This window comes from Dermacentor albipictus, chromosome 4, assembly GCF_038994185.2.
Source record: "Dermacentor albipictus isolate Rhodes 1998 colony chromosome 4, USDA_Dalb.pri_finalv2, whole genome shotgun sequence".
NCBI lineage: Eukaryota > Metazoa > Arthropoda > Arachnida > Ixodida > Ixodidae > Dermacentor > Dermacentor albipictus.
In genome coordinates, this window is record NC_091824.1 from 65,360,507 (window position 1) to 65,504,685 (window position 144,179).

Sequence of the window (144,179 nt, forward strand, 5' to 3'; positions counted from 1 at the left end):
GAAAGCGTCAGATCACTCCCTGGCGCGTCGGGGGGTTCTACGAAGCGTACTCTAGCGGGTAGCAGTAAGGCGGGTTCTATAAGCAATGGCTAGCAGGGGGAGCTTTACCGTGTGGCAATGGAATTGCCGAGGATTTTATCACAAAAAAGCACCTCTCATGCAGTTAATAAAAAACTCTGCAGACAAACCGAAAATTATTATGCTGCAGGAAACCTTGGCGGATGACATTAGCCTCTCCGGATACAAAGCGACATGCAGGGGCAAAGAGCCGGGTAGGGGGCTAGCCACGCTCGTAGATAAGAAAATACCTTACATAGAACATGATTTGCACCTTGGACTAAACAAATTAGAATACTTACTTGTGGAAATAATTCTGAAAAGGAATAGAAGCAAACCGCAAAGCCTCTTTTGTCTTAATGTTTATAGCAGCCCTAGCGACATGAAACAGAGTTTCAGGGCACTTCTTAATAAGACTATGGCTATTACTAAGCACGCTCCACTCATTATTGGAGGAGATTTCAACGCCCCACATCCAACCTGGGGATATCGCTGGAATACTAAGAAAGGGGATGGACTCTGGCACCTAGCTACAGATCTTAATCTCTCCCTCATCACAAACCCAGCTTATCCCACTAGGTGTGGTACATCTACATGCAGGGACTCCACCCCAGACCTTACTTTTGTATCAAATTTAGCGAACGCTGGCTGGAATAACTCCAATATTGACCTGGGTAGCGATCATTACATATTGCAAATGCTATTGGAAACACCAAGTAATGAGGTAAAACATTTTAACTACATTGACTGGGATCTTTTTCGGAAAGCAAGGAAAAGCAGAGCTGAGACAGAGACAGGAGAAAAGAAAACACTCCAAACTTGGACCACTCAGCTCAGGGAAGATGTAAAGGCGGCAACGAAGTGTATTACCACAGAGGAGGATATCGAAATCATGGACAGTAGGCTGGCGCACTTGATTGAAGCCAAACAATCTATGTTAAAAAGATGGAAAACGCAACGTCTGAACAGGAGACTCAGGAAGCGCATATCATTGTTGAATAGGGAGATTGAAGAACACTCCAGAAATTTACAGAAACAACAATGGGATGAGCTTTGCAATTCCATAGATGGTCGAATCAGACGTGGTGGAAATTGGAATTTACTTAGACATTTGCTTCATGAGAACGACACGAAACTAATAGGAGAACAGCAGTAGCACGACTCGTCCATCGTGAGAGTCAGGGCACAACGGAGGAGGCCATTCTGGATCGGCTTGCAGCTAAGTATTTACCGCTTAAGGATAGCAATGAGAGTACAGACCCGCCTGAATATACAGGGGAAGACTGTGAGCCTATGGATCAAGACTTCACAGAAAGCGAAGTTCGCGCAGCCCTGTACGACCTCAACAGTAGATTCTCCTCAACAGGAGAATTGCTAACACAATTCTTATTCCCAAACCAGGCAAGCAACTAAATCTAGATAACCTAAGACCCATATCGTTAACATCATGTCTAGGCAAAACCATGGAGCATGTCATACTCAATAGACTTACTAAGTATGTAGAAAACAGAAATCTTCTTCCGCATAACCTGATCGGTTTCCGTCCTGGACTTTCGACTCAAGATGCAATGCTTTTAATCAAACATCACCTTATTCTTGCTAGCCCGCTGCATACGAGAGCTCTTCTAGGCCTAGATGTAGAAAAGGCCTTTGATCGCATCAAGCACAGGGCCATACTGAATATCCTCTCGGAGATGGGATTGGGTAAACGATTGCACAATATAGTTAAAGCCTTTCTCGGTGGCCGTTCTGCTTGTCTCAGGTTAGGCGAACTCCAATCGACAACTCTGGAACTTGGGAATCGTGGGACACCACAAGGGTCCGTCCTATCTCCCATGTTATTTAATTTGGCAATGTCAAAAGTGGCTCGAGGTCTCGCGCAGATTGAGGGTATCCACTTTGCTATATATGCAGATGATGTAACAATCTGGAGTGCCGAAGGTAATATGGGACAAACAGAGACCAAACTACAGGAAAGCATTTATGTGGTGGAAACAACACTTGAGGGTATGGGACTGAACTGCTCTGCTAAGAAATCTGAACTATTGGTACTACGGAACAGTAAGCGTGGGCGCAAACCGAACGGATATATCCCAGAGGAAGAACCCCGCATTGACATATACGCGAAGAATGGAGAACCAATCAGGCAGGTGGAGACTATTAGAGTGCTAGGACTTCTTCTGCAAGCGAATGGATCTAATTGCAGGATGATACAACACATCTCTAACAAGTCAGAAGAAGTCATTAGGCTTCTGCGTAGAGTTACCAACAGGCATAAGGGGCTAGGAGAACACAGTGCCATAAGATTGGTACATGCATTCGCCTTTTGCCACTTCTCGTACGTGGCTGGCATGCTACAGTGGACACAGGCTGACAAGAACAAGCTAAACGCTTTAATCAGACGACTTATAAAGACTGCACTAGGACTTCCCATCAGCACGGCTAACGATAGCTTATTGCGCCTAGGGCTGCATAACACACTAGAAGAGATAGCTGAGGCTTAGCAGGTGGCCCACCAGGAGAGACTAATGGGGACACGACCTGGGAGGGCGCTACTTGAAGAAATTGGCGTAGAAATTAACAACCACACCAACGAAGGAGAATTGCTAACACAATTGCAAGCGGGACTACGAGAAACAATAAAGACGACCCCGTTCCCTAGGAACATGCACCCGACACATAACCTCGAGAGACGAAAGGCAAGGGCGAAGGCACTCCTTCAAGACATAGATCAACATAAGCAGCAGGCGGTGTTCGTTGACGCTGCCTGGGTTAAAAATAAGGATGCGTATACCTCCGTTGTTGTAGACACTCAAGGTAACATACGGGATGCCATCACCGTCTATACCAAGGACCCAACAGTAGCAGAACAAGTAGCAATCGCCTTAGCCATTCGGGCTAATCGGTGGACACATATTTACAGCGACTCTAGAACAGCCATACGCAACTTTACCAACGGATATGTGACACGGATAGCAACAAAATTACTAGAGAAGGTCAACAGAGAGAGGATTGAAATCCGCTGGTTTCCTGCACATCTGGGGGTAGTGGACGGAGCTCGGAGAAACCTCAATGAGGTGGCAAATGAAGCAGCACGAGGACTTTCTAGCCGTGCTCTTCAAGGCCGAGCAACTTACACTTCACCCGGGGAACACAGGGATCGATTATTAACATATAACGAAATCACGAAGCATTATTATTTAAGCAGAAGGGAGTACCCATTGCCACACGGTAAGCTTTGCAGAGCCTAAGCGGTCACATTACGTTTGCTACAGACTAGAACATACCCAAGTCCATATTTTATTAACAGGATCTATCCTGAGAGGGAAACTCAAATCAACTGTAATAAGTGCAATGGCATCATTACTCTTGACCACATGCTTTGGCAGTGCCCCGCGGTCTTCACAGACTGTGACAAGGAAGAAGAATGGTGGCGGCAAATGCTACACAGCGAATCGCTCTCTGACCAATTACGGGCAGTCCAGAAGGCCCGCGATGTGGCTGAAGGGCTCGGCCTGACAGTCCCAACGTGGGAGCGGCCCGCGTCAACCTATGGCTGACCTTCAGGACCAAATAAAGTTCCTCATACCATACCATACACTCGTTTTATGCACTCATGACATGCGCCACCTGACGGGGCACGTTGGGCACGTGATGGCGCAGCCGCCCAACGAAACACGCGCTTGACCTGATGGCTGCGACGTGACGCGTGCAATGACGAACGCACTAGGCACACATTTAGCCAATTAGAACCGTGGAGCCGCCGTGTCGTCGAGGAAGTGTGTTCGTCTCGCACCCCGGAGGTCCGGATTCAGTTCCCACTCATACCGAAATTTCTTTTCAAAGGCATTAATTACTGTGTTTACAGGAACCTCCCTGGGAAAAATTGTGCATATTTGCGTCATCACACCAGCTCCCTGCAGAGTTGGGAAAGCAACCGGATGCATCATGATGAACATATTTAGAAGTAGCAGGAGTAAAGTCCCGGTTTATCTCGTGCTGGTAACAACAGCATGTGCGCAAGGAGGACGCCAGTTATGTATATTGGTAGAAGGTTGTGAAGGCTGCTTCCTGGAGTTTCAAACTTATGAAGGAAAAAGCCGGGAAACACGAACTAACATATCTTTGCAGGACACGTTCTTATTTTGCCTCTTTTATAGGTGTTTTATTTTTCTATAAGGATATCAGTAGATTATTGCAAAGATCCTTCGAAATTCTTGCGAAAGTGTACACATGATATGTCATGTGTTTCCAGTCACAATTAAAAGACCAAACGAGAAGGTATTTGCCGTTTTACTTGCTCGTTTCTGTGTCTGCCTGTTGGTACAGAACAAAATTTGGAACGCGAAATAAAACGTTCACTGAATGGTAATGACAAACGATTTGAAGTTGACGCCTGCTCTCCCGCGTCTAAGTCCCAAACAAGATGGCGCCGCCTTATGGGTATTGCGCGTGACCCGACGAGGTGGATTAGTAGCTATGGTGTTTCGCTGCTAAGCACGAGGTCAAGGAATCAAAGCCCGGCGGTGACGGTCGCATTTCGATACGGGTGGAACGCAATAACACTGGTGTGGTGTGCATTGGTCTCACGTTAAAAACCTCAGGTGGACCAAATTAAACCGCAGTCCCCCGCTGCGGCGTGCCTCGTGGCTTTGGCGCGTAAAACAGCAGAGTTAAATTTTTTGAATGGGCTATTTCTGCTAGCGCACTTCTTTTTTTTTTCGTGCACGCGCGCGCGAGCGAGAGGGAGAAAGAAGAAGGAAAGAAGAAAGAACGTGTCACGCAGGCACGATCGCATGCTGTGAGCGTTCTCCGACATCTTGGTTTCGCAGACACGCCCTTCAGTTAGCAGTTAGACCCACCGTTTCGCCGTCGCCTGCTCTTATTTAACCATGTGAGTACGCTCCTTTAATTTCTATGGGACTACCCGATAACGCTTTCTCATTTGAACGCAGTGTATGCACTCGTTCAATCCACGGAGGGCTTCGATCCTGAGGCCCGTAGGCCATAAAATGGGCGAACAAAAATGAAGCAGTTTAGCCTGACAGCGATAGCGAGGGTTGGTGTTACTCTCGAGCTCTTCGGATGGTGTTCTACACCATAACTTTTTAGCCCGTGGGGTGACTTCAGTCTCAAATTCATTGTCTGAATATATCGCTCGCGCCTTCGTTGTCGTCTTTCACAGCTGGATCCAATGTCGTTCATCATGCCAGCGTTCCCATACTAGCGGCCCGTCCTTCTGCGAAGGCGCTCACGGCACTGGTACACTGCCGGTGATTTTGGGCTCAAATTCCTTTGTCTCAAATACCACGAAATGAAAACACGTATGAAGCTGCGCTCAAATCTCGCATTAGGGAGTATCGTAATCGTCGGACATTTTTATAACCGTTTTTACTTTTCCTTCTATTTCACTCTTTACCCAACGCTGCTTCTAGAGACGTCTAGTGTTTCTTTTGCTCCTTCGTCGAGTCAGGAAGACGCCGTATTATGCACCGATTCTTTTAATTTTTCCAGTCTTTTTGCCCGTCGTCAGTGGCTGGCAGGACGCCACGCCGACGTTATTGCCCCTATCGGCCACTCGTATACCGAGGGCTGATAAAAAAATGACCAACCCTTACCCTACTGGAAAATGGGGCAAGCGAAGCTTGTCCTGCGTGCACCTGACCTTCGTCACGGTATAGTAAACAACGGGTAACGGTGCCGGATTGCTTCGGCCTCCCGCTCCCTCATCTCGGGATCTTCTCGTTGATGTCGGACAGCCTGGGCTCGGGCCGCTGTAACGGCTGGATCGGTGCGCCGACGGCGAGCCCTTTCACCGGCGAGTTCTCGCCGCCGCTCATCGAAGGCTGCCAGTTCCTTGAAGGAACGCACAACGCGTGGCCGCCCCATCCGTTTTCTGAGAATGAACGGAGACGGAGCCGGCGCATCGCGCGCGAAATCCTTTCCTGCCCTTCCCCTCCCCGGCGGAAGCAAAACGGCTCTGATTGGTTGCGCGCGTGGCGTGAGCGCGCTCCTATGCGGCTGGAATCCTCGTTAACGACTCACGCTCCGGCGCCGGCGCAGCTGTCAAATCATCAAACCGCCCTTTCCTGCAGCTGCTCTGCTCTGGGAGCAACTGTTCTTTTTTTTGCATGACCACGACAACGCCACTTGCGAGTCAATATAAGCTTCGCTCGAAAATTAACGCAATCGTACGAAAAGGATCCGTACATAAGCCACCGCAGGATTGAAAGACCGGGCTGCCGGTTCAACTAGGCAACTTTCGCGAAACGAAAATGAAGAAGCAGAGAACCTCGGTATGTGCGTGTTGAAAACCGTACTAATGTCACGGACCGCATGGTACGACGCTGCGTCAAATACGAATGTATAAGGGTTTGAAGAACAGTTGAGCTCAGTGTTAGGTATCCGAATATAGTTCAAACAAGACAACAGGCGCGCGCGCGCACACACACACGCGTACACGCACACACACCCACGAAGAAAATTAGTATAAGCGCCGCGCGTGCGCGTGGGTGTGTGTTTACTTGCGCCACTAGAGCATACCTTACGATGCCATAATCTGGCATTGCAACCGCTATACGTTTCTCATGTTTGTTAATCTATCGGCACAAAGTCACTGCTAACGAATGTCTTGTTGATGTGTAGTAATCGCGCGTGTGAGAAGTTCTTTGGCGTTGTGATTGATTGTCGATTGCGGCACAGTGGGGCGAGCGCAGTTTGTCCAACTTCTCTGCAGGGTGCTTCAGAAAGTGCGTTACAGATTCCCTAAGTGTAGAAAGGACGAGATATTTAGGCGACATTTAGGCGCCCACACGTCACCCACGCGCTGCATCTTGCGATCTCTGAATTAGCGAGGCAGTCGCGCCACACTTCGCTCCGTTTGCAACGTGCCACGCGAGACAGATTGTCCGCGCCAGCCAATATATCGCGAAATGAAAACACGTATAGAGCTGCGCTCAAATTTCGCATTAGGGAGTATCGCAATGACGGTAAATTTTTTTCTGGATAGACTTCATATCACCGAGGCATACATTTTGAAATGACCCGAAGTAGTGAGCAATTAAACAAATCAATATATTTATCATAACCGTGTGGCGAGCATGAAGTGAGCGTCACTGTCCAGCCGTGATCTCGGTCAGGTCATGCTCACTCGGCGGTGAAGCGTAAACGGTCGCGTCATTCGTGGGCGTCTGCTTACGGCGTGAAACTTGCGCTCTACCAGCAGTTCAGTGTTGACTTTTTTTTCCGTGGGGAGGCAGGGTGGAAGGGGTGAAATCAAACGGAATTTATTACGCTAGAGCAATTAGTAGTGTCGACTTTTTGCATACCTGTAAACGGCTATGAAGTATCCCGATGACGGGCTTCATGTCTTGCATTAGAAACAATCGTCTGGCTCTTTTGGTTAAAAAAGGTAATTTTTCAAACTTGTATAATTACCTTGTCTAATTGCTACCTCGTTATTTTAGCATGCGTGCTTTTTCGTAAAAGCAGTGCCGAGGAATTTGCATTTTCCGCTATGTTGGAGGTATTTCGAACGCATATTCTGAAACTCTGTATAGCCCTTTTTTTTAAAACAAAATTTTGTTAAACTTTTTCGGGACAACATTGTGTACTGAAAATTTCTAGGAGCAAGTCCTTGTCCAAGACCATCTACAGACGTCACGGCTCCCACACGAGGACACCTGATCTATCTGCGCTGCAGCCGAAAGGGATATCCGCGAAATCACCAAGACCGAATAGGCAGCCAAAGGTAATTAAGGCTTATAACTTGTTTCATAGTACGTTAAACTATGTTTAGTTGAATATTCAGGGAGCGCTTCGTAATTTTGCGAATGGAGCCTCAGTTTCATAGGGATGCTGTCTTTGCGAACCTTCTTGGAATTCGCTAGCCGTGACTGCTGCTGCTGCTGCTGCTGCTGCTGATGATGATGATGATGAGGAGGAGGAGGATGAGGATGACGGTGTCTAGCCGAATGACACGCGAAGTACAGTATGCATTTAACAAACCGACGCAAATATAGCCAACTACATTGCCCCTGCAGATATGTCGGTGGCCGGATCCATTCTCAACGAAATTATGCAGTGAGGCAACAAACTATCTAGATATCCTCACTGCTTCAAATAAACCTTTATGTACATAGTTCCTTTATTAAATCAAAGCGCTGAAAACCTTTTCCCCCTGGGTTTGGAGCGTGTGCTTGGATGATTTCTCGTCGAATAAAATGCGCCAATCTCTGAGGCTGCGACCTCGCGGTGGCGGTGGTCACGTGGGTCGCGTGTATGGAGGGTGGTTTCTGCGTCTTGCCGAGCAGGCACCTAAGCACTATGCTGCAACACAAGGTGCGGAAGATGAGCAGTTTTTTACAATTTAACTATCCGCTTCACGAAAGCTTAGCTAACATGCATGTGCGTGCCCTGAATCTGAATGATATTTAACGCGATTAGCATTCTTTGATTAGTACTTTCGACCCTCAGCGACACACCAGAATAATGCAATTGGCATTCTTAGGGTACCTCACGCGCTTTCCGTGGTCTGTCTGATCTGATCTGACTTGATCTGGTCTGATTAAATCTGATCTGATTTTACACCGACCCAGTGCCTGGCGGAAGTTGTCTACTAGATTGGGACCCAAGCTCGTGGCCGTGATGACGTCATGGTTGTTTACCCGTTGTCATTACAACTTTGCCATCCGATTTTCGTCATGCCATCATCGTCCCGCCATCGTTGCCAAACAGTCGTCGTTCCGTCGTCGTCATTTTACCTTCATCCTCGAACTCTTGTCGTGCCATCATCACGCCGCCGTTTTACCGTCATCATCATCACTTCAGCAACGTCATCGCGTCGGTTCCGTGCCTTAGTCGTCTAACCGCCTTCGTCGAACCGTCCGCTTCGTTCCTTCTTTGTACTTCTATCGTAATCATGCTGTAGTCATTCAATCATGATTATGACACCGTTCTGATGCCGTCATCGTCATTGCGTCGTAGTCGTACAGTCGCTGTCATCCATCCGTCGTTATTCCGTCGTCGTCGTGCAGTCGCGGTTGTGCCATCGCCGTCATTCCAGCTTCCTCACTCGGTCATGACTATACGGTCGTCGTCATACACTCGACGTCATACACTGGTCGTAATCCCGTTGTCCTCGTGTTGTCGACGTCAAGCTGTCGTCGGTGTAACGCTGTCTGCATTTAGGAATCATCACAGCACTGTCGTCATCGTATCGCTTTTGTCGTTTCACCACAGTCATTCCTTCGTTATTCGTTGTTAGCGGTTAAAAAATTATGGGGTTTTACGTGCCAAAACCACTTTCTGATTATGAGGCACGCCGTAGTGGAGGACTCCGGAAATTTCGACCACCTGGGGTTCTTTAACGTGCACCTGAATCTAAGCACACGGATGTTTTCGCATTTCGCCCCCATCGAAATGCGGCCGCCGTGACCGGGATTCGATCCCGCGACCTCGTGCTCAGCAGCCCAACACCATAGCCACTGAGCAACCACGGCGGGTGTTGTTAGCGGTTGTCACTGCGTCTGCGTCATACAGTCGTCGTCATGCCGCCGTGCTTACGGGCGACCTTGGCAGCAAGCCAGTGAAATAGCAAAGTTGGACGATACCGAATTATGTCGCGTATAGCCGAATCCACAGAAGTCTCAAAGTGACCGCTACATATCCTAAACAAACATGACTTAAGAAATACGGTGTGTCGCCACATTTCGTGACGTGAGTTCTGCCGTGATTTCTTATTGCTTGAGTTATAATTCTCCAAGTCTAGCTGACTCATTTTTTACCAACACCATATCTTTCCCTCGACGAAAGCTTTACATAAGTAGGGCCGCCTTGCAGTGCGTGTAAGGACGGCACTCTGGGAAATTAAGGGCACGGCCACTGCTTTTCATCATAAGGATAGCTCGAAACATCATCATCATCATCATCATCATCATCATCATCCTGGTTACGCCCACTGCAGGGCAAAGGCCTCTCCCCTACTTCTCCAACAACCCCGGTCATGTACTAATTGTGGCCATGCCGTCCCTGCAAACTTCTTAATCTCATCCGCCCACCTAACTTTCTGCCGCCCCCTGCTACGCTTCCCTTCCCTTGGAATCCAGTCCGTAACCCTTAATCACCATCGGTTATCTTCCCTCCTCATTACATGTCCTGCCCATATGCCCAATTCTTTTTCTTGATTTTAACTAAGATGTCATTAACGCGCGTTTGTTCCCTCACCCAATCTGCTCTTTTCTTATCGCTTAACGTTACACCTATCATTCTTCTTTCCATAGCTTGTTGCGTCGTCCTCAATTTGAGTAGAACCCTTTTCCTAAGCCTCCAGGTTTCTGCCCCGTAGGTAAGTACTGGTAAGACACAGCTATTATACACTTTTCTCTTGAGGGATAATGGCAACCTGCTGTTCATGATCTGAGAATGCCTGCCAAATGCACCCCAGCCCATTCTTATCCTTTTGATTATTTCCGTCTCATGATCCGGATCCTCTGTCGCTACCTGCCCTAAGTAGATGTATTCCCTTACCACTTCCAGCGCCTCGTTACCTATTGTAAATTGCTGTTATCTTCCGAGACTGTTAAACATTACTTTAGTTTTCTGCAGATTAATTTTTAGACCCAGTCTTCTGCTTTGCCTCTCCAGGTCAGTGAGCACGCATTGCAATTGGTCTCCTGAGATACTAAGCAAGGCAATATCATCAGCGAATCGCAAGTTACTAAGGTATTCTCCATTAACTTTTATCCCCAATTCTTCCCAATCCAGGTCTCTGAATACCTCATGTAAACAGGCTGTGAATAGCATTGGAGAGATCGTATCTCCCTGCCTGACGCCTTTCTTTATTGGGATTTTGTTGCTTTCTTTATGGAGGACTACGGTGGTTGTGGAGCCGCTATAGATATCTTTCAGTATTTTTACATACGGCTCGTCTACACCCTGATTCCGCAATGCCTCCATGACTGCTGAGGTTTCGACAGAATCAAACGCTTTCTCGTAATCAATGAAAGCTATATATAAGGGTTGGTTATATTCCGCACATTTCTCTATCACCTAATTGACAGTGTGAATATGGTCTGTAATTGAGTAGCCTTTACGGAATCCTGCCTGGTCCTTTGCTTGACAGAAGTCTAAGGTGTTCCTGATTCTATTTGCGATTACCTTAGTAAATAGTTTGTAGGCAACGGACAGTGAGCTGATTGGTCTATGATTTTTCAGTTCTTTGGCGTCCCCTTTCTTATGGATTAGGATTATGTTAGCGTTCTTCGAAGATTCCGGCACGCTCGAGGTCATGAGGCATTGCGTATACAGGGTGGCCACTTTCTTTAGAACAATCTGCCCACCATCTTTCAACAAATCTGCTGTTACCTGATCCTCCCCAGCTGCCTTCCCCCTTTGCATATCTCCCAAGGCGTTCTTTACTTCTTCCGGCGTTACCTGTGGGATTTCGAATTCCTCTAGACTATTTTCTCTTCCATTATCGTCGTGGGTGCCACTGGTACTGTATAAATCTATATAGAACTCCTCAACCACTTGAACTATCTCATCCATATTAGTAATGATATTGCCGGCTTTGTCTCTTAACGCATACATCTGATTCTTGCCAATTCCTAGTTTCTTCTTCACTGTTTTTAGGCTTCCTCCGTTCCTGAGAGCATGTTCAATTCTATCCATATTATACTTCGTTATGTCACCTGTCTTACGCTTGTTGATTAACTTCGAAAGTTCTGCCAGTTCTATTCTAGCTGTAGGGTTAGAGGCTTTCATACATTGGCGTTTCTTGATCAGATCTTTCGTCTCCTGCGATAGTTTACTGGTATCCTGCCTAACGGAGTTACCACCGACTTTCATTGCACACTCCTTAACGATGCCCACAAGATTGTCGTTCATTGCTTCAACACTAAGGTCCTCTTCCTGAGTTAGAGCGGAATACCTGTTCTGTAGCTTGATCTGGAATTCCTCTGTTTTCCCTCGTACCGCTAACTCATTGATCGGCTTCTTATGTACCAGTTTCTTCCGTTCCCTCCTCAAGTCTAGGCTAATTCGAGTTCTTACCATCCTGTGGTCACTGCAGTGCACCTTGCCGAGCACGCCCACATATTGTATGATGCCAAGGTTAGCGCAGAGTATGAAGTCTATTTCACTTCTAGTCTCGCCGTTCGGGCTCGTCCACGTCCACTTTCGGCTGTCCCGCTTGCGGAAGAAGGCATTCATTATCCGCATATTATTCTGTTCCGCAAACTCTACTAATAACTCTCCCGTGCTATTCCTAGTGCCTATGCCATATACCCCCAGTGCCTTGTCTCCAGCCTGCTTCTTGCCTACCTTGGCATTGAAGTCGCCCTTTAGTATGGTGTATTTAGTTTTCACTCTACCTATCGCCGATTCCACGTCTTCATAGACGCTTTCGACTTCCTGGTCATCATGACTGGATGTAGGGGCGTAGACCTGTACAACCTTCATTTTGTACCTCTTATTAAGTTTCACAACAAGACCTGCCACCCTCTCGTTAATGCTATAGAATTCCTGTATGTTACCAGCTATATTCTTATTAATCAGGAATCCGACTGCTAGTTCTCTTCTTTCGCTAAGCCCCGGTAGCACAGGACGTGCCCGCTTTTTAGCACTGTATATGCTTCTTTTGGCCTCCTAACTTCACTGAGCCCTATTATATCCCATTTACTGCCCTCTAATTCCTCCAATAGCACTGCTACACTCGCCTCACTAGATAACGTTCTAGCGTTAAACGTTTCCAGGTTCATCAAAACGTTATAGTCTCGGAATATCCACTAAGGGAAGATTTCTTGAGCACCGGGTGGCTTTAACGCTGCAATTCTTACAACATAGTGCTGAGTAGATTTAATTTAAATCAATTTCATTTGCGATAACTGCACGGAGAAATTTGATGCCCTTCAGCGTGGATATAAGGTGTTTCCCAGCTGATTTTAGACGCAACTTAAAAATTTTAGGGTGGGCTTCGGAACGCAACAGAACGCATAAAACACTCCACGCCATATATATATATATATATATTCTGGACATTTATAAGCTATTCTTTGTCATATGTCATATGTACACGATCATCATCGCTTGTGGGGATTGCTCTTGAGTGTGATCCGCGCGATCTGTGGGCGTGGTCGGTTCGCCGCATCTTCGACGTGGAATAAACGTCGTGATAACTGCTGCGCGACAATATATATATATATATATATATATATATATATATATATATATATATATATATATATATATATGTGCGTGTGTGTGTGTGTGCACATACATACACACATCCAAGCGCTTCCTTTCAAGCGGACATATGTACCAAAAAAGAGGACTTTGCATCGAACTGTGAAAAATCTTCGTAACGACTTACTACGACAGCGTTATCGTCCCTGCGTTATCAGCGGTGCGATTAGAAAAATACGCAACCTTGATCGTCATGAGGTTAGCAACAGCGAACCAGCTTCCCCAGATTCACGGACTTATCCTCAAGTGTGCAGCATCAACTCCTAACACAAATCGTATCCTCCGGAAACTTCATGACATACTCTAACAGATCGTGAAAATGCGCTGAGTTGTTCCTGAACCTACGGGGGTGGTATACGGCAGGGTCACCAACCTCTGAGATATTGTCACGTCCTCCGAAATTAACTCGGCTAATATTAAAGGCTGCGCACCATGCGGAAAACTTCGATGCGAACTATGATCCATGATAAGTAGCGGTAATGTTACCAACAGCACCGCGTCTTCATTTTCTTTAGAAATCTAGGGAGACTACAACTGCGACACTCGTAACTTTGTATATCTCCTGGAATGTGCAATTGCCGCGCAGAATACATCGGACAAGCGGTAACCCCTTTTGCGCTACTGTTTAATAATCACAAATCGTATGTAAAATCTAGACTGCAGCTCTCCCACTTTCCAAATAGGGGAACACACTAGGCCATCCTTTCGAAAAATTCAAAGTCGCTATTTTGAAATCGCGGCTCTCCACTCACTACAACAGAGAACTTTGCGAGTCTTTCCCAATACACAAGATCAGCGCACTTTCTAGGCGAAATAACGATAGCATAGGCAGGCTGACGTGTATGCTCAAGTAGCAAGATATATGTTCCAATATTACCGGCATGTTCGGTGGATCAATGAATATTTCCCTGTCTGTTTTATGCACTTACTAACGGTTATATATGGTATATAATGTATAGCATGTTTATGAAGCTGTATGCACAGTTCCACATCGTTTATTAGGGATTATTCTCGCCCTTCTGTTATATATCGAGGTTTATTATTGCACCTTGTGTAATTTTTCATCGATCTTTTATTTTATTTTTCATACACGCATAGACTATAAAAGACAGTTCGTCCGCAATCACAAAAGGTGCCACGTACCTGTGCAAAGAATACAATGAAATGCAGCTCGCGGAACTGGGAAGTTAGTAGAGGTCACATGATGGGTGTGATATAACCAAGTGGCGTTGTATTGACCGTCTTCGGGGTGTCACAGAAGTTGCAGTAAGGTCAAACAAAGAAGGAGAGAAACACTCTCCTGGCCAAGATAAGTGGCTCCTGAGAAAGGAAGCTATCTTCTACAGCCCTCAAGGGAGCTTGACCCAGCGCTTGCTGCGACCACTCGCATGCCCTATGCTAACAAGCGACCCTTCTCCCACTGCATTCCAATGGCAGCGTCTTTCCATGTTATGTTTCTCCCGCCCCCTCCCACGTGGATGCTACTGAATGTGTGCCTGTTGGTATCCATGACGTCGTACGTTTTTTTCTTTCTTTTTATATGCTTCACGCTTACAGAGAAAAGGTATAAGTTGAGCTTTGGGTGCTTGAAATCGCGCACTCTTGATGAAGGCCGGACCTCGGCCGATACGTCGAAGTTGAATGTTTGCTTTCCCTTTTAACGCGATAGCGCTAGGGGCCCCGTGTCGCACAAAATCCAGCGTCGGGCGACGCTTCGGCAAAAAGAATTTCGAACCAAATTCCGAACTACGCGTACCCAACCACTCTTCTATACCACCAAAGTTGCTTACACCTTGCCTTTCATTCTTTACAAAGTTATTCCTGGAAATTTTGAGAAGGGCAGCCCACAAACAAAATAATAAAAAAAGAAACACCAACAGTGCCCATATTTGTTATGTTAGCTCTCCTTAGACTGAAATATTAGAAGTGCGAAACAATAACAGGAGTTCGACCCACGCAAGAGGCTGCGTTTCTACCAAAAATCATGCCTTCGTGCATATGTTCACCGCCAGCTTTTCCCAGTAAACGTTACAGTTACATAAGCTGCAGTTGCCGGGAAGCATGAAAAGCAGTCAGGGGTCTTCGAATTTTATCGCGTGCCACTCTTAAAGGCGAAGCGTAAGTGTCCTTGAAATTTTTATATGTGCGGCTGCACTTCTTTAAATTTACCACACACGTATTATTTATCATAATAAATGTTTATTAACATTCATAATTATGTAATAATCATATATATATATATATATATATATATATATATATATATATATATATATATATATATATAGTCGCGTTATGTTCGGTTGTAAAGTTAAGAGTATGTGATTTCTAAGTCTTCAAAGTTAGGGAAAGAGATCCAATGAGAATGTTGTGAAGCGTTCTAGGAAACATCCGATTCGGCATTTGCCTTCTCATTACGCAACCGTCTCCCGCGTCATAGGTAAAGCCATAAAAATTGTTACATATCTATATCATATGAATGATGGCCGGTTCGCCCAAGGGGTGAACTGTTAGCATCTATTGACAGCGGTAACAATGCTTAGCTCTGCGCGCGGACTCCTTGGACGGGGTTAGAAATATAGGCGTATGCGAAATGTTGTTGCGGCGCCATCACGCGGGGCAGCTGCTGCTGGTTAGCAGGAGCAGCGTCCTGGCGTCCTGGCATCATACCAGGCCCCTCACAGCGCTTGCGTTGGTGCGGAGGATCGCCAGCGGCGTTGCAGGCGTCGAACATCTGGGGAACCTCAGTGAAAGACTTGCACGTACGCCCTCCCACGGACATCAGTGGGCCTATTCACAGCGTCCAGTGGAATATTGGATGACGTCAGTTTGACGTCAGCTATACTTCCGCTCCGCTCAGAGCATTGCAGGTACACACAGAGCAGGGACGCTGTAGTTATAGTACTGACGCGCATAACGCTGCCCTGGCTCCGCCACCGCGTCGATTGAACGTAGCGTTTACGGTGCTTTGACTTCGCTTTGTCGTTTTTGCCGCCAAACACACGCATGCGCGGTTTATAGGGCACGCACGACTACGCCGACGCCGGGGTTTCGCAATAAAATAGAGGTCACAATTGGCTTGGTCGCGCCTGGGTCATTCCACGCGGAGTGTCCCATACCTGTCGCTTGACCATCTCTGAGTTTGCTTTATTAAAAAATCATGGCTATTTAGTACCTTGCTCAGTGATCTCCTAGATATTGCTGAAAAGTACATTCCTTTCATGTGATGCGCATTCAAAATTTTCTCAAATACCTAAAACATTGGTCTTTAAAAATTAAAGATACCAAAATAATTTTAGTGCAAAACGCATCATAACTTCGCCTACTGAACCTAAAAGCCTTCGTATTCAATATGTAAAAGTTCTTATTAAAATAAATTCTGGGGTATTATGCGGCGAAACCACGATCTGAATATGAAGCACGCCGTAATGAGGGACTTCGGGTCAATTTTGAACATCTGGGTTTTTTGAATGGGTACTTAATGTACAATACACGGGTGTCTTGCATCACCCCCCCCCCCCCCCCCTTGAAATGCGGCTGCCTCGGCCGGTGCTTATTGGCAACTTCAGTCAGAAAATATGGTTTCGGATTTCCGAATTAGAAAAATCTACCCATTCGGCCATTTTTTTTCTAGCAAAATTACTATTGATTGTAGTTGTTTTAATGGACTGTCCCAGGTAAGATTTTTTTTTTCGAAATAACATGGCAAGCATAAAAAAATCAATTGAGGAAAACTAAGACATCCACACAATCGTAGAAACTGCTATAAAGGAGACCATATGGGTACCTCGAAAGAAAAGCCTCGCAGTTGAAGAAAAATTTGCCGTGGTACCGGACTCAAACCCGGGACCACCAACTTTCCGGGGCAGCCGCTCTACCATCTGAGCTAACCAGGCGGCTAGCAGGTAGCGGGGCGAAGTCGAATTTGTCAAATTCGAAGCAAAGGCAACCGTATGACGTGATAGTCCTGCGGAAGCGCGCGAGGTGGAGAGAAGTAATTAATTAAGGGAAATTGAGACATCCACACAATCGTAGCAATTGCTATAAAGGAAACCCATATGGATTCCTCCAAAGAAAAGTCTCGCACTTGAAGAAAAATTCGCCCTGTTCCGGGACTCTAACTTGGGACCACCGCCTTACCGGGGCAGCCACTCCACCATCTGAGATAACCAGGCGGCTAGCAGACGGCAGGGCGGAATTCAGGGCCCGGCCAGCTCTCGGTGAACTCTCGGTGGTCTAAATTAATCCAGAGTCGTTCACTACGGCGTGTGCCTCGTAATCATGTATCGTGTTGGCATGTTAAAACCCCATATTTTTTTTAATTCCTGCTTCCAACTGTGAGCATTGGATCATAAGGAAACCTACATTCTGGCGCTGCGTGCGGGCTGGTGAAATTTTATGACTGTCATGACGCAATGGTGTCAGAAACATCACTGTGCTGCAGGAACCTTCAAAAAGAAACGTACCATAGTAGTTTCGCGTTGATTTTGTCGCTGTTTCGCTCACGTCAGCCGCCTAGATTCTAGCTCTCGTGCTGTAGTAAAACGCAACGGGAAAAGGGCCGCTATAATGTAACGATTCCATTCCATTACAATTTTTTTTTTCGTGTGTCATCAGTCAACATAGCGGCGCTCCATCCAGCCACATTAGAGACATTTAGCGTGTCCGGTATGGGGAACCAGCGCTGGAGTTTTCACGGCGCCTGCAGCGCCCCCCTGGCGGTCAGAACGTGCACAATGCAGCCTCCCCCGCGGACGAAAATTGCGTTGCGTGCCCTTAAAGTCGAAGGAAAACAAAAGGGCGCCGACGATACTGTTGCGTATACAAGTGCCACAACTAAGTCGGGATGAGGGAGGATGTATCCTTCTGCGTCTTTCCATCTAAACCCTACGAACAAGAACGGAGGCGGCGTTGGATCCAAGCAGTCAGGCGAGCGGAGTAAGCTCCCGTCTTGTCGCCTTGTCAAGCGGTGTCGGGCTGGTTTCTAAATCAGATTTCGCGTGTATCCTTGGTTTATTCGATAGTGAAGACGGTCAGCCATGGAAGACAGTACCAAACAGCAGAATCTGCAGTCGGTATTTCGTCGGAAACAACATGAGCAATAGCATGCACCACCCGGCATATGTACCATTTTTCCTTCGCAATGCCACCGGCAAGCCCCTTCCAACGCCACCGCACCAAGTGAACGATACGAAAGGTAAAAATTATCCATTCATTGCCAATAATTATGTGGGAGGGAAGCTGCCCTGTAATACGAGTTGTATGCGCATAGTGGCGGCGCACGCGCGACTAAGCCACCTATGTGTTTATAAAAATGCGCATGCGGATGAGGACTCGGCGCTGAGATGCATCGGGCAAATTTATGTATTTAGTGCTAAATGTAGCCAGGATTGTTACGGATCAAGCAGCGGAGCACTCAAACCTTTGCTTTCGCGAGTCAGCTGATGCGATAAAGCTTTCTTCTCCATTGACTGCTGTGGCGAAGTAACATCAGAATTTTTTGTCTAGCCAGAGAAATATGGAATATCTTCAGGCCAACGAATACTTACGAAACCATAGCGCAGCACGACCGGAGCCATAACTGCTAGATTTGCGAGGCAGGCAGCCACGCAAGCATGGCATCGATACACGACGCAACCGTTAAAGAAACACACGTGCTCGCCGCGACGCACTGTGAAAAATATATAAAGCTTAAAAAGCTTCTTTCGTCATTTCTTCACTTGATGGCGCTAGTTTCTTTACAAAAACTCCAAAACTCCACGCGAAAACGGAACATACGAAGTACAATACGGCTGCGTATGTGTGTGTGTCGTCTGGTTGTGTGGCTGGAATATGCCGCGTTTCGTCGCCAGGGCGGCGTGCAACGCACTCTTTTCGACGCGCCGCCTATCCAGCGCTGGTTCCCCATACCGGCAAGCGCGGGCGGTTTGCCGGTTTAGCGGGCGCGTAAGCGTGAGCGGTCAGATTAGTGGCGCTAGCTGGTGGCGCAAAGCTCAACCACACAAACACAAAGCTAATTACTATATTCTGCTTAGCTGCTGGTGTCAATTTTCGACAGTGGCGTAATCGTGTTCACAATTACGCGGCTGCCAATAATTTGCACTAGCAGCGAAGCAGGATATAGTGAGTTACTGCAATTTTAGCCCTGTGTTTGTGTGGTTGAACTCTACGCTACCAGGCGGCTGCACCGCTCTGGCCGCTCACGTTTACGCCCCCGCAAATCCGGTAATACGCCCAAACCACTCCCGTTTACCGGAATAGCGGACAGGCTAACAGTCTCTATTATCGCCAGGGACGGCCGACCGTGAATGGTAGATGATAAGGAGCGGGATACGGAGCGACGACTCCTTATACATTGTCTCGGTCTAGATGTCACAAACGGTGAGCGCTACGTTATTAATGCCTACGTCTTCCAGTATTACGTCTGCGCTGTGCCAGCATGGTAAGTTGCCCGTCTGCCATGTGAAGGCTGTGTGGTGCTTCGCTTTACAGCAAGGCCATCCGAACCAGCAGCAGGAGTCCGCGCCCGAAGAGGTCTCGGTCTTCGACACAAGGTCGACGCCCTTCTCTCCTTCCGATGGAGTATGCTTGCCCTTGCCCATGTCGCCTAGAGCGCACCGTGAAATCGACGTCTCGACTTTGCACTCGTCCACGATCGCTTCGTCGATTGTGAACGAGTCCGTGGACTTCCAGCAGGCGCAGTTCCTGCACGTGAGTACGCTTTTTTAAGTTCGTAAAACGATTGCAGCTGCTTCGTCGGTGAACACTTTTGACCTGTTACTAACCGTACGATCTGACTACTGCGAAATGCTGCTATCGTGCAGTATTATCATACTGCTATAATATTATTGGAGAATTGACGTGGGTGTCCAATTAGTAAACGCACGCTGCAAATATCTTTAACAAAAGTGGTCTGTTATTTCCTGACGTTTATTTTGCTAATGCGTTAGTGTCATGATATGTCTAATAAGGCGAACAGTATTCTTTGACTACTTCAGCAGTTTTAAATCTGTCTGCCTCTCTCTCCATATATATATATATAATCATAATCATGCATATATAACGCCAACAGACAATGAAGCCAAGGAAAGTATAGGGGAAATCAGCTGCGGTTGAAATTGCAATGTAGAGAATATTAAAGGAAATGGGAAATGAAAGTGGACGAAAAGGCAACTTGTCGCCGGTGGGGGACGTAACCACAACCACCGATACGCGCGTGCGTTTCACTACCAAATGTGCTATGGCGACGGCTATCAATCCGTCCGCGATATATATAATATATATGTGACATGACGAGAGTCTAATGGCGAATCTGTAGTGAAGGCGATTGAACGACCACGACGGGGCATCACTATGGCGGTGTGACAAAGAATGCAAAATGACTGTATGACGAATGGCGTGACAATGGCGGCATAACGAGTATCGGGTGACAAAGCTAAAGAAAATTATGGGGCTTTACGTGCCAAAACCACTTTCTGATTATGAGGCACGCCGTAGCTGAGGACTCCGGAAATTTCGACCACCTGGGGTTCTTTAACGTGCACCTGAATCTAAGTACACGGGTGTTCTCGCATTTCGCCCCCATCGAAATGCGGCCGCCGTGGCCGGGATTCGATCCCGCGACCTCGTGCTCAGCAGCCTAACACCATAGCCACTGAGCAATCAAGGCGGGTGGTGACAAAGCTAGAATTACGGCGATGCAACACCCTCTACTCCGACCCATCAGTACTATGATATCTTGCGCCACTAGGTGTGTGCTTGGGGTCGTGATGCTGTCGTAGTTGCATCGTCGACATTCCTGATTTTGTCATCCGACTCTCGTAATGTCATCGTCATCACGCCATCTTCGTCACACAGTCTTCGTTATGTCGTCGTCGCTTTGTACTTTTATCATTGTCATCACTTCAGTTAGATTATCCCATTGTCGTCATGCGGTCGTCATACCATTTCTCTCGTTCCATCGACGTCGGTGTTTCTTCGTTAATGTATATAATCGTACTGTCGTTACTCAATCGTGATTATGCAGCCCTTTTCATGCCATCATATTCGGGCAGTCGATATCGTACTTCAATTGCCAGACCGTCGTCGTAATGGCGTCCTGGTCGTGCCATCATTCTTACTCCAGTTCCATCATTCGACTCTCGTCAAGCCGTCACGTTCTCACCATCGTCGTCATACAGGTTCCATGATACAATCACCGTCACATGATTGTAAACAAACACTGGTCGTCATTCCATTGCCCTTATGCGTAATGCCGTCGTGGTCGTGCCATCATTGTTACCCCAGTTCCATCATTCGACTCTCGTCAAGCCGTCACGTTCTCACCATCGTCGTCGTACAGGTTCCATGATACAATCACCGTCACATGATTGTAAACAAACACTTGTCGTCATTCCATTGCCCTTATGCGTAATGCCGTCGTGGTCGTGCCATCATTGTTACTCCAGTTCCATCATTCGACTCTCGTCAAGCCGTCACCTTCTCACCATCGTCGTCATACAGGTTCCATGATACAATCACCGTCACATGATTGTAAACAAACACTTGTCGTCATTCCATTGCCCTTATGCGTAATGCCGTCGTGGTCGTGCCATCATTGTTACTCCAGTTCCATCATTCGACTCTCGTCAAGCCGTCATCTTCTCACCATCGTCGTCATACAGGTTCCATGATACAATCACCGTCACATGATTGTAAACAAACACTTGTCGTCATTCCATTGCCCTTATGCGTAATGCCGTCGTGGTCGTGCCATCATGTTACTCCAGTTCCATCATTCGACTCTCGTCAAGCCGTCACCTTCTCACCATCGTCGTCATACAGGTTCCATGATACAATCACCGTCACATGATTGTAAACAAACACTTGTCGTCATTCCATTGCCCTTATGCGTAATGCCGTCGTGGTCGTGCCATCATTGTTACTCCAGTTCCATCATTCGATTCTCGTCAAGCCGTCACCTTCTCACCATCGTCGTCATACAGGTTCCATGATACAATCACCGTCACATGATTGTAAACAAACACTTGTCGTCATTCCATTGCCCTTATGCGTAATGCCGTCGTGGTCGTGCCATCATTGTTACTCCAGTTCCATCATTCGACTCTCGTCAAGCCGTCACCTTCTCACCATCGTCGTCATACAGGTTCCATGATACAATGACCGTCACATGATTGTAAACAAACACTTGTCGTCATTCCATTGCCCTTATGCGTAATGCCGTCGTGGTCGTGCCATCATTGTTACTCCAGTTCCATCATTCGACTCTCGTCATGCCGTCATCTTCTCACCATCGTCGTCATACAGGTTCCACGATACAATCATCGTCACATGATTGTAAACAAACACTTGTCGTCATTCCATTGCCATTAGGCCGTTGTCGTGCCAGCGCCATCGTGAAGGTGCCTTCAGGAACATGATCTGCCGCTACATTGCTTGATTGCTATTCGCATTACCATCGGCAGTCATCATGAGATGAGTTCTGCCGTAATTTTCTTCTTTTTTTGATGATGCTGAGTTAGACGAGTTCCGTGCCACTTTCCTGAACAACTAATTGTGGACGATTACTTGACAAATGCACAATCTTCTGTAATTGTTCGAAACGCCTATGGGATCAGTGTTTCTATTTCTGCCCTTGATATCACTGATATAAACTGCAGTATGGGCCACTTGCGCCGTAGCGCAGTATTGAGGCCCTTGATGACGTATGGTGATGTGTTGGCATGACGCCTGTCGTGTTTCGTGTACTCATGCGCGCTATGAAAAGTTACACAGTGTATAACTCAGTACGTGCTAAGAGATTCAGCGAACTCGATGCTCATTCATGCAACAAACCTGCTGACCTAGTTAACGAACTCTACGGTTATAAGTTAGCTGTTGCTAGCCTTTTGTTAGTAACTGTTTCCGGGTTTTCTTTAGTACCACTGCCTCTTCACGCATCAATGTGGTTCAGGGATGGCGGCGTCCTGCTGCATAGCCCGAATTCAAGGGCGCTATTGCCGCGTCCGCGGCGGCAGTATTTCGATGAGGGCTGAACGCGAAAAATGCTCGTGTACTGACATATTGGTCCAAATTGACCCAGAGGATCCTGATATGCGGCGTCCCCTATAGCCTAAATTTCGATTTTGGATCTAAATAGAACGGTGAATACCAGCTTGAGTAATAGTGAATAAAGTTCGGTGCGAATCGGTAAGGCACTTTTACTCGAAACTACGCCCACTCACACAAAATATGAAAAGAGAGCACTCGGCAGATTTCAACAGTTCTTGTCGCTCTAAACTCATCTACTGCGACAGCAGCAGCCTTTCAAAGCGGATACCGCATTTCCTCAAGAACTTCAATTCGATGCCCACAACACCGTCTCTGATGCCCACAACACCGTGTCTGTTGCATCTTTCAAAATTCATGCGCAGACATCACCAGCCTCGAAGGTTGTTTGTGGAACACGAAGAAAGTGCCATGTCGCAGTCGTTAGCTAGTGCAGCTCTCAGCTGCACATTGCCGCAAAAGCACATGCATTCCATTAGCATTAGCGGGCAAAGTTTCAATGTTCTGCCATATCTGTGGCGAGGGAATAGCTAATGATGAGGAAGTGGGCGGATTTCTGTCCAGTTATCATAGCATGAAAAAAGGGGTGTCCAAATCCATGCCCTAGAGACAGTTTCCTCTGAGTAATACGCACAAAATACGAAGGCCATGCTTTTGCTGGTGGCATACACCGTAAGTCAATGTGCAGCTGGAAATACGTCATGACCGCTATCTTTTGCTACAACCTTCTTATTGTTATATCTGCTCGTTGGAAAAGATACCTGAATAACCTAATCTGGTAGCGTCAAAGTTGAAGAACCATGCGGTCATTGCCTGTAATTATGCGTGATCAGTAGCATCATCACCAAAAAGCCCTAATATATCTGACGAATTCAGCATTAATATAACCTAATAAACGTATGCAATATTTAAAAGCACAGTCGGGCCGAGACGCTGGTGTCATGGTGATTCCATGAATAGACCTGCTCGTTTCACTCAGTTAACATTCTTTAGGGGGTACTAAATAAAGGGAGTAAATACGCAGGAATAATTTAGTATTAACCGAATATTTTGCCTGCGGCACAAAATCTTACATTCCTGCACATGAAAAGACAGAGGGGGACAACGTATCTGTGTGCATGGCGGGTGCGTATAGCCGATTTACTTGAAGGTTATGGCTGGTGCGATAATAGTGCTACGTCTCGAAGATGTCACAGAAAAACACCATGACGCCATCTTCCGTTTACACGGGAACAGTGACGTACTCAGCAAAAACTCGTGACTACACCAACCAAATTAGCACGGAGCTCACCTGAACTAACATGGACTCGACCCGATAGGTGAAAGCAGTGTCGGGCCGACCCCGTCGCGGCATGTCGACACCATGATGAACGGATCCTCTCTCTGTCCATTGTCGCGCAGATACCGTCGATGCTGCGCGACAGCATGTCGCCGCAGCAGCGCGAGGTGTACCGGGACTTCCAGCAGGAACCATCGGCGTTCTCCAGCTCTCGCCAGTTCACGATCCCCCGCGAGAAGTTGCACGACCCCGAGGTTCGGGCCTCGCTGCGCCCCTACGTCGAGTCCGTCATCGAGCAGGCGGTCGAGTGCGCCAAGGTCATCACCACCTGTGCCCTCAGCGAGTCGCAGTCACGGCCCAGCACGCTGCACAAGTGGGATCCCAAGTCCAGCGTCCGAAACGTCAGTCGGCGAGTCCGCGGGGCCTAAGCGGGCCCGGGAGTCGTTTATCTTTTTTTTGGACCATGCAGATTTTTAAAATATTGCCTGTAACGAATGGCGTAATCGTATTCCTTCAGCTGGATTACTCGTAGCGGCAGAAATTACTCGCAGGAGAAATCCAAATGCATAATTCACTAATCAAGAAAGATTCACTAAATCATTTTTGTCATCACATGCTTTACGGCACATATCTCAATTTACAAGTTGTAGCTTTCTAAGGCACAACCACTTAAGTAAATATTGAGGATGGCACTGGTTTTGAGGTTTGCGCCGTCATATTTGCGGTAGATAGGCACTGTTGTTCCACTTACTTTTTAAAGCGAAGCTTTCTTTGCCTCTTCCTTCGACTTTCCCACTGCTGCTACTGCTGCTGCTGCCGTGGCCGCTGTGGCTGCTGCTGTCCGGCGCACCACGTCGGGAGGTGATTCAGAGCATGTGTATACATGACTGGAGTGAGAGAGGAGACTGGAGGAACTCGTTTTCTCCCCACCGCGTCGAATGTGCACAATGCCCTATGGAGTTCCCTGGCCGTCGCGACATTGGCCTCTTGACAGGTGCAATTATACGTGACTCCCCTCAGAAGCATTTACAGAAACTGCAGCGCTTCCCTTTCTACTAAGGTGCGAGTCCAGCGGGGACGTAAGGAGAAGAGGCAGTTCCCATACAAGGGAGCGGGGGGGGGGGGGGGGAGAGGTTACATGTGAAGGCAAGGAAACCGTACTACTGTACGACAGTGGTTGCGGGGAAACTGGATAAGCTTAAAGGGAAGCTGAAGAGTCTGTCGAATTCAATAAGACGCTCATATACGGATGCCGGAACCTTATAAACCATGTAGGTCAAATTTGGGTTTTTGTTTTCAAATAGGAGCGACGTAATCGTCGGTTGAAATTGCGCTGTAGCTCCGCCCCCCGTCGAATGCCGCGCGCTGCTGCTGACGCTGACGATGCGAGCGGAGACCGGAAACCGCGGTGTTGTGACGTTAACTTTAGTGTTTTGCTCCTTCGCAGCCTGCGCGACCGTGCCTGACCGTGCTTGTTTCTGCGTGCGTGCCGTCGTAATCTGCTTCGATCGACCCTGCATTTCTTTGTTGGTGCGTCTGTGTGTATGTAGAGTGGTGGTCAACGTGCGCAGCATCAACTGATGTGGTGAGCCGATCATGCCGTCTTTCTGTGCAGCCTACGGTTGCACGAACACCAGCGGCCGCGACGATGTTGTCTTCCATTGCTTCCCACAAGACAAGAAGCTTTTAAGGAAGTGGGAGGCTGCTGTAAAGCGAAAGAATTTCAAGCCCTCAAGAACGACACTGCTGTGCTCCAACCACTTCCGTGACGACGATTATCACCAGAATTTCCACTAGCAGGCTTTCTAAACGCAGCGCGAAAAGATCGGAGCAACGAAAACAAAGACGGCACGAGTGCGGACTGACTGATGATAACTGGTGTTGGAAGGCCTTATGAATACACGAACTCACCCAAACCTGGATTTTGATTTACTGCGAGCTCCTTCATGTTAGCACGCTGAACGGAAGGTGCATGTTTATTTCCCGCCCTCGACGCAGGTTTCGTCGCAAAGCGCCGCGAATTTTCTATTTGCACGTGTGTTGTAAAACAGCCTGCATGCAGCTATAGCATAACGCAGTGCAAATGTAGAGTTTGCATGTGCTGGAAAGCCGGCGCACGCCAGGACGCTACGCTCCCCCCGTCTCTCGCGCACAGCGAGAAACCGACCGTCTCACGTAGCCGACGGAATTCGCCGCCTTTACGACTTCGGTTACGAGTAGTGTACGGATGGCGCACAGATGAAGGTCACTACACGTACTGCATGAACCGGGAAGCTTTTCACGCGTTTGAACCGTCTTTGTAGGTTGCCGACAGCTTTGGACAGCGCACAAATGCCGACGATCGCATCCCCGCTTACGTTCCACGAGGAGGCATGCAGAAACACAACACTGCAGTTGTTTGACCGGAAACGAGCTCACTAGACCGGCGAAAGATCGGCGAGATCACTAGATCGCTTTGCAAAAAACATACTCACCAAAGAGCATTTCCAACACGAGGAGATCCCAAGACTTCGCTTTCGTTCTCGTCGAAAGCACTGCTCGCACCAGCATCGTTTGCTTCTTCGAGTGGCCGGCTCTTTGCAATCGGCTCGTACATGTAGGGAGCAACGCCGAACTCTTCAGAAAAACGCAGTCTCTCTAAATTTTCTATTACCTCTTAATTTTCCATTACGGCACCAAACTACCTGGCACCGCGCTTCATGTGGAGCGGCAGCGCTCGGTCGCTAAAGTTGACGTCACGGGTCGCCCGACCAATCACAGGCGGAAACGAGACGCGCGAGCTGGGCGTGTCCGCTGCTGCACTTTTCGTCGAAATAAAATATATTTGCGCTTTCTTTCGCTCAATTTCGATACGATATTCGAATTCGGAGGGTTGAAAACCATTATGTACACATGTTCACTCATTTTTTCTGGAAAACCTTTCAGCTTCCCTTTAAGTTCAATGTACGGTGCAGTACGTCGCTGCTATTTCTGAAAAATAAACGCGATGCAAATATGTCTACCGGAGAAACTACGCAGGGCGTGCAGAAGCAGAGCCGCATGCAGGCTTGGAGTGACACCTGACACCATCAAAGATGCCTAGAGCGAGTGGGACTATGCTAATCCAGGTACAACCAAATTAGAAAGGTGCACTAAGCTTCAACAAAGACACTCCCTCACCAGAACAGGAATTAACCTTCGTGATGCAGTATTCGGCCACTACCTCCCGAATGATTCCTGCCATTAACCCATGGCCATCAGCTCCCAGCAGCGGCGGAGCACCTGATCAAGGCGGCGGTCAGACCTGTAACGCAGCAGAGGGTGCTAAGAATCTCTGGCTCCAGACAGGCCGCCAATGGAAACTGACCCGTCAAACCGTCAACCTTTAATTGCCGAACTCTGTGGAGTGAGGCTAGCTTAGCAGGACTTTTGAGGAGCACATCAGACATTGTTTGGGATATCATCGGCCTTAGTGAGATTAGAAGAACGGGTGAGGCTTATACATTTCTGAATAATGGACATGTCCTCTGCTTTAGAGGTCTACCAGTTAAGAAGCAATATGGGGTAGGATTCCTAATCCAAAAGGGCATAGCGGGCAACATTGACGAATTCTACAGCAATAATGAGAGGGTGGCTGTAGTCATAATCAAACTTAATAAGATGTATAAATTAAAGATAGCACAAGCCTACGCTCTAACGTCCAGTCACGATGACGATGAAGTAGGTCGGCTTTATGAAGATGTTGAATTAGTGATGAGAAAAGTGCAAACTCAGTATACTGTAGTAATGGGTGACTTCAATGCAAAAGTGGGGAAAAGCATGGTGGTAAACAAGCAATTGGCAACTACGGCGCTGATTCTGGGAACCCTAGAGGAGAGATGCTGGTAGAATTCGCAGAAAGGAATAATAAGCTACGAATAATGAACACCTTTTTCAAGAAGCGTAACAAAAGAAAGTGGACCTAGAAAAGCCCTAATGGTGAAACAAGAAATCCAATTATATATATACTTTCTGGTGATCCCAGCATAGTGCAGAAGTGTTAGTTGTAGAAGTGTTAGGTAGGGTAAAGTGTAGTGATTATAGATTAGTGTAAGCTAGGATTCACCTCAATTTGAAGAGGCAAAGAGTAAAATTGGTCAAGAAGAAACAGGTCAACTTAGAGGCCGTAAGGGTAAAAGCAGACACATTTAGTCTGGTACTTGCAAATAAATATGCAGCCTTAGAACAGAGATGATGATGATGACATAGAGGTAATGAATGAAACCGTAACGAGGCTGGCTTCAGAGGCAGCAATTGAAGCGGGAAGCAAGGCACCAAGGCAACCAGTAGGCAAGCTCTCCCAAGTAACAAAGGACCTAAAAAGAAACGACACCAAATGAAAGTGCCCAACACAAGAGATAAGATAGAATTTGCGGAACTGTCAAAACTGATCAACAAGACGAAAATAAGTGATATTCGAAATTATAACGTGAGAAAGACTGAAGAGGCCGTAAAAATGGATGTAGCCTGAAATTGAGAAGGAACCCGCCGTGGTTGCTCAGTGGCTATGGTGTTAGGCTGCTGAGCACGAGGTCGCGGGATCGAATCCCGGCCACGGCGGCCGCATTTCGATGGGGGCGAAATGCGAAAACACCCGTGTACTTAGATTTAGGTGCACGTTAAAGAACCCCAGGTGGTCGAAATTTCCGGAGTCCTCCACTACGGCGTGTCTCATAATCAGAAAGTGGTTTTGGCACGTAAAACCCCATAATTTAATTTTTTTATGAAATGAGAAGGAAACTTGGCGTATGACAAACCAAGATGTACGCACTGAAAGATAAGCAGGGTAATATCATCAGCAATCTAGAAGATATAGTAGAAACAGCGGAAGAATTCTGTACTGACCTGTACAGTACCCAGAGGAGTCAGGATACCTCAATTAGAAACAGTAATGAACAGGACACAAACTCCTGTAAGTAGCGATGAGGTCAGAAGGGCCTTGCAAGACATGAAACGAGGAAGAGTGGCAGGAGAAGATTGAATAACAGTCGATTTAATCAAAGATTGAGGAGACATAATCCTTGGAAAACAAGCGGCTCTTTATATGAAGTGCCTATCGACTGCAAGGGCCCTAGAAAATAGGAAGAATGCAAACATTATACTAATCCACAAAAAGGGAGACGTTAAAAAATTGAAAAATCATAGGCCCGTTTGCTTGCTCCCAGTTTTATATAAAATATTTACCAAAATAATCTCCAATAGAGTAAGCGCAACGCTCGGCTTTAGTCAATCAAGGGAACAGGCTGGCTTAAAGAAGGGATACTCTACAATCGATCACATCCATGTCATAAATCCGGTTATCGAGAAATCCGCAGAGTACAATACAAGCCTCTCTATATGGCTTTCATAGACTACGAAAAGACATTTGATTCAGTAGAGATACCAGCATTCATAGAGGCATTATGTAATCAAGGAGTGCAGACCGCTTACGTAAGTACCTTGAAAAATATCTATAGAGGTTCCACAGGTACCTTAATTCTACACAAGAAAAGCAGGAAGATACCTATAAAGAAAGGGATCAGACAGGGAGACACAATCTCTCCGACGCTGTTCACTGCGTGCTTGGAAGAAGTATTCAAGCTATTAAACTGGGAAAGCTTAGGAGTAAGGATCAAGGGCGAATATCTCAGGAACCTTCGGTTTGCCGATGACATTGTTCTATTCAGCAACAATGCAGACGAATTACAACAAATGATTGAGGACATTAACAGAGAGAGCGTGAGAGTGGAGTTGAAGATTAATATGCAGAAGACAAAGATAATGATGAATAGCCGGGCAAGGGAACAAGAGTTCAAGATCGCCAGTCAACCTCTAGAGTTTGTGAAGGGGTACGTTTACCTAGGCCATTTCCTCACAGGGAACCCTGATCATGAGAAGGAAATTCATAGAAGAATAAAGATGGGTTGGATCGCATACGGCAGGCATTGTTAGCTCCTGAGTGGAAGCTTAGCATTATTATTCAAAAGGAAGGTGTACAATCAGTGAATTTTACCAGCGCTGACATATGGGGCAGAGACTTGGTGATTGACAAAGAAGCTTGAGACCAAGTTAAGGACCGCGCTAAGAGTGATCGAACGAAGAATACTAGGCATAACGTTAAGAGACAGAAAGAGCGGTTTTGATCAGAGAGCAAACGGGTATAGCCGATATTCTCATTGACATTAAAATGGAGCTGGGCAGGTCGTGGAATGCGCCGGTTAGATAACCGTTGGACCATTAGGGTTACAGAATGGGTATCAAGAGAAGGGAAACGCAGTCGAGGACGGCAGAAGACAAGGTGGAGCGATAAAATTAGGAAATTCGCGGGCGCTAGTTGAGATCGGCTGGCGCAGGACAGGGGTAATTGGAGATCGCAGGGAGAGGCATTCGTCCTGCAGTGGACATAAAACAGGCTGCTGCTGCTGGTGCTGCTGCTTTTGATGATGATGTTGATGAAGAATAATTAAAGCGCACCGCAGGGTTCAGGCGACACGGCGGAAGGGGTCGACAGTCAAACACTTCTGTGCCCGCCGCGGTAGCTTTGCAGCTATAGACAAGAACGGCACCGCCGAGCGGCGCTGTCGATGAATGGATGGATGTTATGAGCGTCACCTTTGGAACGGGGTGGTGGGCTGCGCCACCAAGCTCTCGCTATTATACTGCCGAATGTCCTACCTAGGTAAAAAAAAGAAACAAAAGAGAAAGAAAAAAAACACACTATGAATTCCCATAACCAAATTTTCTGATCCCCTATTTGGGCTTTGTGTTTGTACGTCTCCATTTTTTGTCGTTTCCCCACTTCCACCAATCTTCCAATCGTCTCTTACTAATCTCTATTGTGGACATGTTTACTTTGCCCCTGTTCTCGCTTAACCCAAGGGCTTAAATCGACCGGTTGGCAGATATTTTCACATTCTAATGAAACATGCTCCATCGTTTCCCTAGCTTTACCGCAGCAAGCACATGCTTACTTTTGCTTCTTATATCTCGCTTTATAGGTGCGTGTTCTAAGGCATCCTGATCTCGCTTCGAAAAGTAATAAGCTTCCCTCTGACTTATCATAAATTGTTCCTTTCCTGATTTCGTTTTTTTTTCCTCTTATGTATAGTTACTCATGGCAGGTTTATTTTCCAATGCCACCACTCACGAGATTATTTCAGCCTCTCTGACTTCCCGCTTGACGTTCTATGTTGCAGTATTGCTCGCCTTACAGGCCACATACTTGCTGGTAAGCTTCCTAGTTCTTTTTCTCCACTGTAAATCAATGTTTTTTCTTTACAAATACCTTAACACACTACCAGCCCACACTCACACCTGTCGCGCTGGCGTGAGAGCACCGCATGCGGGGTAAAATTCTACTAGCGAGTGTACATCTCTCCCTTCTCTCCTTCACAGCGCCTTGATTGCCTCTTGCACTGTACGTGTGTGTGTGTGTGTGTGTGTGTGTGTGTGTGTGTGTGTGTGTGTGTGTGTGTGTGTGTGTTTGTGTTTGTGTTTGTGTGTGTTTGTGTGTGTGTGTGTGTGTGTTTGTGTTTGTGTTTGTGTTTGTGTTTGTGTGTGTGTTTGTGTGTGTGTGTGTTTGTGTGTGTGTGTGTGTGTGTGTGTGTGTGTGTGTGTGTGTGTGTGTGTGTGTGTGTTATTTGCCTTTAAGAAGATCGATGCGCTTGGCGATTATTTTCATGGCTGCAGTGCGGCGAAAAGGAAGCGTCTGCTTAGCTGTGTAAGTGGCGCGGAGCACGTAATCGAAAACGACATTGTATGCGCCGCGGGAAAAATCGTCGTCACAGACGATGCGCGTTAGCTAAAGTAATTTTTGCACTTTCCCACAAAATGCTTCCTACAAATCCCCCAATTCCCCAACTCTGGGCCGTCCAGCAGGTCCACGACGCATGCCAGAAAACTCAACCTCCTGGTTCCGTCGTGGGAGACGCCCACTCCATGAGAGCCCAAAGCTCTCGTGGCCTGCAGGACCTCGAATAAAGTTGATTTCCTTCCTTCCTATACGTAATAAGCAAAAGCGGGAACGCCGCGGGTTTCAGTTAGGTAAAAAGGAAAAAAGCGTGCGGCTCTGCAGCTCCGTCGGCGGAACCGTTGCCAAGGCTTGGCGGCGACACGCAGGTGCCCCCTCCACCGCTGCTCAACCTCCCCACGGTGACGCTGGAGCGAGCGGGCTCCCGGGAAGAGGTGGCGATGATGGACTCCGACACGACGGCCGTCTCGAACCGGCGCGACCCCCGGGGGCCCAAGATGCGCTTCCTGTCTCGCCTCATACCGAGCCGGCTCAGCCAGAGCCACCCGGGCTCGCTCAGCCAGAGCGCGTTCGAGAAGGACGACGAGCGCAGCCACATGAGCATAAGGTCCAAGCTCTCCAGCTGGAAGACGTTCTCCGTCTTCTCGCAGATGGTGGTGAGCGTGCCCAGTCGGAAACGATTCGTGGGCCGAATTCGCCAATGTTTTTCGTTCGTAAGCGCCGCCTGCCATTGGGCGCTCACCTTTCGCTGATACTTCCGCCATAGGGAGGGAATTGTAGCGAAAGAGCGTTTTGTGAATGAGGGCCCAGTTCATCGCAAGCGCGATTTCGTATTTATTTGCTTTTTAATTTACTTACTCATTTATTTATTTGCGCTATCATCAAAACATGTACAGAAAAGCTCATTTATAGGTATCAGTTTGAAACAACTCACTAATTCCATTTCTTCAGCAACATATTTGGAGTTTTCGAGTAATGAATATCTGCTTAAGATGTAAGGATATTTTCAGATATCGCGTGTACGGTAATCACAAAAGTTAGAGTATGCGTTGTTCAATAACATGATTGTAATATTAGGCGCGGTTAGATGGTGCCTCTCTCTCTCTCTTTCTCACTCTCCGTGTTTTTTTGCTTTAGCAAATTGGGATAACTTATATTAACTGCTGAGAGGTAGCATGGGGCCGCGTTTAGGAGGAATATTGCTCTGGAGTAAATTTACCCATAGCTAGAAAAGCCTCGCGTAAACGACAGTAAGTTGTAAAAGTAGGTTGACTAATCACTCGTGTAACAAGTAAAACCTTCAATCGTTACTATTGTTAGTGAGATGTCATCGATGTGAACGATCAAGAAGACAATGATTGACACAGACGCATGGGAAGAGACTACAGGTGGCAAACACCAACAACAAGAGATTTAGTAACGTTCCCACATGGCAGGCTTGCTCACAATGAGACTATAAAACGCCGAAACATCCACATAAGTATGTCGTGCAGGCTGACCGAGACACCTAGCGAATACATGGCGGCTAATTATCATCATGCCGGTGATAGTGTTCACCGCCCTTTGTATGTGTGGCAATTATATATAAAGAATTCTTAGATTATTTTCTTCCGCGATCGCTTTGTGCCTGCTCCCCGTTAGTGTGATGACCTGAAGAAAAAAAAAATGCTCAGCAAGCACACTCGAGGAACAGGTGTAGCTGCTTGGACGTCGCTTAGATGCTGCTTGAACCACCTCTTCGAAATGTTCGCTTTTGCCGACATAAACGAACGCGCCATTGCTAGCAGAATCGCACACATGTTATCCTTACTAAAGCTTTTGTGGTTAGTGTTGTGTATTCATCTCTCAGTACGTTCCATCCCGATCCGACGAGGTTTTGTCGTCATTTTGATTACATGGAAGCACAACTTTAGGAAAGAAATGTGAACGAAACGAGCACTATTGCGATATGTCTTGTCCCGTCCGCTTCCTTCCCAGTTTGTGAAGCCACTTTGCATGTTTTATGTTTGTTCACGCGTGCCCATCATGTCTAGCGGGTAACTCGGCTTTGTCGCATTGTACGCGGCTTCGTCTGCTTTTCGTCGAGCGCCTGCGTTCACCTTATCTGCGAACCTCGATTACAAAAGTCGAGTGCGGCGTGCGCACAGGAGAAGCCGCGGCTGGAGAGCCTGCGCGAGTGGTCCTTCTCGAGGATCGTCGTCATCGACATTCTGCGCACGCGCAAGCAGGACCTGGTCTGCAGCGCCCGGCACACCTTCTCTGGAGAGTGGGCCATCCTCAAGATCGTCTGGAAGAGGCGCTTCAGATCGGTATATATGTGCAGTCTGACTCCTTTATAACAAAGCGCTGTACACCCTTTGGGTTGTATTTTGTCCTTAAACAATAATCGTCATCTGTCTCGCCCACATTTCGTTTCATTAACAACCTTTAAGTGTGCTTGACGCGATTTTAAAACTCTTCGAAAAGGAAGTGTTTCTAAGGTATGTCCATGAGGCAATTTATAGCGTCACTTATTGGCGTCTAAGAAATTGAAGAATGGCCTTCTCTCCTACCGACACCGTTTCGTTTTGGCTTAAGCAAACATGCAAGCAAGTCGACAAAAAAATTTTGGGCTGCCAATTTAAGTATGAGAAAACTGGAATAACCCTGTACTTTCAGTAACTGGTAGAAACAGCCTGCACCTAGAAATAAAAAAAAGCCGAAAAGAGAACGCTGGCACCCAAAGAAAGACGAGCTTGCGGAAGGCTGACTGATGCAAATGTCGCCTTCTTTTTCTAACGTGAAATAATTCTCATGATTTCATGAATTCTCATGAATTCTCATGAATAACTCTCCATGATTTGTTAAAATGCAAGATATATGTTGTATATGTATGTATAACCCTGGGCGGGTTAGCCAGTGCGTATAGCATATACAGAGTGTTTCAGCTAACTTTAGCCAGAGTGTAAAAATGTGCCGATGCACTCTAAGACGACGCGACTAAATGCATGTTGCTCACTTTTGCATGTAGTGGGTCAAGCTATTTTTTGAAATTTTGCTTAATTAGATAATTAGCCAAGGTTAATTACCAAACTTCTGAAGTAACCAAGCTAGGGAAAAATTGCCAATTAGAACTTTGTAGAACACTTTGCGAGACGTCCGATTAGAAAGTTTCTAACTTTCTATTTATTAAGTATTAGTGTTCTTCAGCTTACTGCGGATGCCCGCGAAAACAAACAAACAAAAAAGAAAAAAAACACCACGTAACATGCACGCTTGCGCGTCGCGATTTCACTTCTCCCAAGCGTTCCGCGCACAAACGAACATAGAATTTAGCCGGGTGTGCTCATGAGTCTGATTAAGTTTCTGATGAGTCTTTAAGCGTCACCGTATCTAAACTCGGAGTTTCTCTCGCTGCTGCAGAAAAAGGCTGACATCACCCGAGAGCGCAAGGTCTGGGAGGCCGTGTCTGACTGCCAGTTCGTCGTGGGCCTCAAGGCGTATTTTAAAACGCCGCTATGGTAAGGCGCTATTAAGCAGAAACCTGCGGTTGCATTTTGCAACGAGCAACTTTATTATTTCACCAAATCTTTCTTCTTTCTTAATCGTCTCTCACGCTATGCTGCCGATCCCGGCGATAACGGTGGTGCAGCGATGTACAAGCAGATATGACGAAGAGCGAAACGAACTAGAGGAAAAAAAAACAACAAAAAAAGGTTTGAACCGTTACAAGACACTATCGAAGGATCCGCATTTTGTGGCAATTCATATATACTCTTTCTTCCGTTTATTTTCCTGTCATCATTTGCTTCGGAAGGCTGATGTCGGCGATCAAGACAACAAGGTGGTGTGCGAAAAAGCAAAAAAAAAATCAAATTATGGGGTTTTACGTGCCCAAGCCACGATCTGATTATGAGGCACGCCGTAGGGAAGGACTCCGGAAATTAGGAGCGCCAGGGTTTTTTCGATGTGCACCTAAATCTAAGTACACGGGTGTTTTTCGCATCTCGCACCTATCGACATGCAGCCGCCGTGAACGGGATTCGATCTCGCGACATCGTGCTTAGCAGCCCAACACCACGCGAAGAAGTAACGAAGGGTGAAAGAAAGAAAACGGGGGTTGGGGTAGAATCCTTATTAAATCTTGTCCCAGGTTTTCCCGCCCTTCACGGCTACTCATCGACGTACTATGAAAACATGCTGCACCTGAGTTATTCGGAAGCACTGCAGCGTGTGCCTCGCGTTTACTGCGCAGTTACTGTTTCGTGGCCGAGTACTACGAGGGATGCACACTCCAATCGCTTCTCGAAGAAGGCGCGCTGAGAGATGACGTCATCGTGAACATCGTCGCCAACGTCACATACGCGCTCAAGTACATCCACGACCGAGGTGTGCTGAGCTTTCATTTTTGAAGGCGTAACCACGACAAATGGGTATCGTTCATTCGTGTGCTGAGCGCGGTCTGAAAGATTTTCTGTAAGTACGGCGCTGAATTCATTCGGATGTGCACGGTTATATATAGTTCAAATTTAACTGGTACCAAAGCCAGTAACCTGCAGTGGAACTTCTACTAGGGTAGTTTTGAATATCGAAAGATGACGCGAAACTTGTAGAGTCGGACCGCGGAGGTTTTAAAGGCAAACTGCTTAGCAAATGGAGGGCACCATAAAACCTAATGTCGCAGTTTTGCCCTAAAGGCGAAGCATCGATTGCGATAGAATATTAGTGGACACTATACGAAGTAAGGATAGAAGATTTATTGTCTGTATAAACTTGCAAGCATAGGCATAGTAGCTAAATTAACAAGCATGGTGTCACGCGCGCACAAGCAAACATGAGCACATCTCACTCGATGACCCTGGAAACTCGCTGTCGAAAACGCCGGAGTGAGGAAGCGCGGCAGCAGCAGAGAGCGAATTGACCTTCGTGCCGCGTCTCGCAGCAACGCAAACTAAACCGCGAAAACAGAGGGCGCGGCGTGCTCTATTCATGTCGCAGTTCTACTTCGGGCGCCGGGACGCCCGAAGTAGAACGCCCCTCCACGTCCTCCCTCCCCTCCCCTCGTATCCTTGCGTGCGACGCAAGACGGCGCGCCTCCTGCCCGCTTCCCTCCCTTACGTGCGCGACATTTTGCTGCAATTGTCGGCTCACCTACGGACGCTTTCACTCGGACGTACAGCATACGACGCGCGGGGGCAATTTTCTCGCCCTTAAACTTTATGCGCAACCTCACTGCGACGGCATAAACTCGCCTGGAGTGCCCACATAACTACTATCGTAATAAAACAGTTAGCGCTGAACAATTAGGCCGCTAAATTTTTCAGCCTTGGAGTGGCGCCTGATCCTGGCAAAAAAGTTCTGGCGACGAGCGACCACGTAGACCGGTAAAGTCTCGGACTCTCGCGGGAGAGGAAGAACGGACACTCGATCTCTAAGCGTAGCATTCTTTTTTTAATCGCGTTCGGAACGCTAGCCCGTGCCGGAGCGTACCAGCCGCTCGTGTCTGGTGTGGAGGCGAGCGTCTACTTAACTCTCATGCGACGCCGATGCTGCTGCCGCTACAGAGGAAAATGCAGATAGCCAGCGGTGCTTTTCTGGTCCAGGTTATCAATTTGGAAGGCTCCCTCACCAGAACAGGAATTGACCTCTCTGGGGCAATATTCGACCACTACCTCACTCATGTAAGGTGGAGGGGGAGGGTCACGAGTCCGGTATGCCTCGCCCTGGCTATGTCAGTGTCTCTGGGAGATAAAGCGGATGGAAGCATTAACTGCAGGCGACAATCGAGATGAGCAAGATATGTTTAGAGTAAGCAGGGAATAAATTAATAGGACCTAATCCGTAGAAGGCGGATATGTTGTATGAAAGCAAATATTCAGGAGACATAGACAAAATGCTTGGCCTATAGATATATATAAGTTGACTGCCTCAAGCAGGTTACATGGGACTATTTGTCGCCGCCCCGTTTCGAAGCGAATGCCAAAAAAAACATCATCATTGTTATCACACTAGTATGCAGCTGGCATCGGTGCAGCCTATGCAGCTGCTTCATGTAGCGCTTTTGTCGTGCAGACATGATGTACCGCAACATCTCGCCGACGACGATCCTCATCGACATGACCGGCGTCGCGCGACTCTTCGACTTCGCCTTCTGCTCGGTGAGTGGCGACCAATGTGGCCGCAGTATTTTCTGCATGCATCGTATACATTGTCCATTTGCAGTGATGCTAAAGAGAGACAATAGTTTAGTCGGGACAGATAAAATGCTTTTCTTTGTAATGCCAGAAACGTCCATACCATAGCGTGAACGTCAACTTGATAAGCCATAAAGGACCCAAAAATATAATCACAACATTCAAACTCACCGATAAGGGTCAGGAGAAAAAAGTCGGCCAATCTTTTCCGTCTGCAAGATTGGCCGAAAATAACGCAGAAATGGTCTAGTACAGCGACAGCAGCATTGAAAAAAAAATGCTTTAGGAGTGGCTGAGATTTATCTCGGCGTTGGGTCTCCGTCTCCGCAGGTTGGCAAAACGTCGAGCAGCCGGGTTGGCTCGATACCCTATATGGCGCCGGAAGTTCTAAGGATGGAAGTGTACGGTAACGCGCCTGTTTTACTTTTCCTAACTGCGCGATGTTTGACCTCGTTCTGCAGAAATGCGTGCTCTCAAAGCAGTGCGAATACTTGTTGAACCCTGTTAGGTATAACCACCGGAATTGACGCGCAAGGTGTCATGCTGTAGAGCGGTAGAAACGCACGGGTGCTCCAGTTCCAATGGCAGCTGAATATTGTTATTGCAATTATACGGATACTCTAGGAGCGCCTACACCCACCCCTTGGCGCCGCCATACTGACGGTGCATGTGCGTCCCGCGCACGGAGGGTTATGTTTCCAGAGGCGTGAGCCACATGGAGTGCGTTTGGCTGCAAAAGCGATCAAGCCAAGCCAAGCGTGCGCACCGTCAGGTTCCGCTAAATTTTCATGAAGGCTTATGTCCAAGGGGGCGATCGTATGCTTGAAAGAAAGAAGGAACATGTTACCGCCGTCGCTCAGTCGGCTCTGCACGGGAACCGAATCGGTGTTCTGCCTTCCCCTGCTGCTGTTATAGCGTTATGCGCAGACCAGCGCACAACGCTATAAGCGCCGCATAGCCTGCGTGCGCCGTGTTGCACGCACTGATGACACTGGTCTGATAGGAACAGACAGCAAACGTGAAGCTAAAGCTATCTAATGTTCTGTGACAAAGGCTGGTTGTTTTCCATCGTTCTCATCTTGAGCACAGTAGAGGTGCGATGCCTTCAATGCCATTGGCAGCGATACTAATCCCGTGATCGTTGTGAGACGCATGGCCTCCACAGGGTGCTGTTTCGGCAGCGCAGAAATCGTTTTGAGTGATGCATTGTTAGAGCACTGTCCTGTTGGTTCGAGCGCAACTCTTATCATACTATCGCCTTCTCAGCCTCGCCCATTGAACGAAACTGCCAAGATTTTAATTTTGTATGAGTATGTGGCTAGTGCAGTGCTGTTGAGGTGTCCTCCTGTGAGTGACATTTACGGCGCTGCACTCATCTCTTCCTTTTCCTTTCCTAAAATCACTTCACACACACACTGCTAGCGCCTGGGAAGGGCCGCATACTTTGAGGGTTTGTTAGAACCAAATACAGTGTGCAGAAACTATTGGCGGCGATTGTCGATGTAAGCGAATACAAATTGTGACCTTTTACGTGACAAAACCACGACCTGATTATGAGGCACGCTATAGTGAGAAACTCGGGATTAATTTTTACCATCTAGGGTTCTGTAACGTGCACCTAAATGTAAGCACACGGGCGTGTTTCCATTTCGCCCCCATATAAATCCGGCCGCCGTGGCCGGGATTGGATCCCGCGACCTCATACTTAGCAGCGCAATACCATAGCCACTAAGCAACTCAAAATAGCAGGGGTGCTAGAATAGTGAATTTTCCGGGTCTATGCGAATACGAATGTTGAAGAAAGGTGACTTCCGACTATTGAATATTTTTGTTTTTATAGGTAAAGGGAAGTGTAAAGCTCCCTTTCTTTTTTCGACATAGACGAATACTTTACACTTTTGAATGGTTAATATTTTCATCGGACACGATTCGAATAGCAAGGCCTATCCAATTAATACTCAGTTTTCAGCATTTGAACACCCGCACAAGTCAGAAAATAAATCTGAAATGAGTCACGACACTATCAAGTCATTCCAGCACATGTCGAATGTTGGACCGATAGGAACTCCCGGCACGACCTGTGGCTGTAGTTACGTCGGTCACTTTTGTCGTCACGCTGAGGTCACTGACACGTTGGTCACCTTCGCAGGTCACAATGGTAGGTTCGATTTTCCGGCCAGGACCAGGTCAATTTTTTAGTCCCACTACTGAACTGCTCTTCTGCTACACTTTTGTATAATGTGCTCCTTTTAATTTCATGTAGACATGTTGTTGTTTTAACGAGCTTGGTGACGTTCGCACATGCGCTTTGTAACGCTGCAACACAGATCGCACATCCGACTACTGGTCGCTGGGGATCCTGGCGTACGTGCTGTACGTCCGCCACACGCCAATGTCCATCTACTCGGCGAAAACCAACCTTGACCACTGGGTCGACAGGGACTACATGTACCAATGTAAGTGCGGGAAGTCGACGTGTCCCTAAATGTCCTACGGTATAGCTGCAGCCTCTTATGAACAGTTTTTCCACACGCGACGGCGACGCAGACGTATCCACTTATAATGAGAGTGCGCTGGCCATCACCGCAACTGCAGTAGTATTTGCTTAAAAATTTCGGGAAGCGCTCGCGCTTACGATGGCTATCCAGGTATGCGAATAGCAACGCGCCATTGCGGGGTCTGTCAACGTCTTGGTTTTCTCCAAATGGGAGGCACAGGAATACGCCATTTATGAGGCCTGTACTGCCGCAGGGCTCCTCTCGCGCACTTCTGATGATGATGATTGGTTGGCACCTCTCTTGAAACGAGGCGGGGACAAATAGTCAACTAGCCTGCTTGGTGTAATGAGGTATGTTATACATGTTTTTCATCCTAACACTTCTTGTATACATTTACTTAATACTTTTTCCCTCATAGCGCTACCTTGTACACAGCTACCTATGCCGGGACCAGATCCGGTCGTATCAATCTCTTCCCTGCTTTTATTTTTCACCAGTACTCTAAACGTCTCTTGCTTATCTTGGTGATACTTCCGTCCACTTGAAATCCAAGCGCTTCTGGAATGTTATGGTTACCTACGGGTCTCACTGGATGCATTCCTTCGCATTCCATAAGGATGTGCTGAGTGGCCTTCGGATTTTCTCTGCAGCATGCACATGCCTCATGTTGTTGCGAATATTTGCTCCGGTATGCTTTCGTCCTTAAGCAACCAGCTCGAGCCTCAAATAGCAAGGCACTGCCCTTTGTGTTATCGTGCAGATTTACCCTTATAATTTCATTCTTACCATTCTAGCAATTTTCCATGGTCTTGTTTCCATTCTTTGTATCCAAATTCGCTGTCTCTGCTTCTGTCGTTTTCTTTATGATGACTCGTGTTTGTCTTTTCACACTAGAAATTACCCTACACCTGGTTGCCAACATTCCTGACCTCTTCCTCCATTCTGTGTTCTCTCTGGGCGCGCTGCGCCACCTAGCAGTGCGCCCGCGAAGTATCCGCATGGCCTCCTAGATCCGTGGCGCGCCGGTTCGTGCGAGCACTGAGAATTAATCCCTCCCTCCCCACGAGCATTCGTGGCGCAGCGCATTGGATAGTCGTCACCTGTGAGTGAGGAACTCGTGATAACGCGGGTTACATTCCGGACTACTTCTGGGGATGTTTTAAATGACTTTTTTTATTGAAGAGCGTTGTGAAAGAGTTTAGGCAGATATATTTAGACGGCACTGCTTTCGGAATCGGCCCTCATTTTCGGTTAGCCAGAAGAAAACTTCTTACAATGCCTACAATGCTGTTCGCATTAAAAAAACAACAACTATATACGTCACTTCTGTGCGTTTCCAGCTCCTGCCTTCGCCTGGGATATTTTCGCAGAAGGAGTTGGGTGTTAATTTGGAGTAGTTAAGTACCAGAATCTCGTAGTATTGGATATAAGGGACACCGCATAGTGGAGGACTCCGGATTAACTAACTATTTTTTAACGCTTACTTTCATTGCTAAAGTCAGCAGCTCCCTGAGACTAGCAATACATGACGGAGCCGAGGTTATCGCACCAGGGTTAACACATATTGAATGACACTCGATCAAGACAGCGGCAAGCTACACTCATCCACATTTCGGTCTCGCGGTCTGAAGGTACATCATTTCCTACATTTAAGAGACCAAACATAGAACGTAAACACCCTCGCGGCCCTCTCGCCTCGTCCCTGCCTTCTTTCTAAATACGCACAGACTGCATCCACGCCACATGCACAGCCGTCGTCAGAGTTAACCCGCATAATGGAAGACCAATCTACAGCGGTTTGACGAAACACGGGCTCTAAGTAGTAAACATCGAATACTTTGGAAGGAAGATGCATTAATCAAGCCCAATTCGAGTATCCCTATTGAGAAAATCCTAGCACCCTTCAGGGAGAACCAGCAATGCGCTTAAGGCATGTTCGGGTTAAAAATGACAGTGACTGTTCCAGTGTGAGAGGAAAAAGACGCTTCAACAAGGTGTGTTCCTATGATATTGTCTTTCTTTTTTTCCAGACGCTGAAGTGGTCCCCATTACCCTGCCCAAGCACATGCCTCCGCATGCAAAAAGCCTTATAAGTGGACTCCTAGTTGAGGTAATTTAGCGGGTTTGTAAGAAAGGGGAAGTGAAGGGGTGGTCATTTAAGCAACATGCGCCAAAAGTAAACAGCTAGTAATTATAAACGGAAGACGGTTGCACGACCTAAGCTACTTACAATGACAGCAAAATCTCGATGGAGCACGTTTCCATGCATGGATAAAATAGACGCTAAAGGGAGGAGTCAGTAGGCCTGCATTAGTAAACTAACCCTTCTGCAACAATGGCAACAGCAAGAACCGTTCTGCCTTCCTGCCCCTCAAAAATTCGGGCAATTACGGAGGCAGCACGTTGTGCTAATCGTTTCACAAGTAAGGCGTAGATGTTGCGGGTCCGCAGTGTGTTATCTACAACTATTTTTCGTTATAGCGTAATATATGACAGGTTCAAAACTCAGTGCCCGCCGTAGCGCCAATTTATACATATATATTTCGGTGTCGTAATTATTTCAGAGACCTCGGCTTCGTCTGGGCTGTCGCTCAACGGGCTTCTACGAAGTGATGAAGCACCCGTTCTTCCGCCATATTGACTGGGACAGCTTCACCAGGCGAGTGCTCTTGAGACGTTATATTGCTACTGCGCTCGCTTGTTGTCCGCGCATTCACGGATTTATCAGCATTTACCTCCTAGTATATAGAGTCAATGCTACGTGTTTCAACCCACACCGTGTAACTTTGTCGCATAGGCATAAGATCCAGGAGTATTGCCGCTATCATATCCCGTGTTGATCGGCAGTAACATCAATGCCTTTGCATAGTATAATGTTAGGTCAACGCAAAATAATATGAGCACTCGCCTGTCATGTACAGAAACACACAAGTGACGTTTCGGGACCGTTGCCGGTCCCCGCGGGGAACATTAAGGCTTAGGCAACATCCGCACTGTTTGCCAGCTAACGAATAAACACTCCGGCCCTCTCGACTTGCTCTAACTTGCGAACAAGGTTCGCAAGTTAGACTGACTGACTTGTGCCTGACTGACTTGTTTTTGTTCTTCATTGGAATAACTGTTCTCTTTTTTAACCTTAGGCGAGTGCTTGTTTTATTTGTTCATAATATTAGGCTACGATATGAATGTAACAATGTCAGTGCTGTTTACGAATGGCGTTTGGAAGAACTCCCAACTGAAGTGCAGAGTGGCCGATATCGAATTAGAGCCTGTAGAGTTGCCGCTCTCCTATTTTCCACTGTATCGTAAAATTGTGGTGTGGAAGGTAAACGTCACTTGCTTCGTTACTTTTCCTTTATTTAATATTTTATTTTACTAAATTCCTTCTCTTTCAGAGTGAAAGGCCTCTCGGGCCGAAATATCCCGAGAGGGTACCAGTCATTATGATGTCGAGCCAACGGGTGCGAATCGCCCAAGAGAGCAAACTGACATCGACGTGTGCATTCCGTGTCTCCGAAGCATCATCATCATCTACATCATCGTCATGGTCGCCCTTATTTTAACGTGTTTTGCGACCTGTGCGTCTGCCGTATTACCCTATAGCACGTGTCGTACACTCATGTGTCGTGGCATATGACACGCCATATTTAGTGTGCCTGCACTGGAGAACGCCATTGTTCTTCGGAAACGAGGAATCACGAGGTTCCATCCGTTGGTCCCACCTGGTGTTGCGTATTGTTGCAATGAGCTAGGGGGACAGCGTACCCGCTGCATAACGCACACTCGCTAATTACATTCAGCAGTCTGCACCTCCACGTCAATGTAGCGAAAGATGTTCCGCGTTCCCATGTACGAACGAAAAGTGACGGTAAAGTTGCTATTGTCGACTTCGCTGAAAGTTATCGATTGAAGGGTATTGACAACGTGCTCGTGAGTGCACATTACTATGGGCAGGTTGCGTCGTGTTATCAAATATAGGGAACGTGTCACGTTGCAGACGGTCGAGGCTTGCTACGTGTTGTTAGCAGCTTCCTTTGAACTTGCGTGCACTTTCCCGTAATTACGTAGCCTAAATACAACGACCGAGCGAGATCGCGTCAGTGAGGGCGTAAAGGCTTTCACGAATGTCAACGATATGCTGTCTTATGTTCCAATCCAATGCGCTACTACTACTGCCTCGTTCAAGCTATTTCAACTTTCTGACCACAAATGTTCAAGGTAGGAAGGCTGTGCAACTGTAGATTTATTATTACAATCCCTACTTTCATTTTTCAGTTGACCTAATTTACGAAAAAAAAAAGATTGCATCGCATTACATAAGTGTGTTTTATCGACATATTACTTCTGCGCCTAAGACGAATCAGGTGCTCTGTGGATGATTTCTGGTCATAACAGTCGGTGAGGGATCGTGCACACTGAATTAAATGCATATGCTCAACTACAAATGGAATTTGGACGGAATTATGCAATTATATGCGTCATCAAAATCTTACATTCTGCATTCTACGTTACGCAAGGAGGTGCGGTCATGTTTACAAAAGCGTTTCCGGCGTGTGTGTCCAGTCTTCTCGCGCAGTTACCAGATCCTACGTGCTGTTTTAATTAGCTAGCATTAGGAGTACGTGCTGTTTTAATTAGCTAGCATTAGGAGTGTCAAAGAGAAAAAAAAGGTGCGCGCGCGATTATATATATACATGCAGGGCATCCCAACTTCATGCACCAAGGTTTAAAAATGCAAAGCCCACGTAGATGAACAGAACCTAGGTAATGTTGTTTGGCGTCGCTTGGGGATACTTGGATTATTTTTTGAATTCCGTCTAATTACATAATTAGCCTCAACCAAATTCTCAAATATTATAATTAAATGAAAAGTGTCAATGAGAAAAATGTATAGCAACTTGAAAAACTCCCGATTCAGATTTCTGTAGCCCAATAGGTTGCGTGTTTTTCCGTGCGTGAAAGAGGGTTTATCAATTTCCATTCAAACCCTAGTTACCAGACACTTCAAAATTTGTCTGCACATCATCATATTTTTTAGGAGAATGTGAGAACACGCACGCACATAAGGTTTTCTAGTGTGAGAACACGCACGTACATAAGGTTTTCTACAGCTTCAAGCCGCACTAACAGTTTGGCTCTAAAGAAAAAAAAATGACAGTTTAGACAGAAGAGTGAAGCATTCAAAACAATAGCAAGGCTTAGCCTTGCGCTGAAGGTGTCTCGAAGCCCTGGCGAAAGGAGAAACGGCGCCAGCAGCTTTGCAGGCCTTGCAGTTGAAGAAAGACCGGGGAACATAGATCAAGGTAAATGGACGGCTGAAGTGCACAAGTATTGGTACCTGGAAAGCGTGGACACAGGTTGGAGGAAGTCATGTTGGCAACCGAGTACAGGGTAATTGAAAGTGCAAAGAGAAAACTAGGAGGAGGAGGAACTAACATTATTGTGTGCCCTGCGAGTTGGTGGGGAGGGCCAAAGGCCCCGCCTAAGTGACGGCCGGTTCGTGGGTCCTGGCGGAATCCTTGGCCCGCTGGACGGCCCATAGTTGTCCTCGAGGGAGGGACTGAGCAGCGCGGCTTCCCAGCGCGTGCGAAGGCTGCTGCTAGAGGCTGAGACTGCGAACTGGATGCAAAGAATGGAAATAAAAGAAGACCATGGAAATTTTAAAAAATGAGACGAGAGAAATTGGAAAGGAAAGTCTGTACGATAACACATAGGGCAATTCCTTGCTATTTGAGGCTCGAACTAGTTGCCTATAAGGACAAAAACATATCGAACCAAATATTCGCAACACGACTCGTGTGCATGCTGCAGCAAAAATTCGAAGACACTCTGGACACGCTAATGGAATGCGAAGGGGGTCACCCAGTGAGAGAGAGAACATTTATTTCTAATGATGTAGGGAGACTTCCTCGTAGGGTGAAGCCCTTAGTTCAGGGACCCATTGGCTCGCGCCCCTCCGCGTGCCCACCAGATCAGCCGTCGCTGCTCTTGCGGGTCTAAGATGGTCAGCGCAGTCTCCCGGGAGGTAGGTGAAGATGAAGAAATAGGGGAGTAACCCGGAGGGTGAGGGCAATCCCAGGTGCAATGATATACTGTGGGCTTTGCTGCACAGTAGGGACAGGATATTGTGTGGGGTGGGAGAGGTGAAGAAAAAGAGGAGAGGGAAATGAATTAGTTTGCAGCTGTCGCCACGCAACAGCATCTCCTCGGTAAAGGGAATTATGTGGTGGGGTAAAGGGTCCCCTGCTCTCTCTGTAATGTTTCGGCGAGTAAATAGAGAACCATAAATAACGTACACCTTCCAGGAGCACCTACATTTGAAGTGGACGGAAGCATCAACCAGTCAGCAGCCGTGATAAGCAAGAGTTCTTTCGAGTATTGGTGAAAAAAAAAACAGAGAAGAGGTTAAGACCGGATCCGTTATAGGCATAGGCAGCGGTACAGGATAGAGAAGTTTTGAGGATGAGAAAAGAAGATTAAGGAGATGTATGCAAAAAAATAATACAGTGAAATGCATGCATAGCATACCTGATTAACTCAAGCAGGCTAGGGGACCATTTGTCATCATCCCGTTTCAATGGGGATGCCACTAAAGTGTCATCATCATCTGAACGCTGCAGGAGACGAGACCAAGGGTGCTATTTTGGACATTGTTAAATTCTGTGTTAAATTCCGCCATCTTGCCAAGTTCTATAGTGGTGACATTTTGAGCCAATCGGAGAGGCCGTTGCAGCCCTCTGGGCGCTTCTAATTGGTTCTAAACGTCGCCATTACGGGATTTGACAATATAGCGGAATTAGGAAGTGCCCGGAATAGCATCACGACAAAAAGCCGTCGGCGTTTGTTAGCTCGCAAAGGAATCCGGATTAGATAGATTTAGCTTCACACTTCTTGTCCGTTCCGGCGCAGACAAATGTATGCACCACGTTTGAGCCGCGTTTGCGCCACGTATGCGCCACGTTCCTACTCGGCAGGAACGCTAGTGTATGTGCCCACAACGCTCTTCCGCGGAAGCGACAACACTGCCCTGGCTCCGGCAGGGCTGATTGAGCGAAGCGTAACGGGGTTGTCGCATTCGTCACCACAAGGAACGACACGACGGCGGGCTACGTTGCGTATAGCGTCATCCTCAGGTTTATGCGGAAACTCGAGGACAAGCGGAGCGACGGATGTGGCGCCCAGACCGGCCGAGAGCGAGAGCGTGTTCTTGCTCGTGGCTTCCGAGCCGAGCTTCCGAGATCCTCGGTGTTTGCTATGCTGCGCAATGGTGATGGATGGCGAGTATGTAGGCGCTACACATTACTCGTTCCCTGCAGAGATGAAACGAAGATAAATAGTATGCAGCATTTATACAAACAGTGTAAAGGCGGCAAAAAAGGGGTCCGTGGGAAGTACGGCACAGCCGACTTCAGTGATTCCTTCGGCTCTGAACTTCAATTTGCAGGTACAGCAGAATTCTTCCGCAGTGAAGGTAGCGTTCCACTCCCTGCTTTTTACTCAAACTATTGCACTCGCTCACTACGAGATAATGAAGTCAGCGGTTATGTGGTGGTGGCGTATGGAGAGCAAGAATCATGTCAGCGCACTCACCACAGTAGTCTCAATTAAAATTAAAGTTAAATTCTACGGTTTTATGTGTCAAATGCACAATATGATTATGAGGTACGCCGCCCTGAGAGACTCCGGTATAATTTTGACCAACTTCTTTTTAACGTACAACTTTAAGTACACAAGTGTATTTGAACTCCCCTCTGCGTTATGCGCAGTACATGTTAGTGTCCTTTTTGTCCTTGCTTTGTCCTGTTCATTCACGCTTTTCGGGCTGTTTCGAATCCATGTATATGAGCCTGAAATTGGGTTGTTGAAATGTTTTGTACTAAGGAAAACCAAAGAAAGCTGGTGTGACGTAGAGTTAGGGACTCATTTTCGCAGTGCAAAGTTCTGGTTGAAACCGCTGCCGATTATTATCAAAGTCAGCGATAGCTTTCTGGAGTTCCGCTGCGCTACCATTCAAGTTCTTCTTTTAGATTTGCCGACTAATATCCCAGGCAACTGAAATTTGTAGCATTTCTAAAAATGCTAATTAAGTCTTTTGTGATAAGATACTAATGACAAAATTGGCATTGAAGCATACTTCGACATTAAACGGAAATGTACCTATAGTATGCGCACTTCATACAATTCTTGTCAGTAATGTTGATGACATTACCAATTTTTCATAAGGAGTTTGTGTAAATTGACCTGTCAATTTTACTACTATATCCGCTTCCCAACAAACAGTACTCAAGCGGTTTGGAAACTTGCCTTAATCGGCAAAATGCAGATCGATCAGATCGGACTTCACAAAAATAGGATAACATGACGCTACTGTTGTTGGGTATCGTTTACTTACAACAAGAAAGATATGATGTGAATATGAAAGTTTAAGATTGCTTTGAAGATTAACGTGCAAGAAGCTAAACTATATTGCAGTAGGCTGGCGCGGGAACTTATAGAGCATGACTGGTAGTCAACCTGGTAACATCTTCCGTTATCCTCGATGGCTTAGGACGCAGTTGTAGCTCCACCGAGCGGAGCTACACCTGTAACTTTTTACGACCTGAAATTTTTGTCGAGATAATAATAGTTTAATTGTACTTGAATGTGTTGTTTATCTGTTATTTTTTCCGCGTCCATACTTAATCAGAGTAAACATTGTTGGATTCGATCCAACAAGTTTGCCCGGTCCCTACATCCAACAAATGGAGGGACCGAGAACAGGCGTCAAGCCTTCCGTGTTCACTCATTGCATAGCGAGAGCCACGAATTTGGCAGTCTTTATGCCGTGACGTAGCATATTGGGATTTATTGGCCAGTCGCCCGACTACAAGCTTACGTGATACGTCACGCCTGCTGTTAAAAGAACTTTTCATGTCCGCCGCCTTGGCAGAGAGCGGCGCTCGCTAACACCCCAAGGGCTAGATTTGTAAACAAATACCGTAGAAAGTGGCCGGAAGGATGGCGGCGAGGGAGCTTAATTGTTGCAGGTTAAACCCCCTCCACTTTCATTTTCTACTACTTTAATTGTTTCTACATATCAGTTAAACACAACAATTACCTTACGCTATGTTTTATCTGGCTTCGTTGTCCACGTTTGATTGCGACTAGCAAAGAATCGATCCATTCAGATCCCCTTGTTCTTCTCGCTCGGTAACATCTCCTCACCTTGCTTCGACGATTGCATTTTGATTTGGAAAGCACACCTTCCGACTCCTTTTGAAGGTTTGTAAATTATTTATTATATAGTTATGCAATTCACAAATATGTGCAATGGAATGGATACAGGCATGCCGGTATTTCGAAATTATTGTTATTATTAATAATTTAAAACATACATACACATGTCAGGAAAGGGAAAGCGAGAAGCAGGCTGGCAACCGGAAGGGGCACAACTCCTGCCTAGTCGAGTCGTCCTATTACAAAATACACTAGCTTATTTTCCCATTTAAACGAGAGACTGATACGTTGACATGTTTTCGTGAAACAAATGCCCAAACTTCAGAGTGCAGACAAGTTGCTAAATCTGTCTATCCTGGTTTCAGAAATCAGAATCGGCGTGAAGCGAAATCTCTTCCAGCGGCCGGAAGTTGTTTTGACCTCACGACTAGTTTCTTTGACCCCATGGGTGTTCATTCAGTCGAGTGTTTATTGTAATTTATAATATATACTGCCCATAACACTAGCAGCCTTAACTCTCTTAACACCTTAACCAGAGCGGTTGCCAATGCAACACGCTCTGGTTGAAACTCTTGATTAAAATAAATAATGCACGTGGTTGTGTTCATACTGTCATTCTGTCCTCTAATTCAATATTGTAGTATCTCCGTCTCTTGTGAACCAGTGCGTTATCTGTTTTTTTCACGGCCTGAACGTTCTTTTTTTTTTTGCGTGGAAGAACGAGAAGAAGAAGTTTGCTCTTGAGATTCCACGCGCCGTGGTCCTAAATGTCGCCGCGGGAACATGGCTCCTAGAGATACGGTGATGCCTCCAAAACCCAGCTCAACCCAGAAGCAGCAGCCCGAGGGGCCTCAACAAGTAAGCCCCGCGCTTCTTGAAACCACGCAGTGTCCTAACTTCCTGGATAGAACTACATTGGAGACTACGGCGGCCTATACATCAGTTTGCCTATACGTTGTATGCTCGATAAGGATGTCTCGCAATGCTACATTTTGTGTCTTGATTTATGTTTATCAGTTGATCATGAAGTGAAAATTTATTCGTTGGATGTGGATGTTTCACAGTCTTTTACATACGGTGATGCTCTAATAATATCACGCGTGAATATTCTTAAGCATTCGAGAGAGAGAGAGAGAGAGAGAGAGAGAGAGAGAGAAAACACATTTTTTCGACCATCGAAGTGGTTGCTCTTGAGGTCGAGTGGGTGGTGTCCGCATTCCAGGACTCCACTAGCCATGGCTGCTCGACGTACTTGCTGGACGAGAGCTTCTTGTCCCATCAGGGTATCGCCGGTCAGCTGTACCTCCCACCGCTCAAATGACGTGCTAGGGGTCTTTGTGTTGAGGTTTGTCCTCGCACCCCCACGAGAGGTGAAAGAGCGTAGGGCGCGTGTCGCCACACCTAGGGGCAGATGCCGCGATATGTATGTGGGAGCATTTTACTGCATCTGTGTAGGTTTGGAAATGTGTTGGTCTGAATAAGTCGGAGAGCTACTGCATCTTCAGTGCTGATCTTTCTGTGAGGCGGAGGATAAATCCTGCGGTTGAGTTGTTGGATGTCGAGTCGGTCGCAGTAATTAGATGGCAGGGGCATGAAGGTAAACGGTGGGGATTGATGAGACGATTGGTCTTGCCCCGCTCGGTTGATTAGCGCTCGAGTTAGGGCGTTCGCCCTTTCGTTCCCCTCCAGACCCGCGTGGCCTGGCGTCCACGTGATCTGATGGTATTCTTGCAGCCTCGGGCCTAGAATCTGAGCCGCCAGCAGCGGTGTTCGTCCGTTGGTAAATTTACGGCAGGTGTGTTGCGAGTCGGTAACGGCATGGACTTCCTTGCCTACCGTGTCTTCTTGCTTTATTACCAGCGCCGCGGCTATGGTCTCAGCAGCAGTTGGGGTCTATGCCCTTACGGAGGCCGCGAGGGTCAAGGAGTTGTCTCTCCAGTTCACGGCGGCTACCGCGATGAGGCCCCCTACAGGGCACGCCGCCACGTCCACGTACGTTACGTACGGGTCAGCCTTGAATTGTCGGTGCTATGACGCGAGCCTTGCGTCGTCCTTCGTGGAATTCATGACTCATATGCTTCGGTATCGGGTTCGCCTTGTTCTTGCCTCTGACCTCAGGCGGGAGTGATCGTTGCCCATCGAGGGCACGGAGCTCCGTTGCCGTTCCTTTCCGGTGGAGGATGGCTCTGCCCGCCGCCGTGTCCTGTAGTCTGGCCTTTTGCGAGGCCATAACCGCGTCCGACAGCTCAGCGAAGGTGTTGTGGGTCCCGAGGGCCGCTAACTTCTCGTTTGAGGTGGTGACAGGGAGACCCAGGGCTGTTTTGTACGCACCTCTGATGATGGCATCGACTTGTTCTTGGTCGCGTTTGTTTAGTGAGTGGTAGTGATACGGCATGCTATACGTTATTCTGCTGATCACCAGAGCCTGGACGAGGCAAAGCGTGCCCTCTTCTCGCATGCCCTTGCGGCCTTTTGTCATTCGTTTGATAATCCGCGAGATCTGGTTGGTGGCAGACCTTAGGGTTTGGATGGTGTGGGAGGCTTTCAGGTTGCTCTGGATCCAAAAACCCAGAATTCTAGCCTTATTGCATTCCGTGATTTTCTGGCCCACAAGATAGGGCCGATAGGGCCGATAGGGCCGATAGGGCCGATAGGGCCGGGGGATTTGTAGATTCCTCCTCCGTGCACTCGTATCACCTCGGACTTCTCGGGCGCGCAACGCATCCCGCTCGGTGCCGCAAATCTGTCCACGGCCGTCGCGGCCTCTTGAAGGGTCGCCTCTTTTCGCGCTAGGAAGCCCTTGGTTGCCCAGAGCGTGATGTCGTCTGCATACAGGGCGTAACCTAGGTCGGGGATCTTCCGCAGCTCTTTGGTCAGCGCTAGCCTCGCGACGTTGAAGAGAATCGGGGAGACTATCGCTCCTTGCGGTGTTCCTTTGTTCGGCGCGTCGATCGTATCCGGTCAAGTCTGGCCTATTCCGATGCTTGCCGTCAGGCCCGTCAGGAACGATTTAACGTAATTAAAGATGCACTCCCCGCAGCTGATGTCGTTCAGTCCCTTGAGCATGGCCTCGTGAGAGATGTTATCGAAGGCCCCTTTTAGGTCGAGTGCGAGCAGGAGGTGTTCTCCTCCCTTCAGGGTGCCCTTGAGAACTTCTTCCCTTAGGATTAGGAACGCATCGTGCGCAGAATGTTCCGGCCTGAAGCCAAGCATCGTGTGCGGGAAGAGGTCACCGTCCTCTATGTAATGTTGGAGGCGAGTTTTGATGACCCTCTCGTACAGCTTGCCGAGGCACGAAGTCAGCGAGATGGGACGCAGGGCGTCGATCGCGGGCTTTTTGCCGGGTTTGGGAATGGTCACGATTTCCGCGTGTTTCCACTCGTTTGGTACGTGGCCCTTGCTCCAGAGTTCCTCGTTTAGGTATTCGGTCAAGTCCTGGATGTGCATCGGCCTCAGGCTTGTAATCATGACATTGGTGATTTTTGTCAACTCCGGGAGCAGTGTTGCGCTGTGAGGCTCGTGCCGCGGCATACACCTCTTCCTCCGTGATGGGAGCGTCCAGTTCTGGTCTTGCTTCTCCTTCGTATTTTAGGAGGCAGGGTCGTATGGGGTCGCTACCCAGTTATCTGGTTTTTAGGGTGTCAATCAGATCCTGGTCGTTTTCGGGTAACTTGTGAGCGATTTCTAGAAGCGTTCGACTGGTTTTCGATTTCGCCTTGTCGGGCTCGGTCAGGCAACGTAGGATGGCCCACGTCTGCGCCGTACTCAGGGTACCCTTGAGCGGCGGTTTCCGGTTTCCGGTTTAACCGCTGTCGCTACCACCGTTTGAGGAGGCCCTCACGGGCTTCCCACAGGTGTAAGAGCCGGCGGTCGACTTCGGGCGTCTCGACCGTGCGCTGGATGGTTTTAGTGGTTTGAATGTGGGCGTCGCGGAGGTGCTGCACCCATTCCGCTATGTCCGTTATACCGTTTTCGGCTGGGGGGTTTCGGCGTAGATACCGAAATGCTGAGGATGTAGTGATCATTAAAATTCAAACAGCGCTAAACGGCAGGACCAGAATGAGGAGGAGACAAACACGGCGCTGCCCAATGTTTCGCCCAGGTGCGCCTATGAGTATTCCCTTACATTTTTGACAAATGACAGGTCTGGAAACGTGTTTCGACTTACACGGTTGCCTACTCGGGTTGGTTGGAGGAGGTTGGTTATAAATTCAAGGCCCATTCGGGACCGGGACCTTGAGCAGCTCGCCGAGGATTCCGAGCTGAAGCACCGCAGGCCGCTTCGCCTTGGCCTTCCGCCATCATTGTCGTCGTCTTCTTTCCTCCTTCCGGGTGGAGGATGTTTTTTGGTGGTAGTGCTGTTATTCTTTAGCTTTTGCTTGCACTCGCGAGACCCCGTGGCGTGGGCTTCGCCGCAGACGGCGCACTTGAGTGAGCACTCGTGGTCGTCCGTCGGGTCGTGCGTCCCGCAAGCGAGGCAGATCTTGACGTTCGGGGTAGGACAAACGTCTGATCGGTGTCCCATGCGCTGGCACACGTAACATATTTGTTTTGCGGGCTTGTAGGGGTGGCACTCGGCCTCCCCTTCGTAGTAGTAGTCGTATCGTGGAACTACGTGAGAGCTGAACGTGATCATGGCCGTCTTGGTCTTTCCCAGCATGCGGGCCTGCACGATTTCCACGCCTTGGGTCCTCACCCTTAGCTGAGTCATAAGCTCCTCGGGCGAGGTATCCGGGTCGATTCCATTAATGACGCCTCGGGCCACTCCGTCCGGTGCCGCAACGTAAGAGTTGGCTTCGTAAAGGTAGCCGCCCAACACAATCCGCGTGATCTTGCGCGCAGTATCCGCGACCTCCTGGATCTAGGGTACTAACAATAATTATGTTGGAACCGGGTCTCAAGCGCACGATGAAATGGGAATCGTTAACTTTCCCTCTGCAGGTGGCCGAGACGGCTTTCGAGATTTGGTGGTTGCTAAAACTCTCCACCTGAAGGCCTTTCTTGGGTTGAATGATGAATTTGAAGCCGCTACGTGGCAGGGAGGCGGGGGGGGGGGGGGGGGGGGGGGGAGTCGTCGCCTCTTTTTAAAAGAAGGCTTCTTTGGTGCCCCAGCGCCTGCAGCTGCGTAGGATGTTGATGATAACGCGGTGGCGGAGGAGGTTGATAGCGGAGAGATTACCCTGCCTGCCACGCACACTTGTTCGCCTCTGGCGAGCTTCTTCTTCGTTCTTCGCTTGAGCTGTAAAGACCAATTGGAATAAGGACATTCTGTTGGCGTCCCTTGCGAAAGGTCCTCTTCCATAATGGCAGGGTTTTCATGGTGATCTTCCGAGATGTCTTGGAAGCCCATGGCTGTAGATTCTTGCGACGAAGGCCCGGCGGCAGCTCGAATAATAGCACTGGGGGCTGGTGGGGCTGTAGCAACAACTCCACCGCCACTCCCTCCGGTAGAAGTAGAAGCGGCCGGATGGGGATCAAGCAATGTGCGCCATAGTGAGTGTCCAGTAATCGTAGCAAGCGAGCAGCGGCAAATAATGTTACGAGAGCGGCGTTTGTGGGCCGGAACGTAAGAGCGGATTTCAGTTTCAGTTTCAGCTTCAGTTTATTCTTCATTCAAAAAACAATGAGTAAATAACAAAATAGTATGCAGACGAGTTTGCACAATCAAGACTGTGAAAATGTTATTTTAAAAGAGGAACATTGCCTAATGAAATGCACATACTCTAGGTGGTTCTTCTATCAAGAACGCCGGAACGAGCTCCCTCAAGTGTTTTTTTTTATGCCTCTTATCTCTCGCAAACTTGTCACACCGTGCAGACTGTGACGCGCTCGCTCAACAAACCTCGAGTTTTGTTTTAGATGCTTCCACAGTGGGTGAAGTCCAGCTGTAATGAAATGCCTGACCTGATAGTGGCATTTAACCATTGCCTTCCAGCACAGCGGCCCAATTTTCTAAGCATTAGACCACGATCGCCGTTTGAAACGTATGACGCATGCATTACGTGCCAGTTTCTCACATCATTCGATCCTTGTGACAGCGCTTCGAAACGCTGTGTCCGACTGCGCTGCTTTCGGAATTGGCCCAAATTTTTCGTCAGACAATTAAATACTTGCGCCTTCTCAATACCTTCCAGATACCTGGAACAAGTACAAAGTACGTGTAGTCCAGCTATAAGGCTATCGGGGGCTTTAAAAATACTCGCAGCTCTACCTGCAGCACCCGCGCAGTAGCATGCAATCCAGCTGGAAAAATATATTTGCGGCGAATTAGATACTTCTGTACGCCATTGGCAGTAACCATCACGTACTTGTTGGTTACTGGTTTTTAATGTTTTTTTACATTGCATTTCTGTTTGCTGGCATAATGTCTAAGCCAACTTGCCATTTTCTTCGCTGATATATTGTTTTCGTCGGTCCTGAATCAGTGCCTGTGCCTTCTGCTGCTACCCTCAGACGGGGTTTAAGGCCCGTCAAGTTGCTGCGAGCAACTTTTTTCTTAAATCCCCCATAAATTGTATGTTTATGGAAATAAAGGCATATATACGTGTCAAGGTCGGCGCTGGCGCTATCAGTAAGCTACAGTGGTATAATTGCACTTGTTTACGTGCCCCCAAACGCACGTGACACGAAACGCCGCATTGAAGCACAAGGCTTATCGCCAGCATCGCACTGCATGACCCGTGTGCCAATTATGAATGCATGTATAAGTACTTTGCCTAGCGCCCGAGTCCTTTCTCGACGCCGAGAACACTGCGATCGCGCTCCCGGACACTCCTGGCGCCGCAGTGAGCATATCGCGATTGTTCTTAGCTGCACATAATTAGACGACACGCACCTAACCGACTGCCCGGCAGGCGCAGTTCGTTGTCGCATGCAAGGGCGAGAACGAACGGTGTGCCGACGTCCTAACGCCGACGCGTATATTCTTGCGTATATTCATGCGACGCCTATACTCCGTTCCATACATAGTAGTCAACGCTGTGGAAGCCACGCAAGAAGTTCGGTCAAGAAACGTTATCACTCCGCGCTTTCCGTCCGCGCTTCGCTGCGCGCCAGCAGCGTTCGCTCGCACGAGCGAACGTGAGGCTCCTCGCGATGGGTTGCAAAAAAAAAAGGAAAAAAAAAACGGAAAAGAGCAAACGAGAAAAAAAATTTAAAGTTCTAAAACAAGGCGTGAGCAGCCGCATACAACAGCCTGTTTATTTTGAAGCATTAAAACTTGTTTCGTTTATTACTGAGCCTATATAAACAACAGTTGCGCAAAAGTGCGGTCAAGAAACATCGAACTACATCCAAGTGCGAGCGAAGCCACTGCAAGAAGTCTCGCTAGCCTCCACAGCGTTGACTGCTATGCGTGGAACGGAGTATACATTCCCCGTGCACGCGCCGCCGCGTATTTCAGTGCCTACAGCTAACCAATAAAACTGAGAGAGCACGTTACGAAAGCCACAAAGTGGAGAGGAGATGAGCGGCGGGAGAAAGCACTGCGGTAAGTATAAGGCGGCGGTGCGTCGCCGGGACACAGTTCGACGCGCCAAATGCGTATCGAGATATGCATGTCGGCCCTCCTTTATAAATGACACTGAATGGAACGTTACTGATGCAAAGCGCGCAAAACTAAGCATTCTCCTGAAAGAAGTTCCACATTCTCATACGCGTTAGTATACAGCTTAAGCTGGGAAGCGAAAACAATAACACAATGCAGCTGACGTGAAGTTTGGACTACACTCAAATTATTTCGTTAAATCGGGAAGTTCGTCGAATCGAGAAAGCAATTTTTCGGTCTTTCGAAATCTGAAATTGTAACGCAGTGACACGCAGACACGCAAAGGCTACCGCGGCATTGTATTTGCCGTTAATCCAGCCGCCGGCACATAAACAGTGAAATAACTAACCACCGCCGCCCTATACCGAGGCGGTGTTGAGTCGGCTGTTCCGTGCAGCCACGTCAAAATAAAGCTAGGGATGTGACCATGGCGTCTAGATGTTTTAACGCGATAGCTTTGGAGAGCACGTTTGAAGAAGTCCCTGCCAGTGCCAAAATTAGAAAGAAATCGCCGCTTATTTTTACTCTATTTGGGAAAAAACTTCGTTAAATCGAATTCGGCCAAGTTTCTTTCGTTAATTTGGTTTGATGATAACGCTAAACCCTATGAGTACCTGCCAGGGAATGTAAATTTCTTAGTTAAATGGGGAACTTTGTAAAGTCGGGTTTCGTCAGATCGAGTTTTAAGTGTATTTGCAATAGCAAAACAAGACAAATTACTTCACGTGGTATTACGTCATATCTTTTTCTGCTTTTCCCTCCCGCGTTTTAGCAGATGCGCCGCTCGTGGAAGCTAAGCTGATTCAGTGTTCGTTCCAAGAAACGAAATGTTCTGTCAAATGCTGCCGCGAACAACTCCCTGCAGTGAAGCACGTGCAGACGCCCCGCCCCTGTATCATATCCTTCGTTGCCACAAGATAAAAAAAAAAAAACCTGCCAGTTTCAGTTTCAGTTGTAGATTATTGAGCATTGTTTTTCACACAATGGTATGTTAAAATACAATGATGCGATATTCATATACAATGATAGTGGTTACACAAGAAAAGATAACTAAAATGAAACAGTAAAGAAAGATGCAAGGACAGGAATTAAAAGCTGCTGAAATAGCAACTTGACGGGATTCCTCACCCTGATATTTCAGAGCAGCTTGTCAGGAAACAGTGAAATAAAAAACATGCGCGTAAAAAATAACAATCAGTAAAAAGTGTAATCAACAAACAGTGAAAGAAAAATACACATATCAAAGATACATTACATATTGAAGAAAAACACATCACATATACAATGCCGCGGGCGTGACTTTCTCCAGCATGGCACGCCTGCGGCGTGCTGCCTTGGCTGCTGTGTTGCAGTGGCAGCCCTAGACGAGGTGACGACGGGCAGCACGACTACAGCTGGTGTCGCATGATGCGTCGGTGCTCAGGCGTTGATGGCGAATTACGTAGCGGCGCCATGCCTCAGCATGTTGGCGAGGAGTTCGAAGCCCGCTGGCGGTGAGCCACGGAACATAGGACTTTGACTGATCCGCGTGATGGCGGAAGGCAACGGGTACGACTGCATGCTGTAGTACGAGGCTGACATGCAGGATTAAGAATGGGGGCGAAACAGCTATGCGTAGCTTTGGGAGAGGAGACAACGGGAGACGATCATGAGAACAAGTGTGTTGTCCTGTCTTCTAATATTATGCAGCGATCTTTCGCACCAATGATATTCCATCTAGCCATAAGCAAGCCTTGTTATGTACTGCAGAATCCACGGATTCCGTCTGGATTCTAAGATGCGGGGTTTTTCTCTGCTGAACGGGGTCTCATGGAGAATTGGCATTCTATACACTACCGACAGCTAGTGATAATGATTGGCTTTCAGAGCACAAGTCTGCCCTCGCCTCTATGGCCTCCCAATGCGTACAGACATGGCGGAAATGCCACACTGAACCGCTTTTATGCAAGCAGTTCCTGCGGTGAGCAGTGCGTGTTTCGCTAGGACGCAGTTACAATAGTTTTGTTCATACCTGAACTTTCGGTTTGCTTTATTTTGGCGCAGGGTGATACTGACTCAAGTACCGACACTTCAACTGCCCAGACAAGCAAAGGACAAGAGCCGACTGTACATACGCATGATGTTAAGTCTGTATGACAAAGCTAAACCCAACTGTATGAACAAGTGCTGCCGCCTCCTGGCACGGAATCTATAAAATTTCACACCTGATCCCGCCGGGGCTGAGAAAAAAAGAACCCTCTAATGAACTCATTTATTCAAAATCTTGCTACGCAATATTGCTTTGGGGTACAACCACCAGAACAAATTACATGAAATTGGTTACCTTACCGAAAATAATTATTCCCTAACATGCAAAAAAAAAGAGACTGTAGGTGTTTCGCACATTTACTAATAGTGCCACTGTTCCAGAAATACGACATGCTGTGAGCGGACTGCGTATACTATATGGAAATTTTTCTAGAAAGAAAAGAACTCAGGCATGCAAAGGAGTGAATGTAACCACTCTGGATCAAGAACGTCTAATAGAAAGAAAAGGAAAATTTCTTGCTACACAGCGCACAACCTAGACCAAAAAATAACTGAAAGCATACATTTGGCGAACAGTCCACCGAAATAACGAACAGATGCAGTGAATATACACCCTTAAAACTTCAACTACATTTAAAAAAGTAATACAAGATTGGTTACATAGAGAGGATGTATACTATGAAATTGAATAAATGAGCTTATAAAAGGAAAATGTTTCTGCCATCAATTGCATATATCTTATTTTCAGGATCCACCTGACATGATTTCTTTTTTTTGCATCTTTGTATTAAGACAACTATGTTTGAAGGTGTGCATATCCAGTTTCGAGTTATTATTTTCATTTTATTTCGCATAACTTTAGCACACAGTTAGGATGTGATGTATTTTTTTGTGCGCATGCTGTTGCTATACATGGCTCTATAAGCCTGATGAAGTTTTTGTATTTTTGTATTTTGTATAACTTTAGCACACAATTAGGATGCAAGAAATTTTTGTTGTACGTATGCTGCTGCTGTATGTTGGTCTATATATTTGAAGAAATTTGAATATAACGATTATACACATTACTACCATGATTTCTCCTTGTAATCAACGCTGTTGGAATTTGCAAAATGATGCGTATGTATGTACTCTGCTGTCGTACTTGTCATTTGCGAGGGCTGAGACCTTTGTCAGGATTTATGCCTTTAGTCGTAGCCCACCCTGGTTTGAATGAACGAGAAATAAAATTCAAATTCAAAGTCTTTTACGACGCGCACGTTAAGAGGATGCCCACATTTAAGCCGACCATATATCGAGGTCCATTTCGACCGCGATGGCAACTGATTATCGCGCGGCCACGAACGAATGCACCGACGCCAGCCGAGGTCCACGCTGAGAATGGATCCGAATTAGTTTTTACTTTTATTTCACTCATACTGCAGTTATAGAGATCATCTCAGGTAGGACGAAAGCTCAAGCACTGCCCCTTCAAATGCAACGACCATCAATCGGACGCAGGTCATCGGCGGTGCCGTTGTGCCGAGTGGGACGAGGGAAGCTCACGCCCCGATTGCAACGCCGGCGCAGCCGCAAGGCGGAGACGACGCAGCACGCTTCAAAGCGCTCACCTTGGCTTGCATCTGGGGACTGCTGCCCGGAGGGCTGGCGGGTGTTTCGATCGCCTACGTCCTGTGGTCCGTGGTAAGTGGCACTGCAGTAAACCGTGCGGAGATTCGTTAACTTCACTTCACTTCACTTCACCTCCCGCTGTTATCAACCCGTAGAAAACTATCTCGCATATGTCTTTTCCATAAAATATACTACCATAACACATACTTACGTTCTATTTTTGTCCAACCACCACCATACATTTCATCTCGCATAGACCACCGCCAAAAGGTAAACATTCCGCACTGCAACACCGTCGGCTTTTCATATTCATTTCTTCCCCAAACGAGCAAAGACTGGAATAACTTACCCGCATTACTTACAAGCATTATTGACACCAATAACTTTAAAAGCACACTTCAAAGCTTCATGTTATAAATTATTGTTGCGTTTGCTTGTTCTGTATAATAACTGCTTTTATGTCATTGTTTTACATTTTGGCTTGTATTTTTATATCGTATGTTCTTTCCTTTCTTTATTTTGTTCCACCATGTATTTTTGCCACGCTCACAAGTTTCTATTTACCATTCTTATTTTGTATACGATGTTTTTGCCATGTTGTTTGCCTTCCTTCTTTATTTTTGTGATTTGCCTCTGTACTTACTTACTTTGCCCCTCCCCTCTGCAATGTACAACTGTACCTTGAGGGTATAATAAATAAATAAATAAATAAATAAGGCTTAGTGAAGCATTGGACCTGGACTGGTTGGCGACGCTCCGTACCGAAAAAGAAAGAGAGAAGCCCCCCCCCCCCCCCTCTCATTGCAATCCATACAGCAGACTTGTACGACCTTGCCGAATCATGCCCCAATTTCTAGCTGGAAAGCATATATGGGGCAAAAAAGGAGTTACACAGCAACTCGTAATGCCAGTTGTTTTTTGTTTATGTTTATAGTGTTTTTATGTGTTCTGTTAGTGACAAATACTGTGTATTTCCGCAAATATCAACTAGGCCAAGAAACAGTTCTTTCAAGCAATTTCCCGTCTTCCTTGTTCTTTTTCAAGTTGTTGCATTAATGATTCGTTACTGACCGTAAATAAATCTAGCAATTTCGAACTTTTCCTCCATATATGGCATATAACATGGGCTCGATTTCCAGGGAGCTCAAATGTGGTGCAGCGTCTGGCGGTACCAGGGTATCGGGAAAGCATGTGTGTAACGCTTGTGAGCAGTTTAGTTATCCCACAAAGCATTACCTGCATATTTTGTACGCTGAGGATGATGCCTCAAAATTCTGATTATAGTGCTAGAAGCTTAATCCAAGGCACAGCCCCGCAGGGGCGTCTGCGCAAGCAGGCGTTTGGTGTGTTGCGACACCACGTACCCGAGCACACGAGGGTTGGACCCTCCCGCGCGTAGCCGTGCGCGGCTTAGCCGTGTCCGGGGAAAGGGGGATCCTGGAGGTTGAGCCGATGCCGGGTGTTCGGACCTTTATGGCCCCCCGGCGGAGGCAACACGCCTCTTTGGCCTCTGCTTCACGTAGACGGCACCCCCGGACTGACCCACCCGGGGGAAATCGGTAGTTGCCTTTTCCTGTCTCTCTCTCCCTATTAGCTTCGTCTTTCTCTTACTTTCCACCTTTCCTGTCTCCTGCTCTCTTCTTTTTACTTCTTTTTTCCTGGCGGCAAGGGTTAACCCTGTGTGGATAGCCAACCTTGGTTATTTCATATTTGGTTATAGTAGTAATGTACAGCTGGCGTTTGCAGGCCGTGTTTCACAGGTCCTGCAGCGTCCCCTTGTAGGACTCCACGGTGGGTGGCTGGCGTTACTGTCGAAATCTCACATATGTTTATGGCTACCTCCTTCCCTTCACTCCCTGATCGCCCTCAGAAAAGAGGGCGCACCGATGAAGTATTCAAATTTTTTGGTCGGCAAAAAGAATCTTTCCCTCGTTTCCACGTTATCCATTCTGAAACACCAGCTAAACCAGTGCGAACAATTTCTCCATTTCTTGTATCGAAGTCCCTTACCGAAGTTTTTAGTCCAGGATATAAGGCGTCGAGGATGGCTAGCGGTGACCTCCTCCTGGAGCTCCGTGATCACAAACAATTTGAGAAACTGCCTAAACTTGTATCATTTGGGGAGACCCAAATAGTAGTATCCCCGCACCGCACGATGAATACCTCCCGCGGCGTTGTCTCAGACGATGATTTGCTGCAGCTCTCTGAGGCTGAACTCTTGGAGGGCTTCAGTGAACAAAATGTTATAAATGTCAAAAGAATCAAGATGAGGCGAGATGGTAAGGAACTTGCGACCAAACACCTAATACTCACCTTTAACTCAAGTGTCCTGCCCGAGTCCATCGAGGCCGGGTATATCAAGCTCCGTGTTCGTCCATACATCCCTAATCCCCTGCGTTGCTTCAAATGCCAGCGTTTCGGTCACAGCTCGCAGAGCTGCCGAGGCCGCCAAACCTGCGCTAAATGCAGTGCTAATGAGCACACTTCTGAATTGTGTGAAAACTCTCTCCACTGCGTAAACTGTGAAGGCGAGCACGCTGCATACTCGCGGTCGTGCCCGTCTTGGAAGAAAGAAAAAGAAATAGTTACGATTAAAGTAAAAGAAAACATAAGTTTCAAAGAAGCACGCAGGCGGGTATCTTTCCTGCCAAAGCACACCTTTGCCGAAGTGGCGCGTCAGGGGGCAGCGCCACAACGGCCTCCGGCGGCTGTCCGTCCCACACCCAGTGAGGCGGCAGTGACGCCATCCGCCCCCTCGGCGACTGCAGCTAACGCTGCTACGCCACCACAGCAGGCGGGGCCAACGACCACGAAGGTGGGCACAGCCGAGGCTACCCCAACCTCCCCGGCCCCGTCCAGCGCTGGCAACAACCGGCGCAGCCAGATCCCTCAGGGAGCCCCACCGACCTCCGGGCTGGTGGGCGCAGGGGTCTTGCCTTCCGAGGCAGGACCCTCACAGAAAACTTCTCGCTCGCAAGAGCATGTGTCCGGCGCCTCGCAAGAGGCAATGGACACTTCACATGTCCTCACGGCGCGCCACGCGCCTAAGGAGCGGCGAGGCTCCCTCGAACGCTCCAGAAAGGGCAAAACCCCAATTACAGGGCCTCGAAAGAGCTCTGTAATTTAAGGCATAATTTTCATTTCCGTACACACAGCACCTATTCACCTCCAATATGGATACACAAATAATTCAATGGAACATTAGAGGTCTTCTTAGAAACCTAGATGATGTACAAGAACTCATCCACAAACACAATCCAAAAGTGCTGTGTTTACAGGAAACACATTTAAAATCTATACACACACACTTTCTCCAAAAGTATGTTACATTTCGCAAAGACCGCGAGGATGCTGTCGCATCATCTGGCGGTGTAGCCATTATTGCTGACAGAAGTGTAGCGTGTCAGCTTTTAAAGCTCCAAACGGCCCTTGAGGCCGTGGCCGTTCGAACCATACTTTTAAATAAACTCATTACCATCTGCTCTTTGTACATACCACCACATTATCAGCTTCACAGACGCGATTTAGAATCATTAATAGATGAGCTCCCAGAACCCTATATGATTCTCGGTGATTTTAATGCACACAGTAGTTTGTGGGGCGATCCACGCTGTGATGCGCGAGGTCGCGTCATTGAACAGATGCTTTTCTCCTCTGGAGCATGCCTCTTGAATACAAAGGAGCCTACGTATTTTAACCTGGCTAACAAGTCATTTTCTGCCATCGATCTTAGCATTTTATCGCCGACACTTTTACCCTATTTTGAATGGCATGTGCTTAACAACCCGTATGGGAGTGACCACTTCCCAATAATCCTAACTACGCCGAAACAAGCCCAACTTCCTCCGCAGGTACCGCGGTGGAAGGTTGACTCAGCCGATTGGGAGCAGTACCGCACTCTTACACATATGACCTGGTCTGAGATGTCCGGTATAACCTTAGATGACGCTGTTGCATATTTTACAGCTTTTATACTTGATGCCGCATGTAAATGTATTACTCAAGCGAGCGGCATGGGTTCCAAACGGCGTGTTCCCTGGTGGAACGATGCATGTAGGCAAGCACGGAGGGACCAGAACAAAGCGTGGGCGATGCTTCGCGATTCTCCAACAGCAGAAAACCTGGAAAACTTTAAACATATCAAATCCCAGGCAAGGAGAACGCACCGACAAGCAAGACGAGAGAGTTGGGCGAAGTATATAGCAAGCATCAACTCGTACACAGATGAGAGCAAAGTATGGAATAGAGTGAAAAAAGTCAATGGGCAACAAACATATTCCCTGCCTTTAGTAAATAGCCACGGAGAAAGCCTGGAAGATCAAGCCAACTTTCTTGGTGCACATTTTGAATACATATCAAGCTCCTCGCACTACTCCGAAACCTTCCTAAAGTACAAAACGCGAATAGAACAGCAAAAGTTACAAAGAAAATGTGATAAAAGTGTGGCGTATAACGAAGCATTCTCCATAGCAGAACTGCAGGCAGCACTGAATGATTGTAATACATCCGCCCCAGGCTCAGACCGCGTAATATATGAGATGTTGAAACAACTACCCTCCGAAACACAAAAAACCCTCCTTTACCTTTACAATGTTATATGGTTTTCGGGCGAGATCCCCTCTGTTTGGAAGGAGGCTACTGTAATTCCAATTCTAAAACACGGAAAGGATCCTTCCTCTGTATCAAGTTACAGACCAATAGCATTAACAAGTTGCCTCTGCAAAGTTTTCGAAAAAATGATTAACTGTCGCCTACTACACTTCCTCGGATCAAACAAATTACTCGACCCATACCAGTGTGGGTTTCGGGAGGGTCGATCCACCAATGACCATCTCATACGTATCGAGGCACGTGTCCGTGAAGCTTTTGTTCATAAGCAGTTTTTCGTATCAGTATTCCTAGATATGGAGAAAGCATATGACACTACGTGGCGCTTTGGGATACTGAGAGACCTCTCACAGTTAGGTATACACGGTAATATGTTCAATATTATCGAAAGTTATCTGTCTAATCGCACATTCCGTGTTCGAGTGGGCAACGTTCCGTCACGGAAATTTGTACAGGAAACTGGAGTGCCGCAGGGCGGGGTGCTCAGCTGCACGCTCTTTATAGTAAAAATGAATTCTCTTTGTCTACACATACCACGTAACATCTTCTATTCAACATATGTTGATGATGTGCAGATAGGTTTTCAATCAAGTTCTCTCGCAATCTGTGAGCGACAGGTCCAGCTTTGTCTTAACAATGTCTCCAAATGGGCTGATGAGAACGGGTTCAGATTGAACCCACAAAAAAGTACCTGTGTCGTTTTCTCCAGAAAAAGAGGCCTGCACCCTGATCCTGAAATTGTGTTGCATGGTGAGCGTCTGCCCATAAACAGGGAACATAAATTCTTAGGCATAATCTTAGACGCGAAATTAACCTTTATACAGCACATAAAGTATCTTAAAAACAAATGTATGAAAACAATGAATATCTTAAAGGTGCTGTCACGCACAACCTGGGGCAGTGATAGAAAATGTCTCATGAACCTATATAAAAGCCTCATACGCACACGACTAGACTATGGAGCCATAGTTTACCAGTCGGCTACTCCAACTGCTCTGAAGATGCTAGACCCTGTACACCACCTAGGAATTCGCCTATCAACAGGGGCCTTTAGAACAAGCCCAGTGGAAAGCCTTTACGTTGAATCGGATGAGTGGTCACTTCATCTGCAGAGAACATATTCGTCGTTCATGTATTTTCTGAGAGTGAACGCAAACAGTGACCACCCCGCGTATTCCACTATAAATGATTTGTTCAGTTAACTTTTCCGCAACCGGCCCACAGTGGCAAAGCCTTTCTCACTGCGTGTTAGAGACATAGCTGAAGAAACAAGGGTTCCACTGCTTGAATACCACCTTATGCCCCCTGTTATACGGCCGCCGCCCTGGCAGTGGCAACCTATACACTGTGATACATCTTTCGTAGCTGTTACAAAGCGCGCGCCTGTCGCGCATATCCGTATGCACTTCCTAGAATTACAGCACAAATATTCCTCTCCTGAATTTTTTACTGACGCATCGAAGTGTTATTCTAGCGTGTCCTACGCAGCCGTAGGCCCATCTTTTTCGGTTAACGGTGTTCTGTATCCTAGCACAAGTATTTTCACTGCAGAGGCCTATGCGATATTGGCCGCCGTCGAACACATTAAAGAAAATAATATCCCAAAGGCAGTTATATACACAGATTCATTGAGCGTCGTAAACTCTTTGAAAACTGTCAAAAAATATCAAAACCCTATCATTGTATCTCTGTGCTCAGCATTACTAACCACCTATGCATCCAAGCAGCAAATCGTGGTTTGCTGGGTTCCGGGGCACCGAGAGATAGAGGGAAACGTGTTGGCTGATCAGCTAGCCACATCCGTCCACGCGAACGCTTCCAATACTTCCACGACTGTCCCTGTAATGGACCTCAAGCCCTCAATAAGAAAAAAGTTAAGGGCCTTCTGGCAGCGCTTGTGGGACACACAAACAGAAAATAAACTACATGTTATCAAGCCGTATCTTGGTAACTGGCCGCCGGTATCGAAGAATCGCCATACAGAAGTGACACTTTGCAGACTCAGGATAGGCCACACATACAGCACACACACATACCTCTTGTCCGGTGGCGATCCACCCATGTGTGATAAATGTGGTGAGCCACTTACCGTGCTTCACATCCTGCTGCAATGTACTGAATTAGACGCAAATAGAAAAAAGCATTTTCCATTACCACACCGGCAACAAATTCCACTTCATCCTCTTATGATTATAGGCATAGAACCGCTCTTTCAATATCAATCCTTGTTAGAATTTTTAAAAGATGTGCAAAATTTTCATGTTATATCACCAGGAAGTCCGTAGCACGGCCTCTTACGTGAGGTCTCGGCTGCGGTAACTGCATTAAGAGAAAGCACCTGCCTCCCAGCTTTTGGGCTCAAAGGCCTCCCGGAGGCACAGGTGCTATTTCCATGTTCTTGCATTTTAGCACCATGTTCATTTATCATGCATACTATCTCCATAGACAACTACATGTATCACTATAATAATTTTATTCCATATATCATTTTACGCTTCTATGATACGGATTGATTTTAGGCCACTTTACAGCCATGCTACATCCCACCATCGCCATTCACAAATCAGCGCTTAACCCAACATTATAAGTCATGGCGCTCTTTGGCCACACCTGGCCCTTGCGCCACTAAACAACACACATTCATTCAATCCAAGGCACATAGTTGCGTTTTTATACGCGGAGCAAGCTTCGAATTGTGAATAGCTCCACAAACAAATTGGTAATTATTTACTATACTAATTAATTTTAATCCAACATATCGTTGTTCTTTTGACGTGCAACGTCAAAACTTCGGTAAAACGTGAAAGTTAAGTGCAGGATGTTAGTTTTCTTGTACCACACTATATGACTGTTAAAGGGAAGGCGAACCCAGACCCAAAATGCGTAAAGATCTTTTTTGTTTTCCACATGAACCGCCTTCAAAATTTGTCAGAGGGAGTCACTTGCTAAAATCACATGTAGCGAAAACATGTTATACTATAATCACATGTAGCGAAAACATGTTATACTATGATCGCTTACATATTTGTAACCGTACAAAACCCACGTACTGTACTTTGGTATCGTTGTGCAAAAAATAAATAAAAACAAAGTGGTAATCAGCTACACATTCATGAATGTGCCTCGGGCACAGATGGCACCGCTTTCGCACCACGCATGACGCAATCGTAGCTAAACATAGCCTCGCGCCCGGCGCTAAGAGAGTCGTAGCTCGCCAGTACGTTTGTCGATAGTGAGCGGATGTGGTGATGTTTGAAGGAGCTTACTGAGCCATAGTAGGCATAAGTCATAAAATCCAAACCGGAGCTCATCAGCAGTTATATGACCTATAAGTGTGCAATTTGTTGCAGACATTTCACTACTTCTCGGATATGGTGCCCCTGCGTTCAACACTTAAGATCCAGAAACAGCGAGGTGAAACGCACGCAACAACACAGAGGGACACTCCACCCGTTTGACCCCTGCAGAACGTGTCTGCGTTCATAGAGAGCGCAGACGTAGGAAATTGAGACAAGCCTAATAGTCCCAACCATCTAAGGGTGCGGGGGGCTCGAGCGGCGCATGGCATTCTCGGGCGCCACCAGTAGAGGGTGGGTTATTATTTCGATAGCAGTTATATGGACACTTCAGGCGAATTTTTGCTGTCGCCGTCACCGTGATGTTTCGCGTAAAGTCCAAGGGCGATAACAGCGTCGTCGAGCGCCGCATTCTGTGCGAGGGGAGCTGACGGTCGCGGCGCAAGGGAGGAAAGCGGGGAGTAAACACGCCATCTTTTGTTGCGCAAAAGGTCCTGGGGGCATGGGAGGGGGCGGCATGGTATTCCGGCAGGAACTGCGTATTGCACGACCGCGCCCAAGGGCCACCGATGATCGCGCGTGGAAGAGAGGAAAGCGGGGAGGAAACGCGCTCTCTTCCGTCGCGCGCATGGTGTTGGGGGAGGAAAAGAAGGGGGGAGGCGTTGTACTCCGGCAGCAACTGCGCATTGCGCGGCCTCGCGCTCCCTGTCTTAAAAGTGATCTGCGTCTTGGCCTGAGTGCAGGTGCAATGGCGGCCCATACCTCTGTGCGTTCGCCCCTCGCCGCTCAGTTTGAGTTGAAGCGATACACAGCACGAAGGTCACTTCGCTCACTGCTGCTGCCACGCTTCCTCACGCCAGCATTTTGACAGCCAGTGCCCGCGGTCATCAAGTGTGATATGTTTGCCTGTGCGCGCTGGCGGCATGCTTGGTAATTTTGATAGTAAGTGAATGTTTGCAAGCCTATACGGCCGATAAAATTATTATCAGGGTCCTTCAACACCTTTCATTGAAAACATTGAAGGACCATGCTACTATCCTTACTTTGCCTAGATCTCTACGCATTTGCTGTCGTAATCGGTGTGTCGCCTTTTGGGCGAAACTGCGACTTTCTTTTTGTACCCTAGTGCCAAAACAGCCTCTGCAAAATAAACGGGCCCACTCGAATAGGGAGCGAACACGACGTCGAAATTTGACTGTAAGACCCACACTAGCTGTAACGCAAGTTAGGCATTAATCTTCTCAATGCGGGTATAAATGTAACTTGTGTAGTTGGTTACGCCATTTCTACCCTATTGCCGATGGATCTTCTCCAGCAGGCACAACACGTTTCACGTTCCCAACTGCGGCTGCGTCCTTTATACAGCCTACCCGACTTTCTATTGTTTTTTGTCGTACGGAAGTACCCTCGATGCCAGATGTAAAAATGATCAGGGTGTTAAAATTTTTCGTGATGTGGTATGTTGTTTTTGCTTTGTGAAAGGAATAGTTTACTGCAAAGGTCGTAAACTCACTCACACCTCTTACTCTGCATGCACATTGGCCATGCGACACCCTCCCCAGTTTTTGCCAAATAAGAAGTCAGTGCACTCATTTCTCCCAGAATAGCAGGCAAATGTTCTAGGTTATATACATAGAACACGCCCATGAAACTTCAGGGTGCTTGTAAAGGTAATTTACTTGATCTCTCTGCGGTATTACGTGTAAAAAACTGCGATCTCATTAGGAGGCACGTCGTGGTGGGGGACTTTGGATTAATTTTGACCACCTTGCGCTTTCTAACATGCACCCAGTGCACTGTGCACGAGCGTTTTTGCATTCCGCCTCCATCGGTATGCGTGCCGCCGCGGCAGGAATCGAATCGGCAACCTCATTTTCAGCAGCGGAACGCTATAGCCATTGAACTACCGTGGTGGGTAGTAATTTACAAAAAAAAAATTTCTCTCATTCAATTACCGTTAAACATTACCAGCACATGATTCATAGCACATGATTCATAGCACGGTGCCCGTTGCCCTGCAAGTTAAATTTTTTTGCCACAGCTGCCCACGGAAAACGGAAACATTGCGTATAAAGTTTGTAGGATGCATTCGAGCACTTGCTGAAAAGGTGTCACATTTAGCGTACACACTGTAAACTTTGATTGCACATCAAGCATATATAAGAAATCCCCAACCCCCTGCCCCGCCTCTCGGCCCTCACATTCTTAAGTTAGAGGAAGTTTATGAATCGGAACATACTGCTGAGTGATTCGGTGCCTCAAGATCCCTTATGCCTGAAGCGTGCTAGACAAAAGAAAGAAAAAAAAGCACTGGAAGAAGCATATAAGGGGTTGCTTTCTGCTGCGGCAGATGGCCAGGTACCTGGCCATAGTTTTCTTCCTATATTTGGCACTAACAATTTATGTGGGCCAATGTTGCGAAAGTTTTAAATGTCATTGTACAGTGCTCGAGAAAAATAAACACCCCGACTTTTTCTTCCTGACATATTTATCCAAGTGCGGGCACAAAGCTAGTGATTGTGGTCAAAATGAAGCCCGCCGACGCTATAAGGGCTTATAGTCTCGCTTCAGTGGAGGGGGGTCATAGGGCGACAACCAGTATAGAGCGCGCACACTCGCATATGCTGATACATAATCATGACCATATAGAGCTAGCAGACAATGAAGCTTAGGAAAGCATAGGGCGATTTGTTGTGATTGAAACTGAAATGTAGAAAATAATAAAGGAAAGGGAAATGAAAGTGGACGAAAAAAATTACCGACGATTACGTTACTTCCTAATGCGAAATTTGAGCGCAGCAAATAAGCTGTTTCAGCTTTTCGATAGATTGAGGCAAAGAAATCGAGCAACACATGTATGCGCTATCACAGAATTTTTTTTATTTTTCACACGTATTCCTTTAACAAAGACTCCACTAACAGTTCTTGACAGTCATGAAGGAAGCTTTGTGGTCGGAGAAATAGACTGATATATGTTCGACTTGGTACACCAATGCTTGATTCTCAAAGACGAGATCTATACAAGTGCCTCGCGAGGTTGTCACAGCCGTGGGACGCGTTACGAGCGAGAGGAACGGGATGTTCTCCCGCATAAGTGTTAGGAAATTGCTGTTTGTCTTTATGTCAACATTAAAGTCCCCCACTACTAACATCGGTGTGGATCGATGGACGGTTAATGCGAGTTGCAGGAAGTGCACGACGTCTTTCGTGAGTGCGGTAGGGGCGAAGTAGGCAGCTACTACCAGCAAGCCGTTGGGCAACTTTGCGGCGCACAGTTCGCCAACTTCAAAGTTCGAGCCGGCGCTTTGACAACCGGAGACTCGCAGGAAGGGGTGGGAGGGGGGCGGCGTGTACACCCAGCGGCAAACGATGGGGGCAGAAGCGCGTGCAGCAAGCGGACAACACGATAAAGGGAGGAGGGAAGAGATACCAGCGACTGACTGATGCCACTGACGCCGATAGTGAGTCAACCCCAGCTGCGGAGTTGGTTTCAGGGACAACGCCGCCGATGCCGACACAAACAATATGATACCCTCGCTTCCGCAGCGCTAAGAACCAGGGGGGGGGGGACCCTTTCCTCCTCTTTCTGCATGGCGGCGACGGTGTTCTATGCAGTCACGTTATCTTGACTCTCTAGCGGCGTCAGCGGCATCCAGCGGTATCAGTCGGTCGCTGCTAGCGCTGGGGGGATGAAAGGGGGGCGGAGCTGGTTACGAGACCGACGACAACGCCGACGCGAAACCCAGGAACGGACGCCAAAGAGCTGCGCTCTAAAATAACGTGTTCCGGTGGGAGCCGAGCCTACAACCTCAGCATTACGCATGCGTGACTCTGCCAGTTGGACTATATGGCGACGCCTACGAATTCGTCCACTAACTTTTATATTTATGTTTACTAGTTGTAGCCCTGGGAGTGTAGGCCACAGCTACTCAGAGCCATGGTGGGCGGATGTAGAAAATCATTTTCTTTTGCCTGATGGCGGCGCGTAACACGTGAACGTGGTTGAGTAGGTACGTGGCTAATAGGTCCTCGTTAGTTCTAGCCACTCTACCCTCGTACGCTACCTAACGACATCAAGGCGGACAGATTTGAGACCCTCGCTATGAATGAACCAGAGAAGAAATGAAACTGAGGGGCTCCTCGATTTTCGTTAATCATAATCATATAGAGCTGAGAGTCAATCAAGTCAAGGAAAGCATCGGGGAAATTAGCTGCAGTTGAAACGTAGAAAATAATGAAGAAAATGGAAACTAACGTTGACAAAAAGATACCTTGCCGCCAGTGGGAGCCGACGCCACAACCTCTGCATTAAGCGTGCGTATCACTACCAATTGTTCTATGGTGACGGCTATCAAGTTGTGCACTAGCTTGGGTATTTATGTTTGCTAGATCTAGCCCTGCGAGTGTTAGCCAGCGCCACTCATTGACATGATGGGTAGATGTCGAACATCGTTTTTATTGCGACAGCATTGATATTGTTAGGTAGGAAGACGCAGACGAAAAGCTATATACAAGTATATTTACAAGGAAATACGCCGCACTTGGCCAAGAGGCAACAGCCTGCGCTAGCCTCTAATCGTCGTGGTCGTCTTCACACTGCTCGCGTCTTCGTCATCGCAAATACTGCTCCGTAGCACTGCCCCCGGCGGCGAAAGCGCCGCCCCATAGCGACCAAAGGCCGGACTCGGAAGCAGTGTAGTAGGCCTTGAGCCTAATGACGTGCATGACATCACTAGATGCCAGAGTAGAGGACGAGGTTGAACTCACAGGAGCAATTTCGTACGTCACAGGTGTCACCTGGTGCAGCACGCGGTAGGGCCCTGTGTATCGCGACAAGAGCTTTTCTGAAAGTCCGACGTGACGAGAGGGCGACCACAGGAGCACGAGCCCACCAGTCGAAAACTGTACGTCACGGTGGCGGGCGTTGTACTGACGCTGCTGAGTGGTTTGCGAGGCCGTCAGTCGAGTACGGGCAAGCTGGCGTGCATGGTTGGCGAGGGCGATGGCGTCGCTCGCATACTCGCTTCTTGAGATCTCCCTTTCCCACTCTATCCTCTCATCTTTCTTTCCCCGCCCCCATTCCACACTACGCTGCGCTGTGCTCCCATATGGGCTGCAGAACTGAGCGTATTTTCCCTCTCCCAAATCACGAAGGAGATCGCAGCAGGAGAAAGTGCCGTGTCAAGGGGCAAGGTCGGTTCGCAACCGTACAGTAAATGAAATGGAGGAAATCCGGCGGTGTCGTGCCGGGAAGAATTGCACGCACATGTGACGTAAGGAAGGGCAATGTCCCAGTCGTGGTGGTCCTGGGAAACGTACTTGGACAGCATATCGGAAAGACTACGGTTTAACCGCTTTGTCAGGCCAATGGTTTGAGGATGGTATGAGGTAGTCAGCTTATGTTTAGTGGAGCAGGAACGCACAATGTCGGTGATGACTTTCGAGAAGAAGTTACGACCACGGTCAGTAAGCAGCTGTCACGGGGCGCCATGAAGCAAGATAATGTCACGCAAGAGATAGTCCGCGACGTCAGTGGCGCAACTGGTAGGGGGAGCCCATGTGATAGCGTATCGGGTGGCGTAATCAGTGGCGACGGCTACCCATTTGTTCTCAGAGGATGTCGTGGGAAAGGGACCGAGGAGGTCTAATCCAACACGCAAGAACGGTTCCACAGGGATGGTGATCGGCTGGAGAAGACCGGCAGGTAGCACCTGAGGTGTTTACCGACGCTGGAAGTGACACAGGCAGCAACATAGCGTCGGATGGAGCGAATGAGACCAGGCCAATAGAAGTGGCGGTGGACGCGGTCGTACGTGCGGGTTACCCCAAGATGTCCTGCAGTGGGTGCGTTATGCATCTCAAAGAGCACAGTCTGTCGTAGATGTTTAACACGACAAGAAGAAAATCAAACGCTTCAGGGAGGAAGTTTCTTCGACACAGAATGCCACCCTGGAGGACATATCAGCGAAGGGATGCGTCGGTAGGTGTAGAGCGCAGACGCTCGATGAGTGCTCGCAGCGATAGGTCTCGGTACTGCTCATCGGCGATATTAGCGAAGGCAGACACAGAGAAAATGCCGTTGGCGGTACTACTGTCGACGTCGTCAGTCTTGTCTACCGGGTAGCGAGACAGGCAATCAGCATCGTTGTGTAGTCGGTCAGATTTGTAGGTGACAGAACAGGAATATCCTTGGAGGCGTAAGGCCCAGCGACCAAGTCTTCCTGTAGGATCTTTCATTGAGCACAACCAGCAAAGCGCTTGATGGTGTGTGACAACGGAAAAGGGTCGGCCATACAAGTATGGGAGGAACTTCGCAACCACCCAAACTAGGGCCAGACATTCACGCTCAGGGATGGAATAGTTGCGCTCCGAAGGGGAGAGGAGTCTGCTGGCGTAAGCGACAACACGGTCGTTGCCGCGCTGGCGTTGTTCCAGTAATGCGCCGATTCTGTGACCGCTGGCATCACTACGGACTCCGGTAGGCACATAAGGATCGAAATGGGCCAGAACGGGAGGCGTTGTAAGAAGGTCGATTAGATGCGAGAATGCAGAGGCCTCATTAACGCCCCACTGGATGGGGCACCTTTCTACAAAAGCTCGGTTAGTGGTCGCGCTATGGCCGCGAAATTTTTCACGAAACGGTGCAAGTACGAACAAAGGACGATAACGCTGCGCACATCCTTGACACACTTCGTAACAGGGAAGTGCGTAACAGCATGGATGTTGCCTGGGTCTGGCTGCACTCCGTTCGCGTCAACGATATGGCCAAGGACGGTAATCTGGCGCTGGCCGAATTGGCACTTCGATGCGTTCAGTTGCAGACCGGCTCGACGAAAAACGTCCAGGACTGCTGAAAGGCACTCGAGGTGCGTAGCAAACGTTGGGGAGAATGCTATAACGTCGTCCAAGTAGCACAGGCACGTGGACCATTTGAAGCCGTGAGGAAGGGAGTCGATCATGCGTTCAAAAGTGGCAGTAGCGTTACATAGACCGAACGGCATCACTTTGAATTGATAAAGACCCTCGGGTGTTACAAAAGCAGTCTTCTTGTGGTCAAGATCGTCCACAGCAATCTGCCAGTAGCCGGAGCGAAGGTCAATACAGGAGAAATAGCGAGCACCGTGGAGGCAGTCAAGGGCGTCATCAATACGAGGTAGGGAATACACGTCCTTTTTGATAACCCTATTAAGGTGCCGATAATCCACGCAAAAGCGCCATGAACCATCCTTCTTTTTTACCAGTACGACAGGCGACGCCCATGGACTACGTGAACGGTGCAATAATGGTCTTGGCCAGCAGATTGCGAATTTCTGCGTGAATAACGTGACACTCAGCCGGCGACACTCGATACGGGCGGCCATGAATAGGAGGGGCATCGACGGTATTAATAAGAGGTTTAGCAGCTGTAGTTTGGTCCAAAGGACGATGGTTAAGGTAAGCAATATCGTCGTAGAAAAACAGAACGCGGTAGAGCTCACGAGCGTGCTCGGACGGCACGTCAGGCGCAATCATATCCTGTAAATCGGCGATGGTACAAGTTGCCGACTGCGATGGTAGAGGAAGATCGGCTGAATTGTTGTCTACTGCAATAGATGCTACTGAGTCATTCTCGAATGAGCAAAGATGGGCCAGAGACATCCCGCGTGGCAGCACTTGTGTCATCAAGCCAAAATTGACCACTGGCAGGCAGACGCAATTCACCGTAATGGATAAAACTGTATGGGGTACTGTGATCCCGTGTGTAAGGAGGACGTCTTACATAAGAGCCGCGATGTAGTGACCGTCGGGGACTGGTGGGGATGACACTAAGTCAACGTAAGTCAGTGCCGAAGGTGGCAAGCGAACAAAGTGGACGGAACTGACGCGAGTGGGGTGTGGTTCAGCGGGATCCAGAACAGGCAGGTCAAGGCGGAGGGTACTGGCGGAACAGTCGATGAGAGCAGAATGTGTGGAGAGGAAGTCTAAGCCGAGGATGATGTCATGGATGATGTCATGGGGACAGTGGGCGATGACTGTGAATAGCACGGTAGTGGAGCGATCGGCCAAGCAGACGCGGGTGGCACACATATCAATTACGGGGGCTGTTCCGCCATCGGCGACACGGATAACAGGCGTCGTGACGGGCGTGATTATTTTCTTCAGGCGGTTAGGAAGGTCAGCGCTCATTACCGACAAATGCGCCCCAGTGTCTGTAAGAGTAGATACAAAAACACCGTCGACTTGCACGCCAAGAAGGTTCAGGTGAGCGGGCAACGTCAGTAGAGGAACTGGTGGCGTAGGGAGCAATGCAGCGTCACCTCGAGGCGCTGCATCGTCTAGTTTTCCGACTAGGAGCGGCGTCCGAAGGGATTCGGCGAATAGGAGCGACGGGGCTGGGGAAAGTGAGACTGTCGTCTTTGGGGCGAAGGCGAACGAGAATAGGGGTGGTTCGGCGCAGGAGAATCAGTGGCGGCATTATCGGAGCCTGCAGCATAGGGACGAGAAGGGCCACCTGGGGAGCGAGAGTCGGCAGTGTAAGTTGACCGGGTCGGGGAACATCAGCGACTGCGACAGTGCCGAGGAATTTGCCCGATTCGACGGCAGTGAAAACAAATCGGCTTGTCGTCAGCAGTGTGCCATTCAGATGGGTCGCGGAAACGTGGTGGGTAATAGGATGCGGGACGGGGCGGAAGCGAAGAAGCCGGGTAGGTATCGGGGTGATGGGCCGAGCAGATGGTGTGAAGACCCATGTTTGCGAACTCCTGGCGGACAACTGCCTGGATCAGGGAAACCGTGAATGCAGGTGCGTTGGAGGAGCTGGAGTCGAGGGCAGCCGGATAGGCGGCCTCAATCTCACGCCGGACGACTCTGGTAACATCGCCAGTGTTGTTGGGACGAGACGCGTCAGCACAAGAAGATGTCGCTGGGGTGTTGGGAGACGGGCAAACTGCTGGTCGATACGTCGTCTTTTAGCCGAGTTCCAGGCGGCGGCACTCTTGTATAACTGCATCCACCGTCGCCACGTTGTTGAAAACGAGCAAGTTGAAGGAGTCATCGGTAATGCCCTTGAGGATGTGGGAAACCTTGTCTGACTCGTTCATGTCAGCGTCAGCTTTGCAGCATATAGCCAAGACGTCCTGAATGTACCTGACGTAGGGCTCTTTTGACGTCTGCACACGGACGGAAAGCGCATTCTGCGCGGCAAGTTGGTGACCGTAGGGGTTGCCGAACAAGTCTCGGAGGTTTTGCTTAAGCGAATCCCAACTGGTGAGCTCATTTTCGTGCGTCCGAAACCAAACTCGAGGCGTGCCACCGAGGTAAAAGAGTACATTGGCGACTTTGATAGTAGGGTCGCACCGGTTATGGCGGCTGACGTGTTCGTACAGGCTGATCCAGTCCTCGACGTCTTCCCCATCTTTGCCTGAGAATATGCCAGGGTCACAGGCAGCGGTGAGAGCAATGTAGGTCGTCGAAGTGGCAGCAGGTGTCGGAGGCGGCTGAGTCCAGTTGTCGTCGCCGGGAGCCATGAACGAACGCTCGACGTACCGTCCACTGCGAAGCTCCGTGACGAGGTACAGGGAACGTCCACCTCCACCAGATATGTTACGTAGGAAGACGCAGACAAAAAACTATATAAAAGTATATTTTCAGGGAAATACGCCGCACTTGGCCAAGAGGCAGCAGCCCGCGCTAGCCTCTATTCGTCGTCGTCGTCTTCACGCTGCTAGCCCCTTCGTCATCGTAAATACTGTTCCGTTGCAATATGGACACTCCAGGCTCATTTCTGCCGTTGGCGCCGGCCTCACCGTGATGTTCCGCACAAAGTCCAAGGGCGATAACATCGTCGCCGCGCGCCGTATGTGCGAGTGAAAGCATGCGACAGTGGTCCGACGATGGCGGCTCAATCTCGCATGTGCAAGGGAGGACAGCGGGGAGAAGCGCGCAGTCTTCCATCACGCGCAAGACACCGTGGGGAGGGAATAAGGGGGGGGTACGTTCTACTACGGTGGCGGTGTGGGCTCTATGTCGAAAGTGACCTGCGACGGCGACACAGTGCGCCCAGTGCTCATAGTTTCGTGTGTGCTGTATTTTCGACGCTTAGTTGGCGTTGAAGCGAGAGGCAGCACGAGGGCCAATTCGCTCGCTGCTGCTGCCGCACTTCTTCACTCCAGTGTTTTGGCAACGGGTTTTCGCGGTCATCAAGTGAGATGTGTTATGTTTTCGTGTGCGGGTGTGACACCATGCTTGTCAATTTAGCTATTAAACGAATGTTTACAACTTTACACGGGCGATAGAACCAGTATCGTTACTTCATATAAATATCTACTGATTTGCTATAGCAATCGATGCTTCGCTTTTCGGGGGAAACTGCGACTTTTCCTCCCAATGACGTCACGTAACACGTGAATTTAGGAAACGTGTGGGGCTCAAATGTTGTTAATCAGGACCATATAAAGCCAACAGACAATGAAGTCAAGAAAAGCATCGGGTCAGTTTATATATATATATATATATATATATATATATATATATATATATATATATATATATATATATATATATATATATATATATATATATATATATAATAGTCCTGTCAAAAACCATACTGATATTACGGATAAATAACATTGAAAGAGGAAGGCAGCGCATACGCGCTGTGAAGACTGTGGAATGGCACTCCTTGTGATATTTGCTTCAATGTGTGCCGGAATTTTTATATGACTAAATGTGGTTCTACGTGACAGTCGCAACTCTCGCAGGCCAAGGAAGTTGTATTTGGGACGTTCACCTTTTGCTTACTTTATTGGCACTGAAAAATTCAACTTCAAGCAGTCTGGTGAAGGCAACTTTCTTTAGAATTACACATTTTTATGGTTGTTCTGCAAACAAATGTATTATTCTCAGTGTATTTCGAGCATTTAATGTACCAATTCAATCAAGCACTTAGAGAAATTTGGCAGTCTGGAAACATTTATATGGAAAAATAGCTCGGGAGGTAGAACCTTAAAAATATGTGAACTCAAAGCAAATAATTATAGCTGCAACACAGAACAGTAGTTTTCTTGCTTAATTGACAACCTCAGGCACTGCAAGAATACATTTTATGGTTTCACATTTTGCAATTTGACCACTTACAAAAGTGGACAAAATGCATGCTTCTTTGTTATAACACAGCACTCATAATGCACACCCAAACGATTGAATATTCACTGGTAACCTAAAGTAACCAAGGTAAATCTTCGCTAATTCCCGAGCAGGCAGCTTGACGCTCAGGTGGCTCATGAGCCAGTGTACTGTGCCAAGAATCTTTGTCGACCAATAAGAGTGGTGACCGTCATGTGCAGTGCCTCGGGGAAATGCATCCAGCTGTGCGTCAATACCTGCTTTCCTGTTTTTGCTCGTGCCACATCAACCGATTAAGCGTGACCGAACCATTAATCGAAAAATCGAGGACTCGGAGTAACCCTGCACAAGGCACTACTGGCAATAAAATCACCTCCAGCGCTTGTCGAATGGCTGCCGCAGTGCTACAGTATGCCTAACGAGGGAGGGGGGGGGGGGGGCGGGGCGGCGCCCGCACCCCCCAGACCCCTCTTGGCTTTAAGCATTGACTGTAGAGGAATTTACCGCTGTCTGTCTCTCTGTGCAGCGGAAGCACGCCGTCGAGAGCGTGGTTGAGGAATGCAACACGAGCGACTGCCGGTACGCGACGGAGCTGCTGAAATCCACGCTGGACCGCAGATTCGAGCCGTGCGACGACTTCTACAGCTTCGTATGCTCGCGCTTCAGTGGACCTGCGATCGGCGGCCTCTTCACTTCGGTGAGTCTATGCTGGGATCGTCTTGCCACTCCATGGGTTAAACCAACGCAACACCGGCAGGAAGCTTTCTAATCACACGGACTGCAAAGGGGCCATAAATAGCGCAGAATGACAACTTTTCAAAATCAGGCATCCTGACTGCTTTGAACAATGAAGAAGTAGTACGGTCTGTAGAATTAAAAAAAATATTTATTGTAGCAGATTTCAGAACGTCATTCCTGGAGGTGGATTACTCGAAGAGGCAGACGTAACTTGCATAATAAATCGAAACATTTTGCATAAACCGCTCATTAACAAAAGTTCACGAATTATTTTTACCTGCTTTAGACATGAAACATCTTTCAGTTCGGTGCACGACGTCGCTTGCTAAAACGGCATGTAACAAAAATGTGTTATACATTTTTATACCTTTGCAGCCGTACTACCCTCGCGCCTTATTTTAGCGGAAGTCCTTAGTGGAAAAAGAAAAAAAATACTTTACACGTTCATGCCTGTATCGTGTGCGTCGACGGCGCTATTGCCACGCCACGCATGACGCAATCGAAGGTAAATTTGCGCTCTCACTCGGCGTTCAGAGAGGAATAGCTCGGCAGTACGTTTGTCGATCTGGAAGAGAGTTATTGCGTTTGAGAGAACTCCCTTAGCCTTAGTATAGGTACGATCCATGAAACTCAAGAAAGGTGCTCATCAGGAATTATAAGCCCTGCAAGTGTGGAATTAGTAACAGAAATGTCAGGCTTGGTCAGCTATGGCATGCCCACGTTCTACACGTTGGGTACAAATTGGCGTGTAGAGAGTCGGGCAGCAAGACAAAGAGATATCCAATCCCGTTAACCACGGCGGAATGTGCCCGTCTCCATAGGGAGAGCAGACGCAGGTAATTGCGGCAAGCGCAAGTGCAAGAGCCCCAACCATATATGAGAGCGGCGGTCCCGGCCGGCACAAAATAGTCTCAGGCACCCCAAGTAGGGGCGGAGGTCTTGTTTCTTTACCAACACCCTTTTAAAAGCGAAGCCTTTCTTTGCGAATCTGGCCTGTTCGCGCCCACGGGTGCTGCGGCCTGGCTGTTCTCGTGCACAATAGGCCAACCAATCGCAGCGCAGTACACGAGCCGCGTGTGCCACTGGGTTACTTGCGTCACCACCAGATGGCGCTCGCATCCGCGGTAGCGCCGCCGCCGGCCTTGTGGGGGGAAGAAAAAAAAGAACCAGAAATGAACTGAGCTTTACTCATCGGCCATGTTGCGGAAATCGAACCAGAAAGCTCCCCTCCGCACATCCATGGTAGCGGCTGTGGCATTGCATTAGCCTCTGTGGAATGCCAGAATACAACCCTCCGTGTCACTTTGTGCGGGTATTCGGCAAACGAAAACTCATGTTTCGACTCTCTATGCACTCACAGAAAGGTTCGCTGTATACATATAAATTTCAACTCGTTGCATCTGCTGCGTCTGCATTTTTTAAAGCAAACGTGCCCACTACGAGTACGGAACGAGCACGATTGCAAGATTACACCGCAAGACCGCCACTATTGGTAGTAAAGTTAAAGGGAAGCTGAAAGGTTTTCCAGAAAAAATGAGTGAAGAGCAGTACACCGTGGTTTTCAACCCTCTCAATTCGAATATCGCATCGAAATTGAGTGAAAGAAAGCGCAAACATATTTTATTTTGACGAAAAGTGCAGCAGCAGACACGCCCAGCTCTCGCGCCTCGTTTCCGCCTGTGATTGGTCGGGCGCCTCGTGACGTCAACAATGGTTCGGCTTGCAGACGACGAGTGAACGCGACAGCCATCGCCGCGCTTGCAGCGCTGTCGCTGTCGCGTGCGAGATCACTTGTAAGGGGTTTATACCTGTGCATATTACACGTACGTAAGTACTTGTACATACTACATGTACGAGCCGATTGCGAAGAGCCGGCCTCTCCAAGAAGCAAAAAATGCTGGTGCAAGCACTGCTTTCCACGCGAACGAAGGCGAAGTGTTAGTATCTCCTTGTGTTGGAAATGTTCTTTGGCGGGTATGTTTTTTCCTAAGCTGCATTCAGCGTTCCAGTGAGCACGTTTCCGGGCAAACAACTGTAGTGTTATGTTCCTGCATGCCTCCTCGTAGAACGTAAGCGGTGATGCGATCTTCAGCATTTGTGCGTTGCTCCAAAGCTGTCGGCAATCTACACAGACGGTTTAAACGCGGGAAAAGTTTACCGGCTGTTGTAGTACGTGTAGTATATGACCTTCATCAGCGCGCCATCCGCATGCTACTCGTAATCGGCGAATTCCATCGGCTACGTGAGATGGTCGGTGTCTTATGTGTTGCGAGAGAAGGGGGAATGCAGCGTCTTCGCGTGAGCAGGCTTTCCAACACATGCAAACTTTACGCTTGCACTGCGTTATGGTAGCTGCATGCGGGCTGTTTCACAACACACGTGCGAATAGAAAATTCGCGGCGTTTGGCGAAACCTGCGTCAAGGGTGGGCGATAAACATGTACCTTCCGTTCAGCGTGCTAACAATTTTTTTTAGGAGAACCCAAAGCACGCATTATTGATTAACTCCGGTAGTAATCGTCACGGAAGTGGTTAGAGCACAACACTTGTTCTTGAGCGCTTGAAGTTGTTTCGCTTCACAGCAGCCTCCCACTTAGCTGAAAGCTTCTTGTCTTGCAGGAACTAATGGAATATCGGAACATCGTCAAGGCCGCTGGTGTTCGTGCAAGCGTAGCCTGCACAGAACGCCGGCATGATCGGCCTACAAGTTCAATTGGTGCTGCGCACGTTAGCTACCACTCCTATGTACACACAAACAAAGGAATGTAGGGTCGAGCGAAGCAGATTAGGACGGCACGCACGCAGAAATAAACCCGGTCAGGCCCGGTCGCGGAGACTGCGAAGGAGCGGAACACGAGTGTTGACGTCACTAAGCCGAGGTTTGCGGTCTCCGCTCGCATCGTCAGCGTCAGCAGCAGCGCACGACGCTCGACGGGGGGCGGAGCTACAGCGCAATTTTAACTGACGATTGCGTCGCTCCTAAATGAAAAATCCGCCCCCCCCCCCCCCCCCCAAATTTTACCTTCATGGTTTATAAGGTTCGCGCATCCGCATATGAGCGTCTTATTGAATTCGACAGACTCTTCAGCTTCTCTTTCAGCCTGTGAGCTTTCTCTTGTGTGAACAAATGTAACTTGCGTGTTTCGTTAAGTCAGTTTCTTTACCCTAGTGCCCATGCACCCTCCGCAGCCCGCGCAAGACTTTTCACGCTCTCGACTGCTGCGTCCCTGATACAGGCTGCCCGATTTTTTTAAGCGGAGCTTATTTATTTTTTTTTGCACCTTCTTGGATTTGCCTTACCGTGGCTGCTGGGTGCTGTTTTGCCGAATGGTTCATATTTAAAAAAAAATAGAATTACGTGCCCGGTGGTGGAATCGAACCTCAGTACCGCAAGTTTCGTGCTTTATGTGGTTTGTTACAATTTTGTGCTTTGTGGGCCTTATTAGGAAGTTATGTGCTACATTCGGTTAGTTCGTGTCTGCTACTGTATATGCTACTTTTTACCTCTACTGCTTTTTGCTACCCCCTCCCCCTTTGCAATGTCAAACTGGCGCTGTGGGCACGTAAATAATGAAAGACGTAGTTATTTTATGACAAATAGGAATTTACACATTGTAGCGTTTGAATTCACAAAGCCATGTCCACTTCGGACAAATACTCAAGATGACACCAGTTTTGAGATATTGATTTCCAAAGCGTGCGACGAAATATATTGGCGTTCTAGTTATTTTTCTGCTTCAGGGCTCAAAACGGCGTTTTGCAAGAAAAGCTAAGTGGAACAACAGCGAACTTTTACAGCAAGTTTGGCAGCGCATATCTCTAAACCGGTGCCCTCCTCAGAAGTCCTTTCGAGTACATATGCCTCGCAAACTCAACGGCTACAATTGTGCAAAATGCACCGTAACATAACTAGTTAAACACTGAAATATTAAAATTTTGTAGTTATATGATCAGGAATTTCAATTTATGTTGCAGATAATGTCCCTCTCATCGAACAATCCAGTTCAAGAATTACAATTCTTTAAAATTTCTGCATTGAAAAAAAAAAAGGGTATTAGTCAACCACCTGGTATATTTAAAAACTGCACTTTCACATCGAGACTGTGAGACCTGATACTTGGAAACTTGAGACCTAATATTCTTCACACGCTGACATCCATTTTATCACCGTTCTTTATAAATCCTTTGCGCCTTTTTTTACTTGCACATCCTTACAGCTGTCCTGCTCGCTATACAGTGTTCTCATTTATCTGCAGCTTGTGCATATCATTCTCCCCTTGGTGGCATTTAAGTCCTAGTGCTCGCCTTGTCTGATGAGGGCTGAAGGAAACTACAGCTAATAAAAAGATGCTCTATCGGTTCCCGAGCTTGCAGCGCATGGGTCAGAGGCCAGTGTCATCTACGCTGTCAAAGAAAACAAAAGTTGGACAACCAGTTAACTGAATCCTATACCCAAAGAGGGTCAATCAGAAGTCTATATTCCACAACATTCCCCGTAGTAGTTCAACCAACCATAGCCCCATTTCGCTTTCTAGTAAGCGTACTTCATAGAAGCTTCATGGTGGTGGTGTTTTTGTTTTTATTGTACCTTCTTTCTGCATATTCTTCGCACGCATAAATACGTATTAATTTTTTTTGCAGTAAACCTTAGCCGTGAGCACAGCGCCTCGCCCGTGTTTACCGTCTTCTTGAGTCGTACCGTTAAACATTTGAGACAAATTCTGCGGCTTTACATTCGAAAAGCACAATCTGATTATGAGCAAAGCTGTAGTAGGGGACTCGATATGAATTTTACCTACATGGGTTTCTTTAGCGCGCGCCTAAATCTAAGTACGTGGGCGTTTTTGCATTTCGCCCCACTTGAAATGTTGCTATCGCGGCCGGGATCGGACTTGCGACATCAAGCTCAGATGCGCAAAGCTGTAGCCACTACACTACCGCGGCAGGTGTCGAGTCTTTCGCTGTACAGCACATTAACTCATTGCCAAGAGGCCCCATTTGATGTTCAGTGAATATTTTAAGGAACTCTTTATGGCTTGCCCTTCTGTAATGCGGTTGTCATATTTTAGTGCATGGCCTTTCTGCACCCACATCGAAGACCGTGTGTCGCGGCGATTGCACTCACGGTCAGCACCGCCTGTAACCGCAGGTCCAGCTGTACATGCGTGATCTGACCGAATCCGCGCTGCTCGCCGTCGACGTTCCGCTCTCGCATCAGAACTCCACTCAGAAGGCTGCTGGCTTGTTCCGCGCCTGCGTCAGTATGGCGTACACTAATAGATCCGAGGTGCGCAATTACGGTTACTATAAAGTTTCTGCGGCCTTTCTGCATTCTGTGACTGCAGGAGTTCTGCCAGCTTTCCGCATTCTGTGACTGCTGAAGTTCTGCAGATTTTCTGCATTCTGTGATAGCAGAAGCTCTGCAGATATTCCACATTATGTGACTGCAGAAGTTACGCGGGCTTTCCGCATTCCATGACAGCAAAATTTCTGCAGACTTTCCAGATTATGTGACTGTAGAAGTTGTTCAGACTATCTGCATTCAGTGACTGCTGAAGTTTTGCAGGCTTTGCGCATCGTGTGACTGTAAAAGTTCTGCAGACTTTTTACATTCTGTGACTGCAGAAGTTCCGCGGTCTTTCTTCATTCTCTGGTTGCAGAAGCCCTACAGACTTTCCACATTATGTGTCTGCGAAAGTTCTGCAGACTGTCTGCGTTCTGTGACTGCGAAAGTTCGGCAGACTTTACGCATTACGTAGCTGCAGATATTCTGCATACTTACTTCACACTTTCTGCCTCCCGTGAGTGCAAAAGTTTCGTACATTTTCTGCCAAAATAAATGTCTACCAATTGGTAACATAGAGGTGACAGAGGGTGGCAGAAGTTCTGCAGGCTGCCTGCATGTTTCCTGCAAACCTGAGATTCCTATTTTCCTTAGAAATTTTGCAGAAATAATATAAATTTTCTGTAAAGACTTGCGTATGAACGGCTAGTCATTACGACGCGTACGAAAATCTCCATCAATATAGCGCTTTCTGTAAAATAGCAAGACTAGATGGTTAATAAAACAAGCGACAATGGACGGAATGTAAGTAGTAATGTAGACTCGAAGCTTTTACAGAAGCATCCAGCAATTCTTATGTTGTGCTTACTTCCTTCAGGCGCAGGGTTCACAATTGCGCATGCCAGGATATCACGTAAACAGAAAACTATGGGTGAATTTAATGATATTTAGGATGTGCAAGAGCCACCTGGATACACTTCTGGCTTGACCTGTACTGGGAATTTAAATAAATTTGCGTTTGCTCTTGGTAGTACGTCACCACGTAGCGGGTTTACTTCTTTCAATGTTTTTCACAGTGTTTTACATGCAGCATATATTTAAGGTGCCTGGACGGGTGCATTCCTAGTGTGCTAGGCATAAAATATTCGATATTCTCATATCTGACAATCCTGCAGAGAGTTATGTTATAGCGTCCACAATCTGTACCCTTGACGAAACTAGCTGAAGGAGTGAAAATTTTAAATTCTCTCCGTAGTAGCACGTTTTTTATTATTCCGAAGATGCAATAAACGTGCCGAAACGCAAGTTTCAATGTACAGGCGATTGTTTGATGCCTGAAGATGCTAATAAAGTAACTATAGCGCCTAATGTATAAGTTAACAAGCTTTTAATTATTAGCTGTACGGCCACTATGTCAGTGCAAGGTTTGTAGAATACTGACACGTGTACTTATATTTATCGGGCGACCACGTTTCGCCGCCTAACAAATGTTATCGCACAGCGCGGGACGCGCCTGCATGTATCCGAAGTTTCTGGAAAGTTATCGATGCTTCTATCCGCTGTCTGTTGTCGCCGAACCTTGTGTTATCTGATGTCATCGTGTGACGCGAATGGCGTAGAACTTTGTGGAAGGCATGCGGATCCCAACGATTAGTCTGGAACATTCGATGACTGCTGTATAAAAGCCGACGCGCTGGGCCCGCTGATCAGATTTTCGACGATCGCCGACTGTGTTCGACGCTATCGTTGTGCTTTAAGTGTAGCCTCTTTTGTGGGCACAGGTTCGCCCAATAAAAGCTAGTTTTGCCTTTCCCAGTATTGCTACTGTGTTCTTTGACGTCACGACCACGTGACAATACGTTGGATACGATGCAAAGGCATAGCGTGTTGGCGCAAAACGTGGCGGTGTCTTGGTAAATGAGCGTGTTTTGGAGGTCACTCACGCGTGTTTTCTTTTTTCAGAGTTATTTTCTACCACCGTAGCTCGCGATCGCGATGAATTTTATAAACGTCGTAAGCAGCTCCCTCGCTAGAACTATAGTCACCATACTGTATATATAGACTCCGAACTCTCTTCGCCTTTAGATGTCCTTGTAACAATAAACACAACCACTCAAGCACTTAAATTCCAGCCACGGCTTAGATACGCGAGTACGAAGGGCACCTTATTGATCGATCTATATGTCGAAGATACTGAGTGGCGGAATGATAGGCACATATGAATAATCCACAATAGGTTCCCGGCATCATCGGTAACGAACTTGTTAAATTTGTTGGTCTAAAATATTGTTCGCTCTGTTTTGAAGTTGGTTTCATTTGCTTCGCAGTTTAGTATTTACAAAGATGCTCAATTCATGAAAGAATAATACAGAAGTCCTAATTCTGCAGTTGCATGAAACACTTAGCCTCATTGAAACTTGTTTCGCCCAGCGTTGCCCTATTCTTCGGCCGACTATTGTATAGCCTTAAGGTGAAATATTGTCATGTACCCGACTTAGCATAAAGTTACAAAAAATGAACTATTTCTCAGAAAGAGGGCCTTAACAGCTAAAAAACAAATCGTCCTAGTTTAGAGATCAAACTCAAGACCAACGCCTTTCAACAGTGGTTGATCTAGCATATGAGCTAACAAAGAGGCTAGTATATCGCAGAACGAGGCTGAAATAAATCAGCAACCTGAACCACACGAACAGTGATTATTTTGAATATAGCAAACCAGTTGTTCGAAAAGGCCCAAGGGGAAGAAAGTTTGTGAAATGGTTAGCTGAGTTGGTAAAGCGTTGCATTAACTGGTCAGCAATGCAGATGCGCAGAAGAACTTGGGGGTATTTGTGAAAAAAAAAGAAAGAAAGCAGCGGGATCATCGTAGGCGTAGGTAACATTACGAGATAAAGTGAATAGGCAGAGTTATTTGCATCAATGGAACACTAATTATGGAATGTTTACTTCGCTTTTTACGGCCATTAAATACTGGAACAAACTACCACCCCATATTAAAGCCTGCCGCACAACATTAACATTCAGGAGAGAAACGAAGAAATATTTACTAACGACACTACTGGCTACTGATTCATTACTATAAGTATATATTGTGTACAAATATATTTCGCAGTTTTCAATGACTCTGTACTTACCTATTGTATCGACAGCCTTTATTTATTCGTTATTCTATATCTTCCTTTGTCTTCTTTTTTAATCCTTTCTTAGACATTTCAAATTTTTTGTCGCATAGCCTATATAACATTTGTACTTTGCGTATTGTAAGCATATATTTATTTTTAATTATCTGTTGCAATAACCCCGTGTTCTTTGACATGTGTCATTTCCTGTGTTTCATTAACGTGTCAATTACCACATATTTATTTATGCATACGCTGTATCTGTTTTATTTGCTGTATTTTGAACTTCAATTATTATAAGCAACTTTTTGTATTTATTTTTTTTCATTAACTTCGTGTTTTCTGATGTCTGTCGTTGCTATGTTGCCAAAATGTATTAATTCATGCAATGTTAAATTACTAATAGGAGGTCCCCCTGACAGTTCTTGTAACTCCGGGACCTCCTTCTGTACTAATGATGAATGATGAAATAATGAGCGGCCTGCATCGCCATGACGACGATGTTAATGCAGGTGCCTGCGCTGAAGTCGTTCCTCGACCTAGTCGGACTCGACCTGTCAAACATGCCGCCCGATCCCAACTTCAACATCGCCGAGAGGATCGTGAGGCTGAACTTCGAGTACGGCTTTCCGACCTACGTCAAGTTCGGATGCGTGACCACGAAGTGGCAAGCAAAGAAAGTTTTGACCGTACGTCTGACCCCTTTCAAAGGAACACGAAAGGTTATAAACTTCAAGGGAAGCTTCATATGAGAGGGGCCTGTCTAACTACACGGGAACGGAGTAAGGTCTGGATCCAAGGTGTAGTTTTTTGAATCGGCGTGGGAAACGACGGCAAGACAAAAAGGAACTTCTTATGACAAGCGCCGCCTAATAACTAAAGTTGAATAAGAAGAAAACAGCAAAAAAGGGGACTCAATCTGCGTGCGAATGTCATTAAGTCAAATGAAAGAGATCACCATGCGTTCGCATCTCACAATTTAACAAAGAGATAGACGCCTCCCATACGCGATCATCAGGCATTATCTGTATGCTAAAGCCTTTTGCAAGTTCACGAGATTTTTTTCTTTTTGCACGATCACAGTTTTGTGGAAGAAAGGCGTGCAACCGCATGCTTTTCAGTGTGCTTAAACATGGGAGGTAAGCGTTCTCTTTAAAGTATTATTGTGCCGACGCAGGCAGTTTGCCAGTCTGTCCATTGTAGCCTTTTACACAAGACAGTCGGATCTCGGAAGATCCACCTGCTTTGCTCACAGCTCGTAACTAATTGCTCACAGCTCGTAACCGCAAATAACGTTTAACTCTCTGTTAAGTTCCGTTCATTCTGGAGTACCACAAAAATTGGTTCTAAGGCCTCTTATATTCTTAATTTACATTGATCATTTCCCTCTGTCTGTGTCTTCTAACAGTCACCTTTTCGAGGACGACTATGTTATTTACAGAGGAATTAATGGGCATAACGGTGCTACCATATTCCAACACGACCTTGAAGCCATAGCCAGACGGCGCATGACCTCTTGTTAGTTGTGAACGTCACCAAGTGCAGTGTCTCACATATTTATCGTACTTCGACCAATCAGGCTTCATATTCACTCCACAGCTGTTTCCTTGAGTCTGTAATGTGCTATCAATACCTTGGTGTTCACATAACTTCACTGACATTACCAAACTAATTAGCAGCGTTAACAGCCCATTGGACACCTTCGTCGCCACTTCCACTTTGCTCCTATAAGCATCTTCAGCTCCTACTTTATTAAACATTAATCCGGATATTCCGCATCCTAGCGCTACTAGGTCATTTTCATAATGCGGGTAGCCAAGTGCGCAAATTTGGTTGCCGCCGCCAGCGGGAACGGTAGAAATCTGGGCGAATGCAGGGTGCGCGCAAAAAAAAAGGAAAGAAAAGAAAAGAGAGGAAAGTTTGTGTGTATCGCAACGCTCTGCCAGAGGTCTCATTCAGGTAATTTGCTTTGGTGCTTTGACATACACACAGCGTGTTCATCGCATAACCATATAGCCTTTCGAACACGAGCATGGTTCCCTGCTGGGGGCGGTAGGCGGAGTATCTTGGCACGCCCTGGCGCTTGCACCACGAAGGCATCGTCGACGATACGACGCGAAAGCGACGACGGTGAAAGGCTACATGTAAACGAAAAAAAGGGGGTTGTGGTGGTGGTGGAAAGCAAACTGAAAAGCGCTCCAGACACAACGTGGCACATGCTGTAACACGTTGTGTACTCGTGTAGAGATTCCGGCCCTCACCTAACACGGACGAAAGTAATGGATTCGCTAACGCCATATCGAATCATTGGATCGCGTCAGCTTGTCGCAGCTACCGTTGCCCATTGTTGGCTCAACGAACGTTGTTGCTGTGGCCTGCACGGCTTTTGGGCGAGTGACGCAGCTCATTACGACGGTGTTGTAGCCTAGGAGTGTGAAAAACAAGAACAAAAACTAGAACAAAACAAATGAATAACTATAACCGACTTTCCGATGTGCACATAAGTTTAAGCTTACTGAGTGACTCTGCATTGGCGAATTGCCGCTGCCGCACTTGAAATGTCGTAATTTGTGTGAAAAACGGCTGGTCGGTACGGGCACGTGCAGGCGACCTTTATGGTGAAGTCGGCGCATTTTACGCCACGCTTCATTTCGCCCACTTGTTTACCTTAGGGCCGGAACTGCACACCAAAACCCACTGCCTGCACTTCCGTATATATATATATATATATATATATATATATATATATATATATATATATATATATATATATATATATATATATAGTGTCACGAGTTTAAAACTATTTACAAGATGTATTTACAAGGCGTACACAAACAACAACCGAGAATCCCGAGAGGCTGTTCCCACTTCGTCGTCTTCATCATCGATGACCTTATCCTCCTTTCCCGCCGTAACACGACCCCGGGAGAAAAATCACCGTCCTGGTGCTTCAGACGGGGCTGTCGGTAAGGGCATACGGTAAGGGTAAGGACGTACGGAGCGTGCGAGGCCGTCCCAGTAGAAGAAGCGGCGGCGCACGCGGTCGTAAGTGCGAGCAAAGCCAAGGTGTCCGGCAGTTGGGGCATCATGAAACTCCTCAAGCACGGTTGAGCGGAGGTGTTGAGGAATGACAAGGAGAAGGGGAGGACCGTCAGGATGAAAACTGCGTCGGTACAATATCTCATCGTTGAGAACGAACCACCTTAACCATGGATCAGTAGGAGCAGATTCCATTCGGTCAAGGAAGGTCCTCAGAGTAGTGTCATGGCGTTGCTCGTTGGCCATGTCCAAAAGCTGGTAAATGGAAAGAACACTTGCGGAAGCGACCATTTCGGCGTTGGCGGGCGTGTGTACAGGCTAACGGGGCAAGCAGTCGGCCTCCTTGTGTAGGCGACCAGACCTATACACCACCGAATAGGAGTACTCTTGTAGCCGCAAAGCCCATCGTCCAGGCCTCCCTGTGGGATCTTTTAAGGACGAAAGCCAACAGAGGGCGTGGTGGTCCGTTACAATAGAACAGGGCCTGCCGTATAAATAGGGGCAAAATTTCGCCAATGCCCACACACCGGCCAAACATTCGCGCTCGGTAATAGAGTAGTTCCGCTCCGCAGGTGACAAAAGCAGATAGCGTACACGATGACACGTTCATGGCCGTATTAAACTTGTGCCAAGACTGCACCGATTCCGTGGCCATTGGCATCGGTGCGCACCTACGTAGGGGCTGAAGTAGCGAAGTGTCCTAGAATTAGTAGGGTGGTGAGCATGGTGGTAAGGCGAGAAAAGGTGGTGGCCTGAGAGGATCCTCATGGAAACGGCACACTTTTCTTCAGGAGATCTGTGAGAGGGCGTGCTATGGTGGCAAAATTTTTAACAAAGCGGCGGAAGTAAGAGCAAAGGCCCACGAAACTTCGGACATCTTTTGCGGACCGTGCAACAGGCAACTCTCTCACGGCGCGAACTTCCTCTGGGTCCGGTCGGATGCCAGTCGCATTGGTGACATGTCCAATAACAGTAAACTTACGATGGCAGAAGCTATATTTCTTTGAGTTGAGCTGTTGACCGGCCTTGCGAAAAACGGCAAGTACAGCTGAAAGGCGCTCAATGTGTGTGCTGAATGTGGGCGGGAACACAATAACATCATCTAGGTAGCAGAGACAAGTCGACTACTTGAATCCTTGGAGTAATGAGTCCGTCATACGCTGAAAGGTAGCCGAAGCGTTGCGTAGCCCAAAAGGCACAACTTTGAAGTGGTAAAGACCATCAGGCATTATAAAGGCGGTCTTTTCACGATCTAGATAATCGACAGCGATTTGCCAATATCCTGACCGTAGGTCGATGGACGAAAAATACTGTGCCCCGTATAGGCAATCGAGGGCGTCATCCATGCGAGATAGTGGGTAGACGTCCTTCTTCGTGATGCGGTGGAGGTGGCGGTAGTCGACGCGGAATCTCCATGAGCCATCCTTATTTTTGACCAGCATGACAGGGGACGCCCAGGGACTTCAAGATGGCTATATGATGTCTTTCGTCAGCATCTTGTCTACTTCCGTTTTGATGACGTGAAGCTCCGAAGCTGAAACTCGGTAGGGTCTCCGATGAATGGGTTGATTGTCGCGTGTATGTATACGATGTTTGACAAGTGACGTCTGGCCTAAGGGTCAGTTGTTCAGGTCGAATATATCCTTATAGGAAAGCAATAGACTGCACAGCGGTTCAGTCTCCGCAGGAGTGAGATTCGGGACGATCACTTTCCTGACGTCGTCGTCAATACATTTGGCAGACCGGAAACGCTCACAGGAAGCGTCGACGGCAAAAGACTCAACGCAACTAACTTCTAACGCAGAGATTGTAGCCAGGGTGATATCTTTAGGCGGAATTTGCTAAGCGAGCCCGAAATTCACCGCAGGGAGGGACGTGCGATTGTCTGTAACCCTCAGTATTGTATGCGGGACAGTAACGCTGTGGTTGAGAACGGTGGCAGTAATGGGAGCGGAGATGTAATTACAATCGGGAACTGGCGCAGAAGGCAACATTTCGATGTAAAGACCTTTGGTGGAACGTGAACAGAATCGGTCGGTCTTAGGCGAATTTTGTGTGGTGTTGGCAGAACGTTCAGTTGAGGCAGGTCAAGACGCACAGTACTTGAGGGACAATCGATGAGCGCTGAATGGGCGGAGAGGAAGTCTAGGCCTAGGATGAGGTGATGGGGTCAAGCACAGTGAAAAGGACGACAGTATGGCTGCCGGAAATGCTCACACGTGCAGTACACATTCCGAGCACGGTCACCGTGCTACCGTCGGCGTATCAGATGAACCGCGTAAGGGCAGGCGTAACAATTTTCTTTAAATGGCGGCGTAGTCGGCTGGTCATAATCGATATGTGTGCTCCGGTATCTATGAGGGCTGTGACAGGTGTGCCATCAACTTGGACGTCAAGAAGGTTATGTCTCGTAAACAGCGTCAAAGGAGGATTTCGCGGCGAATCTGACATTGCAGCACCACCTCGAGGTGCCGCATTGCCTTGTTTTCCTGCTGGGATGGTCCTGGTAGGTCGGCAACGGCGACCGGTGAAGCTGAGGCGGACATGGCTGGCGACGTTGAGGCGAGAGCGAGCGAGCATAGCGGCGAGTCGAGGTAGTAGCGTAGGAAGCATCGTAGAAGCGACGGGGTGAGGAACTTCGGGGCGAACTTGAATTCCGGAAGGTGTTTCGAGGAGGGGACGGCTAGCAGTGATGGGAAACGTGACCGATTCGGCCGCAGCAGAAACAGGTCGGCCTGTCGTCAGGTGTACGCCAGTCCAATGGATTCCTGGTAGTATAGGAATAACACACTGTGAGGTGGACTGCGATAGGACCGAGGCTTAGGAGCAGGGCAGGTGTCAGGGCGACTCAAGGAGCAGGCGCTGGGAAGAACCATATTAACGATTTCCTGGCAAACCACGGACTGGATGAGCGATATCGTCTCAGTGGTGTTGTTCCATGACGTCTGTTGAGGCGAGGCAGGAAACGCTGCTTCGAGTTCGCGGCGTACGATTCGGGTCACGTTTTCGCTTGGTGGTGGAGAGCTAGACTGGTCGGTAGGATCGGTACAGGAAGAGGCCGCTGCAGTATTTGGAAGTCGTGTAAACTGATTGTATATACGGCGACTTCGCCTCCTCGAAGCGGCGGCATTCCTTCATGATGGCGTCGGCAGTCGAGAAGTTTCTAAAGACCAGGAGGTTGAATGCGTCATCCGCGATGCCTTTGATGATGTGTCCACCGTTGTCCGCCTCTGGCATGGACGTGTCGATTTCATGACAGAGGGCTAGGACATCCTGAATGTAGGAGACATACGTTTCGGTAGCAGTTTGTACACGCGTTGCGAGTTGTTGCTTGGCGACTAGTTGTCGACCGGTCGGATTGCCAAAAACATCGGACAGCTTTTCTTTGAACAAGTCCCAGCTGGTTAGCTCTTCCTCGTGTGTGTAAAACCAGGTTCGCGGTGTTCCGTCGAGGTAGAACACGACATGGGCCAGCATTATGGTCACATTACACCTGCTTGCCTTGCTGACGCGCTTATAGATCTTCAACCATTCTTAAACGTCAACACCATCGAGGCTAGTGAACTTGCCGGGGTCTCGCGGCTGAGGTAGAGCAACGTACTGGGGATGCGTAGTCGGCATTGCAGCAGCAGATGCGGTGCCTTCCACTGGGAGCATGGTCCCAGGCTGGGTGAGACGTCCGCTGCGGTGCTCCGTGGCGAAGACGCGTACCCGCACCTCCACCAAAGTGTCACGGGTATAAAACTATTTACAAGATGTATTTACAGGGCGTATATAAAGAGCAGCCAAGAATCCCGAGAGGCTGTCGCCACTTCGTTCACAATCGACGACTTTGTCATCTTTTCCAACCGTAATAACATACATATATATATATATATATATATATATATATATATATATATATATATATATATATATATATACATAGAATTTCAGTGAAGGAATGCTGCAGAAAGGGCGGCGTGCAAACATGCGGCGTGCAAATCGAGCAGCTGTACTACAGCCTGCCCGTGTCTGTCCCTCACAATGGCTGCCAAAAGAATCAGCGTCGCCTGGCGGCAGCACAACGCTGACGGCCTGATGCAAGTCCCCTGTAACGTAGTTTACGGTTTTGAAATGGTTTAAAATAACTCTACTTATTTCGTTCCCATTAACTATCGCCATACATCAAGCATAGCCGAAATGGAAAGCTCGCTGCAACGAGCCCATCTAGCAAACCTACGTAAGTTCTCGCGCTTATCGAGCAATTTCATTCTATAAGTTTAGTATTATTTCATTAGAGGTTAATTACAGCATGTAATATTTGCAAGCGAGTGTCCCAAAGAACGAGGCTTATATGTATTCGATAAGATGTACTACCATCCAGCAGCACGCAATATACCAATTCCTCTCCCTTCGTACACATCGCGGCGTGTCTAACATCCTCACACTGCCGAAACCAGGTTGTGAAAAACCAGGGGATTGTCAGTTGTCTTTCATCCCGCATCTCAGATGACTGCAACTACCTTCCCGGCTCGGCAGTATCAGCACCTAACAATTGACAATTTTGAAATTAAGAGTATGACAAAATCTTGTCTGGTCGCGAAGTAACGGCATAATAGGAATAAAATACAGAACGCCGACCAAGGTGGGTTTGCCAAAAAAATTTTAACTTTTCGGCTTCCACACGGAAGCCTTGTTCACTGAGCTGAGAGGCAAAAAAACTTCAGCTTAAATCCGCGTCAATAATCGCTTCAGGCATCTTGCGTATGTTGGCGGGAGGTTGCCATCATTTTGATTAAGCGTGTGTGCGGTCGTTTGGATAGTCCGGGATTTCAGATACTGTCGCTTTGTCCAGTTATTTTCTTGGGCGATGACTGAAGCTTGGCTCCAGTTGAACAAGGCGTGGAAGCCGAAATGTGAAACGTTTTTTGACCACCCCATTTTGGTCGGCGTTCTGTATTTTATTCCTATTATGCAAATTCACAATTTCGAGCAACGTTAACAAACATTTAAAACGTAGGAATGTGACTATACTTGTACCGTTTTGCGTCTGCCTAGATGCGTGTTGTATTATAGTGTGTACTGAGAAGCTGCCTGAAAGCGATTATCTGTATATTCTATGTCTTGTATTTTGTTAGATTTAGGTAAAATTGTATGAGCAAGAATTCACCAGACGTATCCAGCTTTTCTGGACATTAGAGTAAATTTAGTTCCTGGGAATGCCACCACGTGGAGTAGGGACCTTAAACTTTTCAAACTTCCCGCGGTGACGTGTGATGACGTCCACGAAACAAAAATGAAAGAATTAAAAGCTATCTCTACGCGTCAAACTTCACCACAAAGCTTGTCCCGCCAGCATTATCAGTGTTTTTGATAAAGAGTGGCCGCTCGTCGGCTGGAAATTACTTGTCATCCTAAGAACGGTTAGTCGCGACGAGGCAAATGTAGCCGTGATTGATTGCGGGCTTTTCAGAGGCTTTCCGAAAAGCAGCTACGGTATTTTTTTTCTTCTTTTTTAACGCTGCGAAGTCACCGGGCTGGGATAATTGTCGGAAGCACTTTGCGGCAGCTTTAGCACGGGCCTAACTCCAATGTCGCGCGTTCAAATACATGCAAAACGCAGAAACGCTTTTTTGAAATGACCGCTGGGCTGATTTTAACGAAATTTGTTGCACTTGAAAGAGGATGTGAGATTATAGCGAATGTGAGAAGCAGAATTTCCAATGAGGTCCGGATGTTCTAAAAGGAATTTTCAAAAATTGGTAAGCTGGAGAAACATAGAAGCACGAAGCTTACAAATTCGCAGCTCTGCACCTAGAATAGATGTCGCAGTTCTATAAACTGTATCCATAATAGTATCCAAAGTGGACAAATTTGATACGTCTTTTTATATCTTATGTGAATTTGTTACATTGTTTACAATGGTTGTGCAACACTTCTACTCACAAATTAGTTGTATTTATTGAATCGTGTATAATGTATCGATTTTGTCCGCTTCAGGTGTACATTTAGGTGGAATTGACAAAATTATGATATCCTTTTTGATTGCTGAGCTACAGATGTTTTAATTTTCTGAAAATATGCGATTTTTACTAATTTTTATTAAAAGCTGACGACATAAATAAACAATTCGCAACTAACAGTAACTATACTCTAAATTTTTCCTTTAAATGCTACAAACTTCATCAAATTTGATGCTGTGGTTGGCGAGAAAAACGATTTTTCATATTTCATGTACTTTGATTCGAAGTCCGAGCTAAAGCTTTCTCTGCTGAACGCAGCGTCTATGAGAGACGTTGTCGTGGACGGCTTTTGATTTTCACCTATCGGTTTCGTTAAGGTACCCCCGATTATTTTCCTAGCAATTTTGCTTTCCGTACTGATGGCCTACCGCAGCAGCTTCAAATCGAGAAAGGATGTGCTTAGGTATTAAGATGGACGCATGAACAAGTTGGTTTTGCACCTTGGGGCAAAATGTGACACAGTAACTGTGCGAACTGTTTCTTTGTCGTCGTACATTAGCATGCTATGGCGGAAGCTGCTCACAATGTCACGTCACATTTATTGGTCGCCGGGTTAGGTATACCTTTGGGTAAGACATATACAGTACTTTCATTTAGTTGTCAAAGCACTGCCCTGTCACGGTTATTCACGTGCATGAAAGATTACCACTATTTAAGATTATTTGGCAGTAATACATGTAAGATTTGTCTGTTCTCCATATTGTCTACCACGTTGCCTTTCTGCCTTTATAATATAGCCGCAATGCAGACCAGCAGGTATCGAACGACATAAAGGCTGCCCACGTACTCAATGGCGTCGCGCACAACTCTTCACACTTCCATTCAAGAGTTGTATTCAGGAATGTTGGCAGTTCGAGAAAAGTGACAGTGGGCACATGAGACCTGTTTGCATCGTCATTGCGTGAGAATCGGTATGAGCCTTCAAAGAATGACACCGTATAGTGCATTGTAATTAATGTGATGGAGTCCGCGTCCCAAATTTTAGACCCGTGCCTCGCCCTGTAAGCACTCACCCTGTAAGGCTGAGGACAAAGCATCTCGCCGGTAGTTTCGAGTCGCTGGCGTCGGCCATAGGAACTAGTGGACCTCTCTTCAACATTTTCCGAGATTCTCGCCTTACTTTGTACCATTGGGTTTAAGCAAAACTCTTTCAACAGTTAATTTATTTGTCCCGAAATTTTGCCTCCCTGGCTACGTATGCTGTTTTTATCCTTCAGTTATATTTGTATTTAAATTAGTGATGGCCTGAGATTTCCATCGGTTTCACCTTCCCCAAGGTGCCCGAATTTCTGTCAGCCTCTGTTCATATTTTGAGGGATTTTCGATGGACGTTGAAACCGTAGCGCTGCCCTCTGACCATGCTGCTCAGAAAGTCATTTTCTTTTCCTCAGGCCGTTTGCAAGCTTCTTTCTTCTTGCCGTTTCTCAACTTCCTGAATTCACTACCAACTGCAGCCCATTTTGACGACTACATTCCCACGGAAGTCGGCAATCACGCAAATGCCATTGGATTGAAGCCGTTTATATCAAATTTGCGATAGACCCGACAGCTGCATTTTCTCACTTCGAATATAAATATTCCATTAATGAGCGCGATCGTTAAGCGTATAACTTCACAGTCTAGAAAATTATGTTGATCCCACGCACTTTGAGAATCGATGTAAGCGAAGCTCTCTGTGCTGTTTGCTTTGATTGAGGATATTTAGCGGTGATGATGACTGCGAATGTTTCATTTATTCAGCGTTTGGTCCAATACGACAGTAGTGAGTTAATGGTAAACGTTACCCTGCGTGTACCACTACTCTTTGTCTGCGTAGTACACAGAACATACAGGGAGACGTGTTTGCTTGAGGCGTTGTAGTGCGCCATTGGTTATAACCTATGAAAATGTTGAGCCTTGTCATTACCTCACATGGCACATCGAATCGTGGCAGAAGTGTTGGCAGAATTATGGGGCTGTACGTGCCAAACCGTAATCGGATTATTAGGCATGGGGTAGCGGCAAACTACGGAAATTTGGACCACCTGGGTTTCTCTAATGGGCATCTATATCTAAGTGCACGGGTGTTTTCGCGTTTCGCCCCCATCTAAACACGGCCGCCGTGGCCGACATTCGATTCTGCGAACTACGACGCTCTTTACGCAGCACTTTCGTCTCATGCGCGGTTATGAACCGGAGTGAAGGGCAGGAGGGTAACACGCCTTCCCGAAATGAAACATTCGGAATAACCCTTTGTTCGGCGGTTGGACATATGTCATCATCATCATCATCATCATCATCATCATCATAGTCGTCGTCGTCATCATCATCATCATCATCATCATCAGCCTGGTTATGCCCACTGCAGGGCAAAGGCCTCTCCCATACTTCTCCAACTACCCCGGTCATGTACTAATTGTGGCCATGTTGTCCCCGCAAACTTCTTAATCTCATCCGCCCGCCTAACTTACTGCCGCCCTCTGCTACGCTTTCTTTCCCTTGGAATCCATTCCGTAACTCTTAATGACCATCGGTTATCTTCCCTCCTCATTACGTGTCCTGCCCATGCCCATTTCTTTTTCTTGATTTCAACTAAGATATCATTAACTCGCGTTTGTTCCCTCACCCGATCTGCTCTTTTCTTATCCCTTAACGTTACACCGATCATTCTTCTTTCCATAGCTCGTTGCGTCGTCCTCAATTTCAGCAGAACCCTTTTCGTAATCCTCCAGGTTTCTGCCCCGTACGTGAGTACTGGTAAGACACAGCTGTTATAAACTTTTCTCTTGAGGGATAATGGCAACCTGCTGTTCATGATCTGAGAATGCCTGCCAAACGCACCCCAGCCCATTCTTATTCTTCTGATTATTTCAGTCTCATGATCCGGATCCGCAGTCACAACCTGTCCTAAGTAGATGTATTCCCTTACCACTTCCAATGCCTCACTACCTATTGTAAACTGCTGCTCCCTTCCGAGTCTGTTAAACATTACTTTAGTTTTCCGCAGATTTATTTTTAGACCCACCCTTCGGCTTCGCCTCTCCAGGTCAGTGAGCATGCATTGCAGTTGGTCCCCTGAGTTACTAAGCAAGGCAATATCATCAGCGAATCGCAAGTTACTAAGGTATTCTCCATTAACTCTTATCCCCAATTCTTCCCAATCCAGGTCTCTGAATACTTCCTGTAGACACGCTGTGAATAGCATCGGAAGACATATGTCAAGGGCCCACAATACGAACAACCTTCAAGTCGGTATCAGCTTGCAAAGTGGCAGCTCAGAAGAAATGTTTTCAAGCGGATAGGCTTTTAATTATCATAAGAAAGATTTTATTGAAATTTCCTTCCCTGCGACGAGGTGAGAGCCCACTATAAGCATTCAAGTTTTCTTTATTCTTAAGACCTCCTGTTAATACAAGGTTGCTGTCCTTTACAACCTACTAAATTAATAAGTAAGTTATAAATAATAAATTAATGTATTAAATGTGTAAATGCGCACGCAAAGAAAAGTCCCAGTTCATTTCCCAGTATTGACTCTATGAAAATGTAGCACGTCTATACCGTCACGTTGTAGTGACGCGAAGAGCAAGGCAATTCCAAATGAGAGTCACGAATGTAACTCAATATAGGGCGAGCTTTCTCTGGAAGAAAAATTCAAAGCCCAATGATGCTTGCGCGCAAAGTAGTGCTTCCTCTGAATCTGATGTACGTACGGATGAAGGCATTGGCTCATCAGATTGGAATGCTCGCACATTGCAGCCAAATTCGGGCGCTCACATGTGATCGAGAATGTACGCCTGTATTCGCGTCACGTGCGCAATCTGATTAGATAACGCTGGCTATTGAATTCGTGACAACATCCTGGATATTAGAAATATCCAGAACACAGACATACACACACACGCACACGCACACACGCACGCGCGCAAGCACGCACACACACACGCGCGCACGCACGCACACACATGCACACACACGCACACGCACACACACACGCACACACACACGCACACACGCGCACACACACGCACACGCACACACACACACACACACACACACACACACACACGCACACACACACGCACACACACACGCACACACGCGCACACACACACGCACACACGCACACACACGCACACACGCACACACACACACACACACACACACACACACACACACACACACACACACACACTTTCGTCCGCATTCCTATTTACACAGCTCATGCATGCACGCACGCACGCACACGGAACTGCACGCAGGCACAAACGCGTGTATGATCGCACGCGCATACAAGCGCACGCAGTTTCGAATAGGAGGCACAAACATGCGCACACGCAAATGCAAGTACACACGCACGCACGCACGCACGCTCAAGGCGTGCGCACGCATATGCACTCTCTCTCCGTCCCTGCTGCTTCACAAGAACATGCACGTCTGACTGAATGAAACACAGACTGAAAGACACTCGCTCTGCAATTACCGTTTAAACTCCAGCTGTAATAAATCGCTCTGCGGTTTAAATTTGGCGCTTCTTCAAGTCAATCTGCCCTATGCTGAGAGGGTGCAAAACCATTTGCTCTTGTCGTGTGACACACCCGCCCATCCCTGACCGAAACACTGCTTTAACGCACTGGCAATGTTCCGACTAAGTGCCATAAATGCATATGTTAGAATGGACTACCTTCTCGACGCTGTCAGTTGGAAGTTGTTGATACTCAGCCGATATATTTACACATTTGCTAAAATTTTGCCCATTAAGTTGCGAATTTGCATTGCCGTGAAGTTCCACAGAGTGGTGAAGCTGCAATGTGCAGAATTCCTGAATATGTCTATGCTACGAGGCACGTTTCTTTTTGTTGTCTTTTTTTTTAACGTAACGCATAGCAATGTACATGCTTGTGGTTATGTTGTCCAAGGAATGGAATCTGATGAATAAAAGCGATCACATAACAAATGAACAACCCATCGCTACGTTTTAGGAAGTAAAAATAGAAAAGATAGCGCTTGAAGAGCGCTCCTGAAAAAACCAAAACAACATCTTCAGTTTTGTGTTTCGACCATCTGGTGGGAGACTGCCGAACTCAGTCCTACGTGCCGTCGAAAGATAAAATGTCACGCAGCACGCCAAGCAAGACACTGCCAAGCAGTGTCTTGCTTGGCAGTGTCCCCAACACTGCCAAGCAAGACGCGGAACGACAGGTGAGAGCGATTAAACGACTTGGCCACGGCTTCCAGCGATTCCGCAAGCGATACGAGCGGGTTTTTATAGATGCCACGTGAATTTACATGACTGTATTTCAAGAATTGCTTTTGGGAACAATGTTTTACCATGTCTAAAGAGTCGAGATAGGCATCAATCAAAAGCTCAGTTTCTGGACTACATATCCTGTAGCGGCTATTACGATAGCAGCCGTGGTTTTTATCGCAGCTACCATTTTTGTCTCAAAAACCGATTCAAAATTTTTGTCGTTTTCATAGGCTTCCAGTGCAGAATGTTTAACCGCTCTGGGAACAAGATTCTAGCTTTCCACAGCGGTGATCACTACATTTGTCTCGTGTGGATCGTCTTCTAGAACATGTCTGTCTGCTGCCCTTTTCAATTGCCCGTCCTGCTTGGACCAGATTGGTCTGCAGTATGTAATAAATAAATAAATAAATAAGTAAATAAATCTCGAAAAGTCCGCTCGTTTCATTGAAAACGCGCTAGCTTCATGCCTAGGCCTCTGGGGGCACTAGTTGGTACGTGTCCAGAAACGCTGGATATGATATGCACACTTTTCTGTTCTCTTCTTTTTCTCCGAGGCAATTTTCCTCTGTAATCAAGAAAATGAAAATAATAATAACAAAATAATAATAAGAATAGCCTCTGTATGTGATTGAGCCTTTTCTAAAGCGTGGAAGCGGTGCAGTGCCCGAGTTCTGCTGTTTCTGAAACCAAACCGCATTAGGACCGTCAAAATCTGCGAGTAATATGGGGACATCGCTAGACAATGTTTAGCTGCACTTCGATATGTAACGTCTTGCGATGCCGTCACTTTTACTGCAGCTGGTTACAGATGAAGACTACGTGCCCGGGTTGAGAGGTGCAGCTGTCGGCTTTAATGTCTACGCCTACTTTCTACGCGAGTACGACTCAAACCTGGACATCGCTAAGCTAGCCGGTCACATCGTGGTCACCGAAGGAAAGCGTACGTTTTTTTTTCTTGGTAAACCTGCGTTGCACGCTTGAGCAAGAGTGATTGAAAAAAGAAAACAGGAAGAACACACATGAATTTTCTGCAGAAAATATGAAACAACGATGTTTCTGAAAACCAACTGGTGACATCAGACGTCAGTAATAACATAATGCGGAGCAATATTAGCCACCAATTGCCGATGAGAGCGTACCGGAAAAAATTTGTACGTGTGGCCGACAAGCCGCGTATGCAATCAGCTGGTATCATCCCATACAGTTTGTATAGGGCTGGCAGTGTGTATATGGCGTCCTTCGTTTTTGTGTTTTATCTTTTTTTTTCTAAATTCGTGGAATAAAAATCGCGGGTTATTTTTTTAGCGATCAAAACCACTGATAAATCCAGGCTGCTGCCTGGCACGAAAATCGAAGAGATGTGGGTGGTTTTGTTGTACGGCAGCACAAAGTTATGAATATTTTGGTAAGTTTTAGAAACGATAAACTCAAATACTGGTCTCCTTTTGGACACAGACCTTGTATTTAAACAAGCGAAATTACTCACAAGAACACGTTATAGCAAAGAGAGCTGCTAGAAAATCTTGCGACAGGCTCATCTCTAGAAATTCTAGTTGTCAATGTCAAGCACTATTAATGCGTATTAAAGAAACGACATTAACAAAAACAAGAAATAGAGACCAGTTTGTCGATCCCTCTTTTACATTATTCTCTGGGCTTTTCTAACAAAGGAAATAACTGCAAGAAGTAGTCCAAAAGACCATGCTTTGTAGGAGGTGTAGTGCTACTCCTTACCTTACAAGAACTTGTTCATTTACGTTATTAGAATGAGCATTGGGAGCATTTCTGTGTCCATCCTACACCATGCAGTTGGGCGTTTCGTCCTTGTCTATTGTCCGTTTGAACTATTTCCGAATAAACGCTATTGCCACAAAGTTATTGTAATACCGACTAGATGAACCGGTCACCCTTCTTTGAAGGCAATGTTTAGTACGTAGTTTGGTAAACATGCTGAACAAAACGAGTTAGATGGAACACGGTTTTACTCGAAAATCTGGGCTTGCGGCATACACTAACGTCAGAAGCCAAGTATGGATAATACATTAGGATAATGTAAAAAAGATTGATCCCGATTATTTCTGCGACACTTATACACTGTCTTGTTTTTTTTATAGCGAAGGTTCCTTTGCGAACAATTTCCGACATTTTTGACATTGGATGCTGAGTGCTGCTGCTGACTTCCACATAGCTCATAGTTAAAAAATTACGTATCCGATGGTGGGATCAAACCTCGGTCCCCCAGCACAGCAGCCCGACGCTCTAAACGTTAGTCCGCGATCGCTTTTCTGCTCCCTTCATTACCATCTCAGCAACAATCGTACGCACGTTCAAAGCAGGTAACTTTGTGCTGAACAATAAGAAGACGTTATTTGGCCAGGCTGTACAAACTTCAAAGGCCTCCAAAGAGCCCATTCCTGACACCAAACCGTTAGGCTCACGAAATCACTCTGGCGTTGCCATCATGCGCTTTAGGGCATCGCGCGTGTACGTAAGGACTTTCAGTTGGGTATTGCCTCGCAGACCCTACGCGGGCATTCCTGACGTCCATGTGCGTTTTCCACATGCTACTTATGCACAAAAATACTCGCGCGCATACTTCTGTCGTGGCAACGCCAACTCTTTGAGCCGATCGCCGCTGTCAAGAATGGCGAGCCGCTGAGCAGGATTGCCACCTTGCCACCCGATTACGAAAAGGGGTGCAAGACGCGCACCTCTCCCTCTCTGTCGCTGCAGCTGCGAGGCGTTCAAAGAAGCGACCTTTGCGCTGGAATCCGCCGCCTTCCTCCAGCCCCTTCGACATTGTGACGGAACTGGTTCGGTGCGTGAACAATGATTCCGGAGTTCCCCAACGCGGAGCTGATTTGACACGCACGGACAAACTGCCGTGGGGACGACGTATTTTGGTGCGTCTCACGTTTTGGCGTGGCACGGAACAACGAGCGACCCTCGATCGGCGTCGGTAGTTCCCGGAACGGCACCCTGACAACGTCGTCGTCGGACATCAGAGCGCGGTTGCCTTTGTGTACGTAAACTGTTCTGCAGAGCAGCGGCGCGTTGGTGACGAGTAAACGAACAGTCGCCGCGTCGTAGGACCGGCGGATCGAGTGTATAAAAACTGTGGTTGTGCGAATGCTGAGAACACTTCTCTTGAGCAGTCATGTTAGACTGAGTCACTTCTCTCATGCAGTCCTGTTGGACTAATTCTCTTTTTCTCAAGCAGTCATGTTAGACTGATTTAGTTTCTGTAAATAAACCCTTTTTCCTCGTTCTCGATGAGAAGCAGTTCTTCACTTCATCAACGATCTCAGCGTAAATAAGTTGGACGACGGCATGGGCCAGCTACCTTCGAATTCATGCCGTACTCCAATCTTGGCAAAGGACCACGGACCATGGGATTGAGCCCCCAATCTTGACAACTGGCTGACAGCGGTGAGATGGACTTTGCGACATGGTGCTGTATCTGCGGTGAGTGCTTGGTTTTTGCTTTGACTCTCTAGGCTTCATTTTGGGGTTGTTCTGTTTAGAACAGTAGGGAAGCTAGATTGTTGTGTGTTAGCTAGGTTGTGTTTTCCTAGCTAGATTTAGAGAGCAGAATCAAGGCAGTAAAGCAGCAGTCATGGAATTAAGGACACTGCTGAGAGACGAGTTGTTGATTGTTGGTGAGGAACTGGGCCTAGATGTACGTAAGGAAATGCTAAAATCAGAATTATTGCATATCATTTCCGAACAGGCCAGTGAGGAAGAAGTTGAACTGGGGTTTGAACTTCTGAAGAAGAGAGAAGAACGAGAGAGAAAAGAAAGGGAGGAACGCGATAAGATCGTGAGTTAAGAAAAATGCAACTTGAACTTGAAAGAAAATGTTTGGAGTTGTCTCAAGGAAGTGAAGGCGCTCTGGGACGATCAAGTGAGGCAGAATCATACCGTATGGACAGGCTATTAAAGCCATTTGAGGTCGGGACCGACATAGGCTTGTTCCTAAGGAATTTTGAAAGGACTTGCGAAAAGATGAACTTCGGCCCGAGTACATGGCCACAGCGGTTGCTGTCTATGTTGCCGTGTGAGGCAGCGGAAGTAATCGCCAGACTGAGTGTGCAGGATGCATATGATTATGCAAAAGTTAAGGCTAGTCTCCTGAAGAAATACCGCCTTTCAGCCGAAGCTTTTCGGCAAAGGTTTAGGAGCACAGGCAAGAAAGATAGCGAGGGCTATCCGGAGTTTGCATATAGCTTAAAGGCCAACCTAGTCGAGTGGCTTAAAAGCGCGGAAGCGTACGACAGCAGAAACATGATCATTGAATGCATGTGTCTAGAGCAGTTTTACAAAACCATCCCCCAAGCTGTGAAACTGTGGGTGCAAGACAGAGGTAATGTAAACACTGTGGAAAGGGCGGCTGAATTAGCCGAAGAGTACGCAACCCGTAGAAAGTTGAACGCCGAGGAGGGAAACTGGGACGGTCGAAATGGACCGCGGAAACCATTTCCGTTCAAAAAGGGTGCGCAAACTAGACGATCCGAGCCTGTAGACATGGCGGAAAAGCCCGCAGAAAAGAGCGAGGAGAAACTTAACGGAGAAACCGCACAAAAAGAACAGAAAAGAAAATTCGAATCTGTTAGACCAATTCGCTGTTACAAATGCCACAAACTGGGACATATAGCTGTAAACTGCGAGAAGTCTAGCGTAGTTTTTTCCTACGTGGAAGAAAAAGATGAGAATATGGAAATTTTAAGTCCATATCTCCACGACCTGCAAGTTAATGGAAAACCATGCCGAGTGCTAAGAGACAGTGCCGCCACGCTGGACATTGTCCATCCGTCTTACGTGATGGTAGATGACTTCACCGGAGAAGTAGCATGGATAAAACAGGTTGTAGAAGAACACAGCGTGTGTCTGCCCATGGCCAAAGTCAAAATCAGTGGACCATTCGGGGAGCTAGAGACTGAGGCTGCAGTTTCCAAATTTTTGTCACTGCAGTATCCCTACATCTTTTCGAATCGTTCGAATCAGTTACTGCGTGACAGAGGGCTCAAACTGGGAGAGGGCATAGTACAGGCATTGACCAGAGGCCAAGCTCGTAAGATCGCGGCGCTTTCGGCTGAAAATGCTCAAGCTCCCCCAGCTGAAGCAGAAAAGGGGATAGCTTCAATACCCGAATCCGAGCTAGGCCCGAGGGACAAAAGAACAGTTGAGGAGAGCCTGCCAGTTGACCAGCTCAATGAGAGCGTAGCACTAGAGTGTCAGAGTTCTAGCCTGCAGGAAGAGCAAGCAGACGCGCTCACAAGCGAGACAGGGTCGTTATTATCACCGGCCTCAAAGAACTTTGATCAACTCTTACGCGTGGATAGAGAGTCACTGGCAGCTGAGCAAAAGAATGATGAGAGCTTAGCTAAATTACGTGACACAGCTAAAGAAGGCATTGCTAGGCGCAACATAACGATACATGAGAGAGGAGGATTGTTGTATCGGCATTACAGAGATCGAAAGGGTAGGATTTTAGATCAGTTAGTCATACCTACTAAGTATAGGGAGGACCTTTTGAGTCTTTGTCATGGAAATGGGTGGTCCGGCCACCTAGGCATAAACAAATCAAAGGAAAGATTGCTTATGGAATACTACTGGCCTGGCTGTTTCAAAGATGTAGAAAACTTTGTAAGATCATGCGACGCCTGCCAGCGTTCTGGTAAACCAGGAGAGACTTGGAAAGCTCCACTGAAGGTAGTGCCCTTAATAACAGAGCCTTTCAGACGACTTGTAATAGACACGGTAGGGCCTCTTCCAAAAACAAAATCAGGCTACAGGTACTTGTTTACCATGCTGTGTCCGGCTACCAAGTTTCCAGAAGCAATCCCTTTGAAAGAGCTCAGCTCCACCGAAGTAGTAGACGCGCTTTTGACAGTGTTTGCACGAGTTGGGTTTCCAGCCGAAATTCAGGCAGATCAAGGGTCAGTATTCACGAGCGCACTGACTTCCACATTCTTGCAAAAGTGCGGGGTAAAGTTAATACACAGTTCTGTCTATCACCCTCAGTCAAACAGTGTAGAGAGGTGGCATTCGGTGCTTAAGCGAGTTTTGCGTGCGCTCTGTTACGAGCACAAGGAGGACTGGGAGAACTGTCTGCCGGCAACTTTGTTTGCTTTGCGAACGGTTCCACATGAGGCGACAGGGTTCTCACCAGCAGAACTAGTGTATGGGAGGACACTCCGGTCTCCACTGAGAATGTTAAGAGAGATGTGGGAGGAAAGAGGGGAGAGTCCAACCGTGGTTGAATACGTGCTAAATTTACTGGAGCGGCTAAGCACAACCCAAGAACTAGTCGGAAAGAACATGGCACTAGCTCAAAAGAACGCCAAATTCTATTACGACAGGAATGCGAGGCTTCGTACGTTTAACGCCGGAGACCAGGTAATGATCCTCAAACCTTCAAGAAAGAACAAGCTTGAAGTTCACTGGGACGGGCCCGTTAAAGTGTTGCACAAACTTTCAGAAACTAACTATGCTTTGAGAATGCCCGGTCGCAGGAAGGAAGTGAGGATATATCACTGTAATTTGATGAAGCCGTATGTAGAGCGGAGCGGAGTCGTTAACTATACTGTCAAAGAGCCGGATGGCATTGGTACCAAGTTTAAGGAGTATAGGGCAACCTCCAACTCTGAAATCGGCCTAGAAGAAGTAGTAGAACACTCGGTAAGCTCGCATGCTCTAAGACCCGAGCAGCTAGATGAGCTAAAAGGGGTGTTGGGGGAATATCTCTAAGACCCGAGCAGCTAGATGAGCTAAAAGGGGTGTTGGGGGAATATCTCGACAGATTCAGCGATCGGCCGGGTAGAACCGAACTGATAACGCATGAAATTGAGCTGACCTCTACCGAACCAGTAAGATCAAAACCTTACAGGGTGTCTCCAAGACAGAGAGAGATTATGGAGGCAGAGATACAGCGCATGCTAGAGTTGGGAGTTATTGAGCCCGCTGAGAGTGACTACACGTCACCGCTAATACTCGTAGAAACCCCTAACAAGGACCCTCGTCCGTGTGTTGACTACAGGAAGTTAAATGCGATCACTAGGGATCAGCTGTACCCGATACCCAACATTGAGGAACGAATTGAAAGAGTTAGCGCTGCTAAATACATTTCAACTATAGATCTCGTGCGGGGGTACTGGCAAGTTCCCCTTTCAGAAAGTGCCAGCCGCTATGCCGCATTCATCTCGCCTGTAGGCACTTTTCGCCCTCTCGCACTCAGCTTCGGGCTGAAGAACGCGCCGTTTAGCTTCTCTAAGTTAATGGATATTGTCCTAAAAGACTTGCAGGAGTTCGCCTTACCTTATCTTGATGATGTAGCCATTTTTTCAGACAGCTGGGAACAACACGTATCGCACCTCAAACAGGTGTTCTCACGGTTGAGGGAAGCCGGCTTAACGATGAAAGCGGAAAAGTGTAGGTTTGGTTGTTCGCAGGTTACTTATCTGGGCCATGTTGTTGGTCAGGGCATGAGACGGCCGGCTGAGCTGAAAATAGCGACGATTGGAGATTTTTCTCAGCCGTGCACGAAAACGGACGTTCGTTCATTTTTGGGACTTGTGGGGTACTATCAACGGTACATTCCGAATTACTCGCAATTGGCAAGTCCATTAACAGACGCCCTCCGAAAGGGAGCACCGAGTAACGTACACTGGGATAAGGACAAAGAGAACGCTTTCCAAAGTTTGAAAACGCTATTGGTTTCTCGCCCTGTGCTTCGCGCGCCAGACTACACAAAGGAATTCATAGTTCAATGCGACGCAAGCGACAGAGGTATGGGCGTGGTACTTAGTCAGGTCGGCGACGATAACGAGGAGCATCCTATCCTCTACGCCAGCCGTAAACTAAATGTAAGAGAGGAAGCCTACAGCGCTTCAGAGAAGGAATGCGCTTGTTTGGTTTGGGCCGCCCAGAAGTTGTCGTGTTACTTGTACGGAGCGAAGTTCATCTTCGAGACCGACCACTGTCCTCTGACGTGGCTCAATCAAATGTCACACAAAAACGGCCGCTTGCTGCAATGGAGCCTCACTCTCCAAGAGTACAACTTCTCCGTTAGATATAAGAAGGGAAAGTTGCATAGCAATGCGGATGGTTTGAGCAGGCTAATTTGAATTCTGCGTTTGAGGGTCCCGCCTAAATTTTGGGGTTACTAGTGTTAGCTTTTCTTTAGGCGAAGAAAATCCCCTCTCATTCAGCAGAATTCCCTCCATTAATTGCTGAATTTGTCAGCAGGAATTTGCTTCAGAAATTGGCATAGTGAAATGTAGCATTTTTTTTGTTTCTGCACTTATGTTGTTGTTTTTTTGAAGCCTAGCGAGTCTAAAGTGATAGCCAATGCACGCCATCTCGGCGCAGAGCCGTGTTGTGGGGTTCATTTTGCAGTTGCCTGTCCTTGTTGGATGTTTTGGGGCGGTGACATCAATGCACAAGTGGTCGCTGCGAGCCAAGACATCAATCCCCCCCTGACCAGCAGCCGTTCTTTTCCTGCCTAGCGGTTGTCAGCGCTAGACAGTCGAGATTTTTCGGGCCATGGAGGCGCTGTCAAGAATGGCGAGCCGCTGAGCAGGATTGCCACCTTTCCACCCGATTACGAAAAGGGGTGCAAGACGCGCACCTCTCCCTCTCTGTCGCTGCAGCTGCGAAGCGTTCAAAGAAGCGACCTTTGCGCTGGAATCCGCCGCCTTCCTCCAGCCCCTTCGACATTGTGACGGAACTGGTTCGGTGCGTGAACAATGATTCCGGAGTTCCCCAACGCGGAGCTGATTTGACACGCACGGACAAACTGCCGTGGGGACGACGTATTTTGGTGCGTCTCACGTTTTGGCGTGGCACTTAACAACGAGCGACCCTCGATCGGCGTCGGTAGTTCCCGGAACGGCACCCTGACAACGTCGTCGTCGGACATCAGAGCGCGGTTGCCTTTGTGTACGTAAACTGTTCTGCAGAGCAGCGGCGCGTTGGTGACGAGTAAACGAACAGTCGCCGCGTCGTAGGACCGGCGGATCGAGTGTATAAAAACTGTGGTTGTGCGAATGCTGAGAACACTTCTCTTGAGCAGTCATGTTAGACTGAGTCACTTCTCTCATGCAGTCCTGTTGGACTAATTCTCTTTTTCTCAAGCAGTCATGTTAGACTGATTTAGTTTCTGTAAATAAACCCTTTTTCCTCGTTCTCGATGAGAAGCAGTTCTTCACTTCATCAACGATCTCAGCGTAAATAAGTTGGACGACGGCATGGGCCAGCTACCTTCGAATTCATGCCGTACTCCAATCTTGGCAAAGGACCACGGACCATGGGATTGAGCCCCCACTCCTGACACCGCATGCATCACACTGTGTAGCAGGGTGCGTGAGGACACACGCGCATGCGCGCGAGCAGATGCGAAGGGGCGGCGGTTGGACAGCTTGAGATTTGGATGATATGGTTTGGGCGAGGGCGTCCGCTTTCACCTTGCACTGACGTTGCAAAACAACAACAATGAAAAAAAGAAAACGGAGACTAACGCAGCTTTCTGCATTGCTTATGCATTTAAACGAAGCTTCGTTGAATGTAGATTTCAACGAGGTGCGTTGCATCAGCCGCAGTTCTTTTTTTTGTCATTTCATATCAGTGCTGACGTTGATCCACAAGCTGAAAAATGTGTCCAGCAAGGCGGCGATTACGTCCGTTGGCGAATTCGGCACGTTGACTGGAGGCGTCGTTTCCAAGGGTAAGCCAGTCGGTGATCGTCCACCTTGGGCAGAATAGGCGAACTTTCGACTTTAAACCCGAGCACGGCGTTGCGTGCGTGGATGGAGCCAACGCAACTGTTGAGAGCAACCAGGGAATCTGTATCACCACATGAAAAAAAAGAAAGAAAAAATACAGTAATTGCAATATTGCGACCTTCGCATGACAGAGAGTTCGTGATGAACGAAGTGAACTTGTGTCTTAACAGTGCAGAAGACATTTTTTACCCAGGTTGTTCCAGTGTCATTATTAAGTGAGAAATGTACTCCATATTCACGAATAATGCCAGGGCGAGATGAACAGAGAGGTCAGATGGACCCGATTTTATTTGTTGGTAATATTTTCTTTGCACACTGTATTATATGAAAGAAGTATGTTGCATTTGTGAAATATCGTAGACAAAGCATAAAAAAAGACGGAAATGTACTTTTCTTTAAATTTGAAGCTTTATAGAAAGGCCAACTATAACTGAAACGACCATGGTCATCCCTCCTCTAACTGAGTCTTCCGTACGAATTTTCAACGTCTCACCTTATTTAATACGTGCGCTTTTTCAGACGAGTGGCTAAGACTCATCGCGAAGTACACGGGTGACGTGTACGACAAATCCGACGCTCTATGGGTGCTGGGACACTCGACGGAGGTGGCCAAGCTGCTCGTGGCTAACGGGACCATCCGCCACGACGATGCGCGGCTAGTGCTGTCCTGGAGACTCGTTCGACAGCTTCTGCCACTTTCCAGCGGTGCCGTCATGGCCACTGTGCAAGGCCCAAAATTCGAGCGGGCCTGCCTCGTGACCGTGAGCGGGATCATGGAAGCGGCCGTCATGAGCAGCTACCTCCGCCGCTGTGAGTGTGTAAATGTCGACGTAGTGATGGACTAGTTGTTTTTTTATAATGGCTTCCAAGTGGGGCCGCACAACAGTGGACGGAAAGATAGGGAGACATCGAGACGATCACAGGGCGTACTGCGATCGTCTTGTGATGTCGGGATGCCTGCCTGTGTGTCTCGTTTTCTCTGGTGCTCTTTCCATTTTATACGAAAAACGCCAGTTTGCCGTGCGTTGGGTGCCCGTTAAAGACCTCTAGGTGATCAAAATCGATCCGGAGTCCCCACTACAGAATGCCTCATAATCGTATCTTCGTTTTGGCGCCTAAGATCTCAGATTATTTTTTTACATGCCTGAACGTTAACTAAAAGGCAGACTACATCAGTTGAAACGAGCAAGTACTTCTGCCAAATTTATATTCATTTGGCAGAGAAAAAGGGCTAATTACTACTGTGGAAAACAGAGGCCAAATTTTTTTCTAATTAAGAGCTGGAACGATAGGGACCGCACGTCAGTGCAATGTCGTGGGCTTCAGCGTATTTTCTAGCGTGTGGGTCCTTTTGGCGCAGCGAAGGTTTATTAGTTTGTTTCAATGCATCCTTTACAATGAAATATATCGCTCCTTTGCATGACGTAATGTGCATGACGTATTGGTGACCGACTCTGCACAGCATTTCGAACCGTGACGCAACGTTGAAACAACTGTTCGCTTCTCATGCGCTCTGTCCTACGTAAAGGCTAAGAAGTGACTGAGCTGCGTCGGATCGTTGAGCTAACACCTACCAGAAACGGTTGTTACCAGCACAGCTCTCCCGATTCCTCTGCATGTGATAAGAAAATGAGTCGCATTACTTTCCCTACATATCCTGTTTTCGGGATGATGAGGAACTCCTTGCGGAACACTAACGAACTCCTTGAGAAACTTTACCTGTGTTACACAATTCAGTGCGTAGACAGCCCTTTCTCCGTCTTCGCCGGACAGTCGCCAAATTAAAGCAGATGTCAATCTAGACATTGGCGGAAGAGAACACAAACATGCACCATCGAAGTCTCCGATGATGCGGGCTATTTGATGCACGCGAGCTATTCAAGGCAGAGGCAGATAACCCACTTCCAGGTTCGTGCCGTCTAACAGTTCCGTTCTTCTTTTCCCGGTAATCGGGAACCAACAAGCCTGTCAGTCAGTCTTTATCCCACAGGCAAGTATTCTGGTGGAGGGAAGCGACCCAGCTTCGCGATTAGATGAAAGTTTCGTTGAGTTTGCTGAGGCACTAGACTCTTAACATTGAGTGCTTTTTAATCCTTAGTCGCCGGTCACAGAAAAATTAATTTTATAAAAAAACCACATGCACGAGGTCATCAAACTTCAGTAGCCCATTTGTTATGGCAGAAAACAAAGCTGCAGGGCAGCCAAGTAAAATGCATGCGTAAGAGAGTAATAAGCCACTCTTTCTTTCTTCATTTGCAACAGTATTTCATTTGGAAATCAGTACCCTTTAGTGTTACCAAGGTGTGAAAATTTCGCCACCTAGGGGCCAACGACGCAAAGGAATTTTCCGTTTTCGTGTTCCAATACTCAATACACACAACCTCTCTTTACAAACATATAACTAAAATTTCTTTCTTTCCGGCATCCTGTTCATTGCACTGTTTTTTCCCTAGTCATGTGATGAACCAACCAGCCCAAATGCGTACGTTTGTGCATGCCATATTTTTTTTTTTTGCTGAGGAAGAGTGAAAGATGCTATTTCCAACATCCGAACACCTTGCAGTCCACGTTGAAGATTCCTCACTACGAAGTTATAGCTCTGTAGCACCGCTAAGTATTACTGAAACAGTCACTGAGCCACTCTACTAGTCATGCGCAGTCGTCTACTCAACAGAGTCGTTGAATTTTCAGTCGAAACGCGCTTTTGGTCGTGGTGGCCGAAATTTGCAGCTCTTCGTAAAGTTCTCGGTCAGTGAGCGGAGTCGCTTCTCCAGAAAACCTCGGCCCCGTGAACTTCTTGTACAGCACATTTCAAAAAGTACTGACATTACATTGTTGAGTAGTCAATTTGTTTTTGTGGTAATTGACCACCGGCAAATCTCAGAAGGTTCTAAATATTTTAACATAATAGCCTTTCTACAGCCTGTTTTGGCTTCGTTTCTACTGTGCCGTGGAGTCATGATGGTAGTGTGTGGTGACGTGGGAAGAGGTGAGGTGAGTCTGATATGCTGCTACTATTTGTGAGGGCTGGTCTAGCAGCATAGCAGATGAACGCGCGTACCGCAGCAAGTGTTAAAACCTCGTAATTCCCTGCGCCTACCAGGGCTTAAGATCTCCATTAGAGGGGGCCCTCACTGGGCGCCGAGAAATATAGTGCGCATATATATATGTATATATATATATATATATATATATATATATATATATATATATATATATATATATATATATATATATATATATAGCACACAATAACCAAGACGGCGTACGCAAGAACACATTCATTTTTTTTCTGTCAAACGTGTAACACGAGAAGCAAAGATATGGACTAGTATGAACTCAAAGCTAAGAAGTCTAGCTGCAACAAAGAACATTAGTTGCGTCATGGACGACATAAGGCACTACAGCAATATATTTTATGGTTTCGCACCTGCTTACTTACGAAAGTCGACAAAATGCATGCGTCTTTATTATATCATAGCACTCATAATTCATAACTAAACGAATGAAAACGAACTGGTAACCTAAAGAAGCCAAGGTGAACTTTCCCTCATTCACGAGCAGGTGGCTTCATGCTCAAATGTCTCATGAAACATTACGCTGCGCCAAGAATCTTAGCCGAACAAGGATGGTGACGGTCATGTGCAGTGCCTCGGAGAAATGCATGCAGCTATTAGACAATACCTGCTTTCCTGTTTTCAAGCGAAGAATGTATTGGCTCACAAGTTTCGGTGGTGGTCTGGTCACGCAAAAACCCAGTTTCCCCCAGAGCAGGGAAGCTGCGGGAAAGGTGCAGTTTGACGAGTTGACAGCTGCGCCGGAGCGTGATTTATCAGCGAGGATTCCAGGTGCTTAGGCGCGCGCATCACACCACGCGCAACCAGTCAGAGCCGTTTCGCTGAACCAGAGCCGTTTCACCTAACAGTTGACCTGCCGATGGCGGGAGGGCTGCACCCCCCCCCCCCCCCCCCCTCTGATCTCCCCTGAATTTAAGCACTCGGTCATACGGACTACATTCTGCGTCATGACGCCGCGTCACCGCAGAAACGAAACCGGGACTGGCTGTAGAAAGGCTATCATAATAAATTTGTTAGGATGGTGTGAAGCTCACCAGTAGTTTCTCTGTGGTTTAGACGTTGCGGACCTTCGTTTAACGTAACTAATGAGCACGCTAAAATAGGCCAAATCACGACACAGTGTTACCAGCGACGACGGCTCGGACAAAGGGGTGCTTGCAAAATAAAGTTGATGTCTCTCTTTCTAGCAGCTGCTTGAAGGAAAACTGAAAGTTGGGCGAGTCGGTAATTATTCGCGATAAGACTGCAGCGCGCGCAAGTTACATGCTTGCTTGTGAAAGTGCGCGCGGCAGCTTTACCGTGAACAACACTTTTCTTTAGCCGTAGCCTTCTCACCTTCGCAGTCGTCCTATCATCTGCACTCAAGGCGGCAACTTTGCTCGCTCTGAACATAATGCAAGTCCTGCGCGATAAGGTCCAACATGTGCCTTGGATGGAGGGCTGGATGCGGAGCTTGAGCATCAAAAAGGCCTCCAAAATGGGGCTCCTCATTGGCTACCCCAAGGATATCGACACCGTCCGTCATATGGAAGCATTTTTCGGTGAGCATTGTTTGAGAACGTTACGACGGCATAAGTAGGTAATCGTGCTACCGATTTACGAACCCAATAAAGCAACAGGAACGGCCTGCATTATGACCATGCCCAGCCCATTACGCTTCCGCAACTTTGCTGCATGTGCCACGTCTTCTTTTTCGCATCTCAGGTTCATTGTTCGTGGAAACAGAAATAAAGAACTCGCGTGAGCATATTAAAAATACGCATTGTTACTGAGAACAAGACTACTTATATTGTAAAGACTGCACATTCATGATGGTATTGCGCTTAGTGTTACACTGACGGAACTGATGAACGAACATAAGGAACAAAACGGGGCCGTACGTGGCGCAAATACGTACGTGTGCAAGGCGTGGATGTACGTGTGCCCCGTACGTCCACGATTTGTTCCTTACGGTGGTCCATTAGTCTGGTTAATGTAACACTGAGCGCAATACAATCAAGAACGTCCACCAACTAGCCCCGTTCATTGCTTTACTGAAAGACTGGGGGTGAAATTCTATAGCGAACATAAGTTAGTCTGGCTGTGCAGAATGTCCGGCGGGAAAGTTCCCGAGGGCAAATTGGCATGACATCTACGTAATCATACGTGACGAGTACAATTGATCGTTACATATAAAATAAACTTGACGGTTTCCCTAATACGGCAATGAAACGTTGTATGGTTGTATGGGCCAGTTAGTGGATATCAGCTTCAAGTAAAACTGCGGTGTGAAATTTGTTCAAGCTTGGTCAAGCATGGTCCAACTTGCCGCGTCTCCCGTTGTTCACGTTGTATTGCGCAGTTTTGCGCAAACTCTCTCATACTGCTCACATGCGTACGTAGTCACTTAGTGATCAATTTGCATACATGCATGTGCGCGTGTCATTTATAATGAGCGAAAAGGTATCTAGATATGGCTGTTCGTTTCTCCGATCAATCGCCTTGACTCTGCGCCACGCCGCGTCGAGTCTTTCACGTCTTTAGCATGCTTGGAAAAATGCAGAACTGACCGTGACAATGGCCACGTCGCGCTAAGCATTTCAAAGAGGTCTACCGCCCCAAAACCGACTTACATCAACGAAGTTTTAGCATCGGCCCTGGTAGCTTCTTGATAAGATGAAGTGAGCTATTCGCTTTTGTTTCATTTGTTTCTTATTTATTGAAGTGCTTTATTCGACTTAAACCCACCGCACTGACTCAGTGGTTTTGGCGTTTCGTTGCTGAGGACCAGATATTTCATTTTTATTAGAGAGTTTATATCTCCCTTTTACAGCCTTTACAAAGCAGAGTAAGGCTTGTCTTACCCTTGTCTGTATATATTTTCCTTCATTCATATTTATTTGCGTTAATTTGCTTTTGTATGTGAGGCGGTTTAGGAGGGGGTAGGCGACGCCTACCTTGGGCATTTACAATGCTTTCGCGAAAATACTTTATAAATGCAGGCAGCTTCTGCTTGTTCGCTAATGATCCACTTCGACTTCCATTTTTTTTTCTTTGTCACGCTGATTGGCAGATCCCTCTAGATAACGGCGGTGCACAAGCCTATGATGATGTGAGCTCGTTGGAAAGCACGGTCGTTGACGTGTATTCTCAATTGCAAAATACACACAGATCGCTAATGCCGTCAAACTCCAACCATAGTCGAGGCCGCTTTTCTTTCTGCGCAGCTGATTTTCCGGACGCCGGCGCGAATTTCTTCACCCCGTGGTTAGAGGCGCACCGACTGATGACGCAGCGCCTCTTCCGAAGCGACACGGTGAACATCTCGTCGAGTGTAGCCAACGCCTACTACAACAGGCTCCTGAACACGATGAATATCCAGGCCGGCGTCGTGCAGCCGCCGTTTTTCTTTGGCTTTGGGACGGCCGCGTTCAACTATGGAGGCCTCGGTCAAGTACGCAGTTGCACGGATGAAAGCGACCGAAACATAGAAGTCGGGATAGGCAGAGTTGGTGCTCATGAATACTTGCGCAGATAACGTCATTACGTGTCTATCGCTATGTAGCATTTTCAGATAACTGGCAGCAGAGCTGCGAATGACGTGTCTATAGCCTTGCCTTGAGCACCGACTTGCTTTTCATACCACGATGCAGCCGTGTTGTCGAAAGTAATAAACCGTAAAGTTAATCACTTTTACAGCGCAGCTGCATACGTGTAGCCCCCAATGCGTTTGTCGCATCCGTGGGCAAAAACTCAACCAATCACAGCGGGAGGTGCGCGCCGCGTGTGCAGCGTTGTTCCTCGCAGCAACACCAGATGGCGCTCGCCTCCGCGTATCCGCGGCAGGTGTGGCGCTAACCGTGCAATGGAAACGCAAAAATGCGCCAGAAATTTATCCTTCGCGCATAGCGTTCGCCGCAAGCGTTTCCCTGTAAAGATTACGGTTGCATAATCTGCAGTTGCCGTGAAGCGACAACTGTAGCACACGAAGCAAGGAGTGACGTACCTACATCGTATACCTTGCTGGTGAAGCAGCGCACTGACACGGACACAGTGAAGACACACACGAAAAGACGACACTCGCTGCAGTGCGCTGCTTCACCAGGAAGTTATGATGATTACTCACCAACTAGCCCAACTTTCCACATTACTGGACGTAACTACACTTTTATATGCAAAAGGAGAACCCGCTTAGCAACTGATTTCATTTGTGTTGAGATAGCGCCATGGAGAAGCTACGCATAGTTAGGACTTCCGAAGAGCAGCGCGAATACGATGAGCGACGAACCGAACAGCAACATTAGTATACATAACAGCGTCGTTCACAGGCTCGGAAGGACCCAGTTCAAGGCTATGCCACATTGGTATATTGTATCAGGTGATGCCACAGCTTCGCTGGCCAACCACTTTCACAGCGTGGATTGGAGCCCATTTTTTGTTACATAAAAGGCGGAATCTGTGGTTGCCGCACGAGTTTGTGGATGAAAAGTGGTGCCAGAATTTAACTTTCGTCCATCGTTTTTATTGTTATTTTGCCGTGTCAGGAACGCCTCTGGTTCTTTTCGACGTAAATCAGCAACACAGAACTAAGGGCGAAATTGCGTGCTGGCAGCAGTCATTGCCTAGCTAGGCGAGAATAGCGCAGACTGGTTAAGCCCCGCTGTTCTGATTGATGTGTATAGGCTACGTGTTCACTTTCGTATACAGGTGTAAAGGATACCGCGAAGAAGCCCTTTTTCACCTGCCGGGGTGACTTAAGGGCCGTTTATAGTCCGACGTAACGCACGCGCGCGCGCGCGCGCGCACACGCTACGTCACGTCGGCGAAAACGACACCTCTATAGTCGGGCGCACCGGCGCAGCTAACGTAACCGGCGGCTTCCAACGCGCCCCGACGGGCCCGGCGCCGATTTGGCTTCGGAGCCATTCGCGCGTCGAAGTCGGCGGAACTTTCGCACCACAATGCATTGCGCGCGAAGAAAAAGGCGCCAACACAACTCCGCAGACGGCTTTTGCGGACGGCGCGCGACTTGGCGAACCTTCTGCGCATGCTCTGAAGATAGCAGCCTACGGCGCGCGCGTTGAAGTATAGAGGGGATGGCATCTTGGCTGGCGCAGCGCAACCGACGTAGCGTGACTGACCGCGAACGACGCTCGCCCGCGCGCCGATAACGTCGGACTATAAACGAGCCTTTAAGGCCCGTTTATAGTCCGACGTTATCGGCGCGCGGGCGAGCGTCGTTCGCGGTCAGTCACGCTACGTCGGTTGCGCTGCGCCAGCCGAGATGCCATTCCCTCTATACTTCAACGCGCGCGCCGTAGGCTGCTATCTTCGGAGCATGCGCAGAAGGTTCGCCAAGTCGCGCGCCGTCCGCAAAAGCCGTCTGCGGAGTTGTGTTGGCGCCTTTTTCTTCGCGCGCAATGCATTGTGGTGCGAGAGTTCCGCCGACTTCGACGCGCGAATGGCTCCGGAGCCAAATCGGCGCCGGGCCCGTCGGGGCGCGTTGGAAGCCGCCGGTTACGTTAGCTGCGCCGGTGCGCCCGACTATAGAGGTGTCGTTTTCGCCGACGTGACGTAGCGTGCGCGCGCGCGCGCGCGCGCGTGCGTTACGTCGGACTATAAACGGCCCTTTAGTGGCCTTGGCGTTGCGCTGCTAAGCTCGCGGGCGCGGGATCGAATCTCGACCGTGGCGGCGGCATTTAGATAGGGCGAAATGCAAATAGGCCCGTGTGCCATGTATTGCGTGCATGTTAAAAAGGCCTAGGTGGTCGATATTATTCATGGGTCCACCGATACGTGTCGCCTCATAATCATATCCTGGTTCTGGCCGCTCAAACCCCGGAAAATAATTTCTTAATCTAGTTTTTGCAAAATCGGAAAAACTCGAGAAACATCGTAAAATATTCTAGCACAACGATAAAAAGTATTGCAAATGAAGGTCCAAGGGAGATGTTTCCGCCCGTTACTGCAAGGTCGTTGACATTTGCTAATAGCTCAGGTTTATCATCGATGGAAGAAAGTATCCGAGGATACCTAAGCCCTTCTTATGCGTTGTGAATGCGAAAGCGTTAATGCCCAATTGAACGCTCTCAAGCATTGCGCTGCGAGTAATGTACCATAGCTGCATGTGCCACCCGAGCGAGCAAGCAGCAGGAGCCTGTGGTGCCAACGCCGAATGCGAGCGAAGCGGCGATGCCCTCTCCCCTCGCGCAACACCTGGCTGGTGTACCCTTTCACCCGCCCTGCTCCGTCAAGGCGCGTTCGTGCCGTGTCGTCACAGCTAAAGAGAATTTAGGTGCCGTTTTGCTAATGCAGAAGCAAGGATGCTGGCTTTTTCGCTCAGTGAGCCACTTGACCCTTTCGCATCACAATTACTCTTTCAGCATTCTCAATTGTCGACCACATAAGCTTCTATTTTATAGGGAGAGTGGCATGCCACCATCCCGCTTGCAGCGCTTAGTCTTTTCTTCTTCCTCTTATCATCATCATGGTATTTTTTGTAGGCGCGTTGCTTGAAGTCTATTAAACTGTTCAGAAAGCGAAATTGCCGAACCAAGTACTACAATATGAGAAAAAAAATCACATCCGAATAATCAACATTTTCTCACTCCGGCTGTGGCGGCTGGGCAAATGTGATGCTACCTATTGAGCACAGAACAGTTCTTTAAATGAATATAAACATGGTGATACTTCACCACTAGCTACATTATCTTAACTGAGACAAAAATTGTATGTTGGCTGCACAATTGCGAGACATTCTTATGAAATGCGTGGGTTTTATTGAACAGACGTCAGCTGCTACATCCATTCGCTCAGGAGATGGGGCTTCTGTAAGACAACCGCGGTGAACCAGCAGTGAAATCGTTAGGAAGAGTTCTGGCTTGCATTCATCCGTCTCTCTCCCTCAAAACTCCAATAAGTGTTTTATTGCGGTAGCAGTTATACGGATGCTATTCGCGACTCCAAGTACATGCTCGCCTCCTAGCGGCCACGCCAAGAATCAGCCGATCTAGGTTCAACCGCAGGTTCACACTTTACAGCGTGCGCTGTAACAATGTGCGGCATGAATAAGAAACTTGCCATTAGGTAATAAGTGACTGATACAAGGTTAATTTTAAGAAACACTTCGCTCCGGATGACTTCTTTATTCCCGGCGAATAGACCGTTGCTTTCTTTATATATGTTTTAAATCTGTTGCTGGCGTTTCAAATCGCGGAGAGTACCTCTGTTAAAGTACTATCAACGAAGTACACTCGTTCTGTTGAAGTATGCTTAAGCTTCATTTGGTTTGGTTAGGTTAGTTTTCTGCCCTAGCATTAGCGTTACTAATGCTTTAAGCATCAGGAATATTCTCGTTAATGTACTTTTGTCCGCAGGTACCGCTAGCAGGAACGATAACTAGCTCGGAAGGTCTGAAGTTGACCCTGACACATGCTATGCGGTGAGGTAACCTATCGTTTTGATAGCATGTTTCAGTTTAGCGGTGTCAGCAGAAGATACTGTTTTCCCATTCAGCGCAGTGTCAGTTTATTTTCTCGCGCTAAATTTAGAAGCGACTTCAAACAGTGCTTGTTTCAGCTTTGGAGCGTTCGGCCTGGCCATGGCGTCACTAGTTTGCAATCCGACACTGTGCAAACAGCCAAATTCTATTACAACTGGTTGAGTCGTTTTCGAGTCGTGCACTTACACTAATACAAGTGATAATGGTCAAAACAAAACCTTCGATAAATTTCGGAAACCTGTTGGAAAAAACGAAACTTGATCCGATTGATTACTATTTACTTCTCACGTTTATCTGGGCTTTGAGAATTCCTACGAGCGGCAGGTGTCTGCGGTGTTCCCAAGCTTGGAGCGTATACCTCGGAACACTGTGAGCTGCTAGCACGAACGAGTTCCTGTCATCAGACGCTGACTATCTTATCACACGGATCAGCTAACTGTACAAAGAAAGGTGGACGCCCTACTCACAAACAGAAATCTGATTTGTTTTTATCTCAAGACACACTGACAAGGCAACTTAAAATATTTTGGCCTCGTTCTATGAGTGCGCAATATGCGCATTTACCTTCTGAATGCACGGTAGGCGTTATTGCCTATATAGTGTGGGATGCTTTCTAATATACTGTGATATGACTGACAGTGCGGAGTTGCCTATAAAGGTCGAAAACAGTCAAATATCGTGCCTGTCGCGATAAAGCAGCGCTGCGAACAGGTGCTTGCACCTTTCGGAAGCCCAATACGGCCAAACACTTCCCTTTCTCAACCTCCTGCTCGCTTACAAGGCTCTTATTGTCTAAAAAACACTGATGCGGTTCGCTAGACAGTCCGGACGTTTGCATGCAGAGCGCGACAACTTCCGCGGCTTCGTCGCTGAAATCGTTGAGACCGGTCAGATTAAGGTAATCGACAGCAAGGGCCCTTTCGGCTTTGATAAACCACCTCGATTCTGCGCCACAAACGAGAAACGTGAGCACAGCACCCAGCGAAAGAGCCGACGTTAGAGAGACCTACAGGCGTGGACCTGGATGTCGTAGCCGTCTTTATTTGAAAAGTGTTGCCAGTACAAGTAACGGATTCTGGAGTAGCCACTAGAGGTGCATTTCACGCCATTGGCGCTGCCGCCGTCATTCTGTCCCCCTATCGAGGCGCATGCGTGACTCGCGCACGTTGGGTGAGAGGGTCTCCTGAAACGGGAAGTGCGTTTTGAAAAATGCGAGAAAAACAATTTTTTTTTTCTAAAAATGAAATTCTGTTTTATTGCAATAGCGATTATATGGACACTCCAGGCGCATTTCCACCGTCGTAGTCGCCGCCATCCACATGATGTTCCGTATTAAATCCAAGGGCGATGATATCGTCCCCGCGCGTCGTATGCTATATGTGCGAGTGAAAGCGTGTGAGGGTGAGCTGACGATGGTGGCTCAATCTCGTGCGTGAGATGGAGGAAAGCGGCGAGGAAGCGCGCCGTCTTCTGTCGCGCGCAAGGCACTGGGTAGGGGGGAAGGGGAGGGAGGGAGCGTCCTATTCCGTCGGCAACTACGTATGGCGCGGCCGCGCGGGACCTATCTTGAAGACGATCTGCGATGGGGAGAGAGTCTAGGTTGCCGACGTCTCATAGCTTTGTGTGTGCTGGATTCTCGCCGCTCAGTTTGCGTTGAAGCGATAGGCAGCACGAAGGTCACTTCGCTTGCTGCTGCTGCCGTGCTTCCTCACGCTAGCGTTTTCACAGCATGTGTCCGCGGTCATCGAATGTGATATGTTCATGTTTGCCTGTGAGCGCGTGACACCGTGCTTGTTATATTAGTTAATAAGCGAATGTTTACAAGTTTACACGGTCGATAAAACCATTAATCTTACATTGTATAGCTGCCTACTAATTTGCTATCGCAATCGGTGCTTAGCCTTCTCAACGGCACTGCGATATTTTTATTGAGCACTCGCGTGTCTTCTTGTGAGAACTCAAGGAGCGATAATAGTATTGTTTATACAAATGCGTGCTCTAACGATGATATGCGCAGATCGTTGGTCACGAGGTCATGCACGGCTACGACGTCAATGACATAGCCTGGGACGTCATTGGCAGAACTTCTTACCCCACCGACTCGTCGCCGATGGTTGAGTACACAAAGCGAGTGTACTGCCTGCGTCAGTCCTACATGATGGTAAATACCACTGCCATCACTCTCCGTGGTTGTAGCGCACCTCAAAACGGAGTTGGCAAATTTATATATTTGTTATTGAATACTTGACATGCCTTCGGGAGGGGAGGGCATTACGTAACGGGGGAACTACATTTATGGTCAACACAAAACAAGTGTTAACAAAAAACGAGAAACATAAACGTCACAAAAGCTTTATTCGCATATCGCAATAACACGCAACATCAAAAGAGTGGACACAAAAAAAAGTGTAAAAACAAAACTAAAAGCATGAGAAAGTACTCATGGGTACATAATAGTAAATATTACACCAAAATCATTCCGTTAGACGGCAAGCATGCAAACGCGACAATAACCATAAGAATTGTTCAACTACCGCAAAGTAGTGGCAAAGTGCAAAACTAAAGAAGGCAGAAAAAGAAAACAGAAGTACATAAAAATTAAACTCTGCCATTTACGCTAGCCTACAGGTTTACAGATAATGAATGTCGTGCGAACGCACTTGCAATTTGATTAGAGAAATAAACTTATAAACGTAGCATACGCACGAACCGAGTACTACAATATCAGTGAAGATGACTGATGGAGATATGGAAAGGCACAGGAAAAATACAGGCACGAAATGACTGAAGGGTTGCGAGGGCAAAATATTCTTAGACCAGTCGACTGTGAAATGTTCCGCGGTTGTATTGAGGAGCGGCGTTATTCGAGAGTACATTCCAGAGATTGGTAGCACTAGGCAGAGCTTAAAAAAGCTAGAAGCATCTGTAGAGTCATAGTGACTTCAATTGTAAAAACTTGTCATCATTATTCAAAAGCTTTCGCAAATTACATATTTGTTATAAAGATAGGCTGGTGCCTGATCTTACGAACGTTATCTACAGTAACACCTGTCTCCAACTGTTACTTCAAAAAGCACAATTAATAGAGAGCGAACTTGGGCGGGTTGATGATTAATAAGCACTTGCAAGAGTGCACTACGAATAGGACAGAGAAAGAAGGTTCTGTGCTGATTAACGGTAAATTTCAGAGAAATTTGTTAACATTACGTCGCACCTCTTTGGGGATTCATGACTTAAACCGCGTTCACCACACATCCAAGTGTTGTTCAGGAGCTCGCTCGACACATGTCCTTCCTGTCCGATGACCGAAGTGCAACCTATGGCGGTCCGGAGCAGACCACTGTCCATTGCAGTACATCATCATCATCATCATAATAATAATAATAATAATAATAATAATAATAATAATAATAATAATAATAATAATAATAATAATAATAATAATAATCCCTAGGTAGCACACAAAGTCTTGAAAGTCGTATTAAGGGATTCAACGTCTGAAACGGATTTTTGACCCGCATCAAAGACGTTCCAAACAAGATAGCTTAAAAACGAGGGGTGAATACGTTTTGATAACGTTGGAAGCCAGAAAGCTTAAAATCGAGGCGTGAATACGTTTTGAAAACGACTCAAGGCGCCACCGCCACGCCACGGCGTGTCAGCCTCTTTAGCGGCTTCTACAATATTAAACAACCCATCAACGCGATCCAACCTTGCGCAAGGTGGCGATACCGTCGTCAAATCATGTGACCAAGGTGGCCACGTGATTCGTGATGCCGGGCAGCTGGGCGAGCCGGGCTTAGTCGCGTCTTCATGGCGTCGTCGCGTCACCGCACTCGCATTGCGCTGTGGTGTGTTTGCGGCTGTTCTGAATGTGCTGCCGCTGCCCTTTGCTATGTAAGTGTTGCAGTGTTTTGCTGTCAAGAAAACGATGTTCTGTGATCAGTTTGGGTTGTGCGATATGTTTGTGTGGTTTTAATTTGGAAATCAGTAGTGTTTTCAATTGTTATGTGATCAAGGCGGCCATGTTATTCGTGAAGCCGGGCATAGTCGCGTTATCGCACTCGCATGGCACTACGGTCTCTTTGCGACTGTTCTGAATGTGCTGCCGCTGCCCTTTGTCACGTAAGTGTTGCAGTGCTTTGCTGTCAAGAAAACGACATTCTGTGATTAGTTTGGGTTGTGCGATCTGTTTTAGCCGGGCATAATAGCGTTATCGCACTTGCATTGCGCTGTGGTATGATAGCGGCTGTTCTGAATGTGCTGCCGCTGCCCTTTGTCATTAAATGTTGCAGAGTTTTGCCGTCAAGAAAACGACGTTCTGTGATTAGTTTGGGTTGTGCGATCTGTTTGTGTAGTTCAATTTGGAAATCAGTAGCGTTTTCAATTGGAGGGCGGGGAGTGGAGGGCACTAATCAGCTCTTCAAGTTCATTGTCATGTTATGTGAGGCGCCTTATCACTGACGCTGTATTTAAGGCGTTAAGGGCAGTATAAGGACGAAAGTTAGAGGGACGAAATCGTGCCTGTGTGTCCGTAGCGTCGGGATCGGCCGCTATGCGTGATCCTAACAAGAAAGCATTTTACAGAATGCGAAGAAAGGCGACAAAATTTCTGTCTGTGCGCACCTTGCCGATCTCCGCAACAGAGCCGTCATCGTGATATTTTAGTCTCCCGTTTAGCAAGAGTGTTGCAGACAAGGGAACTGGTTCAAACAGGCTTTTTTTAATGATTCAGTACTAGTGCGGTATCCCAAAAGGTGAGGTCAAGTGCTCGCCCTATTTTCTTCCCTCGCGCTACAGCGCACTGACAGAATTTTGCGTGCACCATACCGTGCTTTTATCGTTTGCGCTTCAGGTTCTCGATTGTGTTTTCGCCCCCTTTACCCACGCGATGGGTATTTCATGGTATTACCGGGTACCACATGTGTCGATATATTGTGTCCAATATATGAAACGGCCAAATTCGATTTTATTTGACGCCTCAAATGGTAGCAATGTATTGAGTCCCTTGTAGCTTTGTGCTTGTTATCAATTTTACTACTTGGCGAATGGATACAGCATGTACGCTGCATAACTCGCTTGTGGATACTGCATACGTGAGTCGAGTATGCCCTTGGTATAAAATAACTTGTATGCTTTAGGTAGTACGATTGTTTGCAGTTTGGGACATGTGTCGGAATGTACGCTGTGCGCCCTTCGCGCTTTACGGCGGCCTGCCGAAGTCGTGCGGGTGCCATGTGTGCGAATGGAGTTCACGAAGCACTCTCGCAGTTTTTTTTATATATGTATATACATGTGTTCTGTTCGCGCGCTTCGCACAACAGGGCATGTCGCAGTTCTTTGTCCTTGTGCAACACATTTTCCTAGCGTACGTGTGGGCATTATTTGATACCGGTTTCACACAGGGCTCTTTTAGCCGCTATCCAGTCCGTTACAAATCGAATTTCTCGGTCGTGATTGGGCTCCTTTGCGCAAGCTACGAGAGTGAGCCAGTCGCATCGATAATTTCGATCCGGATCGGGCTTGATCGCGATCGAGAGTGGTCGTGTGACACCGGTTTTACACATGGCTCCCACGCAAGGAACACATTAACTTCAATGCTGCTGAGTGAAGAGCAAGTGGATATATATGCCAGTGGTGGTATGTGGGCAAGTCTTTCTGGTGAAGCCAATACTTGTGCATTCAAAACATTTCAATTACCGGCGTAGTGCATCAATGTGTCTACTTCGACAAAATGGCGAACCAGTGCAGATATCTGAGCATACCTGTCCAGGGCAGTAAGTCTGTCTACATTGAAACCACTACCAGCATGTGCGACAGTTCTATTTCCAGCAGCGGGACTGCATAATATTCAGTAGGGTGCTCTCAAGCTGTTTATCTATGAAGCTCTGCCTGGTCTGTGTGCCAAATATTTTTGGACGAGGAAGTGGGGGTGAATTGGTAAACATCAGTGGAACTGTGCCTGAATTTTGTGGCAAATGTTTTTGGATGTGAAAGTGTGAGTAAACTGGCAAGAAATTTGCTCTGGGCTACATGTGTTAAACGTTTTTCTCATTCAGAGTGCTTTTTTTTTACTTTAGGAGACTGGAGATGTGCGCAAAGTATGACATGTCAGTGTGCTAATTAATGTATTTGCTGGTCTGCAAATTATTCGTTGCAACTTTGTTTTTGCCAGAGAGGTACAACTTTGCCTCTTGTAAAGGGCTTTTTAGATAAAACACTTACTATTTATTATGACCATTGCTTCCTTTGTTACACAAATGCAGCTTCCAGTGCATTCCAGTTTATTTCCATGTTTATGTAAGTTTCTAATGTGAGGCTTGCATATTCATTTCTCACGTTCTGGAGTGGCAAGACGCAGCATTACTGTCTCATCGTTCGCTGTACTACAGTAGTGTTCACTTGTTGCGCTGAATCCCCCGTTTAAGTATTCTGCACTAATTTCACTTTATTGCTTTTTTGTTGTATGGTTATTTTTTCTCGCCATTACCTTCTTTGATATATCCTAAAGGCAATATTTCCAATTTTGCATTGTTCCCATTTTTTTTCTATTTCTGTCACAGGATTGTTTTATGATGGTATGCGGTGGTATTTCTTTTTGTGCTCTTTCCAAGCTTCTAGCTGATTGGTAACATTGCTTGGAGGCAGTTACCATCCGATTCATACTCTTGCATTTTTCAGTCTACTTCTTCCATTCGCTCCGATGTCACTTCTGCATAACTCTAGTCCATCTAATAGCACGTGCACTTTACTATGATAAATTAGACACTTCAGTACACTCCAGGTTTTTCTATTCACTTTTGTATGTGTACTTGGAATTTTGTTTATGTGCTAGTGAATGTTCACTTTCGAGTTCATTACGAATCCTTTCTGTGACTTTTGTCGTTGTTGATGTACTTTACTTCTATTTGCATTTCTCACACAGTTTGTTCGAACCTTGCATAAGCATTACATTTTAATAAAGTGTTTTTGCTTTGTCAGAATGTTCTCATTTCATGCACTCTTTGCATGAAGGGCTTGGTCTGGCCACCTGCCAAGACGTGGCCATTTGTTCTTCGCAGGATTTCATTCCCATTGTGGTTGTACGCATCGTAGCTTACTAAAGGCGATATTAAGGATTTATTATTCGTAACAGGCTAATTTTCGTGTGACTTGGTAGAGGATGCGCCGGCCATGCGGGGAACGGTGCTTGGCACTGCGCCATGGCTCTTACAGTCAACACCGACGCGTCTACTCATCTGGGGCGCGATTGGAGATCGTTGTTCGAAACGCCCGATCAGTTTCACCTCACGCGATTGGCCTAGGCCGTGCCAACGGGTGCGGCTGATGACGTCTGCGCGGCATAGGCCAGTCGGGTGAGGCGAAACTAAACGCGTGTTTTGAACAACGATGTCTGATCGCGCCCGTCAGCCGCGAAAATTAGCTTCAGATGATCATAAACCTTTCAAGACCGCTTCTAGACCAGCTTTTTGATAACGTCCTAAAAACGTTTAGAAATTGGTTACGAATAGATTTGGCAAAGGGACTACTTGTGTCTTTCCCAATCCTATTTCTAGACCAGCTTTTCGAATACGTCTTGCAGACCTGTTCTAGATCGTCTCAAGGAAGTAATTAAGCCGGACATTAGCAGAGATATACGACGTTTTCCCGCCGAAGTTCTCTCATTCGTGTCTTCTTTAACCCGTATTTATCGTCCTGGATAAGCGCTACGAAAACGTTACGTATACCTTTTGTGCTACCTGGGTCATCATCATCATCATAACTTTTTTTGTCCACAGCCAGGAGGAAGACCTTTCCCAGCGATCTCCAATTACCTCTTTCTTGCGCTAGCTGATTCGAACTTGCACTGAAAATTTCTCAATTTCATCACCTCACCAAAATGCCTGCCGAGCTCGACTGCGCTTCCCTTCCCTTGGCACCCATTCTGTAACTCTAATGTTCGACCGGCCATCTGCCCTACGCACTGCCTGGCCAGCCCAGCTCCATTTTTTCTCTTAATGTCAGCTAGAATATCGGCTATCCCCGCTTGCTCTATCGACAGCGCTATCTTCCTGTCTCTTAACGTTACGCCTAATAGTTATCGTACCATTGCTCTTTGCGTGGTCTTTAACTAGTTCTCGTAATAATTGACACCGTTGTTCCGCAGAGTGATGAAGGAAAATGGACTTAAGCGAGAAAAACCTTCGTCTCCGCGTCGCATTGCGCAACAGTGTTAATTACGTCGAACGAACTAGCCCACTGAGGAACTTTCCTTGTTCTCGACCTTCTTTTTTAACCTCCAAGTTTCTGCCTCATATGTTGGCACCGGTAGAATGCAATGATTGTACAATTATCTTTTCAACGACAGTGGTAAGTCTGCAGTCAGGATTTGGTAATGCCTGGGCTATGCACTTCTACCATTTTTTATTCTTCTGTACATTTCCTTCTCATGATTAGAGTTCACTGTGAGCAAATGACATAGATAAACGAACTCCTTTACAGGCTCTAGGGGCTGACTGGCGATCATGAATTCTTGCTTCCTTGCCATGGTATTGAACATAACCTTTGCCTTCTGCATGTTAATTTTCAAACCCACTTTCGCACTTTCTCTGTTAAGGTCCTGAATCATTTGTTGCAACTGATCTCCAGTGTTGTTTATATATAGCAGGTTTTTCCGCGAACATTTTCAAAAATCTTTTAAGGTTGCCTGTTGCAGATAGAACATTTCTTTGCATGGGCTGGTCTACTCGAAGAGGTGGACATTACTTGCATAAGCAATTGAAATACATAACGGAATAATTAACAAAATTCACAAATAATGTCTAATTACATTATGGCATATATTGCAATTCACAACTTCTAGCCGAGGTGTTCATGCGGTTTGTAGCATTTGAAAGAATTCTCGGGACGACACCAGTTTGGAGATATTACTACCCAAACTATGTGGAGAAATGCATTGGCGTTTCAGATATTTTTGTGTTTCAATACATAGGACAACGTTTTGTTGAAAAAGGGTGTGGAACAGCAGTGCATTTTTACCCCAAGTTTGATGGCGCATATATTGTAGATGGTGTCATCCACACAATTCCTTTCAAGTGGATATATCTTGCACGCTCACCCGCTAGAATTTGTAAATTACAATGTGTGCAGTATGGTACATATATTAAAATTTATTATGATTTTTGGTAATTATAGGAGTATTCATTTTAAATTATTTGCAAGTAGTGTCCCTCTCTTCGAGTGGACTAGCCCATGGTGTAGAATTGTGCTATCTGCCGCGGGCAACGTAAAAAAAAATTTAGCGTTCGCTGAAACACCTTTCGTATATATGTATATAGGTGAGAGCATCGGACGCGTAAAGCGAAGACGTGGGTTCGTCTCCTACTGGCAGCCAGTTCTTTTTTCATCCGCTTTCATTTAATCTATTTACCATTTCTGTACTTCAATTAAATACCAAAATAATTTCCCCGATGCTATCCCTAAATTGTCATTGCCTGTTGTGTGTGTATATGTATGTAGTCTTATAGTAAAAAGGCAACAAACAATGACACCAAGGACAGCGTAAGGAAAATTATCTGTAGTTCCTAATTGAATGAAAGAAATGATAAATAAGAATGAAAGTGGGTCAAACTACAACTGGCCGCAGATGGGATACGAACCCACGTCTCCGCATTACGCGTACATTGCCGTTACCAATTCAGCTACCACGGCGCCTTTTTCCCGTTCACTTTATGGGGTATTTATATCTATTAGAACTAACCCTTGGAGTGTTAGCCAGCGCCACAATTCACGACCTTGGCGGCAGATGTCGAATACCCTTTCCGCCGCAGTCATCACGACTACGTGAACTTTTTTTGGGCAAGGGCAACTGGTCAATAAACCCACCCATGCTAATTCAGATGGGTTTGGGCGCCAGCTAATTGGTACTGATACGTGTGTTTTTTGGCGCTGCTTAAAATAAATTGTCACACATGCCACCTGAAGGCATAAAAGCTGGCGGATTCGAGACCCTCACTGTTTAATCAAGGAGAATAAAGAAAACCAAAAGGCCCGATATTTATTAGTATTATCATAAGAAGCCAACAAACAATGACACCATGGACAGCATAGGCGAAGTTATCTGCAGTTCTTAATTGAAATAGATGAATGAGAATTAAATGAAAATGAAAGTGGATGAAAAAAAAAGCGAAAGTTCGCATCCCATCTGCGACTTGCTTTCTTTTCGTCCACTTTCAATTAACTTTATTTATTTCACAGTAACAGTGTGATAATGCCTAACTTTAATTATATACTTTGGGAGAGCCATTGGCTTGTGTGCTCGCGACGAGTGTTTTGTAATAATAAAGGTGACATATATTTTCTGTCTGAGTGCTGCTTAACTTGCGCAGAAATGGTGTGAGATGCTTTCTTTAACGTGAACGGTTGAATACTGTTCAACAAAGAATTTGCTTAAAACACGTTGGCGGGCTAGTTGGTCAGAATCCATGGTAGTGTGTATAAGCGCGACTGGACGAGGACGAAGAAAGAAACAGATGCACAGACACAGCGCTTCACTTTCAACTAAACATCTTATTTTCGCACGCATCGATAAATATATACCGTGCGAGCGGAAACAAACGTAACAGCAAAAAAAGAACATTGAGTGGTGCATTTCGCTGAACCGAACACGTGTGCAGGGCAAGGGAAAGAAACATGTACTACAATGGCCACAAAGACAAACCAAGGAATCGTATCTCCTTTTCCGATAGTGACACCGAAGGCTTGCTTAAGCACTTTTGCTCTAATTTTGCTATCTCGTAGGCCTCTACAATCTCCCTCCTCATCCTGCTATGAGCCTTATACAGAATGGAAGTGCCTTCAAACATGGGCTTGCAGGAACAATCTCGGCAATGAATACCCAAATGACCAGAGATTACCTTGATGACGTTATATTGATGCTCTTTTAATCTCTCGTTGATGCATCTGCCGGTTTAACCAATGTACGTTCTTCCGCATGAAAGTGGGATGGCATAGACAACGTTATGAGTGCAGGTTACAAATTGTTTGCGATGTTGGGTAGCACATGAGTGCCTTCTGTTATTTTCTGTGCTAACCTGTTTGCATACCCAACATCGCAAACAATTTGTAACCTGCACTCATAACGTTGTCTGTGCCATCCCACTTTCATGCGGAAGAACGTACATTGGTCAAACCGGCAGATGCATTAACGAGAGATTAAAAGAGCATCAATATAACGTCATCAAGGTAATCTCGGGTCATTTGGGTATTTACTGCCGAGATTGTTCCGGAAAGCCCATGTTTGAAGGCACTTCCATTCTGTATAAGGCTCATAGCAGGATGACGAGGGAGATTGAAGAGGCCTACGAGATAGCAAAAATTGAACAAAAGTGCGTAAGCAAGCCTTCGGTGTCACTATCGGAAAAGGACATACGATTTCTTGGTTTGTCTTGTGACCATTGTAGTGCATGTTTCTTTCCCTTGCCATGCACACGTGTTCGGTTCAACGAAATGCACCACTCAATGTTCTTTTTTGCTGTTACGTTTGTTTCCGCTCGCACGGTATATATTTATCGATGCGTGCGAAAATAAAATCTGTAGTTGAAAGTGAAGCGCTGTGTCTGTGCATCTGTTTCTTTCTTCGTCCTCGTCCAGTCGCGCTTATACACACTACCAAAGAATTTGCAGTTAGGCGTGTAGCTTGCGCAAGAAGGGTGCCTTGCATGACGTCTAAAGCGCCTGAGATACATTCGGGTCGCGTGGTTAACTTTTGCGGTATTTTACGACAAGTAAGTGCACTAATGAGATCTGGTACGTGTATGTCAGCCTTGAAATTTCGACAATAACAGGCAAAACCCCCGCCCTTAGATATGGCCAGCTGTCGTCTGAACAAGGCAACAGTTAGGCATGAGTGGCATTCTTCCTTTCAATTCAGTGTAATGACTTGAAAACAAAATAGCTGCTTATAACTATTCATGTAAGTTGGCAAAATGCTACATTATTCGAGGAAATTTGTAAGCGGAGGTGCTTGAATAATATGCGATCTTGGAGCTTTCGAAATAAATGCACTGAAACTTTCTGCCCATGGATAGCGATGACGTAACGTTTCAGTGCATTTAGCGCAGGCGATTATGGGGGTCATATTATAAGTGATAGTTGTGTGGTACTCCACGGCTACACAAGCCCAATGTCAACTGCCTTATACCACGCTGGGAAGATGTGTTCGTCTTAAGCCCACGTTTCATGCGCGGAGCGACGGAGATCTCTCCGGAAAGAGGCTTTCATTTTGCTTAAAAGGAGGACGCTTGCAGGAACACAGCTTTAATTCAGATTTCAATCAAATACAGCTCATTTGATTCTTCTTATGTGAGAGCAAAAAAAAAAATTCACCGAAGATTACGCTACTTCCTAATGCGACTTTTGAGCACAGCTATTTAGGTGTTTTGAATTCACAATATATTGTGGTAAGCAATTTGATTCTGATCGACAGGGTCTTCTCGACGGTGGCGCTGGGGCACTTCCTTTAGCAGCTGCGGCAGACGAAGCACTTCTGTCGGTTGCATCGCACATTGTTGAAAAAGAACTGGCTGATAATGTTTTGCGTTATGATTATATTGTCACGTGGTAGTGACAGAGAAGAAGGACAGAGTGTCGAATCTGGGAGTTGCAAATTGAACTGTTTATTGGGAAAACTTGTGCACAGCCAAACAAGTAACGCTCAAGCTCAACTATAGCGGCGACCGCAGCCGAAGACCTTCGAAAATCTTAACCTGCAGATCCAGCTCGTCGGCATTTATACATGACTCGTCAAAGGTTCCAGTGGAATCGCTGGTGCCCGCGTGGCTTCCAGAAAGTACTACGCAATTCGCGTCGCGCATACAGTCAGATCACAAAAGCTTTGGTGAAAACAGCCGACGGATATATCTATCGATAACATTCGAGAAACTTCTGGTACATGCAGACGCGTCGTGCGTCGAGGAATAACGTTGAACATTTGTTAGCCAGTGAAAAGCTGTGACCGAAGAACGACGAAGGCGTGAACAGACCACGTGGGGCACTTTGGCGCCGCCTCCTACATAGCGATCATCGCGGAACACGTATTGCGCAGCACTACGCTTTCCTTCTCTCACCTTACGTTATATATGCCTCCTCCTCCGCTTTCCGCCACATGGTGCTGCTGCACCCGCCACCTCCCAGTTCCTCCTCGCGCTCTTTTCGCTATCGCCTCTTTTCATTCGCCGCTGCGCTCTGCGTTGCTCTTTCATCTTTTGCTTAGCATTGTGAAACATAGTTCCAGCGCACATTTGAACAAGGACGAGGACGACAATGAGCAGATTGTACTGAGTGACGTAAATAGAAGAGAGAAAAAAAGAGGGAAAAGTTTCTCTTTTTATTTTTGTTTTTACACCTGTAATGACCTTTGCCTAGACCAAAGAATTATTTTTGAGTGGTCCTGCGCAGTAGCAGTCCCCCACCCCCTCCCCCTGTGTACATAAAGCCCTGTTTCCAATGAATAAAACTCAGTTGAAAATAAAACCGGCGTTCGTGTTGTCTTTCTCGCCTCGTCCTTGTTCAAATGTGCGCTGGAACTATGTTTCACAATGCTAATCATAACCAACTAGCCCAGCTGTCCATACTTAGCATCTTTTGCTTGTGTCCTCGTTCGCTGGGCTACGCCGACGCCGGTGCTCGCCGCAGGTACAGGCGCCTAAGAGCTGCGCTCTCAAAGTTGTGAAGCTAGACAGCTCCTTTAAGCAGTGAGCCCAATGTATATGCCAATCGCCGTGACACACCACCATAACCTCGCCAGGGTATAGCCGTCGACGCTCGCACGCTTGTCGCTAAGGTCGATGGCAGCGCGGCGGTGGGGGGGAATGGCAGCGGGCCGCCTGCTACTCGTAGGCGAAGAAAGGAGTTCCGAAACTAAAAAAGAAAGGCCTAGAAAAAAACCCCGCTATAAACGCTGCATCTGTGAACCAGAGGTCTGCGCGATACACAGCATCTGGCTCGCTTTGTCATCTGCTATACTGCGGTAGTCGTTGCGCGGCCTTATGTTGGCGTTTTGTGGTGCCTTCCCTATAAGTTCTGCGCTCAGCGACGTGAACCAGAACGCCGCTGCGTTTTTCTCCCACGTGAAAACCTTTTGCAGCATGACGTCACGACAGGTCCATCATCTGCGAAGGGAAGCCGAAACTGGATTGTATAGAAAATATATTGTAAGTAACTTAAGGCACTTCAAGGCAATCCGGCATTTTTATGGGTTTTCGAAATGCTTGCGCTTCACCGAACGTAAAAGATTTGGCGATTTCAGCCGAAAAGCGAAGAACTGAAAGCCTTAGCAAGGTTTGGCGTTGTGCTGAAGCTCCTCGGACGGTGTCCTAACAATACACGAGGGTGACCAATTGGTGCGGTGCAACAAGCGAGGCAACTGCTGCTGCGTGGAAGAACAGAACCCTGATTACTAGGCGTTCAACAACGCTGGCGGGATGAGGAACACCTCCAGCAGCATTGCAGATGTCGCACCTCGTTTGCTGCACGAGGCGAGGCCGAAGGAAAACCGTTGGTGAATGTAGCTCTACGTTGGGTGCCCAGTCCGGTCAGACCATGGTGTTTCCACAGCTGCACGTGAAGGATGCTAGCGTTTGTGCACGGAATGCTTGAGCCAGTAGCGGAAGAAGGAATTGCACTCTACTGCAGAACTGCACTGCCGATCTGACTGAGCAGAGCATGGTGGTGAGTCACTTTCTCCGTCATTTTTTTTTTTCAACCGCGCGCACTGCGCGTCTATCACTTTGCTGTATTCCTTCTAGCCCGCCACTCGCGGTCCGCGCATATGCCGACGATATACCGTAACAGCACGACGGCGCTGACGGCGGCGGCGCGAACATGTCCCGAGTGTCCGTGTAACGGCTGTAGCAATTAAATGGAACGTCTACAATGCCACGTCAGTAGTCGTTTGAAGGTAGCGTATTGTGGCTTGCTAAAATCGAGCAACGTGATTTACCTATGTTCATCTCGTCTTTAGGTAAGCTATTGGTTTGAAAGGGCGCTTGGGAACCGGCACTGTTACTATCCTTGGACGTCTATCGCAGGCGGAGAAAGAGCGGGCCGGGATCACTCTCGATGACGACACCGACTCGGAGGGCTTCGCGGACTTCACTGGCCTCCAACTGGCGTACGCGGCGTACAAGCGCCTTGCTCCTCGAGAGCGCCTGGCCGTGGTCCCCGACGTCGGCCTCAGCGCCGAGCAGACTTTTTTCGTTGCGCACTGCCTCAAGTGGTGCGACCTGTTCACCAACAGGATGTCCGGGAGTCGATACTGGGCCGGCCGCTCGCGCTGCATCGTGCCGTTGCGAAACACGCCCGAGTTTGCGACCGCATTCTCCTGCTCCCCGGGGGCGCCCATGAACCCGCCATCGAAATGCTCCTTCTGGGAGTAGCCGCGCGCGCACACGCTGCAAGCACTGCGGCGCACATGGATTTGTTTAAACTGAAACCTCAGCGTGCATAGAGTATAGCGTGTATGTCGAAACATTGGAGGTGCATAGAAATTTCGTGTAACGCTTTTGTATATAATAAGACATGAAACTGTAGTACAGGGCTAACGGGATGGTTTTTTGCGTACAGATTAATAGAAGAATGCATGGAACATGTGGTGGTCTTCCTAAGTTGACTGGGTTCGTTGTGGTTGCGAAGAAAAGAGCATTACGCTTTTCGATACGTTTGCGGAGGACGAAGATATTCCTACCGAGACACCACGTATACAGTTGGCATGTCTCCCGATCGCCTCATTACGGGTTCCTGTCGGCCAATTATATCAAACAAGTTAGCTTGCTTTGTAACTCAAATGGATTCTTTTTCGAGTGGGTTGTATTTTCTGTTCCTTAGTTCTTTAGGAGGATACAGGCGAACGCAAATGAAGTGACATGTTTGCTTTGTCTGAGTTGCTACAGTGTTGGCCCCGTCAGCGAAGATATTAGGCAGCAGTATCGCTCTCAAGCTCTAAATCCATCTGATAAGCACACATTTGCACAGATTAACACGACAATAATAAAGTCGAACTCATCCTGGTGTTGTTTCGTGAAGCATTGCTCACAGACAGACTCGATGAAGAAAATGTTGTGTTATCATTGCCGCTAAAGCGATAGCGGCGGCGCGATTATAGCGACAGCTTGCTATATTAACTCAGTCGTGTGGCCACCGAGCTGCATTCCACTACGAACCGTCATGGAATAAACCACGTTTGGTTTTGCTTGCGCCTTCTTCCTTCGTCTGCTGTTTCCCCTCCGCGAAAACACTACATTGGCGACGAGGGTTGACCAATTCTGCGGCAAGCTGACATGGCTATGGAAGGTCCAGCAGCAGCGTGTGCAGTGGCGCAAATCGTGGGTCGACTGGGACACATCGAGCCCTTTGACGAGCCAGCAAGCGAGTGGCCGTCGTACGAGGAACGCTTGTCGTCGTTTCTTCAGGTCAACCGTATCCCCGAGGACGACAAGGTACACGTTTTTTTGAGTCTCATAGGCCCAAGGACGTACAGACTTCTCAAGTCGTTGACCGCGCCAAAATTTACGTCAGTTGAATGTTTCGAGTTTTTAAAGAGACTTCTTGGTGACCATTTTTCACCGAAGCTGTCGATCATTAGCGAACGTGCAAAATTTCACTGAAGAGCGCACCTTGAGACTGAATCAATTTCGGAATATGTTGCGCAGTTGCGGAAATTGGCACTGACATGCGAACCCTCGATCAGTCATTGCGGGACTGTCTTGTCTGCGGTCTGTGACGAGAAGATATACAGCGCGTGTTATTCACGGAGGCTAACAAGCTAACCTTCCAGAAAGACGTAGAACGAGCGCTAGCCGTGGAAGCGGCGAAAGAGAGCCTGGCAGAAGCGCACGCTTCGGAATCAAGCCTATCAGGCGGTCACAAAGTCGGAGTGGTTGGGGAAACTGATATGACGCAGGGAAAGTGCTACCGCTGCGGGTCTGCGAATCATGCAAGCAGACTGCGCCCGCACGTTGCAGCCATCTGTTTCAAATGTGATAAGAAAGGTCACATTCGAAGAGTGTGCCAAGCTAACAAGCAAAGAGCGACGGGAGCGCGTCGAATGCGATGGTGTTTAGCCCCGTTGAAGCTTCTGTTAGCGTGAAGGGAATTCTTTCGCCTGGTCTGGAGCCGATAAAAATTTCAATGCACGTACAAGACATACCCTTGGAAAGGAAGCTGGATATGGGGCTGCTGTGTCTGTAATGTCTTTGGATCAGTTTCGTGAAATGTTTCCCTCAGTCAAGGTCATGCCAACGACGCTGAAGCTGCAGACGTTCGATGGAGCCATCATCCAGCCTGCCGGAGTTGCTGACGTTGTCGTGCAGTACGGAGAGCAGAGAGCTCGACTGCCTTTTTACACCACGAGAAAAAAGGGACCCCCTCTGCTAGGTCGTCAATGGTTGAAAGCTATCCGACTCGACTGGAGCCGTATGTTCAAGCTCAACGCTATTCCCAGGTGGGACGATTCTGCATGTTCCACACTGCGCGCTCTTCTAGACAGGTACCAGAGTTTGTTTCAGGACAAACTCGAGACAATTACAAAAAAAAGAGCGCAATTGTCCCTGAATAGATGCACTCGAGACTTGCCTAAACAATCTCGAGGAAACTATCATCGCGTCCATCACGCTTACCATCCAGCGGCGCCTGGAGAGTGTTCACCTCAGACTGTCGAGATTAGAAGCCGGAAACAGCACGATCGTACCGTCGATAGGGAAGCGGCGCAACACATGTAACAAGATATAAACATGGCCCGACACTTATCGAAACAAAACACACGATGTGGCAGTGGAACTGCAGAAGTTACCAAAACAAACGAGCGCACTTACAATACCTGAAAACGATCCCCGAACGCCCAGACGTCATCACACTCCAGGAAACGAATGGCCCCGCCAAACTCGCGGGGTACCAGTCTATAACAGGCAAGGCGGAGAAACCAAACGTCACCACACTGGTCAAGCGAGCACACACAGCTATCGAACACGACACCAAAATCAGAGACATCGAAAACGTTCTCGTAGAATTAATTCCACCCCGCAAGACCCGCAACAGCATCTTCGTACTCAACGTCTACAGCAGTCCCAGATGCCACCAGCACCGCTTCCATGTCTTCTTCAAACGGGCAATCGACATCGCCAAGGGGCAACAGCTGTTTATTGGGGGGGACTTCAACGCGGCGCACACGGCGTGGGGTTACAAGCACGATCACCCCAAAGGTACCCATCAATGGGCAACGGTGCAATACGCCGGACTCGAGCTAGTCACCGACCCCGCGGCACCAACAAGGCAGGGCAACACCGTAAGCACTGACACGACGCCGGACCCCACTTTCACGTGCAACACACGCAAAGACACTTGGACAAACACCATGCAAGACTTGGGGAGCGATCACTACATTATTTCTATAGAAGCAGAAGGTGGTCCGCAGGAACACAATAGCGGTCGTCAAATGAAGATCACCAACTGGAATCGGCTACGCAAACATCGTGATGAGCAACAGATGGAAGACATAAAAGATATAGAACAATGGACCGACCAACTGCGGTGGGATATCGAGCGCATGACGCAAACGATCCCGTCGACACCTGGGCTCGAGACAATAGACTCCCGGTTGCTGCACATGTGGGAAGCCAAAACTCACCTGCAGCACCGATGGAAACAACTGAGACACAATAGGAGACTGCGTAAACGGATAGCACAGCTCAACAAAAAAATAGAAAAGCACGCGCTTAACCTGCAACATCAACAATGGGAAGAGAAATGCGCGGAGATGGATGGTCAACTCACCACGCGTTGCACATGGCAGATACTGCGGTACCTGATCGACCCCGTCAACACCAAGACCACACACATGCAAGGCATATACAAAATCATACACGCTTACGGGGGAACGGAAGAACAATTCCTACGGGATGCGGAACGCCTTTACATATCCCAAACGCAACCGCAAATATATCCAGACTACTCAGGAGAAAGCAATGCCACCCTAGACGAGGAATTCTCCGTTGCTGAAGTCCAGGCGGCCCTCGTAAAGCTGAACACCAAGTCGGCCCCTGGCCCCGATCGAATACCCAATAGGGCACTAAAGAAGCAAATATCACACTGATACCGAAACCCGGCAAGAAATTACAGCTGGAGTACCTGCGCCCCATCTCCCTCACGTCCTGCGTGGGCAAGTTAATGGAGCGCGCGTTTCTCAATAGACTCACGGATTACCTCGAGGACAACGACTCATTTCCACACACCATGATTGGGTTCAGAAGACATCTCTCCACGCAAGACGCCCTTCTGCAACTAAAACACCAAATCGTAGACAATCCGGGGCATTCGACGAGAGCCATCCTCGGGCTGGACCTGAAGAGGGCCTTCAATAACGTTCGCCACAATGCCATATTGCGGCAAATAGACAAGGTAAATCTCGGCCTGCGCACGTACAACTACGTCCGAGACTTCCTCACGGGAAGAACCGCTCGCATGCGAGTGGGGCAACTACAGTCAGCAAATCAACATCGGCAGCTCGGGCACCCCGCAGGGCTCGGTGATCTCGCCAATGCTCTTCAACCTCGTCCTGCTGGGGTTGCCCGAGCGATTGTTTCAAATCGAAGGACTGCATCACACGCTATACGCGGATGATATTACGATCTGGACGACAACGGGCAGTGACGGAGCGATTGAGCAACGTTTACAACAGGCCATCCAATGTGCAGAAAACTACCTCGTGGGCACGGGACTCGCCTGCTGAACTGCTGCTATATAGACCAGTTAGAAAGGGGCGCCCACCTAAATGCTACACCCCCCTGGGACAGCAAAAGATCCAATTACCGGCATCAAATGGCCTAGCCATCCCGATAGCAGAGAAAATCCGGGCACTAGGAATGATGATAGAGCATAAGGGTGGCAATGGCGAAGCACTTCGCAAGATAACGGCAAAGGCCACCAGCACGATGCAGCT

At 47.3% G+C, this 144,179-nt stretch overlaps 3 protein-coding genes across 11 annotated transcripts; all 3 read left to right on the forward strand.

The window, feature by feature from the left end:
- Positions 1–4,631: 4,631 nt before the first annotated feature.
- LOC139059127 (beta-adrenergic receptor kinase 1-like) lies at positions 4,632–61,474 on the forward strand. 9 transcript variants are annotated; one of them, XR_011513938.1, is made up of 15 exons: positions 4,654–4,951; positions 7,684–7,807; positions 19,792–20,010; positions 24,748–25,026; positions 32,741–33,028; positions 34,520–34,681; positions 35,775–35,872; positions 36,607–36,740; positions 38,424–38,509; positions 38,876–38,951; positions 40,873–41,001; positions 43,074–43,153; positions 43,608–43,702; positions 50,978–51,117; positions 61,334–61,474. XR_011513938.1 is itself a non-coding variant. In XM_070537057.1 (14 exons), coding segments are annotated over exons 1-14 (1,923 nt in total). In that variant the 5' UTR covers positions 4,650–4,949; the 3' UTR covers positions 60,000–60,066. The 9 variants fall into 9 exon arrangements, 3 of the variants coding, with proteins under 3 accessions (XP_070393160.1, XP_070393158.1, XP_070393159.1); XR_011513937.1 differs by lacking the exon at positions 61,334–61,474 and adding an exon at positions 59,849–60,066; XM_070537057.1 differs by lacking the exons at positions 50,978–51,117; positions 61,334–61,474 and adding an exon at positions 59,849–60,066 and having other exon boundaries at positions 4,650–4,951.
- Positions 61,475–79,350: 17,876 nt separating this feature from the next.
- Positions 79,351–128,538, forward strand: LOC139059536 (neprilysin-1-like). The gene is made up of 9 exons (XM_070537958.1): positions 79,351–79,380; positions 80,981–81,151; positions 90,107–90,283; positions 104,667–104,808; positions 114,170–114,460; positions 118,071–118,268; positions 119,934–120,160; positions 126,225–126,368; positions 128,503–128,538. Exons 1-9 carry the CDS (start codon positions 79,351–79,353, stop codon positions 128,536–128,538), a joined length of 1,416 nt encoding a protein of 471 aa, XP_070394059.1.
- A 9,540-nt stretch (positions 128,539–138,078) lies between these two features.
- LOC139059128 (neprilysin-2-like) lies at positions 138,079–139,832 on the forward strand. The gene is made up of 2 exons (XM_070537060.1): positions 138,079–138,916; positions 139,276–139,832. Exons 1-2 carry the CDS (start codon positions 138,911–138,913, stop codon positions 139,621–139,623), a joined length of 354 nt encoding a protein of 117 aa, XP_070393161.1. The 5' UTR covers positions 138,079–138,910; the 3' UTR covers positions 139,624–139,832.
- Positions 139,833–144,179: the final 4,347 nt, after the last annotated feature.

Excerpts from the sequence above, each read along its gene's own strand:
- LOC139059536 (XM_070537958.1), top strand. The coding sequence starts at position 79,351 with ATGTCGAAAGTGACCTGCGACGGCGACACA. Across the intron at positions 104,809-114,169 it reads CGTGGTCACCGAAGGAAAGC|ACGAGTGGCTAAGACTCATC; the intron begins GTACGTTTTTTT and ends GCGCTTTTTCAG. Across the intron at positions 120,161-126,224 it reads ACTATGGAGGCCTCGGTCAA|ATCGTTGGTCACGAGGTCAT; the intron begins GTACGCAGTTGC and ends TGATATGCGCAG.
- LOC139059127 (XM_070537057.1), top strand. Across the intron at positions 25,027-32,740 it reads CCAAGTCCAGCGTCCGAAAC|GTGCCCCCTCCACCGCTGCT; the intron begins GTCAGTCGGCGA and ends GGCGACACGCAG. Across the intron at positions 38,952-40,872 it reads TCTAAGGATGGAAGTGTACG|ATCGCACATCCGACTACTGG; the intron begins GTAACGCGCCTG and ends GCTGCAACACAG.